Source organism: Xenopus tropicalis, chromosome 9, assembly GCF_000004195.4.
Source record: "Xenopus tropicalis strain Nigerian chromosome 9, UCB_Xtro_10.0, whole genome shotgun sequence".
Lineage (NCBI taxonomy): Eukaryota > Metazoa > Chordata > Amphibia > Anura > Pipidae > Xenopus > Xenopus tropicalis.
In genome coordinates, this window is record NC_030685.2 from 33,850,429 (window position 1) to 33,994,607 (window position 144,179).

Here is a 144,179-nt window from a genome sequence, read left to right on the forward strand (position 1 = left end):
ATTGAGCCCTATGGGAGACTTTCCTTGGGCCAGGTTGGAGCTGCAGAGTGCCATTGAGTCCTATGGGAGACTTTCCTTGGGCCGGGTTGGAGCTGCAGAGTGCCATTGAGCCCTATGGGAGACTTTCCTTGGGCCGGGTTGGAGCTGCAGAGTGCCATTGAGCCCTATGGGAGACTTTCCTTGGGCCAGGTTGGAGCTGCAGAGTGCCATTGAGCCCTATGGGAGACTTTCCTTGGGCCAGGTTGGAGCTGCAGAGTGCCAATGATTCCTATGGGAGGCTTCCAAAATCATGCACTGAAGGATCAAAGTCAGAAAGGTTTTCCTGCATTTTACGATCGTTCGGATACAAAAATTTCGTGACTTTCGGATCGCCAATACGATATTATTGTGACTAATACGATTTTTTTTTTTTAACTTTGTTTTTATTGTTTGTTTTTCAATAGGGTAAATCACATTTAAAGCATGTAAGCAAAGAAAAAGAAAAGAAATTAGTAAAAGTAAAGTTAGGGTCAGGTTACGGGTTTAGGAAGGGAGGGGAGGATTGGACTCTCGCCTGATTATTATTATAGGTATAGTCCATTTATCTTGTTTTGGCTCTGACGTCAGAGGTGTTTCTTAAAGCTGTCTATGTTTGCATCTGATGGGGTTGTTGAGTCTGTTGATTTTCAGTCCATGTAATCCAGGGAGACCATATCTTTTTGTGGTAAATCAATGATGTCAGTTTTTCCATCGTGGGACTAATCCGATTTTTTCATAAGCATATTCGTGATATTTGCGATCATCAGAAATTATCGCATCCAATTCAAATTTTTCCCATTTGGGATTCAAACTTGCGTTTTGATAAATCTGCCCCTATGAGTTACTAAACCCGCTTTTATATTCCTAATATGCACCCCTATTCTAGTTTTTAAACACCTGTTAGTTCTTCCAATGTATTGTAATTTACAGGGGCATTCTAGTAAATAAATCACGTTTTTACTATTACATGTTATTGTTTCCCTGATTTTAAATTCCTCATTGGTTATATTTGACGTATACATTAACACCCTCTTTTTCTGTCCTTTACAGATCTTACAGACTTTACAGTTTAAACACCTATAAAAGCCTTTCAAACTGTCACTTTGGAAAAAATGTTGGGTTTTTAGCCCCCGACTCTCTCCTGGGAGACAGCTGGGTACCAGCATTTGCTTCAGGGTTGGCTGTTTTCTGTATTTAACCTGTGGGTATTCTCCTATACATTCCCTAAAATCCTTATCCTCTTTTATAATATGCCAATGTTTTTTCATGATTTTTTCCATTCGCCCTTTAGAATCATTGAAGGTAGTAATAAAAGGAATGCACTTTGTTTCTTTTTCATGTTTCCTATTTTCCTTTGTTTTAGTTAAAAGTTGACGTCTATCTACAGTAGACTGTCACATTTATTTTTTGCTTTATTTATCTCTCCTTCAGGGTAACCCTTATCTTTAAACTGACCTATTAGAGTTTGGCATTCTTTCTCATAATCATCAGGACAACTGCAATTTCTACTTATTCTACAACATTGTGTTATAAGTACATTTCATTTCTGTGAATTTGCATGTATGCACCAGCAGAAACTCATTCATAAGCTTCCACAGAACATGCATAAAGCTAGTGCCAGAAGAGGCATTTTCTCCATCCTCAGTCGCCTATGTCACCTCCCAGTAAGTAAAAATGGAAGACCCTGTAATTGCTGGTACAAGGTGTAGGGCCTGATATCCAGAATGCTCAAGACCTGGCAGGTCCCTGTTCAACTTCTTTGGTACCGAGGGCTGAAATTTTTCTGGCCTACATGGTGAAGGACTGATAATGGAAGCCAGTTTTGATCACTCCCCTTTTTTTAAAACTGCACCCATTTCAAACCACACCCATGTTATCACAAGAGCTTTTAAGATCTGTTATCTGCTATGTAACCGGTGCCTTTTCTCCTTTTTGCTAGCTTGAATAGCTGTCCCCATGGCTACACAGCAGCTTATTTATATAAACTATATAAACTATAGTACTGTTTCTGTAGCAAACACACCAGTTTAGTGCAGGAAAACACTACATTATATTTTAATTACTTAGGCTAATGCCACACGAGGCGTAGGTGTTACTGTTCCTTTAAAAAACAACTGTTCTGTCTCACATTAGCTTTAAGCTAATATGGGCAATAATGGTCCAGGGTCAGACTGGCAATTGCTGTGGATTCTGGCAAATGCCAGAGGGGCATATCAGAGCAAAAAGAAGAGGGAAGAGGAAAAGGATGAGAGGGAGATGGTAACAGGTCTGATATTACATGCAAAACTTTTTATTTACCCAAAACATTTTTAAAAGTAGAGGAGGAGGAGGAGACCATTACATTCCCTATTGGTCTGTTGATTGGTGAGTACATTCTGCTAAGAAGAAGCTTCCATCTACCATTTGGTGTATCGAGCTAGCAATTTATGTTGGTTTTGGTGTTCCAGTGTGTTTAGATTTGTTTCAGATATAAAACAATGAGCTTTTAGATTCTTTATCTTGAAGTGCCCAGACCCACTGGGCCTATTGGGAACACTGCTGATTGGGTATTTGCATTTGCATATTATGAAATGACAATATTAATTTTTAAAAATATCACTACTTACTGTAGTTGGATAACTGTGGATAGCAAGTGTTAATATTTAAAGAATAATAATAATCTGGTGCTTCCACAATAAGGAGCCACATGCAAACCTATAGACCCCCCACCTATAAGACTCAAAATGAATAGCAAATTGTCTAAATATTACAGTAAAAATCACACAGTCAAAAAGTATTCAGGAAAACATCCATATCCACATGAATAAGCAATGAAGCACAATGAAAAATGGTGGCAAAAAAACAGGCCCTGATTGCTTTTAGAGCAGAATTTAAGTTTTCTTCGCCTGAAATTTGGTTCTTTAAAAATTGCACTGTTGCTACTAAAGATGCAGTTAAGGTAAAAGGGGGGACTTGGGGGAGGCAACATTGGGGCAGCAGGACCAAAACCCTTCAGCAGTGGGTGCAACTTCATATAAGCAGAACCTGAGGAAGAACCCTAACCCTGCACCTTTCCGCCCTGCCTTCACCATCAAAAGAAGGGCTTGAGGCATCATTTTTATGTTCAGCAGTAAGATTGCTGAGGCAAAGTGTACAGAGAAATGCAGACTCTACATGAGTAAATGTGTATGGAACATCCAGATTCAATGTTACTGGCACTTTAAAAGCAACACATGAAAATGTGCTAAAATGATTCCACCCTTAGTCTGCACTGCAATAAACTAACAGGACCAGATCAATAAATTACATGAATAAAACTGAAATATTAGAATGCCCAGTAACATAACATTTGTGACAATGCTGGCCCTGTAATTATTGGTCAATTGTTTGACTTACCATAGGCTGGTAGGCCCAATTTGTGGGAATATCTTTCCCACACAAAGAGCAAATTTAAAAGGAAGGAAAATGTAGTGCATCTGAATTTTATAACCTATTGTTAATGTATTGTTCCTCTGTGATGTAAGCATGATTATACTCAACTAAAATATAGTTTCTTACCTATTATTTGTATGCCAGAAGGAAATGCACTAAACAGAAGTTCTCCAACTCTTCTTTCTTGTGATGTTTAGAAATAACCTATTTCCCCACCACCAGGTTTTACAATGTGCACTAAAAGGGATATTATCCCATCTAATAGTGTACAGTATAAATACATGGAGCCCTTGATAGGAGGTGGGAATATATGGGCTTCTGTGTGTTAACCTTTATATTAACCTTTACTATGTTATAGATGGGCCCATACTAAGCAACTTTTTTATTTTATCTTTAGGATTTTTTGTTCTGTTTTGTAATTATTATACTTTCAGCCTGCAACTGGAAATGCTGTCTGGATGCTGGGGTCCGGTGCTCCATGCAAAGAACAGCACACCCCTGGGCATAAGTGATTCTTAGATGAGCACTAAGGGACACCCTCTTCCATCCCTTAGTGCTCTTGCACTTATGCTCAGGGGTTTCCTAAATGTCCCCTATTTGCAGATTTATTTTAAAATCAACAAATGAAGATGACTGAGGTTCACATTCTATGCCCACCATGTAAATCTACACTGTTACACTGTGGGCAAATAGCATGTTTTTCCCCCTAGCAGGCATTTGTAAACGAGCCCAAAGTTCTCAGTATACTGTGTGCCGATGATATGCAAAATGCCTTAAGGAACTACATGTATGAACATATTTTATCATCACTGCAGTGTTAAATAAATATATGTTATGGTTCACAGGTGATTTTTTTGAAGCTGCAAATGACTCACTAAAGAATGCTCCGCATAGGTCATCCACATTTGTCGATTTTACAATAAGTCAGCAATTTTTTTCTGTTAAACCTCAGTGTATAGTTTTGTACTGGTTTTATCTCCCTTGTATGTATTGTAATGCACTAGTAAAATGGCTGAGAGTGATCTACAGTACCTTGGCTAAACTAGCTATACTGGAATGACATTGTTTTATATCTGATTAGTTGTTAAAAGGATGAGTCAGATTGCCTGTAAATATTCAACCATTTCATAACATACTTCAGATATTAAGACTAGTGCTAGGGACACCCATGGATCATTGGAAACATTTAAGAATCCCTGTCACATCAATGCCTCGTAAGTAGTGATGGGTGAAACTGTCCCGTTTAGCTTCCCTGAAAAAATAGTGAAATGCATTAGAAGTCAATAGAACTTACCATGCAACATTTTTTTTTACAGCCATTGGAGTCTGTGAACATTTTTCTGCAGTGAAACCTGCTGAAAAATTTTGCTCATCACTACTTGTAAGATACATACAGTATTTAAAATAAGGGGAAATTATAGAGAAGGAATTTCCCTGCATGGTAAGGTTGTCTTTAAACTTACAGTCATTATGATTTTTACTAGAACAATGGTTCTCAACCTTTCCTAAATGCCGCAACCCTTTAATACAGTTCCTAATGTTGTGGTGACCCATGTGATAAGGTTGAGAACTGCTGAACTAGAAGAATGTTTACATGGAAACTCCATGCAATAACCTCTTCACTTTGTCAGTCAGTGCGTATAAGTAGTTAGTATAATATTTGGCTGAATGGTGCTTGTTTGTTCCAAGTAGTCAAACTAGAAAACTGTTTCTGTCTTTGTTAACTTTTGACTTGGAAAAGAGAAAATGTTCTTGAGATTCAGGAAAGTTTTAATAATCTTACATAAGATCTAAAGCTGGTTATAGATTAAAAAGATCTGCTCGTTTGGCAAGGTTACCAAACAGTTTGCTATTTTTACCCAAAATGACTTCTGTAAGGTAGGGAGGACATTTTGGTGAAGGACTGCAGCTAAAAGCAATAATGTTATATATTGAACATTAAACTTTATGGATTTAAAGTAGCAGTGTAAAATTGTAAATGTATTTGCTAGCTTATGTACCATATATAGTGACTAAGGCTTCAACACTGAATAGCTGTGCTTTACAGACTTGCATACCAGGTTTCGGTTATAATAGCTGATAGATTGGAATGCTTAGAGTCTAGGTTTTTATGGTTGACTTTATGCATACGTGGTTATACAAGTCTGAAAGTGAAGATATGAAACTGCTTGCATGCATTTGGTACAGTCAGTAGTTTGTGATGGAGGCAGAAATGAAAATTGAGGTTAATATTAGGGAAGTGTTCTGGCACCACCTTCTGGGGATATAAGTACATGTACTGTACTGAAGGAGTTTGGTGGAGAATAAAAAGTATATTTTAAGCCCACTATCATAACAGAAAGTTACTAAGGTATGGGGCTGCACTATGCTTAAGTGTGATGGGGAAAAACATCATCCTTTGTGAGGGGTTGAATTAGCCAAAACAGTAAGCCAATCAGGATTGGACTGGCCTGGCATTCTTGGTGGGCCTAAGAGAATATTTACTGTGGGCCTATATTAAATCCTGTATCATTTGCCACTATCTATATCTAATTGCTTTGAGAGTGGGCCCAGGGTATCAGGTTTTCCTGGCTCTCAGATCTAGTCCATCACTGGTTGAATACATAGTTACATAGTACATTTGTAGTCAAGTGTGGTAATAAAGGTGCCTATGTATTTAACCGATGTTAGATCTTAGTGCTTCTAATGATATCCTGGCTCAAAAAAAACCAAAACAGTTCTTCATTATGGCTCAGTAAAAATTACCAACTGTTAATAAATCATAAAGAAAATACACAAAACTATAACAGTTGAATAATTATGATTTTCAACTTTTATTTTTAAAGTTCTTTACAAATACCATTATTATATTCAATATAGTTACAAAAAAAAAAAAACAAAACAAATTACTAAAGAAAATAGCATTCTGTAAGAGATTAAGGAATAATATAACTTAGCAAAAAATAAATAGTTTCAACCTAAGAATAAATTTTGTCTAACCGAGGTAATATATCACCATATTCTCCCAACCTAGCTAGCAACTCGATGGCATGTTTGATTCATTCATGTGACCTTTTTGAAAAAGACAAAAAAATATGAATCTGTTTAGAAGAGACCTGAAGAAATACGCCTTCTTTTCATATAAATAATTACCTGTTAAAGATGTACAAAAGTTATCTAGCACCTTAAGACCAAACTTATGGTTTAAAGCATGAAAATGTTTTGCAGGTAGCAGGAGACTCGGCAACATTTTATTCCAAATATCAATGTTGCCCTTAACCAATGACAGAATTAGGCCAGATGGGAAATGTAGCTCCTTCTCTCTGTCACTAAAAATGATAACGGCTGTGGTGTTCTGAGGCAAAGGGAAAAGAGCAGAAGCCAAGGCAGAGAGTAGCACCCCTGTGCGCCTGTTTTACTGCAAAATACAGGCAGCCTGACGTTGTCCCGCTAGATTCCTAAAACCTGGAGAACACCTGGTTCCTGAGATTGTTATATATTTATGGAGCGTTAATCGTAAGCAAAATGGAAAGGCTCTAATAGAAAATCTGGGGGTATTGCAGGCTGTAGGTGAAGGCTCATTACTATCCACTGACCTCCTGACAGTTCAACATGTGAAATATTTAAGAATAATCTTATTGATTATAATAGTTTTTGTTTTAAAGGGATAGTTCACCCCTTCGATGAACTTTATATGATAAAGACAGTAGTAGTATACTTGCAATTGGTCATTTTTTTCTTAATTATTTACCTTTTTTTTGTTTAGAAGCTTGAGTTTGAACTTTGACAGGGCCAATTACAGAGTGGGGTTGGGGGGGGGGGGGCATTTACAGGTGCATGCTGAAAGAGGCAGAATAGAAAGGCTAATAATTAAAAAAGAAAAAAAAAAAGATACTGGAGACCAATTAAAAAGTTGCTAATAACCTGTGGCATAACTATAAGGCGTGCAAAGCAAACCCTCCATTACTCCACCCCGCCACCCCCGCAGATGTAGGAGAGCAGCTGTGGAACGGGGGTTTTTCTTAACTTTGGAGGAAGCAGACCCCCCAATCCAGACCCCCCTGTCTCCCACATCCCCCTGCAACTGTGGGGTCTGCTTCCTCCATAGTTACACCAGTGCTTATAGTAAAGATAATATAAAGGTAAACTTTCCCTTTGACAGTGCGTCAGAAAAGATTTAGATTTTAATTTCTTACATTTGAGCAACAAGAACAATTTTTTAACTGCATGCCTTTACCTCTGACTGGCTAAATTATGTTTCTTAACGTGCCTTATTGTCTGATGGGAACGCACACAGATGTTAAGCTCCAAAACAGACGCAAGCTTCCTGCATATATCTAGATAACTTTTGCTGCATAGAGATGATTAAAGCTGCAACGGCATGTTGCAATAGTTTCCCTTTTTTGAAGGCTACAATAAAAAATATTGGCTAATGCTTTGATCCGTGCTCTACAGTAAGAGTATGCTGGTGTTATGAAGGATTTTGGAAAATATAGATCTATATATATTTTGCAGTACAAAAGTGTAATGCTACTTGGTAGCAAAGGGAAGAATCCTAGGAGTTCTTTTACGCTGTTACTATGTGGTGGGGAAACCCCACACTATTGCTGAGAAGATAGTAAATTCAGAATCTAAATATATTCATTCCGCCTACATATACTAGCATAAATATATAACCTAGCATGGCACAGAAGCACTAGAATGAACATATTGCACATGGAAGAAATCAGACCTTTAAGAAATAAATATGTTTCCAGGGAAGACCTGGCCATTTAACAAGCAAGTTGTAAGATTTTGGCATAGGCTTATCTTCTATGTCTGTATTTAAAAAAAAAAATGGCCACCAAAGGAAAATACATAGCAGCTTCTTTGATAAGTAGTGGACCCTGCCCAAAGAGTAAATCAGCTCAGCTTTGAGTAGAGTACAATGGTGCTAGGGAGCAATTAACAGCAGGCATGGGATTTTAAAGGAGTAGTTCCCCATTATTAAACCTGTGGTTTTCATACTTTAACTTTTAACTGATTTCCATTTTTTTTTTTTTACCATTGTTATTAAATACAATTTTTATGCCAATTTATTTTTTCCCAGTGGCAGTTCTATTAGCTTAGATGGCAAAGCTTTAAACTGTAACAGTTCCATATATTAGTGGCAGGTATTTCTTAGCTGCAGCTTTGGCCATTACCGAGAATGCTCATTCAATTCTACAACAGAGCAACTGTTCCAATTTGATACAGTAATGACATTTCCCAGTGGTACTATGAAACACCGAACACATGTTTACAAAGTTTACCAAATTACAGAGTTGGCAAATCCCCTACCATTAGGCATAGTAAATCATAAACACCATACCTTTTTTTTTTTGTATGGAAAAAAAACCATTTCCTTATTATATAATTTTAGCACTGAAACATTTGTTTCTCTACAACTGAATATTTCTATGAAAAAACACAAATTGCTTCTTAAATGGACACTTCGATTTTACAGAAGTTAGGGGAGCCCTCCAATAAAAAAATAATTCTATTTTTCTCTTGACCATTAAATTAAATAACATGGAAAGTAACAAGAGTTATTTTAGTGGCCCTTTACAGTATATGAATAATAGCTGTTTAGTAAAATAGCATTTGTGTGGAAAAATATAGCGTTTTGAACTCCATAGCAAGAATGGTGTTTTTTTCCTGAGGCTTTATGTGAAGAGCTTTACATACATTATTCCACAGCAAAAATAAACAAACCACTCTTTAAGGGCCACAGTTGTCAGACTTGCCGCATATCATATCAGCCATCCATTCTTTGAGCAGGTCAGCCATTATACTACAGAACATCCATGAGAAGAATAATAGTATTCTGACTTAATCAACATGGAAAGTGTAAGAAAAGTGAAGAACTGCAAAATTATCTTCGTGCCTTTGTCTTGGTTCTCTTATCTTAGTGGCTTTTGCAAACTGGACCAAGTATGACAACCTGTTAGGATCCACGTGAGTAAAACAACCTTGACTGGGTATCCAGGCATCTTCAATGTGTGACGTATTGAAATCTGAGGCCAGGCTCTGGGCATCTATTAAGCTGCTATAATGGCCACCTTTTTCCTCAGAGGTCTTTTAAAGGCAAAAAGAACAAAACTTAATGTGGCACGAAGCATTACATTTTGAATTGCTTGGAATTAGGGAAGGGAAAGAATCATAGTCGCATTGCCCATTAGTGAAAAACATTAACCATAATTTAAGTCAACAATAATAAAACATGTCCCTGTATACGTAAGGGCATGGAAACTGTCCAGGCATGCGCTGCTCAACTACTACTCAAGTGATCTTCAAACATCATAACAGCTATAGCTTAGCAATGCAGGTTTAGCACAAAACAGTACAACTATTTTTGTCATTCCAACCCTCGATATCTACAAAGTTACATCAAAGTATGAAACGACAGGAGAAATGAAGAAGTGCAGCATCTGATGGCTCACCGACCCACACCAGAAACTGATGCACAGTTTTACATTCAGTGGGCAGGTGAAACCAACTCAACAGAATCTATACAGAAAACAGAAATTGGAACTTGGCATAACTGCATGATATGCAGGGGACTGTGGTGGCTTAAATAATTTAGGATATCTGAAAAATTCCAGTCAGCATCAAGTTGTTCTGCAAAAAGATCAAACCAAGGTAAAGTAAATGCACGTGAGTGCTTACAATCATTTCTGTACAGATGTGGTGGAAAGTCTTGTTTCAGAACACATTTCAGTAACACTTGGTCAGTGAGTCTTCTTCTTGTCAGAAAGTGCATTTCATCCCAAAAAATGAGAAAACAGTACTACAGAAATTACACTAGGCCAGAATCTTTGGCCATATTAAAGAAAATTCCTTGTTGTTGAAGAAGGTTGCTTGGAGAATCAAACTCCACAACTTGTCCTTTGTCCAAGACTATAACCCTAAGAGACAAAATACATTAAAGAATTTAAAGTGTTGAACTTCATATGAAACAATTCTAAGGGAGGAAATAGGTATTTTATCAAATATTCTATGATTTCTGATTTCTATGATTTTGTCCGAATGCTGCACCCCCCCAAAACATTATAAGAAAAGTTTAAATGCATTGTCTTTAGTTATTGAATGGATACTATCAATTGGTAATTAAACACTGCTGGAAAAAAAGAAGCCAACTATGCAATTTACATCCCCATCTAGACTATAAATAAAAACTCTACTAGACTACACTGTGCTCAGTAGCACTTATATGGAACTAATGCCAGTTGAGTATAATGAACTTCCAGAGAGCAAAAAAGCCATCAGTAACTTTCAAGCCACTGGCAATAATTCAGAGGGCACCCTTATCCCAAATATAACCAATGTTTGCCCTAGTGCAGTACCCTGTCTTTTTAACAAGTGACTAATAACTGCTACCTGTTTATTGGTTGATTATAGGTGATTTGACCTGTAGAAAACGTTGCACCTTTTATTACCTATTCCCATTAGTTTAACTATATAATAGGCAAGTAATGGCTAGTTATAAGGGTGTTGTTTGTATTGCATGCAGCCCAGTCTATCCCACGGTTTACATTTCTAAGACATATACTTAATGCAACTTAAAATGCTTTACTTTGTGTAATCCATGATGGTGTTGAGTCGATGTGCAATGGTTATAACTGTGCAATCTTGAAACTCTTTTCTTATGGTCGACTGAATTAGTCCATCAGTTTCCAAATCCACCGCAGCAGTGGCTTCATCCAACACCAAGATTTTGGTCTTTCGGAGAAGAGCACGTGCCAAGCACACCAGCTGCCGTTGGCCAATGCTGAAAAATAGTCACAACACATTTTTCTAAAAGCTCTAGACTCAATGAATGAAGATTGATTTTTATGAACACACATTCAAGAATATGAGTGTAAAAAAAAAAAAAAAAAAATAGAAATCGTACCTGAGATTTTCCCCTCCTTCTGCACATTCATGATTGAGTCTGTCAGGGAGATTGGCAACAAATCTCTTCAGGTGCGCAAGCTCCAGAGATGTCCAGATATCATCATCTGTGTACTTGTCAAATGGATCCAGGTTCATCCTCAGGGTCCCAGAAAACAAGACTGGATCCTACAGAAACACACATATGCTATACCATGTTCCATTTCCAAGGTAAAATTATTCATATACCCAAATTGTACGGACATCTTTTGCTTATAGATTCACAGTGTACAAAGTTTGCAGTGTGCAGTTTTAGACAATTTTTTTTTTTTTTTTTTAAACCAACAATTTAATGTTAATCCAGTGTCATTGTGGCCTAAAAAGGTCAATGAGCCAGACACAATTGCAGCCAATATGGCAAAGTTGACATTAAGTAAGGATGATATCACTTCTGACGTTCTATTTCAACATATGTGTGCGCCAGACGTTGGCTGCTGTGGGAAGCCTCGAGCTACTGCCATCTTTAAAAATGGGTTTGCCTGCATCAACAGACATGACAAAGGCAGCACTGCTGCAATTCTTTCTGTGTCCACAACTGCACTTGGGGGTTCATAATCATGGAATTATTATCTATATTATTGAACCAAAAGCATTAATGTATTCCTTTAAGTATCAAACAGAATACTTGGACACATTAGGCTAAAATAAAGCTGTGAACACTAACTATATTGAAGAAAATAACTGCCCCACCCAATTTTCCTGAAACTATACAGTTATTATTGTTTGATATTACTTTAAACTGGCCACACAAAAGCTATTATAGCTCAGACTTGTAGTTTCTCAACCCAAGTGGTCTAAAATTGCAAACTGAAGTCCCACTTCAAAAAGCCTGCAGGAATATGTGGTCGTATGTTAATAAGTGAGAGCAGATATGTCTTGTGCAGGGAGTTAAATATACTACATATATTTACATTCTGGTGAATAGATATAGAACACCTGCTAATATCAAGCAATGCAAACCAAGCTGCCATAAACTGAATTACCAACCAAAGTATTAGATAAAAAAAAGAAAGAATACTTTTACCCAGAACATTAAATTAAGCATCAAATCAAAAATTGTTAGAGCTGTCACACATACTCCTTATATAAAAACTAATCAATTCCTACCTGTGGGATAATAGTGACTCGGAAACGGAGGTCATGAAGACCAATTTTGGCTAGGTTGCACCCGTCTATGACTATCTCCCCAGCAGCAGCTTCATTTATGCGAAACAGGCCCAGTGTCAGAGAGGATTTTCCAGCTCCTGTTCTGCCAACTATTCCAACCTGCACAGAATAAACACAAATTATATTTATAGTTTTAGAGCTGCAGAGGCTTCCTTCTAAGTGCAAGGGGATTCCTACACCTCAAGACAAGAGTTGCTATACATAATGCTCTTAGCCTCACACAGATTTTATTGCCTTAATTTATAGTCCCTGCTGTCTGGGTACAGCTTGCTGTGGGTACAGCCACACATCATGTTCTACAGGCTGTTATATTACTTATACAGTAGGAAGGACCTGTATGATGGGACTAATTAGAGCAAATATTGACCAAAGGCTTAGCAGGGCACTCATGCTTAAGGAAGAAATTAAGATTTTGAGCAACTGAACTGCCTTCTAGAAAGGTAAAATAACCAATGGATGAAAATGAAATATGTAAAATCTAATAAATTCCATATTGATGGCTCTTTAAGAAAGCTCGGCAAAAGGCCTATATATAATGGGTAAAAAAATGTTTCTTTAATTTAATTCAATTACAGCTAAAGTATTGAAAAAGAAATCAGAAAAGTTTAAACAATGTTTAAAACAAATGATAGTATGTTGTAAAGTTATTTTGTCAGGGCCTAACTGAAACATACCTTTTCTCCTCCCTGTATAGTAACATTTATGTTTTTAAGAGCCAGGTCCAAATCTTCACGGTATCGCAAGCCATAGCCACGAAACTCAATTTTCCCTTCATGTGGCCATGTGGCTTCTGGTGCAGTCTCTTGAACAGTCCATGCAGCCTGGGCAAGAAACAAATTACAATAACAAAAAAAGCCTTTGATAAGCCTATAATTGCCCAGTTTAACTGCAGCACAACTGATTATTAGACTTGACCTCAGTTTAAAATGACAACATCCTACATTTATAGCCAATAAACCATGAATGCTCTTGATTCCCCCTGAAACCTGCATGTCGGTCCAGTAACAGACAACCAATCGTAACCATTTAACCATAAGCATGTCTAAGGTTGCCTATGATCTCTCTAGTTTCAGCTTGGTAGATCACTGTTTAGTAGTATATAGATAAACAAGTGAGTCTCCCAAGCGTCTATTACTTTTCCATTTGTGAACAAAATAAAGAACCATCACATTACCCCGAGTCATAAGACAACTGCCCCCTTCAAGACATTCAAGTTTGTTAGATAAAGAACTTGTATTGAAGTCAGGCAGATGTGCTGAACTTCCATGACAAATGTGAAGAACCAAGCTACTTACCTCCTGCTTGAGGTCAGCATATTCTTTCACTCTCTCCACTGCAACAATATTTGTTTCCAGTTCAGAAGACATTCGTACCAGCCAGTTCAGATAAGTAGTGACCTGTAAGAGTACCACAGTGGATGAACCTACCTAACCAACATTGATATTTATCCTTTACAACATATACATATGATGGCACTATATAATAATTGCAACAAACAAGGCCTTTGCAGCTCATTTTTTTCAGAAAGAAATGTATTTTAGGTTCTAATACACTTTTGGGTTATGTAATAAAAGACATTAAGTTTGCCCAGGGGCAGCAATCCATAGCAACCAATTAGCAGATAGAATTTACTGGTCACCTATCTAAAAGCAAACATTTCATTGATTGCTATGGGTTACTGCTCTGCAAATTTAGTGCATTTTATTACATATGTGGGTTTGTGTGATATTGCTAGGAAGGAGGGTAAGTTTGAAGAGCAGTTACCTTACAGCAAGTATAGTATGGGCTATGTCCCACAAGAGGGCATGCCCACTTTTGCTTGGTACAACTCATTTGGGGCCCTATCAGAACAGTTCCCTTGTTGCAGAGCGCACAGGTCCACCTCATATACATGAACTGAGCAAAATGAATTAAATACTGCCTATAAGTGCAGCCGGCTCTTGTTAAAGGGGAACTAAATCCTAAACATGGATTTGACTAGACATGCCAAATTTTATGTACTGATCTTACTGCACCAGCCTAAAGTTTCAGCGTCTCATTACAGTAAAGATCCAGGCCTGTCACAGGAGCTCACCATGTTGGGTCTGGGCAGCTGTTGAGAAGCTTAACTTAGGGCTTGTGAAAAATCATCATGCAGAAATTGAGGTTTGTTTATCTTAGAAGTTTATGCTACAGGGCTGATTATTTCTGATGCAAATTGCACTGGTTTCTGAGCTGTATATAATGTGACTCTGACTTAATTACTAATCAGCCTTATATTGTGACATTATATATATACAGCATATTTTGAGTCAGTCCCTAAGCTCAGGTAAGTGGCAGCAGCACAGAGTATGTACAGGGAATCGGCAGAAAACATGATGGGGAGCTACTGGGGGCATCTTCAGCGCCGGATTTGTAATCCAGCGCTGGATTTGTAACCCTCCGTGCATGCGCATTACACTCTACGCACATTCGCAAATCCCCCCACTCCCGCAGGGCACTTGCGAGTCCAGTTGTACTCACATACGGAGCAGTATGGAGGGGTCCCCATTGCTCCGTATGGCAGCAAATTTCAGAATTTCGGTGCGGCATGCCCCCCGTAAATTGTTGCCGCCTTAGGCTAGGCCTTTGTGGCCTCGCCAAAAATCTGGGCCTTGGCATCTTTGGAGGCACAGATCTTCCCTGCTAAAGGCTGTGGTTGACGTGGGCTGGTACAGAACCACAAAGCCTAAACGTGCAACATTTCTTCGCTAGTTCTCGAGTTAGGCTTTAGTTCTTCTTTAACTGCTAAGGGTTTCCAGAGCAATTAATGCATATCATTTAATGATCAAATTTAATTTTAGTATTCCTGTTAAATCACGACAATAAATGAGAAAGTTAAAAAATGTAATTTGTCTCAAAATGCTGTCTTCTTCAAACTGAAGTGTGATTTATTTTAACCATGCAAAGCATTACTTTATAAGGAATTTTGCAAGCAATATCCAAAGAGCTAAATGCATCTCAGACATCTTTCCAGTATGGAAGTGCTGGCTCTTCGGCATGGCGAGATCTGTTTAAACAGAGATAATTATGACTTTATAAAGCAGACACTGCCAAGGCAGCCACTGAGTTAATACTTTGCTGTGGCTAAAAATGACACAGTGTATACACACCGACAGTTTTCCAGTAGGAAACTGTGGATTGTATCAGGGTTCGGAAGAAGGCTGAATTTAGATGATAAACCTGCAGTGTGTCACATGCAGAAGGACTACTGTGTATATTCATAGTAATTACATAGAGAACACAGGAATATTGCTGTGTTGCTGGGTCATTAAACAGGCCAACTTATTTGGGTGATGTATTTCTAGAATTAAACCTAAACAGTAAAACTAGACAGATGTTAGTTTCAGTTACCTGTAAAGCGTAAGAGACAGAAAGTCCAACAAGTCCAGGGCTAAGCGTTGTTCTAGAAATCACAGCAAAGAGAGAGGCAAAAAGAACGATGCAGTTGCCAACAAACTCCAGACGGATTGCCAACCACCTACAGAAAGAAACAGATACAGATCAAAGTCAATGTGCAGCAGCCATATTATCGGCAGAGCTTCAATGCACAGTAACAATTATGTCTTCTATAATTTAGGGAACACTCATGCATTTGTGTTTTCATTAAGGAAGGCGATTTGGCTTTAATTGAACAAGGAATATGGTTATATATATTTTGCACAGTTGAGGTACTGTAATAGAGAAGGGAAAAGACTGTGGTTGACTCAATGTGGCCATACATGGGCAGATTTAAGCTGCCAATTCATCTCCTTCAGATTGAGTTGGCAGTTTATCTTCCCCATGTATGGGACTCTCCGAAAGCAAACTTATTAAATGACCAGATCTTAAAATGTACTAAAACTCCTGGTGTCATTGTGGTACAATTTTAACATAGCAGTTGTAGTACTTAGGAAACATATTAAAGGGTATCTTTATCTTTCTAAAGAATCTTAATTTTCCATGTCGTTGCCATATTATGCTACAATATCACAGACGGCTATATGTTCTTAGCAGCAGTATGGCCAACATTATCAATACCAGTTCCATAGTTTGCATGGTACCATTATTTTATCCTTACAATATACTGCATTCTAGTACAGTGCTTGTTATAATGCCCAGTTTCAGGGGAAACATTCCATGTGTAGCCAAGGAAAGTGCAGAGGGTACCTGTTAGAGACAATGCTAGGGTAGTAAGCCCTCTGGTTTTCATCAACTTTAAAGTCACTGATCTGTATAAAGCGCTTCTGTTCCCCAAAAGCTCGAATGACACTGGATCCTAAGAGAGTCTCATTGAAATGTGAATATACAGGAGATCTGCTGACGGACTCGAGTCTTTTCAGCTGCCGTGACGTGGCGACATAAAACCTCTGAAAAAGTTTTAAAATGGTTAAACGCTAAAGGAAAAAAACACCAAAAACAGCAGTAAATGCATTGGCTTCAAAATAACGGTCACTAGTGGGTTGAACAAAATGTTATCCTGCTGCACCATTTCAACTTGTGCTGTTTTTTTCTACATTGGTGGCCCTTGCAAAGTATTATGCATCCTACTAGCAACAATACCTCCCTTAAAGGGAATAACAGGTTCCAAATATTTCCTGTAACCAACTAAAAGTCTTTTACAAAACACAATGCGTTGAGCTCAGAAGTATGTATACGCATGCACAGCTTTTTTGAGGTCTTCCCATAATACAGGCATGGGATCTATTATCCAGAATGCTCGGGACTTGGATTTTCCAGAAAAGGGGTCTTTCTGCAATTTGGATCTCCATATATAAGTCTGCTGAAAATCATTTAAACATCAAATAAACCCAAAAGGATTGTTTTGCCTACAATAATGATGAATTCTATCTTAGTTCAGAGCAAGTACAAGGTACTGTTTTACTTTTACAGAGAAAAAATTAGAATTACTTGTTTAAAAGGGAGTCTGTGGGAGCTTTCTGAATAATGGGTTTTTCAAACCTGTATGCAGGACTGGGGATCAAAGGTTTCTCCCTAACCTTTATGCTCTATTAGTGGTTGTATACATAGTTCATGTATGTGATAGTATAGATTGGTAGGTGTGGGTTGTGTGTGCTGGGGTTATTTGGATGGGTTGAACTTGATGGACTCTGGTCTTTTTTCAACCCTATGTAACTATGTAACTGGAAATCCAACTCCTTATGCTGATGAAAGGATCCCTATCCTCTAGGCCAGGGGTCCCCAAACTTTTTTTTACCCATAAGCAACATTTAAATGTAAAAATTATGTAAACAAAAAAGTGTACCTTGGGGTACCAAATAAAGGCTGTGATTGGCTATTTGGTAGCCCTATGTGGCTGGCCGGCAGGAGAATGATTTTAAGACATAATAGAACCCCTTCTTAAGTTATCAAGTTGTTCTGTCCTTAAAACACATTCATTTTGTGCCTCGCACTATTGCAGGTTTTCCACTTAGGGCAATCAACTGCAATGCACTTTGCATCAATATCCCCCAAACAAACAAAGGGAAGTCCAACACATAGGCAGACCAGGTTACAAGCTGATGAATGCAGACAAAGAGCAGTTTGCATTTATTTATTTATTTATATATATATATATATATATATATATATATATATATATATATATATATATATATATATATATATATATATATATATATATATATATATGTATATATGATGTGAAACTATCATAAAACTGAAATTTTAGTATTAGCTTTATCATATTAACAAACATTGTTCTAAATAAAATAAATATTCTGTACTGTTTCTGATATAATCAAGTAACTCTTCACTATTTTGTTATTTCAGAAACAACAGAATTTTTAATTGACATATTTAAAAGTTTTTATTTTCATGATAGTTCCCCTTTAACTATATATTTTTCAGGTGTTAAAGTGCTACACCACAGCATTTCTCTAAAGAACTGGAACAATGTAATTTATTACATATTCTACACTTTACGATCCATGGTTTCCATATCACTGTTTGCTATTCACAGTATATTTAATGTGATGTTATAATACATTATGTGGAAAATATGTGAGAAGCATCTTCAATTATACCCTTTAAGTAGTTTATATAATGAATGTAAACTCACCTTTTTATTGCCATGTCAGTTGAAATATACAGAGTTTTAATGCATGCATAAAAATGTCAACACAAGGAACGCAGACAGCCTCACCAGTAAATCATACAGCCCTGATTCATAATATTCACTGCACCAGGAACTTTTGTACTTCTCTCCCAACTGTACTTACTATGTATTCAAAAGAATGGCAAATGCTCTGCTTGCAGAAGGTGCTGGCTATATAATATACTAAGTACAGCATTTCTGACTGGTCCCCATATGATATCCTCAGCATCTGCTATGGGCAGAGTTCACAGATTCATTTGAAGGAGGGAAAGATGGTTTGAAAGTTGCAGTCTTCGGAAAGTACTTTGGGGCTCTTTTACCAACACTGGTCAACTGGACAGTTGCAAATATAAATCATTAATATTTAATATACACTGACAGCAGGGGCATCACCCCCACCTTGCTCAGAAATTCAGCATCAGAGCAGGTCGAGGGGGGGCTGCATCGCTAGAGAAGAGAGTGCTCTGCACTCTGAACATTTGGTTTAATAACTAGAATTTCAGCTCTTAGAGTTACTAGCAGTGGCTTTTTCCCCACCCGTGGCAACTTGTCGGGGCGCTACTGCCTGAGGCACCTCTCCCCATGGTGGCAGCAAAATTGACAGGTGAAGCATCTGCCTGTCATTGCTCACACAGGGTAGGGTTTTGCCCCAAAAATATATGCTTTTACCTTGGGCCACCATTGGAGGGGAAATTGTACCAGGCCCAGTAAAATCTTCTTTGGAATGGGGCCCGGCTACACTGAGAAAGTTATGTCAAAATGTATGCAATCTACATAACTTCCACAAAAAACTGCCGAAAAACTTACGTATTAACCTAAAGACAATGTAGAGATTCTTGACTGGGGATGGCAGGGGCAAACTCCACTGCCCCCCAATGAACTGACTGATTCACTGTTTACATAAACTGCTTATTATAGAGCAAATGTCAGCTGTTTATATTGATATCTATTTACTGAGTGTCTCCTATATGAACTTTTTAGCAGTGAAATGACTAATTAATGGATCCCACAGCGACATCATTGGGCCTCCTAGACATATGCAATTTATGTAAGTTAAAGAAACTTATGTATAAACAACACTGATGCTCAAATAAAAGAATGACTTATTAGTAAAAATAACGAATGTGCTATTTTTATAGACTTCTTACAGACTAATTTTAGGGCCCCACTGCAAGATTTCTTGCTGCGTTGTCTGGCTTTATGCTAAATTTAAAGTGAAACCATCACTATAAAAATCCATACGAAGAGGATTTAAAGCACAGGCATTAACATCAAGGTCATGCACGCACTATTGCTCCTCCAAGCTACATATCCTGATGCAGCCTTTGCTCACCATTCTCGCTAAAGGTGACTGCACTAAGGTCAAAATACAGAGCAACAGGGAACCACTTTGTTGGGTCGGCAAGTCAATAAATCATTCTGCCAGATGATCGTATGGGCAAGTACAAATGCTCATTAGCCCAAAGAACTGAAGGGCTCCTCATCTCATCCAGTCTCTCAGTGACTGCTGGAAAACCAGTAGTGTGCCTGCACTAATCTACCACATCATGCAGCAATGTGATATTGTTAGGACCAGCATGCTCAACACTGCTCTGTGCAAGAATAACAAAATAAATATCTTATGAGAAGGATTCCTCAATTTATATTTACCTGTACAAAGAAGTAAACCAGACCAAGGGGTGGAATGATTACAGCGACTATGGGGGTTGCAGTTAGAATGATAACACATGCACCGATGACATTAAACAGGGACCCCATGAACATCTTAATGATCTGAGGGATGGTATTGTCAATGGTGTCTATTTCCTTTGAAAAACGGTTTACAAGATTCCCACTTGGGGTCCGTTCAAAGAAGCTCATAGGAAACCGCAGGACATTGTGCAGCAAATCTGTGTGAAGGAACCGGGATGCAAGAATCCCTCCTAGGGATACAGCCGTAGAATATCCGTACACTGCAATGCCTACAATGGGAAGAAAGTGACACACGTTACCTTCTGCTTCATTAGCCTCAGAATGATCAGGTTAAGCTATTTTTTACCCTGCAGTATTAGTTTGCAGTAACCCATAGCTACCAGACAAGAACTGTTCATTTTCAGTAAAGGTTGTTTTCATCCACAAGAGCTAGAGAGATGCCCTAAGGTGCCCTAAAACAGCAGCAGTGTCCCACTAAATTTTCCTTCCCCAGAGAACTCTACAGAGTGCATTGCAGTGTGACCAACAGTTGTGCTTCTTATCTCTATGTATGATCCCATTTACTTATAAAATAACACAAGAAATACATGATAAGCCTAATGCTTAGTACTGTCAATCAGAAGAAACCTCAGCATACCTTGTGAGAATCCCAAAGCTCCATAAACACTCAGCCTCATTGTAGTATTTTGTTGTGTCCCATTAACAACCTTGTCATCTGTCCACAGACTAAGCCAATAGTTAGAGGCCAAAGATGCAACATGGTTGCACATAAAAAGAAAAATGCTTAGGAAGCAAAGAAACAGTCCGATGGCTTTCATATACTCCCAGAATACTGCCAGCTTTACCTATCAAACATGAAAGAAAAATTTTAGCCTGGAGACTTACTGAGATTTAATATGATACTACACTTGTGTAAAACATGTGCACCATTAATAAACCCGAAATCTCTCTTAAGGTCCACATCTGTTAAATGAAAGTGAAACTTCATAAAATATACTAAAAAGCTTGATCAGAAGGAATCTCATCTCTAAAGGATTTTCTTCATTATTTGGCCCTTTAAAACCTTAAACAGCTACAGCTGTTTGCAGTCGTCTCAAAAAAGGGTGTGGTCACCTGGAACTCTGGTTGTTTTCTTCCACACTCCACAAATACACAGGCAGGTTAACTGGTTCCTGATAATTTTATCTACAGGTATGGGACCTATTATCCAGAATGCTCAGGACAAAGGGATAAAGGGTCTTTCTGTAATTTGGATCTCCATACCTTAAGTCTACTAAAAAATCCTTTAAACATTAAATAAACCCAATTGGACTGTTTGCCTCCAATAAGGATTCATTATATCTTAGTTGGGATGAAGTACAAGGTATTGTTTTATTTTTACAGAGAAAAAGAAAATAATGTTAAACTTTTTGAATTATTTCATTAAAATATGGGAGATGGCCTTCCTATAACTCATACCTGTATAAAGTTTGTGTGATCTCACACTGCAAGCTTCACTAGAGCAGGGACTGACCTGTAATTCAGTGCGCTGAATATGTCTGCGCTATACACTGTAAGACAGGGATGGGCAGACTTTTTTCGTCCGCGATCGACCAATGAAGCCGGGGATGCGGAAGTGCGGCGTATATACGCCGTATATACGCGACACAGCATACGTATGCATTCACGCGGCACTTCCGCATCCCCGGCTTCATCGCAGTCCACCAGAAATCCACGGGGGATCAACTGGTGGACCGCTATCGACGTATTGGCCACCCCTGCTTTAAGAGGATCATAATAATAATAAAACTAAACAGACAAGGGGGTGTGGCTTACCCTTCCTGTTTTGGCTTTGTCTGCTTCAGTCAGTTTCCAATCATCTTTTTCTGAGCTGTTTAAATCTCCTGTCTTGTTCTGATTCAAAGACTTGGTTTCAGAGGATGCACTTAATTGTCTGAAATTAAAGAGAAAATGTATATGAAAGTGCTAAGGAGCTAACATGCAAAAAGATAAATGTGCTAAAGCTGCAATAAGAAGTGGAATGACTGCAACTGCATGATTTCTGATACACACCTCTGTAAATTCCTTTCATTTCTTAAAATTCCATTCTCCAAACGTTTTTCTTCTGAAGGGACTGGACTTGGTGCTTCTATGGGAGTGGAGGAAAAAGGTGGCATTTTAGAGAAGCTTCTTCATTATACGGGATATTATTCAAAAAACTTACATTTCTTGTTTATATTTGGCACACGTCAACTGCGCAATTCAACGAACCAGAATACAACTGGATGAAATAGTCACTTTAATGAATCATTCTGGGTAACAGCAAAAAGTTTACACTAATCAGAGTGCCTTCTAAAAACCACCAGATGGTGGGAGAGGATTTTCACACATTACTTGAAATTACCTGAATATTAAGCCAGTTACATGAAAAACCGTACTACAAAAGCAAACAATTCCATTCAATGCTCTGGCAGAAAGGGGCTGTCACCCACTGCAGCAATGACAGTTTTTAACCATTGCATTTACTTCCCAAAGCATGCAGAACTACCCTTCTTATTCCTTTTAAAAGAGGTTGGACAGTGCATTTAGGAGTATGTGTTTGGCTAGAAATCTAGTTACTGTATATAGCACAGGCCTAACAAGTAGTAAGTATAACCTATATTCTAGATCAGATGTCCCCAACTTTTTTTTACCCGTGAGCCACATTCAAGTGTAAAAAGAGTTGGGCAGCATGATAAATGTTACTGGGGGTGCCAAATAAGGGCTATGATTGGCTATTTGGTAGGCCCTTATGTAGACTGTCAGCCTACATGAGGCTCTGTTTGGCAGTACCAAAAACTTGCCTCCAAGCCAGGAATTCAAAAATTGAGGCCACTGGAATCAACATCCAAGGGGTTGGGGAGCAACATGTTGCTCACAAGCCACTGGTTGGGGGATCACCATTCTAGATCAATGGTCCCCAACCAGTGCCTTCAGTGGTCTCAAACTAGGTGTTCATTTTTGAATTTAAGACTTAGAGGAAAGTTTTGGTTGCATAAAAACTCAGGTGTACTGCCAAAGAGGAAGACTGTTTGCAATTTGCAAGGTGAAGCTACTCCTTGGTTCTCACCTAGTAATAAATGATTTGCTGGGGTAGCCAGAAGAGGCAACCCCCTTAATATCACTGTTGACATGAGAAGATACAAAGTCATTACCTGCATAAGTGACAGCAGTACAGTAATCAAACCAAATTCTCCTATTTAATGCTAATTCTCACCTGTGGAAAAGCCCAGACTGGCATCAGCCTGTTAACTTTCCTGCCTCTTGTCCCTGTGCCTGGGCCAACACAATGGTTTCGGGCGCAGGGACAAGTGGTGGATAACAGCATTTCAGAGCGAATATCTGCTTTGTGTGCCTGCACCTGGGCCAAAATTATGGAGGGACTGATTCTCGGCCTGAGTTTTTCCACAGGCTGAGAATCAGCCCCATGTGGCATCAGCCTTAATGTTTCTTTTCCAGTCATAAGTAATTTAATCAGCTGGTTCATCTTAGGTTCATCTTTATTTTCCTTATTACAAGTGACATCTCCACGCTACTGTTATCAAAACAATGTCTATTTTCTTTTCATTGTCTTATTTTCTAAGATGCAACCAGAAACCTTCATTCAATCTGTGACCAACAAAAATACTAATTTCTACTAAAAACACAATACAGAAGTAGAACACGTGCATTTAAACATCAAACACAGCATGCTGTAAGACAAACCTTCCTCCTCTTCAACTTCTGTTGTGTTTGCTGGAATCAATGCAGCACAGAAAGGAAGACAATGTAAAGGTTACGTTTGCAGGGCAACAACAATCTATCCATTAAATCAAGAGATGCCCATGCACCACAAGAACCAAACCTACCATGTGCCAGACTCTACTATAAAACTGAAAGGCTAACCTTGCTGGCTTTTCTACCCAATATCAGATTTTGTAGCCATTGCTCATAGAAGTTTTGTATTCCCCTCTGAATGCTAGAATGGAGCTAAGCTCCATACACTGTCTATTTCTAAAATCTATACCATGGACTATTTACTTTATAATTTTCCCTTTATAATATCCACAATGAAAAGTAAACCAAAAAGACTAGATATTAATGCTACAGGGCTTCTGATAGCAGTGTTTGTGAATTATATTGCAGCTACAGCTATGTATTGATCTTTGTTTGGGTCACCAGTCATGGTTAATTACAGTATGCTATTAAATGTGGCCTAGCAATTGAGGAGTATTAAGAGGATGGACAAATGTGTCTAATTTTGTGTTAGGCTTTAGGACAGGGCAAAACTATTTGTCAACTCAAATGAATTTACCTATAAAGTGCAACCCCCCCCCCCCCCAAAAAAAAACCTCTGACCCTGCAATCTACCAACCAAAACATAACACTAGTGAATAGCCTAACTGTTCCTTAAGGACACAACCATTTGCCAGGGTAAAGCTATGGTAACAATACACAGCAATTTATGGCAGAGTGCTGTCCATCAATTAAGTGGAACAGTCCTTGGGTATGGTAAACAAGCACAAGTGTGTGTCTCAGGTCATTAGAAAGGAGACATTTGGGTCAGATGGGTTTAACAAAAATAAAAAAAAGACTCTGTTGCAAATCCTACATGCTATATTCCAATACAATATACTGGGGCATATGTATTAAAAACTGTCCAAATTTCTTGGGGGCCCCACATATGGATTGATAACCATCAAATATGGATGGAATTGGCCAAACTGTTAGACCCAGTTGCTATTTTGCTAAATGTGGTATAGAGAAAACTGATAAGGTGTACTGTACTTCTGTATTTTACATTTAAAGTGTAAATCATAATTATTATAAGGTGATATTGACATTTCAATTTGCAATCAAGTTAATAAACCATTAGTGACCTTAAACACATTATCCCTGTGTATTGCATATTTGATTCTGGAAGCTCCAGCAGCCCTTTGCACTGTTATTCACTGGCCCACTGAATGTTATTTGTACGTACCCCTAGGCTTTTTACCTTGGCCCAGTGTTGTAAGCTTGAGGGAAATAAACATAATATACAGTGACACACAGCAAATACAGAGCATTCAGATATAATCTGCTCTCTTCTTGGTTACTTGGCTTACCTTCTTGATCCTTATTTTGTTCAGCATTGGCGTAGGTACGAAGAAATTCAGCAAATGCTCCATCTTGCATTAAGAGGTCCTGGTATGATCCGACTTCTGTGATTTTCCCATCAACCATTACTATGATGGAGTCCATTTGAGGCAGGTAACTTACACCATGGGTAACAAGAATACGAGTCTATTACACACAGGGGATAGAAAATGGCAGAATTTAAAATGATGAAGCTAGAATTAACAGCAGTTACAGACAAGTGTTTAAGATAATGACAATTTACAGTGGTTACTGATATGTAGATTTGGAAAGGACCAATATCCTCAAAAGGTGTCCATTTTTTTATGTAACATTTATATCTGTTCTTCCAGCACCCTTAAATCATTTATTTCTTAGCAAAATAAGTCCTGTTTTATACTCTCTATAAGGATCTGTCTACAGCCATGGTGCATCTGAAAGCCATCTTCCTGTGTATTAGTTTAAGGGTGTGCACACTTATGCAACCACATTGTTTTAGTTTTTTTGGTTTTCGTCCCTCGACCTAAAAGATTTCAGTTTGTTTTTCAATTGAGTGGTACAGTTTATAGGTCACATTAAAGGTGGAAAAAGTTCTAAAATGATTTATCTTTGTCTCATTTTTGTACAGCACAGGAACCTGATATTTTACCAGGGGTGTGTAGACTTTTTATATCCACTGTACATGGAGTGCACAGAGTGTAACCCAAACAATACATAGCCCCAGTCACCCAGAGGGGCAGCCATAAGGAGCTCCAGCATCACAGAACAATGGACCCTGGGAGTTGGTTACTTCCGAGTCATCAAAGGACTGCAGCTGTGAAAGTAGAGGAGCATCCAACCCTACAGAGATGAGTGGTGATCAGCAGAAACACAGCGCCCAGGAAAGTGGTCTGGTGAAAGGATTCTCTGCATTGGCTATGGTATCCATGTCCCGACCTGTACTTGGGATGCCATCCGCAGTCATTTCAAGTAATGGCATGGTGTCTCATGTACCCAAGCTGTAACACTTCCCCTCTTCCCTAAGCCAGCACTGGTGGCAATTTTAGGGTAGCTTCTAGTATCCAACCTGCACTGCCTGGCACTCTCCTTTCTGAAGCTCAGATTTCAAAGCAAATTCAGTCAACTACCCCTGGTGGGAAACCAATTGCTAATTATAATACATGCTGGCCATTTAATTACTCATCGTGCAGGTGGCAGACCATCTGCAAGTTTAGGCATGATTGCGCGTATTGCGGTGGTAGTCATTCTGTCTTTTGCTGCATCAAAGAGGTTTGTTTTCACATCATTAATGCCAGCACCAAAAGACCCTTGTAGCCAGAGTGACAATGCCAATGAGTTGGGCAAAATGCGTTCAAATGGTGTTGCTGCTAGAGAAATTTTTTAAAGTAGGCTTCTGGATCTCCTTAGTAGACTTTCTTTGTTTAGTGCCAGATGGTGGCAGAAAAGATAGGTAGAGAAGTTAAGCCCCCATTTTAAGAGGCTTTTATGTCAAGAGTGACACTGAATTACTATTGCCCATACACCCTAAAATGCAAATGGGGGAGGATTAAGCCTATGAAACCAATGCTGTGGTCAGGAGACACTTCCCCCAAGAAATGCAACCATTCAGGGAAATTCCAGCCTATGAAAAAACAACTGGTAAATAGTTAGTACCACCATATGGGGTTCACCTAGACGTGATATGGTGGATTTCCAATTTAATGATAATAAAATTGAAACTAAAAACCCTTGTTTTTAAAGAATATGCACTAGCATAGCCGCTACATTACTAGTGAAACAGGGAATGTGCATTGATCACTCTCTCTTGCATGCTAGAAATTATTTGGCTGTCACTTTTATGGTTGATTCTGTTTTGAGGTGTTCACTCGATTTCTACAATGGGAGGTAGAGTGACACTGTTCTTAACTTGTACCATATTTAAATGATATTTTTTTCAGAAAAAAAAAAGATATTTCAAATTTTACTGAATACATTTGGTATTATGCTTTCAGCTAGCAAAACTGTACCACAGAATAGGCTCATACAGTTCTTGGATATCAAAGTGGCCGAAGCTTTGTAGGAGTTTGTAAGATGAAAGGTTAAGGCACCAGGAAAATGAAGTTGAAGCACTTTCAGTCTCTTAGAGGACCCTTGGGGGCCCATTCATTAAAGTACGAATGAGAAAATTTTGTATATTTTCTAATTTTTATAACTGTGCGTTATTTCCACAATGTTTTGGTTAATTTTCGCAACTTTTTCATGCTTTGCGTCAATTTTTGCGTCAAAGTCGTTTTTGAACATTTCTTTATTCATTCAAGCTTTGGTATTGTGACTTTCCTTGGGCCAGGTTGCAGCTGCAGAGTGCCATTGAGCCCTATAGGAGACTTTCCTTGGGCCAGGTTGGAGCTGCAGAGTGCCATTGAGCCCTATGGGAGACTTTCCTTGGGCCGGGTTGGAGCTGCAGAGTGCCATTGAGCCCTATGGGAGACTTTCCTTGGGCCGGGTTGGAGCTGCAGAGTGCCATTGAGCCCTATGGGAGACTTTCCTTGGGCCAGGTTGGAGCTGCAGAGTGCCATTGAGTCCTATGGGAGACTTTCCTTGGGCCAGGTTGGAGCTGCAGAGTGCCATTGAGTCCTATGGGAGACTTTCCTTGGGCCAGGTTGGAGCTGCAGAGTGCCATTGAGTCCTATGGAAGGCTTCCAAAATCATGCAATAAAGTTTCAAAGCCAGAAAGGTTTTGCGCTGTTTATAATCATTCGGATACGAAAATTTCGTAACTTTCAGATTGCAACCACAAAATTTCCGTACGACCAAGAAAAGAATTTTCACGCACTTTTCACACATCAGAAATTATCGTGGTCATTCCACTTTTAACAATCCGAAATTCGTGCTTTGATATATCTGCCCCTTGAAATTAATGATATGTGTTATTTTAAATTGGTAGGATGTAGGAGATTGGTTACTAACTCCAGTTGTCACATCAGAGTGCCAGGTGAGGTTAAGGATGTTCTAAAAGTCTGGGTTCACTTTTTGTGAGAGTTTAACAATCGATCCTATTGGCAGCATGATTTCTGAGATGCTATTGGGTACTCCTAAATAGAAAATTGCCATTTTAAGAATTAAGGACCGCCTCCTGGGGTCCTAGGGTTTACAGTGCACACAAACAAGCCAAGGCACACATACATGCTAGGCCGCAACAGCCAATTAGTGGACAAAGTTCTGCCTTTTGCTTCCACACTAATTCCTGTTAGAGCTGCATTATTTCTGGTCATATGATCTCTGAGGGAGCACACCGCCCATCACTAAATGGTGGATCAAGGGAAAGGATGCAAAAGGACAATATTTATGATATATATATTCCAGTTTGGCTAGATTATTTAATAGGTCACATAACATAATATAAACTATCTGTTGGTTAAGTATTTATTCTGGGGGTATAGTTTTCCTTTAAGAGGAAGTGGGTTGCCCATAATACATGTGGCAGACAAAACTTGGCAGATGTATGGGAGTAGATGAAGGGGGTGGCTGGCCTTCAGAGAAGTTAACTAACAAGAAAAAAATATTACTGGCAGGAAAGGCATTGTTCTGTTTGTACTGGAGCAGGATCAAGCCCAGTACTCAGATGCAGCGATAAAAAAGAAGCTGGCTGGGATTTTGTTCTGCAGAAAGTTATTAAGCCAAGAAGACATTACAAAAAGTTTTTAAGTTAAATGGATTGTTAAAGGTAGAGGAAGGGTTAGAAAATCTTCAAGAACTAGGAACTCACACCTACATTACTATTAAGTATATCAGTTTCAGTATTACCAAATGTTTGCTTTTTAAATTCCAAGATGGGTAGGGTACAATCATATGGCTATTCAGCAGCAGTTTCACCAGGATATGGCGTATAAGGGCCTTTTGTTTTTACACTGCGTTTTGCTCCAACAGTTAATGGGCCATTTTTTGTACACGGGGATGGTATCTACCTCACTAAATTTCGGTTCTTCCAAGTCCTGAGGGCATGTGTCAATTCATTGGCTTATTCCCAGCTGCTTACAAACTACATTGTCCTCGTATGGGTGCGGCTACGCTAAGCAGACTTCATTATTTGGAAATGTACCAAAGCTCACAAAGGAATGGAAGTGTGACAGGCACAGTGTCAGGGGTTATTGCCACAATTGTAAATAATGGTTAGGAGTTGCTTTCTGCTCTTTTGTGGAGGCAGAGTTCAGGATATAAGGCAGGCCGCTGGGTAATCTCGCTATAGAAGCTGGCTGAGTTTATACATTTACTGGAATTGCAGTTATAACATGCATTGCGTTTGGTTTATGCTATTCTGAGCTGCGACCTATTCCCTAACAATTCCAGTGGTGCAATCTTTTTATTGGTTTATACCTTAAAGGTGCAGTCTATGATCCCATGTAATGATTATTAGCAATCAGATGTACTCTTGTGTTCTTGAAGTGGCAATGATTTAATTAGCAAACAATATCACCATAACACCAATGATTCAAACCATGTAATGATATGGTTTAACACTACAAACTAAAGATGCCGTACATGGGCTTTTATAAGATTTACTGGTCCATGTAAAAGAGCCTCCCAACAGTTGTCCTATTTGGCATCTGGCTGGATATCAATTGGGCAGACATGAAAATCCCATCGGGTGAGGACTGAATCAATAGGCCAACAATTGGATTAGCCTGATTTGGCACAGCATGTGGGTGGCCAAAGTGGGCAGAACATCTGATGTGCATTTGCCTATATCCTACATACAGTAGGTTTTATTCCCTCCCCCTCCACCCATGGTTACACAGCAGATTTATTTCTATAAATTGCAGTAGTGTTCCTAAAGTAAACACGCTATTTTACCAGAACGGTGTTATATTTAAATACACATAATCCCTTTAATTTTTGGTGCTTCTGCTATTTTTTTTAGTAATGAGATGTAAAGGATGGGGAGAAGGAAATAACATTAGAAGAAAGACCCACATAACAAAAGAGGAATTTACCATGGTAAATACCAGGCAACAAATAACAACATACTCACTTTATTTTTAAGCATTCCTTTAGGCCCAATTACTTTGTCAAATATGTGCTTCCCCACATGGGCATCCACTGCAGATAAAGGGTCATCAAGTAAATAGATATCCGTGTTACAATAAACTGCACGGGCAAGGCTCACTCTCTGCTTCTGCCCTCCAGATAAATTCACCCCCTTGACATAAAACAAATTAATGGAAAAAAAAGAGTTGATATCAGTATTCATCCTTGGGAACTTGCACCTGCATAAAGGCTCATGGGAGATGTCCAAGGATCCGTGATTATAGCCAAATGGCAATTAAGGCAAACCAGAGGTTAACCACAGAGAAAGTCTAACCTTTTCTCCAATCTCGGTTCGGTCCCCAGTAGGTAGGATCTCCAAGTCAGGTAGCAGGGCACAAGCTTCTATCACTTTTTTGTACATAGATTCATTGCTTTCTCTCCCAAACAGGACATTGTCTTTGAGAGATGCATTCTGTATCCAGGCTTGTTGAGAAACATAACCCACTGACCCCTGAAGAACGAGGGAAAATTATTGACAGCGGCAGAATGAATGATTTTGCCTCTCATATCAGCCTATCACAACATATTTATACCCAGGACCCCAATTATTTTTAAAGAAAACATATACATAATATATGATATATATTATATATGAGCGGGATTTATTTTCCTTTTCTTTTCATGTTTTAAGTATAATATATATAATATATATAATATTATTCTGCACACAGAATTTTATTTATCATAATATTTGTGTATATTTAGGAGTGTACCCTGTGCTTACACAATGCTCTTCTGATTTGATCAGATGAAAGTTTTTTTAAAATTAAAATAGAAAGCTGCCTGACCTACCTTCATAGCCACATATCCATCTTGTTTTTCCATCTCCCCCAACAGTGCTGACAGCAAGGAAGATTTCCCACACCCCACTTGGCCAACAACAGCAACCAAGGACCCCTCCGGTATAGAAATGTTAATGCTGAAAAATAAATGAATATATTGCAAAATACTAGAACTGAGCAAAACATAAAAAAAAAGAAAAGTAGAAACAATGGCAGAACTCTGGGGCTGTGTAACGACATCCGGTCTTCTTCTTAAAACCCTTCTTTCTGGGTAGATTAATGGTTTAGTGTTTCCTCAATCTAACATTTTTTTCCTACTGTAAAGAGTAAGTAATGAGCCAAGCTGGAATCAGCCAGGGGAAACCTGTCAGCAAGTTGCAGTATTTGTATTGTTTGAAGCTTACAATTGATAAGTTGAGGCCCTCAAAAAAACATCAACAAAAAAATAATACAGACCATTTGTTAAGCAAATTTACCACCATTCACTACAATGAAATTTTATTTCAATATATTGTTGCCTGAAAAGTAACTATTTTAGGTTAACACTTTGAAACACATCTACGGTCACATGCAGTCCTAGGGCAATTCATTTTCTGCCTGTCCAGACGGTTATGTGAAGGAACCCTGATCAAAAAGCAATAGTTCTGGTCTCAAAATGATCTGCTGCCAAGTCAGTGTAAGAATGGCAGTTAATATCTGCACGTATTTGGGCATAATATTTTATAATATCTTATTGCAGAAAGGCCAGAATAATGAACTTAGAATTACTAAACATAACTTTGATGGAATCTCCATTATGCATCCCTGATATTAAATCCTCTGGCTGATGGAGCTCTAGCACCCACCTGCAACTGCCCTTGCCTTAGGTTTAACAATCCTTAGCTTTTAATCTATATTTTTAAGTCATTCTTGTTCTTCAGTATATTTGTTAGTTAATATTTAAACAGGCAGAGAAGCCCCTGGATAATGTTCTGCCTGCTTGCAATTCTCCACATTTTGTTTTGTCAGAATCCTTGTCATGCTTGACTATAAATACAAGCAGAATGAATAGTTCCAAGTACCATGATTGAAACCGTTTGTGTAATATAATCTAACGTATTGCTAAGTTCAAACAGTGAATGCAAATCCCTATGCATATATGTATGTCACTCTTTTAAATGAGAGATATGCAGATGAATAAACAGACAATGAAAATTCTTACTCTTTCAGTGAGGGAAGATCATTTCTAGACCAGGAAAACGTAGCATCCTTCATGTTAATACTGCCTTCAGCTAAGGGGGGAAAAAAAAAAAAAAGATGTAAAGGCTATACTTATATTGCCTTTATTAATGTGTATATATTATATATTATATATATATATATATATATATATATATAAATATATTTGACCTTTCAGAAGGACCCAGCACTACACATTAGAACTGCTTTCAGATGACCTATTGTTTCTCCTACTCCCATGTAACTGGAGGAGTCCCAAGCTGGACTTGGATTTGTTACTATTGAGTGCTATTCTGCTATCTACTGGGAGCTGCTATCTTCCTCCCTTCCCATTGTTCTGCTGATTGGCTGCTGGGAGGGGGGGGGGTGATATCACTCCAACTTGCAAAGCAGCAGTAAAGTGTGACTGAAGTTTATGAGAGCACAGGTCACATAGCTGTGGCACCCTGGGAAATGAAGAATATGGCTAGCCCCATGTGAAATGTAAAAATTAAATACAAAAAAATCTGTTTGTGTTTTTGAAAAACAAATTTCATTGCAGGATTCTGCTGGAGAAGCTCTATTAACTGATGTGTTTTGAAAAAAAAAAGCATGTTTTCCCATGACTGTTTACTTTAAAAATGTGGTCTGACGATTGTTTCAGCTGCCCAGAAAAGAATTCAATCATGTTTTAGCCCTGTTATCTAATCTTGTAGTCTTATGGGTGGTAATAATGAGGTTGTAGTCAACCTGCCAGTCAGACAGTGGCTGCTAGCCAAGGCCAAATCTGCAATCTGATACAGTAACGCCTTTAAAAAGGGAAATGAAACAAATAAAAATAATGAAATACTTTCAAATCATAAATATTTCCATAAGAACAACACATGGCAACACAGTCTGCAAAACAGAAAAAAATGGAATTTACAGCTCTTTTGTGGTTCTCTGATGATGCTCTCTGGTTCCAGTTCTTCGTGTGACAGGAACACTCTTAGGCGCTTCAGGGACACACTCGCCTAGATTAAAATACATTAAGGTTTTTAGGCTGGTTTAGTGTATATGTCAGAAGAGTCAAAAGAAAACTCCAAACACTAACTGTTCAGGAACCTTACCTGCACCATGCTACTGATAACCATAGGCAACATGTTCAGCGGGAACCTGAGAATATTAAATAAGGCCAAAGAAACGAAGGCCTTTTCGGCATCCAGGACATTTTGTTTATCAATCAGAACATAAACTGCAAATGTAGATAAAGCAACCTGAAAAGAGAGGTAACAAAGTTTTAACATAGCACCAGGATTGGGAGAGACCCAGACAGACAGCAGTAATTGGATGTAGGCCAAAAGCACACAACATGCACTGGTAACCACTTCCTAGAAAGCACTAGAACACAAACTATCATATTCTCCAGCACTACATATTACAGTGAGCCGCAGTAATCCTCCTTTTAACACAGTGGTTCTCAACCTTCCTAATGCCGCGACCCTTTAATACGGTTCCTCATGTTGTGGTGACCCCCAACCATAAAATTATTCCTAAGACCGTTGGAAATATGTGTTTTCCGATGGTCTTCGGCGACCCCTGTGAAAGGGTTGTTCGACCCCCAAAGGGGTCCCGACCCACAGGTTGAGAACCGCTGTTTTAACAGAACTGGAAGGAACACACTGCTGTAGGGTTCCCTGATTGGACGACAACAACAAGCTAAACACCTTGGGGAATACTAATTAAAGAATGACAAGGCATGTGTCTGAGAATATATTCCAAATTCCCATACAAGTACATAAGCATTTTCAGAGAAAATGACATGGCAAATGGTCTTCCTTATTTAAAAATGACGACAGGCACTCCAAGGTATCACTCCACACCCAACAAAAGTATGTTTTGGAAAAATATCAGCCTAAACTCGCCATTAGGCATTTTATAAAAATAAAAAGAGAGTACTCCAAGTGCAACAAAAAATGTTATACATACACAATTTTTAATCGGTCTCACATGTTTCGTACTATCAAGGGAGATAGTTAACCTTGGGGAGAGGAGAGCTATTATAATTTGGGTCTTTTTTATAATCCACAAAGCACACAAGCCAAAGCCTGCTCCCTTTAGCCCTTACACACATACAATTTACATTTTATGATAATAAAACATTCATTAAAAACCATTTAGCCAGGAACTGTTCTCATTTGAGTTTTAAAATATGATTATCCCCATTTTGTTAAACATACCAACTCCTCAATACCACGAAAAAGATAAATTATCTGGATTACTTGAATTATTTCACAGAAAGTGTTCTAGTAAATGTATTTTTCTTACATTCCATTATCTTGGAACTATTTAAAAAAAGCGATTGATATATTCTAATATGCTGTACTTAAAGAAAAATTGGCTTTTCCAACACACTGGAAGCCACATTTACAGTTGGCCAAATATGCAACTCCCTTAGTTTCGCATGTAATGTGATATCGACAATCATAAACCTTCACCGTTTGTGATGTTTTATGACTTCCTTCATTAAGCCACATGCTTCACACTTACAACAGCACATTGCCCCTAGAGTTAAAGTTGGGTGCTACCATATTGTTAAGGGCATTTTCTGCTGTTGCTGGCACTTATCCATAGGCCACCGACCCCTGGTCTAGCTGGCGTTACACTCACTTTCACCTGATCCATTAAGAATTCTACTATTCCTTTAGGCATTTCTACAGAGACTAAGTTTACACTTCCAAAAAAAAGAAAAAAAGAAAACATGCAAGCAGCCTCCCCTACACCATTCAGGTGCATGTGGCCCAGAGCATTATGTTTTACTTTACTTTATCTTGTCTGTCTTCTCTCATCCTCATAATAAAGTAAACAAGAACCCAGGCAAAGAGTATTTTCCATTTACAGTATTCTCCTTGTAAACACCTATGAGTGGAACAATACATAGTTTATCTTAACATGGGCGTAATATATTTTCCCTGGCACATCATGATTCAAAAAGGAAGAGATAGAATCCAGTGCTATATTGGAATACATACACAGCTAGAGTCAATGTTTCAGTTCTCACAGAGAGAGTCTTTATTTTGATCCTAGACTTCTTTTAGAACTTGGCACAGAAGGGAACAGAAAAAAAAGAACTTGCAACCAAGAAGTGAAGAGTAAAATGCTGAAATTACACAAAACACAGACAAGGTAACAGAAGTAGCTTAGCGAAGTGAAAATCCACCGGCTGCACTCTTAGCAATCCTATGAAAACTCCAAAACTTCTGGACAATGGTATGGCCAGAAGAAAATAGTAAACCTTGGGCCCAACAAAAATGTTGTTCTACCATGAGCCCCCCGCACCCATACCACAATAATGTATTTGTGATACTTTCCAGCATCACACCACGTGTTCTTAGTCCAGGAAACAAGTTCTGCTGAATAACCACAAGAAATACAACCACAGTATGCATACTGGCCAATTTCAGTTCGTCAGAATCTTGAATAGGGAAAAAGAAACTGGAATATAACTTGACTATGCTAGATGCTAGGAAGAACAAGGTCAAGAGGTGTCAAATGCATGTTGGGTCTAGAAGCTGGACTACCTTCATATTAATAGGCAACTTCAAGTCACACCTGTAAATATACAATGGACACTAAAGCCCCAGGCTCTCTCCCAAAGGACTTGACGCACACTGCACAGCCACTCACCGGCCCCAGTACAACTACATTACACTTCATAGCCCCATTGTTTGAAGTACAATAGTACACACCAAACAACCCACTATTACACAGCATAGACATTCTTCTGCCCAACTTAACACTCTTTCTGCCACACTATCCAGACATCTCATGTTTTCCATGTAAAGGAAACACAGACAAGTCCTTTTATCAGTGTTACAATGCGAAGACCAAACCTTTGTTACATTTCACTACAGTATCGGCATCTACAGCCCCAATTCCCTCCTGTACAAATGCAAATACTGCCATAATCCCTACATTGCTAACATTACACAATCCTTATCAGCAGTTTCTTAGCAGCCGGAGTGGTATGATCAATGCACTACAGATCTTGCATCACTGCATGCTTTGTTTATAATATTTTTTACAAACGCTGGATGGCCACAATTGCTTCCATTTTTTGTTTGAAATTAACCAAATGAGCACAATTTGGATGGAAATTATTGCACAAACACAGTTTATTTGGTGGGTGCTCAATACAGTCCTATCAGTGACATGTAGTTTAGTAATTAGTGTCTTTGTAATTCCCAGCCTTGACGAGAATAGCAATAAACGTACAGGCAGTATTCTAAATGTTCTACAGTTGTGAGTATGGCAGCTTCCTTTGTCTACATTCAAAACAAATCTGTGCACTTCTGGATCTAATGCAGAGTTATATGTACCGTAATCTGGGTTTATGTATTTCATCAAATGGGTCTTACCAGGAAAGGTGCACAGACCCAGGTGAAGGTTCCGACGGCAGCCAGGTATGCAGATTTCTTTAGGACTTTCAACTCATCCTTTCTGATTCCAAGGACTTTTTCCTTAAAGGCTAATTCCCAGGCATAGAGCTTAAGCACTTTGATACCATTTAGAATTTCATTCATTAGCTTGATTCTGTTGTCTTTGCACTTCATCTGGACCACCTAAAAAGAGTATTAAAAAATGAAATTAATTTATCATTGAAGTCCTTCATTCTTTCTTAACGAACCACCAATCTTAGAGCAAGTTTAGATTGTTGTTTTTTTCGCGATTGCGCAACTTTTTCGTACGCTTGCGCAAAACATTCAGAAAAGGTTCTGCCTCTGTTTAAAATCGTTCGGTATGAAAATTTCGTGACTTTCGCATCGCCAATACGATATTATTGTGACTAATGCGATTTTTTCGTAAGCATTTTTGTGATATTTGCGATCTTCAGAATTTTTCATATCCAATGCGAATTTTTACCATTCGGGATTCAAACTTGTTTTTTCATGAATGTGCCCCTAAGTTTTGTCCCACAACTGGACTATGGGCTCAGCTATTACAGTGGGTTAGAAGATGGGATGAGTCTTCCACTGACTGGTACCCAACCAAACAACAAAATTGCCTGGAAGCACCTGTGTCGCCATTAGTTGACATTTCTAGGCAACTATTGTGTGACAATCATTGACACAAGTACACACACTAGTCACAGCAGCGGAGAAAATGCATGGTGCCACCAACATAAGCATACATTTTATTATACAGGGTGGGCCATTTATTTGGATACACCTTAATATAATGGGAATCCATTCCCATTATGTTAAGGTGTATCCATATAAATGGCCCACCCTGTACACGCCTCTTCATATGTATTTATTTTTATAGTGTGAACGAGCCCAACGGAGTGACAATTCTAACAAACAATGACAATGCTAAGGTAACTCATTCGTTTTTTCTTATGTGATATAAATGTAGTGCACACTGGAAGTCATATACAAGTATGAAGGTGAATATGCATAAGAAAAAGAAAAAAAAGATTTACCCACCAAAGCCTGACCCCTACATTCTAAGCTGCCATAAGCAGTTGGCCCATTACCTGATACTTTTTAGTCTTCATTGCAATCACTGCATTTACAGGAACCAACAGGACCATGACAGCTATACCTGCTAGCACAGATGGACCCAGGTTCTAAAATGAGAAAAATCAATGTTATTATTATAATAATAAGAATAAGAATAATAAACTAAGGAGCTAATTTATTAAAGCTTGAGCCTCTAGGTTCTTTTTAGCACTGACTCATCTATATCTTTAACATCATTACTTTAAAACAAAGCTGACCAATTACATATTATTGATTTTGATGTACAATGGAAGGGCCACAGTAATACATCTATTTAAGCAAATACTGATTATCACACATTAAAATAAAAGAGTAAAAAGGTGTGGACTCACCTGCCACAACAAGTAAAATGCCAATATAACCTGAAGTGGAGCAGACCATATCATGTTTATGTAAGTGGCCAAATCCATAAACCTCTGTGCGTCCACAGACATTAGATTAACAATCTCTCCAATGGTGGAAGTGCGACGGGCAGAGTTGTTGATGACCAGAGCCTGAGAAATAAGCAGATGCAAGTAACAGCTATGAAGAAGACTGAAGGGGTCCATTAACAGATGGGTAAAAAGAGTGGGTTGCAGAACCAAACTGGCATGTTAGGAGAGTGTCAAGCTTTATCTAATCAGGTGCAAAACAGGGGACAGTTTTAGAAAATACAACTAAAAGGGCTGCACTTATAATGGAAACACTGGTAAGCGAACTGAGTACACCACAGATAGTGGACCCAATATCATGTTCTATGCCAGTGATCCCCAACCAGCGGCTCGTGAGTAACATGTTGCTCCCCAACTCCTTGTATGTTGCTCTCAGTGGCCTCAACGCAGGTGCTTATTGTTGAGTTTCTGCTAAGGAAGCAAGTTTTGGCTGCATAAAAACCATGTATAATGCCAAACACAGCCTTCTGTTGGTTGCCAGTCCACATAGGGGCTATTAAATAGCCAATAATAGCTATTATTGGCACTCCCAGAAATCTTTTTCATGCTTGTGTTGCTCCCAAACACTTTTTCCATTTAAATGTGGCTCACGGGTATAAAAGGTTGGGGATCCCTGTTCTATGCCAAAAAAACAGTAATTATGCACTGGATGGGAGATACCCTTCCCTCCCTAACATTCTGGAGATGGCTGATGAATGGAGCTCTTCTCCTCATTAAATTAACTTATGAAACAAGGGGTGCATATGATAAGTTTGATAAGATCTGGGGAAACTGGTGCAACTAAGATAACTTGGACACATAGCTCACCCCCTTATATTGAGTGTGACCGACCTGACAACTAAACATAGTCACCTATATAGTGACAACTGCAATGCCTACCAATAGTATCCTTGCTTGTATTGACCTAAACTCGACTTGACACCATTCCAATGTCAGTATATCAAACACTGTTTTGTATTTTATTGTTTCATGATGTTGTAAAATTAATAAAAAAAATATAACTTTTTTAAAAAAAAAAAAAAGGGCTGCACTGTTACAGTCTGCAATCTGTGTAGCCCAGCAACCTGCATTTATTATTAAACATATTATAAAAGAAAAGCATGGCCAGATTTAGCTAAGCAGTTTGGCTGAAGATATTGACACGTGTGCCAATTCAGAGGGCCATTATTATAGATATTACTGCAATCCTATCAAATACTGTAGAGAATTAGCCATTGTATGGCCATCTTCTGCTTAAACTGCTCCCCCCCTTAAGTCTGGCATTTCTGTAACAGACATATCTACTATTAAAAATATTTTGCACATTTCTACCTCTAATGCTAGGAACGTAAAAGCAGAATTATTCCATGCCAGCTAAGATCCAACAATTTCAATGTTATAATACACAGAAAATCTTGTCTGTGATGCTAATTTGTACCTTGCGGTAGACAAGTCCGACAACAGCAGTTTTCAGCCTCATGCCAGTGACAAAGCAGATATGAAAGTATTTGTGAAGGATGAGGGTCTGAAGACAGGCGCAGAAGAACAACAGAAATGTGTATAGGTACCCATGCCAATCGGGGGCATCCTTATCACCAACAAACTTTATGAGCAGCCTGAGAAAGCCAAAACAAGGACAGGTGTCTTATTATTAATGCCCTAATAACAGTTATAATATATTTTGCCTCCACTTTATTTTTTAAATAAAAAGAGATTACACACGTCTATGACATTTTTGATGTCTATAAAAAAATAAATGGGTCATTTACCCTTACTGACAACTGCAAAAGAGAGGCTTAAATATCAGTCACTGAAAGACCTGGTTTTCAGCTAAACGCACCATCATGCCTTTTGTGTTGAGAGGTTCAGATACTAGTACTCTATAACTTCTGTTATGTATATTAACTGGGGAAGATTGGGAAATATAAGTGAAACTGTGACTAAAAAGCACGGGACAATGAGTAAAACAGTGACTGAAACTAGTTTTCCCCTTTCTTTTCTGCTGCAGGCTGTCTCTTATATTACACTGTATAAGTAGTATATGCTTCATGGAAGGGAATAAAATGCTAATGGCAAGTGTACTCAGTGCCCATGTGTCCATTTATAATTATTCAGGGATCAAGTTCTACAGCCCCTGTACAGCCCACAGGGATCAAGTTCTACAGCCCACATTTATGGTGGTAGCGCAGCAAAACCCCAAATGGTTGGTGCTCACTGTAGGGATATCATTCAATTTATTATGTCATATTATGCCATACCCTTAAATCTATATGCCGCCTCCTCCTCCCCTGGCAGCATAGAACAGGCATACAGAACAGTACATATAATGACACAATGCTGGCACTGTTCCTACAGTCTATCTGATTTGTGAACAGGCGAACTCAGGTTAACAGTTTGGCCTGAGTTGTGAACAATGCAGGGACTAAAAGGTGTGAATCATACAGGGGGTTTACAGCCTGAATTTGAGGTGTGAACTATGCACGGGCCAGTTAATCTCAGTATGAATACCATTTAAAGCTTGCACTAAGGTAAGCAGTCACAGAAGCCAGGCAGGTGGGGGGGGGGGGGGCCCACATAGGGGGAAACCTCGGGCCACCAGTTGGACAGCACTGGTCTGTGGCATCTTACAGCAGCCTCTCTGGCATTTGCCAGAATCCACAGATTGCCAGTCCAGGCCTGATCAGCTGACACAGAAGTGACAGGAGGTGGTGTGGCTCATGGAATCAGTATAGTTTGGACTTCCACAAATACTATTTGTCTTGGTAGGAAACAGTGCAGACTCCTATTTCCTCTCTTTTTATTAGTCAGTAACTATCAATCTCTAAAGGTTATGCTGGCAGGGGAATTTTGATTAGAGAGTCCAGAGCGTCTTGTCTTCGGCTGGTGTTGGATTTCAATACAATACATTTTTTTTTTACTGTTTTTAACATTTGCAAACTGTGTAGCATTACTGCTACGCACAAAGTACTTACTGTAAGAGCTGAGGTCCAGAAAACATCAAAACATCATGAAAAAATTTAAAGAAACAGCTAATGAAAAAGTAAGGACCAAAGGTTTTGTAAAGTGCTTTAAGCAATGATGGCTCCAATTCCTTAGGGGCTGGTTTAACAATGAGAGCCTCTGCCTCCTCTCTGACGTCCTCCTTTGAGTTTAGTTTCTTGGTTTGCTTTTTGGGTGAGTACACCATTTTCAATGGGACCCTGTAGGAAGAGGTAAAAATAAAAACAATAAAAAAATCACAGAACACACTTTAACAGATTTTCTTCTCCTACTCTGCAGTCACTGAATGTAGGGCATTAAATGAGTTCAGTTTCAACAGGTGACTTGCCCAACAATAAATACTGTACTTAGAAAAGGTGGGAAATCCAAAAATCAAAAGGGGAAGGACCGAGTGTGTCCTAACTTTAAATTTAAATAATGCTGGGAGGTTGATACTACTTACCGTAAAAAAAAAATTGGAAAAGACTAAAAAATTAATGTTGGATATGACACAGAACATCAGAAAGTGGTAGCTCATTGGTAAAACCAAAAATTAAAGTGGCCTGTGCCCTTAGCCTAACAGTGGGAGTTTAGGTTATATAATAACTTTTTGGGGGGCAGAAAAGCCTACACATAAATTTAGGCTGTCTGCTTAGAGATATCTACATGGGGATACACATAGAACTTGCTTTACAAAAAAGGCGTACTTTTTGGCTTTGGCTTTGTTGTATTCCTTTTCCCAATTCTTGGATAGGACAGGTACAACTTCCAATGATTTGTCTTCTTTGTTTAAGGACCATAAATCTTTAGCTTCCAATGGCCGCTTAAATCCCTGAACCATCATCCTATATAAAACAGCAACATAAAGCAGAAACATGATTAAGACCAAACACATTGACAAAATATTCATGCAGATGTTCTCAGAGGGGAGTCTAATGTAGTTTACCAAAGGAGAACCAGCCATGAAAGCTAGGATAATGTTTGGAGTAAATGGTAGTGTCTTGTTCTGGATACTCTTGTAACACTAAAGGAGGGGTTACTATTATTTCTGGACGTCTCTAGCTTTGTTTGAAAATTGCGGGGGCTACAAAAGGGCCTTGAAACCCAAAAGTTACAAGAAAAACAAAAACAATTATCTGGTCTAAAGGGATAAAATGACTCACCATAATAGAGTTGATAGAAACCTACATAGTGAAGAGCTGAGGCAATAAAGCCCTAAGGCTTCTTTGGCATTCTGCACCTGCATTTGTCTGCTATAGAGAAGAGGATGAAACATGACTCATCTGATATGTGACTATTTACTATTCCTCAGAAAGCCACTAGAAAGTGCTTATGTATACTGCACAGTCTGTGAATTGCTTGAGAAGATGTATTCAATGATGGTGCCTGCTTACACCTTACAGTGATACTTGCTGTCATCAGACCATCATCAGAGATCTGCAGCATATTATACTTTACAAGTCCAACCACTGCTTGCAAATTTATTTTATTGGGGCTTTTACAACAGAAAAATATATTGTCTTGGTCAAGACCAATTAGTTGTGTTTATATATATTTTTCCGTTATTGTTTATAAACAAACTTAGAGAGGTATGGGATCAATTATCTAGAAACCCATCATCCAGAAAGCTTTGAAATACAGAAATGGCAATTCAGGGATTCTAAAAGGCTCATAAAAATGTTTTCAATGCTTTTTATGACACTTGTACTTCTTGTATAAGGTTGGAGTGTTGACAGAATGAGTGTTCTCTACCTATATGTTGTGCATGCTCAATGAACATAGCTTACCTACTTATCCACCAAAAAGTGATCTGGGAAAGGAAGGATGCACTTGACTCTGGACAAGGGTTCTAAAGGGAAAAAAATGGGTTTGACAGCAAATAAATATCAAGAACTGAAGCATGGGCAAGGGTTCATCTTTCAGCAGGATTATGACTCCAAGCACAATGTCAAAGTGATATTGAGATTTTTATAACATTAAAAATTAATTTTTACTGCTTTATAAGAACATCAACGAAAAAAGGCGTCATTCATAAAAATGGCTAAAAAATGGGTCAAAGCTCTGAAGGAACTATATAGGGGCTGAAAAGACAGGGTCGGTCAGTTGGAGCCTTTATTTTGTCTTACAATAAAATAAGAAACTGGACTACCATAGAGGTTCGGTAGGAAGGAAAAGTTCTGTTAAACATGCACAAGAATTAAATAATGTAGTTGAACGTGGGAATCACAAGAAAAGCACCTCACTGTGATTATATAAGACAAATACAAAGGACTGCCTAATAATCACATTTTTCTTAGATTTCACTAATCCCTTGAAAAAAGCTTTGAGGACTATCCCCCAAACTCACATTCCACTTCAGTGATTGAAGAAAAATTCTTCAGAAAAGCAATGTTAAAACCTGGCGTACACTAACTAACCTATATAAATTATTATATAAATTTAAATATATTGGGGGAAGTCACCTGTAGCTAAATGTAACCGTGTCAAAGCAAAAAAACAGCCTATGGATTATACTAGTAAAACAAATTCTAAAACGCGTAACAGAATGATATTGGGAACAGTAGCAAGCTTTGCACCTCTTATACATTAATCAGGTTTTGGTGATCATGGGGTAATAACAGACAAAATCTGCTTTAGATCTAGTAACCCAACAGGTAGCCAGACAGGTTAAATACTACCAGTTGATAGATTGGTATGGGTTACATGGCACAGCTCACACTCCTCCTTTTTATTACATTACCCCAATATCTAGTTGGGGATCACCCCACTATACCTGTCTAATATATTTCACAGTGGTTCGCAGACCACTGGCTTACATTAGGGCAAGACTGTCACTTACAGGGTCATTGACTCTTTCAGAAAACAGAGGTGGCCGGTCTGGAAAGGCTGAAAGAATAAGCTCCACCAACACCAGCAAAAAGTATATATAGAATGTGGTGTCCCGAAAGACATCTATCTGAGCATCCTGTGAAAAGAAAACGAGAAAAACATCCAGATATCAATAAGGTTTAACATGCATCTTGCAATTCAAGGGAGCTTTCTGGTTGGCACATGAAGGCTGATAAAATCAGTATTCCATTCCCAGTAGCAGGAAGAGTCTCCTGCTGCGCTTGTCACAAGTGTTTCATCTTCATACTTCTAATATTTGAATACAAAGGCTTATAGGACAGGGTGTATTCTTTATTGGTGTCTAGAAGAGCCCAGATGTGACCATGCAGCCCGCCATTTACTTGAATGGAGTCCACCTGACACTAGCAGTGACAGGCTGCATAACACTAAAGGTGGCCATACATGGCCAGATTTAATCTGCCAATTTGGCCCATTCAGCCTGTTATTTGTATAGCTATGGAGCTGCAAATTTACATTTATAGTTAATAATATAGTAAACAATAAGAGGCAACTGCGCTCTAAATGCAATAACAATAACTAATCAGCAGGCATCACTGTTGTTGGGTCTCATGTTCCCTCTTTTTTCACTTTTATTAACAAGCACAGCTTTGTCTATAACAATTATAACCTGAATACAGCTGAAATCTATACAGTACTCACTTGTAGGCAATAAGATGGCTTACCGGTTTTAAGGCATGTAGAACTTTGGACCTGAAGATTATTATGGCACACAACAACGCAACGATCCAGAAATTCAACATTACACCTGAAGACTGTACTCCTTTAATTCTTTCATACTGGATTAAAAAAGTAGCTAGCAGCTGTAAAAGCAAAATATAGAAAATAAAATTCAGTGTAAAATATGTTTCCAGTGAAATTCTAGACTAAAAGAAAATAAGCAGCACAAAAGGAATGAAAAAACATGAAGCTTTCCTCTGTTCTATGCCATGACAACTAAGCTGAAGGAAGATATAGAGTGTTATGGTTCAGTATATTTCCTGGATATCTAGTATAAATAAATTTAAAGCAACTGGACTTGTTTGGTAAACATTGAAGTAATCATTGAATCATTTCAATGATTACCAAACAAGTCCAGTTGCTTTAAATTTATTTATACTAGATATACAATGACCTAGATGAATGAAAATCTTCATAGACATATATTTCCTGGACATCCCTGCAATATATATTAAGGCTAGCTAGGGAATAAATATATAAAATACACGTGGCGGTCACACGAAACATCGTCAGATCCGCCACACACCATTCAGGGCTGAATCGGCAGGTAAGGAGGTAGAAACAATAGGATTTCTACCTCCTTCTGCCGATTCAGCTCTGAAGGGAGAATTTTGGTCAGGCGCCTTCTATGGCGCCCGATCAAAATTTTCTAACCTGGCCGATCGGCGAGTCGACCGATATCAGCAGCTTCCTGCGATATCGGTCGGCTCGCTGACATGCCATACACGCACCGATTATCGTACGAAACGAGGTTTCGTACGATAATATCGGTGCGTGTATGGCCACCTTAAATCCAGGCAGTGTTGTTGTGTGGCTATTAAAGCAAATAAAGTGCTGTCTTGTATAAAAAAAAAGGCATTGACTCAAGGGATGAAAACACACTTTTGCCTCTTAATAGGTCTCTGGTAAGGCCTCACCTTGAGTTTGCAGTGCAGTTTTGGGCCCCAGTCCTTAAGAAGGATATTAATGAGCTGGAGAGAGTGCAGAGACTGCAATTAAACTGGTAAAGGGGATGGAAGATTTAAGCTATGAGGTTAGACTGTCGAGGTTGGGGTTGTTTTCTCTGGAAAAGAGGCGCTTGCGAGGGGACATGATTACTCTGTACAAGTACATTAGAGGGGATTATAGGCAGATAGGGGGTGTTCTTTTTTTCCCATAAAAACTACCAGCGCACCACGGGCCACCCCTTTAGATTAGAGGAACAAAACTTTCTTTTAAAGTAGCTAAAGTGGTTTTTCACGGTGAGGGCAGTGAGGTTGTGGAATGCCCTTCCTAGTGATGTTGTAATGGCAGATTCTGTTAATGTCTTAAAGTGGGCTTGGATGACTTCTTAAACAAGCATAATATCCAAGGTTATTGTGATACTAAAATCTACAGTTCATATATATGGTTACGTATGTGAGTGTATAGATAGGTCAGTATAGGTTTGTGTGTGCTGGATTTACATCGAAGGGTTGAACTTGATGGAGTCTGGTCTTTTTTCAACCCTATGGAACTATGTTAAAGAAGCACACCATCTTTCCCTTGCATAAAATTAGCTCTTTAGACAGCTCTAAAGGTACTCCAGCAAAGACACAATTGTTGTAACTATATTTTTGCATCTGGGCCTCAGCACATTAGTAGCACTAAATAATTTAATGTGTTACGAAACAGTGAAACAAAAGCAGACCATACTTTAACTTACCATTGTTATACCAAGTACAGTTGGGCTCACAACATATACTGGAGCACGATAAATACTCTGGCTCCTTTCCCAGAATGAATAAAAGAGATCTGCCCAGCAGGCAAGCCATAAGATGAAACCTATAGCCTACAAAAGGGAATACAAGTTTAAGGCAAATAAATAATGCTCAGTGTCAGTGCTAATCTGTTACAATTATAAAAGAAAATGTATAAGGATTTCTTCATTACTGTAATTATTAGCATAAAGCAGTCCCTGAAGGGTTTGTCATGATCATTTAAGCTGATGTCTCATTGAGAGAAAAAAAAGTAACCTACTGTTTTGGCCTTGTTGAGGTGTGACATTTGGATGTAGCCTTGGTCATTTTTCCGGAGGTATACAAAGTAGAACGGTAAGCAGAACCAGAGGTAGATGCATGGAATCCATATCAGGACTGTATTTTGGAAGCACTTGGTGAAATCTGGATTTTCTGTATACCAGGTGAGATTAGAATCCTGAAACACAGGAATACATTTGTACCATTATTGCTAATGCAGCCTAAACATTATTAAAAAAAAAAGTACACTAATATTTATTTTAACATTTTGTCAATAAACACATCAAAATAAATCTAAGTAGCAAATGTAATATAAGTGGACCCATTATCCTAAGAAATAATTATATAATAATATAATAATTCAAAACACTTTTCTATTATGCTAGCCAGGCAAAGGAAACTTTAGTTACACTAAATATATAAATATAAATTATTTTAATCTTGTTTTTTTCACTCTTTGAATTCACAATCACGGCAAGCAAGCAGGCGCCATTTTGCAGGCACGGTTATCAAGACAAGGTTTGCATCATCCCCAAATCTTGTGTATGTACTAAAAGGGGGACCAATGCTTATGCACAAGATTCACAGTTAGAGGGAGGGGGAATTAGGGTTTCATGTTTGTTATACAGCTTTTTATGCCTTGGTGATAGGTCCCATTTAAAAGGCACAATCGAACCAGTTAAGAAAAAAATTTATTCGAGCAATATTTATTTGTTTGTTTAGATTAGAACTGTTTATTGTGCTTTACCCTTTACATGCCTTAGTAAAATAGCTACATGCAGAACAGCACTGATTTAACTGCAACCTGGAATCATAAAACCTAGAGAGTCGGCACCTTGGAACTTTTATATCAGGGCCATAGATTTTACAATTTTTTAAGACTTATTTGAAGATTTTTTCTTTTCCAATAAGACCTTTTATTACTGCATATGGGAGAGGAGAGAATGCATCTTCAGGAGCTTGTTCACAGTGCAGACACAATTTGAAAAAGGAAAAAAGTATCACATTCCCCATCACAATCAATATGATGTTTGTTGGCTTCTTAACCCATGGTGAAGAATTTGCCTCAAGCCATTGTGTTCCTTTATGCTTTTCAGGTCTTAAGGTCCCCATACACCATAAGATCCGCTTGTTTGGCAATATCCCGGATGGGCTATATCGGGAGAATCCAGGCTAATTCGGTTAGCCTATTTCGAATTAGAACGTTGGTAATAGGCGCAGTCGGTTCAGGGACCGCATCAACGAGTCGATGTGGTCCCTGATCCGAATACATTTTTTAACCTGCACGATCGATATCTGGCCGATTTCAAGCCAGATGTCGGTTGGGCAGGCCCTTCGTTTGTGCCCCTACATGGCCCGATAATTGGTCTAAGGGACCAATATCGGCAGCTAGTATCGGCCGGTGTATGGCCACCTTGAGGCGTTCCTTCATCTAACTAACCAGACACTTGGCCCTGGGGCCAAACGATCGAATTATAATGGCGGGTATAGGAAAAGTCGGTCCGGGGACCGCATCAACAAGCCGATGCGGTCCCCGATCCGACCAGATTTTCTAACCTGCCTGATCGAGATCTGGACGATTTCAGGCCAGTTATCGGTCGGGCAGGCCCGTCAGTAGTGTCCATACACGGGCCGATTAGCTGCCGAATCGGTCCAAGGGACCGATATCGGCAGCTACTAACGGCCCGTTTATGGGGACCTTTACATACAATGGCGTTTGGTCTTTTACTGCAGTTGTCAGATACATTCTATGGACTATATGAATCCCAGTATTTTCAGAGCTTTCTAGATCATTGATTTGTTGACAACAGAAGCCACATCTGTATACCCAAGTACATGAAATGCCCAGAGGAATGCATTGGCTTGGTTCTATCTAAATATTTGGCCTGAACTAAAAGTGCATGAGGCTCAAAGTAAGAACACGAATGAAAGAAAATAGAATAGCAAAGAAAATAGCTGTAACTTTGCAGGGTGTGTGCCAGAATCTGGCTGGTATCCAGATTTGTGTGCTGGTTAAAAAGCTGCATTTAAGCTGCCTGAGCAAGTGCATTATGTCTATACCACAACACTATGTAAGGTTAGGCTTACAGAACACGTTCAGACAATCTTTGCTTAGTCATGCTGTGTCAGAGACACGCTCTCCTTTCCAACTGTGCAGGGCTGAAACCAGTTGAAAGTGAGATTTGGCAAGTTTGGGATTACTACAGGTCTGGAATACATCAAAATAAAGCTGGTTACACAATGAAAGTAACTCTGTTCTTATTTCACTACTTTATGGCCTTTGGGACTATGACGCATGACTGCCACTGCCCTGCAGTGAAGTACAATGGACATTCCTGTCCATCTGTCACTGTCCCTGATAGAAATAAACAATCAAGCAAAAATGTTGGTGCCAAGGTCTGTCTTTTTGCCACTTGGCAGCAGCAGCCAAAATGAAGCAGTCAGTCTATAAGCTGAATGAGGCTTTAGAGGGGAAAAGAATTGGGCCACAAGTCAAGGATGAAAGGGTGATTTCTAACACACCTGTCTGCCCTAAAATGTGTATTTTAGGTGCACAATATGGGCTGCAGAAGGGGGTTTAAAGGAAAAGGGGTTAAAGGGATTCTGTCATGATTTTTATGGTATAATTTTTATTTCTAAATTACACATAGCATAGCAATAATTCACTCTACCAGTTAAAATGTTATTCTTGAACCAAGAATAAATAATTTTTTTTTATAGTTATAATAATGGTGTGTAGGCGCCATCCCAGTGCATTGTGCCTGAGTCTGAGCTTTCAGAAGGAGCCAGCGCTACACATTAGAACTGCTTTTAGGTAACCTATTGTTTCTCCTACTCCCATGTAACTGGAGGAGTCCCAAGCCAGACTTGGATTTCTTACTATTGAGTACTATTTTGATATCTACTGGGAGCTGCAATCTTGTTAACTTCCCACTCCAACTTACAGCTCAGCAGTAAAGTGTGAGTGAAATTTATTAGAGCGCAGGTCACATGGCCGTGGCACCCTGGGAAATGAAGAATATGGCTAGCCCCATGTGAAATTTCAAAATTTAATATACATATATTGTACACCTTGTTTGTGAGAAAACTCATACAGACCCTAAAGGTGGCCATACACGTTAACATCTGCTAGCTTGGCGATCTCTGTATATCCCCACCTACGGGTGGGCGATATCGGGTGAATTCAGGCTAATTCGGTTAGCCTAGTTTGAATTAGAACATCGGTAACAGGCGCAGTCAGTTCAGGGACCGCATCAACGAGCCGATGTGGTCCCTGATCCGAATACATTTTTTAACCTGCACAATCGATATCTGGCCGATATCAAGCCAGATGTCGGTCGGGCAGGCCCTTCGTTTGTGCCCCTACATGGCCCGATAATTGGTCTAAGGGACCAATATCGGCAGCTAGTATCGGCCCGTGTATGGCCACCTTGAGGCGTTCCTTCATCTAACTAACCAGACACTTTGGGAGAAGTGACTGTATTGTGTTATGCTTTTGTGTCAATGCCAACCTGCTTATAAAAAAGTTCAGTAAGGAAACTGCTTTAAACTGCAATTTATCCCTCTCCCCCGTCTGCCTTTAGTCTGCCATTACCAGTTTGAGTCTCCCCACACCCTTGAGACTCATAGTTCAGCCACAGCTAAGTTTAAAACCCCCACTGTAAAGAGAATTAAATAAGTCAAATGAAGGTATTACACCATAAGTACAATTTGTAAACCACACTAGTAGACACAAAAATGAGACACTATTGAGAAAGCTACATCCGACCTTATACACTCCTTTTAACTTGTTAAAAAAATGATTGGAGCAGCATCATTAAATGTTATACAACATATGATAAACCGGTACATACAAACAACACAAAGGCCTCATATTCTCTATAGAAATGCTACAATAGAATGTCTTTCATGACAGTCATTAGCAGCTGCTACAGTATGGAGTCCTGTAGCAGACACACACACACACACATAATGATCTATAATTTATGTAGGACTTATGGTACCAATACGAAGCAGGTTAGCGGTTAATTATCTTGAATATTAAACCTCTTCAAATTTGCACAACAACATATTAAAAGAGTCCTTAGAGGGGTAACATAGTATGTTAGTTTGAACGATGACCGAGTTCAACCCAAGAGAGTAACTATAGATGAAGCAAACCATGTGACTGCTGAGGGGCCCAAATAGGGCTCTGAAATAATTATACTGGGAGCCAAGTAAATTCTAGTTACACCTTTTGCCAAGCTGGTTAATATTTCAGTAGGCCCTCTTGCTTTTAATGGTCCCACGGCCTCGCTGCACATACAACAGGATTATGTGGATTGGCAGGCACTGGAGAGCTCCGACAGCCAAACAACTTACAGGATACAATAACTAACAGAACCAACAGGCTGACAGCATGCCTTTCAGCCTTATACAAATCTACACCTCTGGAGCGATTTTCCCTTTTTGTAAACTATAGGGGTATAAACTATAACTATAACTATAAAAGGCACTAAGTTTGCCCAGGAGCAGTAAACTATAGCAACCAATCAGCAGATAGCATTACTAGACAGCGTTTAAAAGCAAACATCTTATTGGTTGCTATGGGTTATTGCTCCTGGGCAAACTTAGTGCCTTTTATTACATAACCCCATAATGAATGGGTTATCTTTTATAGTGCCACAGTATTTTCATTCTATAAGTATTCAATAGATTTTAGTAAATATGACCTATAGTAGTTTATCTCCAAGTGTTTCTCCTCCCATCATAGACAGCTGTAGGACAACGCTGGGAAATGTAGTTTAACAACAGCTGCATGGATAGAGGCTGGAAACCCCACCTACAGAACCCCCTTTCATCCTAACAGATGCTCAATTTTCTGCTTAAAGGATTAAACTGTAAAAATCCAGTCCTGGGGACTTTGATGTTCCAATCAAGGGTAAACAGAGGGCCCCTTTCTGAGGAACACTTTGGAAACACTCCCCAAAAGAGGCCCATTTCCTTGCGCATAGGATCCGCATGTGTTTGTTTCTTCCTGACTGCATTGCAGGAAAAAGCAAGAATAACAGCACAGAATGAATGCAATATTTAATGCCATCATGCCAGATATCTACATACAGGTTAGACATTTATTATACAGAACGTTTGGGAAGCGTGCAAACCCGTGGACAAAGAACCATGGGACTGTAATATGGAGCATGTCTTAAGGCTACTTAAAACATTATCAAAGAAAAGCACCATTTTGATATCATAACTGATGTTTAATATCTTACAGGGGAACTGCAGCCAAATACAAGCTTTTTGAAAAGTAAACATTATTTTAAGTAATAATACGGTTTGGAACAGTTACCTAAGCCTGGCCCCCTGTTCCCCAAACGGACTACTTTTGAAAACATTTAACAGTAATTGACTGTCCTCAGCCTGCATTCTCCAAATACCACAATTCCCTGGACACTGTGACATCAATAAGGCAAGGAACATCACAGTGCAATACATTGTGGGTTATGAAGTTCCTGCATGCGGTCTGTAAGTGTTTTAGTCCCTCCTCCCCTGCCAGGATTTCATTTGATGCAAAAAGAGAAGGACAATTTTGCAGCAGGATTTCAGCATATAAACATGGTATTTATTTATTACTTTTTAAAGCAACAGATTACAGTGATAGGTATATTAGGGGTTTCTTTGTTGTGTGTGGCTCTTTAACAAAACAAAGCTGGAGTTCCCCTTTAGGGCTCTGGCACAAAGAGAGACTAGTCGCCCATGACAAATCTCCCTTGGCGCGGGCGACCAATCTCCCTGAAATGCCATCCCACCGGCAAAAATGTAAACCACCGGTGGGATGGCATATGCGGCGCCACGATTTCCCCAAAATCGCGGAAGTTGCCTTGAGAGGAAACTTCCGCCATTTCGGGGAAATCACAGTGCCGCATATGCCATCCCACCGGCGGTTTACATACTCGCCGGTGGGATGGTATTTCAGGGAGATTAGTCGCCCGCGCCAAGGGAGATTTGTCACGGGCGACTAGGCTCCCCGTGTGCCACAGCCCTTAACATCAAGTACAAGGTATTGTCTTATTATTTCCGGATCTGATTGAATTAACAGATCCTATCAGTTATCCATTTAAAGTGTGCTTAAAGGAACAGTAACACCAAAAAATAAGTGTATAAAAGTAACTAAAATATAATGTGCTGCTGCCCTGCACTGGTAAAAGTTGTGTGTTTACTTCAGAAAGTCTACTATAATTTATATAAATAAGCTGCTGTGAAGCCATGGGGGCAGCCATTCAAATGAGAAAAGGCACAGGCACATAGCAGATAACAGATAAAACACTATTGTATTCTACAGAACTTATCTGCTATGTAACCTGTGCCTTTTCTCCTTTTTTCCAGCTTGAATGGCTGCCCCCATGGCTACACAGCAGCTTATTATATAAATTATAGTAGAGTTACTGTAGCAAACACACCAGTTTTACCAGTGCAGGGCAACAGTGTATTATATTTTTATTACTTTAAAGCTCTTTCATTTTTTTGGTGTTACTGTTCCTTTAAGTAAAAACATTGCTGCCTTCAATGAGGGATTTTCTCTAGACCACGGGTTCCCAACCTATGGGCTGATACACTGTGGTTTGGGTAGATCACTATTATCCCCTTAATATACAGTAACATTTCCTTGTATGACAGAAAAGCAGTAATTGAAAAGTGATTCATAGTTCATTTAAAACCAAATCTTGGATCATGAAGCGGCCTCTTGGGGGCAGTTGCTAAACTCTTAACATTTTTTTTTTTTTTTAAATGTAATTCTAATATTCAAATAAATCAGTTTCCACAAAAGTCTTACATTTACTAAAAAGTCTGAACAGAAAAAGTCTGTGCAGGAAAAAGTTGCAAAACATCTAAATTCCTAAACCTTTAAAGTTTGAAGCAAAAAAAAAAAAAAAATCCTCCAGGAAAGGGAAGGGACATTTGCCATTGACTTCTACATGATCTCGGCAAGTTTTAACTGATGAATTGTCAGATTGGGATTTTTACTAGTTTTCCACAGTAAATCTCGAAAAAAAAAAAAAATTCTGCAACTTTTAGAGCTAAAAAAAATCCAAAACGGGGAAAAAAAAAAAAAAAAAAATCTGCGCATTAGTAAATGACCCCCTAGTCTTGATCTAGATGTGATGCAAAAAAAAAAAAAAAAAAAAAAAAAGGATCTGTAATTAAGACACTGCTAAAGGCTGTAAGGCAGTCATCCCCAACCAGTGGCTCGGAGGCAACATGTTGCTCTCCAGCCCCTTGGATGTTGTTCCGAGTGCCCCCAAACCTTATTTGGCGCCTCCATGAAATTTTATGATGCTTGTGTTGCTCTTTAAGTCTTTATGGCTCACAAATAATAAAGGATGGGGACCCCTGCTGTAAGGTGTGCTCTCCAGTTGCTTGGATGTGATGATAGGAAGGTGGAGAGCAGCTTTAAATGCAGGTCTGAAAATAATTATGCAATGTATCTGTATTAATAAGGGTATTAACTAAGCACATGGAAACAGGCCGTTTATAAAGAGTACATCTTTGGGCTCTAGATATATACCTGTCCTCTCTTTGATAAATTGTGCTGCTTGTTTTAGTCATCAGATATGTATCTTGTACCCCAGGTCCCAAGCATCCTGGATAACAGGTACCATACCTCCATAGGCATCCTTTGGCCCTCCAGTGTTCAGCTGCTGGAGGGGTGCTGGAACTTACAGTACATTTAAAAGAATATATAATGGACCTGCCTGTTGCACAGTGCTGCAGAATGAGTTGACATACATGTAAAAACTACTTGCAATCACCACATAAGCCCATCTCTGCCTGATTTGGCCACCTCTGTGCAAGCTGCTTTGTCTATGTGAACTTGGTGGAATTTTCTACTTGTAAAAAAAAACCCTCAAACTCATTGAGCTTTTGATTCACAAGCTGTCTGCCATTTGCCAGGCTGCCAGGCTTATTTGGAAAAATAATTCTTGGGAATTCTTAGCTATTCACGCTACAAATGTTCTCAGATGATCTCAGCAAAGTTCCAGAACTCTTGTAAACATCATTTTACTCATAACTGTGCAAACTTTCCAAACCCTTTTATTTTTCTGGAAAATCCCCCAGGCAGCTGTGCATTGCCTAAAGTCATTTATATTATAAGTTTGCCGCACCCAGCAGAGAACTCAGTATGGTTCTTATAGACCACGACGGGAGCCTCCTGTAGTCTGGAGACGTTGGATACTTGGAAACAATTAGAAGTGAGCACCATCCTCAAGTCAGTAACAAAAGGCAATGATGAAGATTGTACAGCGCTGCGTACCCTTGTGGCGCTTTATAAATAAACTTATACATACATACATACATACATACATGAAACTGATCAACACTAGGCAATTTTAATTCCTGTATCAGGTTATATCTCTAGAGAACACAGCTTTAATGAGAAATTATTCTTTGTAATAAATTATTATTAAATTATTTTTTTAATGAAAAAAAAGTATTCGATAACATGCACAAATGTATACATGTCTTAAGGGAATGTTACTGACACAACTGAATACATTCATCTAGCTGAAGATAGACACTCAAAACATGAATGCAAGGTATTTGCTGCTTGCCCACTGAGCTAGAAATTACTTGGGTAACAAAAGGCCCTGTATCACCCCATTGGCTTCTGCCTTAAAGGAAAAGGAAAGGTTAAATCAATGGGGGGGGGGTCAAATGTTAGGCACCCCCAACTGATTATAATCACTTACCTTCCCTTCTCCTTTAAGAAACAATTTACTTGGTGCCTGATTCAGGCACAGGCTTCAACAACAGCCTAGTAATAGTTCATATTTATATTACAAGTCAGAATTGAAACCAATGTATTCTGCATCAGATGTAAAGTGGTTGTTCACCTTAAAATTAACCTTTAGTATGATGTAGATATTGATATTCTGAGCCAAATAGCATTTTTTGTGGTCTATTTAGCTATTTAGATTTTTGTTCAGCAGATCTTCAGCTTGGAATTTAAGCAGTTGTCTGGTTACTAGGGTTTTGCTTACCTTAGCAACCAGGTCATGCTTTAAATAAGAGACTGGAATATGAATAGGAGAGGGACTGAATAAAAAGTAACAATTGCAATAAAGGGCAATAGCTTTTTGGTTGTCTGGATCATTTGGTTGTTCCTCATTTGAAAGCTGGAAAGAGTCAGTAAAAGACGACTCAAATTAAAAATAAATGAAAAATAATGAAGACCAATTGAAAAGTTGCTAGAAATAGTACATTTTATAACATACTAAAGGTCAACCTAAAAGTGAACTACTTTAACGAATAATCAGCCCTATTGCTGCCATGACAGATGTAACCTCATTTTCGGATAATATTTTAATGATTCTTGTGCTTCTCATAAGCAACCCAGAGCTCCCTGAGCGTGTGCAGTGTGACGTTACTAAAGACTGCATCTGAATAAAGAAAAAAAAGGCAGAATACTTGGAATCTTGTTCATCCCCTTTTTAAACCATAGTATTTTTAGATGTTTATTTAAGCAGCTAGAATTCATTTAGACAAAAAAGATGAGCTTGATGGGTGTGTCCAAAATCTAAGTAACTATGTTACTATTGCACCCAAACAAAAACCTAATACATCATTTTAGCCTTCACAACATATGATATTACAACTCACCTGCTACAGTATTTCTAAATGTTATGTAATGCACAGCTCCATATGTACAACTGCAAGAAGTGGCTACAATAAGTAACTAATGCAGATTGAGTCATGGATGTTTTGGTATGTAGGTGAGTTCTATCGCACGGCATTCTCAGAAAGCAGGATAAACACAAAACATCAGAACCTGATTGCTGAGAATAGGTGGAACACATTATGCGGTTTATGCCTTTGGCAAAATACACAAGGGGATTAGAAAGAACAATTTTACCCTCAAGTAATCACATGCCATCTTCAGAGCTCATGGACCAAAGCCCAGCCACAACAACATGGGATAAAAATAGCTTATGGAAACTGCAATATAGTTAGCAGCTAAGGGGGCACACAGGTCACCTGCAATGCAATGCTAGGACAGTCTCCACCCAGCTTCCAGCCAACAATCTATTTCTATCCTGTCAATGACATAACAGTTCTGCAGTGAACATGCTGCTCCTGTTCGACTCCTGCTGCTCAACCCATGGTGGGAACCAAACTCAGCACCCCACCACTGCAAGGCAGTATTTCGAATTACTGCTGCACTACTGAAGTGATGTTTTTTGCATGGATTCATTCCTCGTGTCATTTACATAGAAAATTCCTCATCTAACAAAATATGATTGACAAACTAATTACTTGAACCCTTTCCCTTCAAGCACATAGGGTGAAGACACACAGTGCTACTTAGAAGCAAATTCTTGTCACGGCTACTAAACCCCAGAAATAACCCTGCCAAAAACAATACGTAGAATTGCCTTTGCTAAGACACATGTAGAGACAATTATCAGTAAATGATCCGCACTGCTACTAGTAGCTCTGTGTGTCTTCACCCATAGATTCAAACCACCCACAACATACATTCTACACTTCTGTATTCCATTCTACTCTATGGTTGAACAGCAAATGGAGGGGAGATGCAAATAGTGGGAAAAAAAAATCTTTACATAAATAGTTCTTATAAAAACTTGAATGAATCTGCTCTCAGTTGATTGATGAACGAAATTAGATGAATAATGAGAAATGACTGTATCACTGTAGCTTATGGCAAACAAGGTGTTTTCTTTCTTGAGACCTTTGTCGGGCATTTTCTCCAATAAGTGAGTGCAGCTATTTTTTGCATTTTATATATAATCACGAGAAGGCCCACTCCCAAATAATCCATTATTCAGATTTCTAAAATTGATTTACTTTTTTTCTGTAATAATAAAACAGTACCTTGTAGTTGACCTTAGCTAAGATATAATTAATCTTTACTGGAGTCAAAACAATCCTACTGGGTTAATTTAATTCTTAAAATGATTTTTTAGAAGTCATATGGGGTCTTTCTGTAATATATTATATACAGTCGTGGCCAAAAGTTTTGAGAATTACATTAATATTGGAAATTGGAAAAGTTGCTGCTTAAGTTTTTATAATAGCAATTTGCATATACTCCAGAATGTTATGAAGAGTGATCAGATGAATTGCATAGTCCTTCTTTGCCATGAAAATTAACTTAATCCCAAAAAACCTTTCCACTGCATTTCATTGCTGTCATTAAAGGACCTGCTGAGATCATTTCAGTAATCGTCTTGTTAACTCAGGTGAGAATGTTGACGAGCACAAGGCTGGAGATCATTATGTCAGGCTGATTGGGTTAGAATGGCAGACTTGATATGTTAAAAGGAGGGTGATGCTTGAAATCATTGTTCTTCCATTGTTAACTATGGTGACCTGCAAAGAAACACGTGCAGCCATCATTGCGTTGCATAAAAATGGCTTCACAGGCAAGGATATTGTGGCTAAGATTGCACCTAAATCAACAATTTATAGGATCATCAAGAACTTCAAGGAAAGAGGTTCAATTCTTGTTAAGAAGGCTTCAGGGCGTCCAAGAAAGTCCAGCAAGTGCCAGGATCGTCTCCTAAAGAGGATTCAGCTGCGGGATCGGAGTGCCACCAGTGCAGAGCTTGCTCAGGAAAGGCAGCAGGCAGGTGTGAGTGCATCTGCATGCACAGTGAGGCGAAGACTTTTGGAAGATGGCCTGGTGTCAAGAAGGGCAGCAAAGAAGCCACTTCTCTCCAAAAAAAACATCAGGGATAGATTGATCTTCTGCAGAAAGTATGGTGAATGGACTGCTGAGGACTGGGGCAAAGTCATATTCTCAGATGAAGCCGCTTTCCGATTGTTTGGGGCATCTGGAAAAAGGCTTGTCCGGAGAAGAAAAGGTGAGCGCTACCATCAGTCCTGTGTCATGCCAACAGTAAAGCATCCTGAGACCATTCATGTGTGAGGTTGCTTCTCATCCAAGGGAGTGGGCTCACTCACAATTTTGCCCAAAAACACAGCCATGAATAAAGAATGGTACCAAAACACCCTCCAACAGCAACTTCTTCCAACAATCCAACAACAGTTTGGTGAAGAACAATGCATTTTCCAGCATGATGGAGCACCGTGCCATAAGGCAAAAGTGATAACTAAGTGGCTCGGGGACCAAAACGTTGAAATTTTTGGTCCATGGCCTGGAAACTCCCCAGATCTTCATCCCATTGAGAACTTGTGGTCAATCCTCAAGAGGCGGGTGGACAAACAAAAACCCACTAATTCTGACAAACTCCAAGAAGTGATTATGAAAGAATGGGTTGCTATCAGTCAGGATTTGGCCCAGAAGTTGATTGAGAGCATGCCCAGTCGAATTGCAGAGGTCCTGAAAAAGAAGGGCCAACACTGCAAATACTGACTCATTGCATAAATGTCATGTAATTGTCGATAAAAGCCTTTGAAACGTATGAAGTGCTTGTAATTATATTTCAGTACATCACAGAAACAACTGAAACAAAGATCTAAAAACAGTTTAGCAGCAAACTTTGTGAAAGCTAATACTTGTGTCATTCTCAAAACTTTTGCCCACGACTGTGTATTATATACAGTATATATACATACATATATCTATATCTATATATCTATATATATTTAGAGAGGGGGGATTTCCCTGGTGTTACTGTGTTATCTATGCACTGAATTGCCTTGCTGCCTCAGTCATTTGTTTATACAATTACTTTTAAAGCAATGTCGGTCCCCACCAAGAACTGGGATGTACTGTATATGAGGCTTGGGTGTGTGGAAGCACCACTTCATAGCTCTCATATATGCCCTCAAATTACATGAAATAGCTTCTTACAAAATAAAGTATCAGAAAAAAATTTAAACAAATAAGTGATTTTAATGACAGTTTTAGGTCACAAAATCAAATCCACAACTTTGTTTGGGTTCCCTTAAAAAACCCTGTACTAATTCTTAAGAATACCCATACAAACCAATGTGTCCTTTTTCCATAAATGATCATTATACCTCCACTGTAAGCAGGTCTGGACTGGAATTCAAAATAGGCCCTGGAATTTCAAGTACACAGAGGCCCATAAATAGTGACTATCTACGGCATCTTACAGCAGCCCCTCTAGCATTTGCCAGAATACACAGATGACCAGTCTGCTCCTGATTATAAACTGGAATTCACTGCCAGAGTTCAAAGCAGTTACCTGTACAAATGCTGCTTAAGCACACACTGTTATCAGTAAGCAAATTTGTCATAGGTTGCTTTCACCATTTCATCACTTTTTTCAAGGCCAAATACTGATAAAAGGAAAAGAATAATTACTACAGCAAAACCATAAAAGACCCCATACTCTCAACAGAAAAATAAAAACATTATTGGGGGTATATATTTATCCCTACCCCCCTAAATTTTTTCTACACCTTATCGGTCTTTCCGTCTGTGTCTTTAGAACACTTTCACTTTCTCATGTCTTCTAAGTTTCCACTTTTCTTCTCCTATCTCTATTGCATTCTTCCTTTTGTCTGCTCTCTTCCCACCTTTCTCCTTCCTTATGTTGCATTTTAACATTTAGGGAGTGGGGGTTCTGCATAAAAGTAAACTTGCAGAAGGACTTGGATTATCTGTAGCCAAATCAGTTGTTTCACAAAAGTAATTACTTGTGCATCGTTAAGTAATAAACTGACAGATAAGCCTATGGGTTTATTATTAAGCCAAGATAAAATGCCTTTGATAAACTCTTATCTAAAGTAATTTATCTATCTTACTTGCTTCTCTACACCAATAAACAGTATATTTAAAATGATAATATGAACACTTGTGTTAAAATGTGCTCCTTGCACTTCCATATAGTTGCACTCAATGCCACTCAGTCCTTCCTGCCTACTGTTCCAAATCAAGTGCTGCTGAATCTATGAATGTAGGACCAGGTGGTAGCTTCCGATTTCCCTCAGCACCCTGCATCAATCACCACGGTTCAGTTATACAGAAAGAATAGAGTGCACGTACCACTTGCAAAATGAAAACTGGAAATGACACCACCAAATCCAAAATAAAGTGCGGGAAAACTTACACAAACTGTATGTCACTTTAAAAAAAACAATATTGATTTTAAGCACATTGTTAAGTAAACTAGTGTAAATCGACTAGTGTTAATGGTAACTTATCTCATTTTTTATTTTTTGCTAGTATTCAAATGTTTTTTAGCAGCGCTAAGGCAAGGTGCTCCAAACAACAGAAGATTCAATTATCTGGAACACTGCAGACCCCAAACATTCCATATAGCACATCACATACCTGTAAGTGCAAGCTTACACAATGTAGTAACTGCAGAAAAAAGTAATTTCCTGACATCTGAAGGAAAACATGTTTAAGAACAGGAAATGAAGAGTGCATTAGCTTTCTGCAAGAACAGCAAATATTCAGCGCTGAGAAGGAAAAAGTTCCCAGAAGCTAAGCAGATCAGAGACTATGTGGAGCAAAGAGGACCAAATGTATTGCTCACAAAAAAGCCTTTTATCCACTGGGGTCAGTGGGTATCAATAGAGTATTGTAATGCAATGCTGACAGACTAACACTAACTGATTCATGGTACACTTCTATCCTTCAGTTCATGTACCGGTGGTCAGGGCAGTTTTAAATGGGCAGTATATAAATTTTTTCCCCACCATGAGTGGATGTATTCTTTTCTTTTTAACAAATTCTTTTGTTGAGCATAAGTTTTAAGGAGAAGGAAAGGTTGACTCACTTGGGGGTGCCAAAATGTTAGGCACCCCCAAATGACTTTAATCGCTAACTGGTGCCCCTGTTAGGAGAAAACCGCACCAGCCCAGGGTACCTGTCGCGAGCGCTTCCTCCTTCCGTGTTCACTCACTTTTGTGTTAACGTTCAGCTTCTCACTCTACTGCGCATGCGTGCAAAGGAAGAGGAAGCTGCAGGTACCCCGGGCTGGTGCGGTTTTCTCCTAACAGGGGAACCAGCCCGAGGTACAAGGTAAGTGATTAAAGTCACTTGGGGGTGCCTAACATTTTGGCACCCCCAAGTGACTCAGCCTTTCCTTTTCCTTTAATGCCACAAAGAGCGTATTCTCAGCAAGCCGAAAAATACTTCCCGAAAATACGATCCTACGCTTAAAAATCCTCCTACCTGTGCCCGCACCTAAAAGTACAGAATACACTCGGGTGCAGATGCAAGTAGCAGATATCTGTCGAAAATGCAAAATGCAACTTGTGTCTGCACCCGAGCGCATTCAATGCTTTCGGGTGCAGGCACAGGTAGGAGCATTTTTAAGCGTAGGGGCGTATTCTTGGCAAACGGTTTTCAGCTTGCCCAGAATACACTCTGTGTGATATTAGCCTAAGGACCTCTGAATAAGCAACCCCCTCTATTGTGAGACTGTTTTAGTTTATATATAAGCAGAAATACAGTACATCATGCAGCGAAAGCTGGACACATAGAGAAGCTTCAGTTTCTAATAAATAACTAATAAAATGTCTAAGGCTCTGTTTGGGCCCTCAAGAGCAATCTGTTTGCCTCAGCCTTTTTTTGTGGTACCAGTGTGCTAATATTAGAGCTCAGACTAAGCATCTTCACAGAAAATTATGGTCATATGGTCATATATATATATAAATTTGTGCCAGATATATTATTTATAGTGCTTCATATATTTTTGACTGCCAAGTATTGTATGTTATTCTCACAGCCATGCCTTTTGGGCTGTTACTACTGGCTTCCCCTTTATCATGATGACTTTAGCTTCCTTCAACTCCTATTATTTTTAGATCTGTGGTGCACTAACACTGTATACTAGTATACTCATTATCTTGCTTTGCTGTTTTGCACTGACACTTTCAAGCAATCTGCTTAAAAATGTATTTTGTTTTGATTAACCCACTTTTGGCTTTTCATAAATGTTTGCAAACATTTGTTTAATAAAATACAAGCCCCTCTGACATCAATACAGCTTCCCTGGAGCCAAATGAAATTATTAGGTGTTCAGGTGGATGGGAACCTGTGTGTTGATTTCCATCATTAGAAAAGATCCCTGCAGAGATGTAACTCCGCAAGTGTTCCATACATTTTGCAATATAAATGTGTGTATGTATATAGTAGCATTATCAATGTTTGCAGAAAACAACTATGCTAACAGGGATGGCATATACGCATAGCATGTGATACAGAAACATTTGAAGCTCAAGTACATTTGCGAAGTTGAATTTGCCCTTGAAATTTGTTCTGATATTTAAAATGGAAGCCTCAACATTTAGAGGATTACAGGAAACTGAAAAGTCAGCAGAAGAATATACCATATGTAAGAAAGCAACTTTATAACTTCCTCTTTCACATAGCACTCCCAGCTATAGCTAACAAAGGTCTCACACCCACCTAAATTCAATACTTGGACCAAAGATAGTGGCTAAACCAGCAATTCTTGAACAATAGTATCTTGTTCTGTATGTAATGAAAGGGACTGTCATTATTTCCCCGGATAAACTGACATGAGCAGTTATACTTTTCTATAAAGCTACAATGACATTATATATTATATATATGAATTGAATGTATACAGACACAAAATTCCAGCTTTTCTAATTATCACAGCTTGTTTATGATCTCTGGCTTGTACCCCATTTCATTTTAATCTGATTGGCAGCACAATAGCTAGCCTACAGAATCTGCCTCACCTCAAGTCCTAGAAGAGGGCAGATATCTTTAGTAAATGGGTTCTTGCCTTTTTTGCTTGTTCAGTAATCAATTATCTTATATTCTTTGCATCACCATTCTGAGAGCACCACAAAAACTTTACATGCAACAGGCATATATGATGTCTATGGGTGCATTTAAATAAACGCCCTATAAAAAAAAGTGGAGCCTGACTTAAGCAATGTGGAGTCTACCATCTCAAGAAATACGCAGATAAAAAAATACCCAGAACAGCAATCTAATGAAGTGGTTCGTGGTTAATGCCGAAATTTGCTGGACTTTATGGGCACCACTGCTATAAGTCAATGGCACTTCAAGCATTAACAAGGAAAGGCCTCAGAATTTAACAAAAACCACAAAAAAGTCGTACTATTTTAACAATATTATCGTGGTCAATATGAAAATTTCTAACAATTAGAAAAAATTTCTGAAAAAAAATGAATGGGCCCCCTAGAGTGTGAACACCACACTAAATCTCAAAGAATAGCTGGTCTTTAACACATCCATGGAAAGAAGGGTGAACAAGCTGCCGACTTGAACTGAAGGGGACAAATTGACAACTAAAACCTGCCCATGTATGGCCACTTGTAAGACCAGTGTAAGAGGAATTTTGTATTCTTGTTGTACTTTCTGTACTATCACTTAAAATGTCTCAGTTAGTTATATCATATAAACTGGCTGAACATAGAAATAATGCTGCAATAGAAATATCGACTCTTGTAATATGTCTCCACACAAACCATGAGTATTTTGTACAGTATACAAGAAAACAAAATACCCCTTATTGTAAAATATGAGTATATTAGAAGTCACTGAGGCACTGACCACATAAAGCCCAGTGGTTTAACTACAGAGGAAGCAGACCCAGAGCTTTGCATATCCCAAAGTTGCCTTGCAGGGAAACTGGGCTATTTCACAAAGCTAAAGTGACAAGTAGGCGATTTTCATTATTAGTGGTAGGAAAACATTTTGAGGACTGCCTGAGTTGCCTGCAGTATAGGAAATTTATTATGGCCAATTAATCTCCACATCTGCCATAGCCCTTAGTAAGTCAAGTCATACAAGTTACATCACATAACTGATAATATCACTAGGCACTATATTTTTGAATATTGTGTACCCTTAGAAATCTTACAAAGCAAGAAAACAAGGCATCACCCAGTCCAAAATTAATTTCTAATTACAATTACTGTGTTTCTAAGGCGTTTTCCCAACATTACCTCACACTTTAAAAAGGCAGCCACTGCCCACAAGGAATCCCCCTTGGGCCTCAGCAGAAATTCACAGATGTGAATTTGGCTGCACACTGACAAATAGTGACACAGCAAGTACAGAAACATGAAAGTTTCATCAGAACAATTATAGGATAATACAATATAATCAAAGGCTTGGCTATGGGCATGGCCATTTACACAAAGTGTAATTAAATAAGGGTTCAGGGACTGAAAGACCAACAGTTTAATGATTAGAATTATTTATTTTTGTTAATATATGGCTCTATATCTGTGTGGCTTCCTACGTACATACGACTGGTCAAACAAGTTTATCCAACCAAATGTCTTAAAGCTGGGTGTTATAGCAGAAGCATCATATTATATCAACAGTTAATTTACTGTTCCCAAATAATTTTTTTCAATTAATGACATTTGCATCAGTACTAAAAGCCCAGACTAACATGACAATCACATTCTGCCATTGGATAACAAGGTTTTACTTATATAAAATAAAAATTGTATTACTGAGCCTTAAAGATCCCCCTTTCCCTAAACTCCCACAAGCAGCCATTTTGATTTTGAACCATAATATAAATTCTGAACATTATTTCCCAGATAATGCTCCTGCCAGCTATTATGTAACTGGCTGCTTGCAAACTATCCTGTATAGCCCATGGGCCCAAATACTTGACCAATAGGGCTTTGGCTTTTACTTTTTTTGTTCAACTATAGAATACCTTAGTACCTTGCATTCTCATAAGCAACTAGTCATCAAATCATTACCGGCTCCTTACCGAGCCTCTCCCCCTGACACCAAACTTCACAATGCATGTGCCCATTCCTGGCTTTATGTATAGAATTATATGTGGGGCATCTTTACCTAGCAGAAACCAAGCTTCTGTGCGTAAAAAGTCACCTGGTATTTGGCCACTTTTCAGAGTTGCTGATGGGGCACAAATGTACCATATATCATTAGAGAACAGGGAGTGAGGAAATCTGGGTGGCACCATTACCTAAAGACTTACAGGGAGCAAAACAGAACTGGAGGGGGTATGCAGCTCAGCACTTTTAGAATGGGGCAGTATTTCCAGAGGATTAGGGTAACAACGAGCTACTGTAACTCTAAACATCATCTGTTTGAAAAAATAGCAGTCTTATAAATTGTTATTGGGATCCCGTTCTCAGCCTGTTAGTCTAACATCAGTAGTAGGAAAGCTTTTGGAAGGGGTAATAAGGGATAGGATACTTGAATACATTGCAGTTCACAATACTATAAGTTTGTGCCAGCATGGTTTAATGCATAACAGATCTTGCCAGACTAATTTAGGCGCCTTTTATGAGGAGGTGAGCAGGAACCTCGATGCTGGAATGGCAGTTGATGTCTTCTACATGGACTTAGCTAAAGTGTTTGATACAGTACCTAACAGAAGGTTTATGATCAAATTGAGGAATATTGGTCTAGAACATAATATTTGTAATTGGATAGAGAACTGGCAGAACGATAGAGTACAAAGAGTGGTGGTAAATGGAACATTTTCTAATTGGACCAGTGTTGTTAGTGGAGTACCACAGGGGTCAGTCCATGGTCCTTAACTTGTTTATTAAAGGAGAAGGAAAGGCTAAGTCACTTGGGGGTGCCAAAATGTTAGGCACCCCCAAGTGACTTTAATCGCTTACCTTGTACCCCGGAAAAAACAGCACCAGCCCGGGGTACCTGGAGCGCAGCGCTTCCTCCTTCCCTTTCCGAAAATGCCAGCGGTTGGAGCATGCGCAGTAGAGTTAAAAGCTGACTTCTCTGTTAAAGTTTCGGCTTTTCACTCTACTGCACATGTGCGCGCAGGGAACCAGGAAGGAGGAAGCGCTCGCTGCTACCCCGGGCTGGTGCTGTTCTCTCCAAGCAGGGGCACCAGACGGGGTAAAAGGTAGGCGATTTAAGTCACTTGAGGGTGCCTAACATTTTGGCACCCCAAGTGACTTTGCCTTTCTTTCTCCTTTAATGACCTGGAGGTGGGCATAGACAGTACTGTTTGTATTTTTGGTGACGACACTAAATTGTGCAAGTTCCATGCAGGATGCTGCCACGCTGCAGAGTGATTTGACAAAATTGGAAAACTGGGCAGCAAACTGGAAAATGAGGTTCAATGTTGATAAGTGCAAAGTTATGCATTTTGGTAGAAATAATATAAACGCGAACTATCTACTGAATGGTAGTTTGTTGGGGGGATCCTTAATGGAGAAAGATTTAGGAGTTTTTGTAGATAATAAGTTGTCTAATTCCAGGCAGTGTCATTCAGTGGCTACTAAAGCAAATAAAGTGCTGTCTTGTATAAAAAAGGGCATTGACTCAAGGGATGAAAACATAATTGTGCCTCTTTATAGGTGCCTGGTAAGGCCTCACCTTGAGTATGCGGTGCAGTTTTGGGCTCCAGTCCTTAAGAAGGATAATAATGAGCTGGAGAGAGTGCAGAGACTGCAACTAAACTGGTTAAGGGGATGGAAGCTTTAAGCTATGAGGTTAGACTGTCGAGGTTGGGGTTGTTTTCTCTGGAAAAGAGGCGCTTGCGAGGGGACATGATTACTCTGTACATTAGAGGGGATTATAGGCAGATAGGGGGTGTTGTGTTTTCCCATAAAAGTGATCAACGCACCAGAGGTCACCCCTTTAGATAAGAGGAACGGAGCTTCCATTTGAAGCAGCGTAAGTGGTTTTTCACAATGAGGGCAGTGAGGTTGGGGAATGCCCTCTCTAGTGATGGGGGCCTGGATGAGTTGTTGAACAAGCACAGTATCCAAGGCTATTGTGATACTAATATCTACAGTAAGTATTAGAGGTTGTATATATAGTTTATGTATGTGATAGTATAGATTGGTAAGTATAGGTTGTGTGCGCTGGGTTTACTTGGAAGGGTTGAACTTGATGGACTCTTTTTAACCCTATGTAACTCTGTAACTACTGAACTAGTGTTCTCCTTACCAGCCACGGCCTCTCATAGCAATGCATTGGAAACGTTCTTACTTTGGCAAAAGGTCATGGTTTTCGCCATGTGCCCTTCTATACAAACCCAATAATTCTCAAAAATATTCACACCACACACTTTGCAAACACTGCAGTGCATTTTAAAGTAAAAATCTACTTTGTTTCTTTACATATGTACAGAACAATATAACAGAAACATTCATTCAGTGAATGGGGTGTTTTACATGGGAACTTCATAAAAAAACCTACCTGGCAAGTAAAGAAATATTTTTAATTTGTTTTTTTTTTTTAAAAAAAGGGTATTTAAGATTAAAATTATAAAACCATTCCATAGCACAAGAGATGCAATACCCACTTAAAAGGTGCCTACTCACATCTCACCAAAATAGCCATGGAAACCATAGAATGCTTGCTCAGCATGACTATGCATTAAAGCTGGCATAAAATATCCCAGTCATATGACATCGCTAGTGTTACTCAGCAAAAAATAGATAATATACATTATTACATAATGAGTTCAAAATTCAGAACTGATCATTTTTATATGACACAAAATTGTAAGCACCAACTACCGCCAGGGGCGTAACTACATCGGAAGCAGACCCTGTGGCTGCAGGGGGGCCCAGGAGGTATAGGGGGCCCCATGTTGCCCTAATTTATGAATTTATTTAAATATATATTGGTAAAACAGGTTAAGCTGTGGACATTTCAGTAAGTAGTGTAAAATAGGTACTGGCACCAATTGTAACTTGTGTCCTGCCTATTGCTAAGTGTGCAAACCAATGTAAATATGAAGCAATGGGGGAGTTAGCCACTTTAGGATTAGAAAGCACAAATGATACAGACATCTGCTCTACAAGGTACTTTATGGTTGGAGACCCTGAATGTTTTTATGCAGGCATATATCATATAAATATTGTAAACTTTCAGTTACACATGTGTAGACCCTGTGCATATTACTCCATAGAGACAGGTCATAACCCAATACAACCTAACAATGGGATTTACATACTGAGAGTCACTGTGCATGAGTTTGGAGTAATATGCATGGGGTCTATGCATGAATACCTGAAAGTTAACAATATTATTATATATACCTGCATGAATGCACATGGTTCTTAAGATTTGTATGCAAAGCTTGAATATTTACCACTGGCATATACCTGGGACCTGGGAATTATTTGCTTATAACGGAGTCTATAGGAGATGGTGTTTCCATAATTCAGAACTTTCTGGATAATGGGTTTCCAGATAACGCATCCCATACCTGTAAGTAGATTTACACAGTTTCCTTACAGAAATTGATATCCTCTGTTACTGCACAGTATCAGCCCAGCATTGGCCTAAGTCAGTGCTATCCAACATGCAGCCCGCGACTACCCTCTGTGTGGCCCCCCACCTGTCTGGCTGCTTTGATTGCTTCCCTTTGTGTAAAATTTAAATGGTATCAGTACTGAGATTAACTGGCCCCCTGCATGGTTCACACCTCAGGGGGCCAGTTAATCTGTATTGTTTAAACATGTGATCGCCTGTACTACTCACACCTTTTAATCTCTGCATTGTTTAACCCCTGCATTGTTCACAACTCAGGCTCAGACTGTAAGCACCCACATTGTTCACCTCTTCACACCTCAGACAGACTGTAGGAGCAGTGCCAGCATTGTGACACTGTATGTATTGCCTGTGTGTACGGCACACACATGCAGCTAAAGGCACACACACACAGGTGGGTTAGGGCAGGCAGAGTATGGCACATACAGGCAGCATAGGGCAGGCTGAGTTCTGCCTGTGTGTGCCATACTTTGCCTGCCCTATGCTGCCTGTGTGCCATACTCTGCCTGCCCTGTGCTTCCTCGGGGGAGTTTAACCTGGCAGGGGTTTGTTCAGGGAGTTTGATAGCAGTTGGAAATAGCCATTAAATGGTCCCTAACGTGTGTAGTTTTGTGCTGGAGGCTGCTGTGCTATCCACAGGGGAGAAGGCGGCGGCATATGGATTTAAGGGTGTGTCTTAATATGACATAATATAATTCTTTCACATATGAATGAAGGGCGATATCCCCGTAGTGAGCACCAAGCATTTGGTTTTTTGCTTCACTACCACCAAAAATGTGGGCATGGTCTTAAGAGCTCTTGTGATAACATGGGTGTGGTTTGAAGTGGGTGCAGTTTAAAAAAGGGGAGCAGTCAAAAATGGCTTCCATTTAGCGGCCCTCCACTATGTATGCTAGAGAAATTCCGGCCCTCTGATACAGCAATAGCTGAACTAGAACCTAAAACATATAAAACAGAACAAGCATTCCTGCTCTGAGACATTCTAATACAGAACAGCTTGAAGACCCCCAGGTTAAACACGTAATTCTTCCCGGCCAGACATTAGGCTCTCTCTTCTATAAAGGCTCTTATACATGGGCAGTTCACCCTACAATCCATTGATGTGGACTTCCCCTGTGATCCAACGTAGGGGAGCATAGGATGAAACAGGGGCTGCATTCCATCCTGCGGTGGAACGTAAAAAAAAAAAAAAAAGACACTGCAGGAGAACGAGAGCTAAATTAAGAGCCATAACTGAGGACCCAGGTTAGAAAGCCACTTGTTGGACATTCCTGCTCTAATGCAATTCCATGGCATCCAGACATATACATTTCTAATTACAGTACTTCAGCATAGAAACTGTAATTAAAGTATAGAAAATGTAATTTTAACTAACTGGCTGTCAGACTTTGGTTCAAGTCCCCATTCCTTAGGCTGATGCCACACGAGGCGTTTTTATGCTGCGTATTTTCAAATTTTCTCAGCGGCTGAAAAACGCCCGATATCACCATCCATAGAAATAACTTTAAAAGGCTCGAAGCAAACCACACAATGCGGAAATACGCTAGAAAACGCCTCAGCACAGATTTTTCAAGCGTTGGCCGAAATACGCCAGTATTTGCACAGCAAGCTATTCCTATGTATACACAAAGGCAGCTGCCAGACCTAGCGGAAATACGCAGCGTTTTTTACTATTTCGCACCATTAGAACCATGGAAACGGGATTTGCTACGTCACCAGTACTAGGCTAAAAAACGCCATAGTCAGGGGCTGTGTGGCGTTTTGAGGCTGAAAAAAATGCAGCGTAAAAACGCCCCGTGTGGCATCAGTCTACGTTCATAAAAAGGGTGCAAACAAAAGAAAGCATTGGTGAAGTATTCATAGTTCAAACAAAATCTAAGGTATGAAAGAAGTTTGCACAACAAATCTTGCTTTTATTGAGCTCCAAGATGTGCTTCCAGATTAGGATAATAACCATTCTGCCCAAATCTATCCTAAACTGTCCTTCAGCTGACCCACCCCCTAACCAAGGTCCCCTATGGGCGCAAACTCCAGCTTGGGAAGCACTGACCTAACTTGTACAGCCCTACACCAGTAAACCCGGGGGTGGGGGCTACTAATCAGGTGAGATGGCAAGGCAGCTACAGGTCTTATTACACTGTAGCAATACAGTAAAGCTCAGCTCTGTACACACAATAGAGTTTTCCTTTGTATTGTGTAATGATCGCATCAGCAGCTCAGCGTTGCATCAGGTGCCGGGAATGCCTGTCTATGCCCAGGATGCTCCCACATCACTCACTAAACAAACCCTGATATCAGAAGTGCCTGGGAACTCCCCCCACAGCACTACTACCACAGCGGAGTTGGGTTACAGAGCCCAGGCGGTGGGAAGCTGTGCATGCGGCCAACAGGGTGAAGGGATTAGCGACTACCAAGGGCAGGGCCATGTCAGATGATGGTGGAGAGTCAGAGGAAGGTCTGCCTTACCCAAAAGCGCTCGCTGCCGTCATAGCTGCAGAAGGATTCCATGCCGGGCAGCACAAGGGACACTGATGATGGCAGCCGGGGACACCTCCGGGAGACACAAACAGAACCACAAACTACATAACAGCTTAGCAGCCACGTCTGCCTCACAGTGCGCTGATTGGTCTGTCCGCCGCTCTGAGCGTACTATGATTGGGTAATAGGTTGCCGGTTCACAGCGTACTGATTGGCTCATGTCCCGTCGGAGACCTTCTGCTGATTGGCTAAAGATAACTAGGAGGGCTTGTTGACGCGGGAATATCTAAGCGAGTAAAGCCTGTGGCTCTATTACGTATTCCTTGAAATATAATGCTTTACATTACTGGTTTCTGGCGCTTGGCCAACTCCAACTTGCAGAAATCCAGGTAACCCTGTGCAGGTGTCCCATTCTAATATTGTAAGTGAACCTCACGCACCTGTAGGGCTTTAGAAAGGTGAAATATTTATCCGGGCTATGTGCAAACAGTAAGGGCTGAGCTATTGGGGGCAATTAATCTCCCAGACATGCCATCCCACCAGCAAGAATGTAAATTGCAGGTTGGATGGTATATGCGTCGCTTTGGCCGCCCGAAGTTGCCTCGCAAAGAAACTTCAGGCAACCCCGGAAAACCGAAACGATGCGTATACCATCCCACCTGCAATTTACATTCTTGATGGTGGGATGGCATGTCGGGGAAATTAGTCGCCCGCTGCTATTTGTCACGGCTACAGAATGCCAGAAAAAACCCTGCCATAGACTGAGAATTGCCTCTGTTAAAACACACATAGAGACAATTATCATTAAATGGTCAGCATTGTCTATTTTTGTAGCTGTGACAAGTAGCTGATATTAGTAGTTCCATGTGTCTTCACACTTAAGGACAGTGGCACACTTCAAAACTGAGACAACACATATGCCGTTCCACCAGCGATTTACATTCTTACCTGAGGGATGACATTTTGTGGAGATTAGGTGCCTGTGGTAGCGAAGATTTATCGCGGGCAACTAATCTTCCAATGTGCCACCTACCTTAGTCCTGTACAGGCAGTAAGAGAGATCACTCTCCAGTGTGGCTTTTTTCTTCCGTAAATAAAGCAGTTATAAGGAAGCGCAATTTATATGTATATATTCTTACAATACACAAGTGCCCTGAAAATCCTCCTGTATCCTAATAAATGGTGCTATGTTATGTCATAAGTAATAATCGGTACCTAATGGTGTAATTTTTGTAACAATAAAAGTTATGTATTATAATGAAAGACCATACAGAAGCACAAGGCTTAGGTCTTTTGTAAAATATAAGTCACTTTGGAGTTCCATGACCTGGATAAAAGCACTTAGACTTAGGCCTTGTGCTTCTGTATGTTCTTGGAACTCCTCAGTAACTTATAATATTACACAGAGGAGTCACTTGTAATGTACATTTTTTTATAGTTTTATTTACTTGACTTTTTATGTTAAAACAAAGAAACAATAAAGAAAGACTAAAGAAAACAAAAAAAGTCTCAAAAGCCTGATTCAAGAGCCTGTTCACAGATTACAGTTTCAGTGAATACACAAATATAGTTACTACAGGGCTGTTATTGTACAGATACCCATACAACCCAGACTACATCATTTTTTTTGGGACACCCTCTGGCTATATAAGTTTACAATATGGGGTACATTATTTGCTATATATCCTTATAATACAAAACCCCCTAAATATTCTTCTTGTAAAGTCTATCTTTTTTAATTGGTCCTTAGTGATGTCATCAATTTCTGTGACAACACTCACTGAAACTTGTGTATTATAAATAAATAATGCACCCCCTGTTGTAAAATATGAGGATATTAGAAATAACCTCAGAGTTCCATGTCCTGTATAAAAGTATAAAAGCATTTTATAAGTTCATGGAACTCCTCTGTGATTTATGGTATCCTTATATTTTACAATAGTGGGTACATTGTTCACTGTATAATATGCTATGTTTCTGAAAAATGTCTACTACCAAAGTGTAGTATAGGGAACGCTAAAATGATGCCATGCAAGGGTATGGCCAGATTTTTATTGTTCTTTACCCCAAGTTAAATAGGGCTGCAACCTTTGTCGGCAACCAAAGCACTGGTTACCAGCCAAAGGGCTGGTGATGTTTAGAGACAGAGCTGTGATGTTGAGGTTGGGGCTATAACATCACATATCACACAGTTTGTTTCTGTTTGTCAGGTGTAACCAAACTGGGCAGGAGGTTTTGAACTAGACAGCCCCTTCAAAAACCATGCAAAAACCGGACAGGTGCTTAAAGTCAAATAATTCTCCATCCACCAGGATCACAGAATTATCTGTTTAAAGAGCCTGGCAAATTGCCATACATGCCCAGAGGATCAGCCAGTACTACCAACATTGGCTAAATTGACTAACAACAAGTGAGAACTGGGAATATTATGGTTAGCTTTATGGCAATTTGTGCTTGATGTGTGTTTTATGGCACTACCAACACTATTACACTATTGCACTATAGCCTGCATTAATAATGTCATATCTAGTCTAACAGAGTTAAAACCAAGAAACATATTCTCACTTTTTATAAAAAATGTCTACAGTGGGGTATGTGGAAAAAAAATGGTTATCTTTTTGTGGTGTAAACAAACATTTTACTTAAACTGAATGCCAATTTTGTCTTAACACCACATTTGCTGATTCCACCCCCCTATGTATCAGCCACATTAAATCTCTGCCTCTGTGAGTTCATAGTTTAATTTAGGGGAAAAGGCACCTAGGATTAAGATACTGAAAAAACTCGAGAAAACACAATTCTAAGGGGCACATTTATCAAAGTAAGATTGAGTCCGAATACAAAAAATTTGTATTGGTTCGTACTGTGCGTATTTTCTGCGATTTTTTCGTACTTTGCGCAACTTTTCAATACTTTGCGACAAAATTTGTGCCACATAAACGTATTGACGCGCCGAGTACAAACGTTTCAGATTCATTCAAGCTTCGGTATCGTGACTTTTCTTGGGCCAGGTTGGAGCTGCAGAGTGCTATTGAGTCCTATGGGAGGCTTCCAAAATCATGTACAGAAGGATCAAAGTCGGAAAGGTTTTTCCGCTGTTTATGATTGTTCGATCCGAAAATTTTGTGACTTTCGGATCGCCAATACGATATTATCGTGACTATTCCGATTTTTTCGTAAGCATTTTCGTGATATTTGCGATCATCAGAAATTGTCATATCTAACCCAAATTTTTCCCATTTCAGGATTCAAACTCGTACTTTGATGAATGTGCCTCTATTAGTTTCTGTGTGTGGTAGTTCTTTTGCCTGTTTATGCCATCTGCACTTCAGCACAATTTGAAATAACTGTGATATTATCTTAAAGGACAAACAACCCCCGAATGCCAATCAGGTCCTAAAAGACTTAAAATAGGACCTGGCATTTTAGATACACGGAGGTCCAAACAGCCCCCACAGGCCCAATAAATAGCAACTGTCTATGCCTCTTTGGCATCTTACCAGAATATACAAAACAGGAAAGTAGCCAGGAACAGTACAGAACTAGTGCCAATGTGTTATTAGCCCCCCCCCCCTCTAGTTAATCCAGTCACTTCGTTTTTTCCCTGGGCTGCATTTGGGCTCCATTTAGGAAGAAAATCCTATCTTACTAACTTAATCTCTAATGCTGACATAGACGTATGCATTAGAGTAAAATCTACATACACAGTTATATAGTTTTCTTAGAACTATGAGGATCATACACTTTTTTTTTAACAAATTTGTCTTATATATATTCCTGATTTTTGTACCAATAAGATCCAAAAAGTCCTTACAGAACCTAATAAATCCTATGTATAACTACATAAATTACTGGGCCCTACTGGAAAACCTGTATAAAGCTCCCAAACCATAAGTAATGTGCTCTAAATGTATATAACAACGTTGTATACTAGTCAATACCTCCACCTGGCACTTTTACTACTATACATGGTATAGTAATAATTCTTTGGTGCTGGGCGTACACCTAGGGGCAGAATAAAAATGGCAAAATATACTATGCTGATAAAAATACAGCACAGTTTTAAAAACTGCAGAGCAGCCTTGGGCAAAAGATTAGCAATTTTTTTTACTCTGGGGTTCCTAACAAATTGGTATCTCCAGTGTTTTTATCTTTCATTTTTTCAAAAATAATATCTCTACTATCTAATACTATCAAATAGTATGCTGTTTTTGTCACAGATTACTGTTTTAATCTGTCTTTCTTTGTTTTATTGGTCAGTGTCTCCTACATATAAGGATAATTACACACAAAAAGGAAAAGGATAGAGATTAAGCAGGTGCTTAAAATGAAGAGATTGATTAATCTGTGCATTTTAGCTGCCAGATTTCATAAATATTTGTTTTTCAGTCTTGCTTTATTTTTGTTTCTTAATCTAACTTCCTTGTGTCATCAGCTTCTGGGAAATATAGTTCAGGTACATCTGGTTTCTGAGTAACAGGTCTGGCTTGGGAAATTAGATACACAGAAAAGTACATCTCCACCTACCAGTCAGTTCATGTATTCTCTGTGGCAATACTTTCTTGTCATATGGAACCATTCCTTATAATATCAGAAAATGCTCAAAGACCATAGCATTTAGAGCTTTGAAAAGAGAAGGGAGAGGTGATATAGTAGAAATATATAGTACAGGTATAGGTTCTATTATCTATAATGGGGGCTCTACCTGAGGCAAGTTGAGATTTTTGCCTCAGGCAGCAGACCCGATAGTCCAGTTTTAATATCAGAATTTTAGCTCTTCTAGTGAAGGGAGCGCAATCACACTCTCTGCAACAGCGATGCAGCCCCTCCTCTGACACTAAAAATTTAAGTGCAGGGAGGATGAGGGGGGCTGCATTGGAAAGCATGCTTTGGGTGGCAGAGGGGCTAGGATCACCACTAATCCTGAATGCTTGAGAAATGGGGGTTTCCAGATACGGGGTCTATTTGTAAATTGGACCATTTAAACATTAAATAAACTCAGGATTGTTTTGCCATCAATATAGATTCATGCAGCTTAGTTACCATCAAGTACAAGGTAAGGTACTCTTACACAGAAAAAGGAAATAATTAAAAAAAAAGAATTATTTGCTAAAAATTGACTTTAGTGTAGTTAAATTGTAATTTAGAGCTTTCTGGATAACAGGTTTCCGGATAAGGGATCCCATTACTGGGATAAGGAAATTAACAGAGCTCAAGTCTACACCTGAGTTCTGTTAATTTCCTTATCCCAGGTATGGGATCCATTTTACGGAAACCTGTAGTATTTTTGGCAGTGCAACATGGCTAGAACTAGGACACGAGCTGCCAACCAACTCCAAGCCATGAGTGAAATTATGATCCAGTCCTTGTTTTTTTAGACTTGACTTCCTCAACACTAAAAGATATTATGAAATAAGCTCTCAAAAAGGCCTGGAGTGGATCATTATCTTCCTGGCATGGGGTTGGAGCTGGAGTTGGTAGAGAAAACAGATTGTCAACAGATAACAACACTGGTCTGGTTCAGCAATTTCACCCACACCCAGCGTGACAAGTCCATACTTTATTTGTGTATTATCCCTTTAAGGCACATTCCGTTTCCGGGTTACACAGCCAGTACGCTTCAGGCGCTGGACAGCACTAGCGAGTCACAGTGAAGCTCCGTTCCCACAACAAAGCGAGTGTAACCCTGACCGAAGCCTGGGGAGCTGCGCATGCGTGCGAGGGGCAGGAGAGGCGGAGTTTTACACAGCCGTTGAGAACGATGGCTTCTGTAGGAGATCTTAAAGCGGGTGAGTTTGTGGTTCATAGCTCAGTTTGATTCTCTGTGTATTACTGTGCACTAGTCCTGCAGAACGGTGCTTGTATATATCAGTAATGGACTGACTACATTCTGACTATACTGACTATATCTTCTTACTGTAGCCAGGATTCTGGGAGTTGTAGTTCATCAGTATCGTCTAACTCTAAACCATTATGCCCAAGTAAAAGAGCGATAATATATATCATTTGTATGGAAGGCTTGTGATCATGGGAAATCTTGGTAAAGAAGTAGAGGGCTAATTCAGTGGCACTAGGGCAGTGGGATTCTCCCTAATAACCTGATATTGAAGAATATCTATTAACTTTACTCATTAACTTTAGATTCACAGTGCCATTGTTTCTTTCTGCAGTTGTGAAGGATACTCTGGAGAAGAGAGGAGTTATGGGGCAGCTAAAGGCCAGAGTTCGAGCAGAGGTGTTTGAAGCATTGGATGATCGCAGTGAACCCAAACCAGTTCTGTCCCCTGAAAATCTACTCATCAATGAACTGATTAGAGAATATCTGGCATTCAACAAGTATAGATACACAGCATCAGTCCTAACTGCCGGTAATGTGATCCAGGGGTGCCCAGCAATGCTAGCTGGCTGATTGTCACACTGACAGGTGTGCTGTATTTCAGTGCCTTACTGACTGTGCTGTTAGAAACGCTATTACCCACAGGAGCTTATTTATAAGCACTGGACAAGTTTTCCCCTGGGCAGTAATCCATAGCAACCAACTAGTGGTTAGATTTTTCCAGTCAGCTGCAGGTTGAACAATAAAAGCAAGAATCTGTTGCCATGAGTTTCAGCCCAGGTGCAGCTTTATCCAGTGTTTTTAAATGACTCCCACATGTCCTTAGAGAAGATATGTCCAAATTATTGCAGATGAGCTGTAGTTTCTACATCCTTGTCATCTGTTGTGCTGAGCCTTCCTTACAACATAGACCGCTATACCTCTGTATTAATCATTTGGCTGCAGTCAAATACTTGCTCCAGCCAAGCCTTTTATAGGACAAGGTTTGTGATGATTAAGCTGAGCGCTAGACAAAATAGTACCTATCGGAGTATCCCTTCGTAATAAGTGTAAATATATCTGGGCGTTGTTTTTTATCAGCTTATATCTAGAATTTCTTTTTTTTTTTTTTTTTTTTTTTTTAAATCTGTTGAAAAAGTTGTACAGGCATAGGATGCTTTATCCAGAAAGCTCTGAATTACAGGAAGGCCAAACAATTAAATAAGCCCTAGGACCAAACAATTGAATTAGCCTGATATCACCCACCTTAGGTGGGCATATCGGGGGAAGTTCTGCTCGTTTAGCTACCTCACAATGTGTATGGCACCTTACTAGAGATCTGGGCTGACAAATGTTCTTTTTTGATGAGCATGTTAGGTTATTAGCCATTCTTGTAACATATAGGCCACACACTGCACTTTGATTAAGGGATATGGTTAATCATTGCATGGGCCAGTGAGTCACATGCATATCATTTGGCCATCCTCCCTCATGGCTAACTTGCACTAAAATCCATTTGATCATCCCTTTAACCCTTATTCTCTGGCATCCTTGTTTATCTGTTCTGTTCTTTTTTCCTGTCTTGCACTTTTGGTTCCCCATTCTCTTTCTCTTTTGTTGTCACATTCTCTAAAGAGCTTACTGCTAAATTCTTTATTTTCTTTTACAGAAACTGGCCTTTCAGACATTCCACTTGATCGTTCATTCCTCACTAAAGAGCTTAATGTTGTTGACGATATGAACTCCCAGTCAGTGTAAGGCTTTGAAACAAGAATTTTGGTGCTAAATTTATTTAGCAATATTAAGTTGCTGTGCAAATGACATAAGAGCAACCTCATATTATTTCTTACAGTCTTGATAATTTCTGATGTGGAATTTCACCCTTAAATTTGTTACAACAGACCAATTCTCTATGGGATCCTTTCTCACTTTTTAAAAGAACATGAAGAGGGACCGTGCCAGAGAGTAGAGAATGTGTCAGCAGAAAAGCAAACATTTAGAAACATTCTGCGAGGCAGAAATACAAAAGGTAAAATGACTATATTTGGATTTTTGTCTTGAGTTTCTGCCATAAACTTTTGATACTGGTAGACTACTGTTTAGACCAGGGTTGGCCAATACGTCGATCACGGTCCACTAGTCGATCCCCCGTGGATCACTGGTGGACTGCGATGAAGCCGGGGATGCGGAAGTGCTGTGTGAATGCGTACGTATGCTGCGTCAAGTACATACGCATTCACGCCGCACTTCCGCATTCCCTGATCATAAGTCGACCACAGGATGGGAAAGTATAGCAACCCCTGGTTTAGACAGTTACTTAAAAAATAACCATTTTAGTTGGGTAGAGAACCTCAGGAATATGATGATTTCTCTTTAAAACAGCCCTGTTTTGGGGGCATTGAGAGCAACAGCCAAGGGGTTGGTGAGCAACATGTTGCCCGGAGCCACTGGTTGGGGATAACTGCATTACCACATAGCAACTGTGCAATGGGTGCATATAGCCAGTAGAGGGAGCCCTTATTTTGAGAATTCAGTTTGGTACTCCAGTCTAAAAATCCCAGTTTCACTGGCTATTAACATTTATTTGTGCACAGTTTTCAATAGCCCAGATACATGCTACAATGCAGACTGTGCTTCAAAGACCCAGACATCCCAAATAACTATCTATGAGGTTGTATAATGTATAATTTTATCTTGGTATAGCTGCAAGTACTGTTTTATTGTTTATATAAAGTCTACTTTCACACTTATAGCTACTCTATATAGCATGTCAAGCCTTTTCTGTTTTCTTACCTTTGTTTGGAGAACTGACAATTGTCAGGTACAGGTACAGATATCTAGGTATCCCACCACCATGGAAAATATTGTAGGTATAGATACAGCTGCAAGCAGTGGATGTCTGTTTTATAGTACACGTAAATACTTTTGTGGTTATTACTGACCGATTATTTATTTGGTTCCTATGTCAATGGCAGCTTCCTGTTTGCACCAGATTAAAGGACAATGAAAGCTTAATATAAATTAAAAGTAAGTCTAAAGGCATTCTTTTTAAGTACTTACTGCATATCTAAATTCCCAGATCCCTGCTTGCTTCTCTGAGATATGGTGCTGGCAGCCTACAGCAGTGTGAAGACTACAGTGACATCACTGAAATCTCTCTCCCCTTCCTGTAGGCTGCCAGCGGCAGCCTTCCTATTCTCTGAGCATGTGTGTAACTTGATCCTGTCTCCTGTTCTGAGCTACACATGCCCACCAGCCAATCAGAAGCAGATCTGGCAGAGGGGAGGGGGGGGAGGGAATGAAACACATGTGCAGTATGAAGCAAGGAGGGAAAGGAAGGGAGAATACCTTTTTAGAGATGGCTGCCTGTTCTAGAAAATGTGAAGTAAGACTGAGTAAATATCTGATTAGGTGAGCCAAAAGTGTGGCGTTTTTACTAAACAATAGGAGGACTATTCGGCAGTATGCTTTTTAAATGTTGACTTGCATTCTCCTTTAAAGTGTTGTATAAAGCTATAAATACATATTACCTTAATTCTATATATATACTTTTGCATAATGGCTCTCCCTTCTTAGGGCTTTAGCATATGCATTGATTTCAGCAACAAAACATAGCTGTGGTCACTTCCGTAGAAAAGGTATATGAATTGGTTATGGTAGACACATTATGTATTATGTATGAATTTAATATAGGTTTAACCCTGGCAAATGTTTTCTTCAGATGCAAAAACAAGTTGAGCAGATGCTTTCAATATATCAAGTGTAGGGCTGTATAGATTTCGGCACACTCCCACGCAAGGAAAAATGTCACTTGCTGGAATGAGGATAGTTTCTTTTATATTCAAAGGTAATCTTATTAAATAAGCAACTGGGTAAAATTAATTATTTTTAACTATCTCTTTAATAAAATTACTGCTATTATTCCAATTAAAGCTAAATTGTATCATTATTCCATTAAAGGGCATTAGCAAAGGAGATTTATAGCAGTGCACTGTAATGGAAACATTTTGAATAATCATTATCTTCCTACATTAACTACCATATTCCACTTTTCCAGATCATCCAGGCCCGTGCAGTTAACACAAACAAGCACTGAAGATCGGCATCAGCGAAGGCGCAGATAATTGCTTGTGAAGTATTCCAGAGGGATGACAGTTCGTTTACTCTATAAAGTTTTCTGCATTACAGACATCGTGGGCTTATCTCTCCTAAACAAATGTTTTTAGACACTTTAGGGAGAGAGTTTTTTTTAGACAAAGCTGCTATATTTATTATATTGTAACCATATTGGACAAGTTTATTTTGTAACAATGCAAATAAAAATGCACAGTGTACATTATTTATATTCCTGATATATTTATATGTTCATCCACATGTAGTCAACTATTGAAACAGACTGTTGCTAGCTTTTATTATGGTGTCCTCTTTAATATGACAGACTGCTCTACATTTTTCTGGGGCACATACCAAGCTTTCCTATCCTCAGAATATTATAATTTAAGCTAAAGATGACAGGATGACTCTGGGATGTTGTAAGGACAATTAAGAGCCCAAGCAAAGAAAGAGTATCTTTGTAGTGAGGTAACCAAGCAGATTTAGGCTTATGTAACAAAGGGAGGCTTATTACAGGCTAGAAATATGTTCCTTGTTCATTGATATGGGGCTACAGTATCTGCAACTTGTGCTTACTAATCTGTTTTGTTTTAATTCATTTATATACTCCAGCACCTCACATTAACATTTGTGGGACTGTGATGGCAGCACTGGTTATGCTAATGTGGGTCAGATTCAATTACTGCTTAGGGGTTGTTCACCTTTAAATTATCTTTAAGTATGATGTTGGCAATGATATTCTGGGACAATTTGCAACTGGTTTTCAATTTTTACTATTTGTGGTCAGTGATCCCCGTTTGAAGGCTGGAAAGATGTGGAAGAGTAAGGCAAATAATTCCATAACTATAAAAAAGAAATGATAAAAAACAAGTTGCTAAGAATAGAACATTCAATAGAGTCCAAAGAGAATGCAAATGGTGAAAAATGTTCAATTTCCGTGTTAATGTGACGAAAAGCGACGTGATTTTAAGAATTCAGTTCAGCCAGGCACGTGGATTCGGCCAAATCCTAATCCTGCTGAAAAAGGCCAGATCCCAAACCAAATCCTGGATTCGATGCATCCCAGTTTTTCCTTTGCCTTTATTGCTGATGTCAGGATGCAACAACTTAGGGCATTTTGTGGCTAGTGATTATATTACATAACTGCTTACCCCACCATCCATAGTTACTTAGGGATTAAAAAAAGACCAGAGTCCATGAAGTTCAACCCTTCCAAGTGAACCCAGCACACGCAAACCCATACTGACCTATTTATACACTCACATACATAAACTATATATACCAACATTAATACTAACTGTAGATTTTAGTATCACAATAGCCTTGGATACTACGGTATGCTTGTTCAAGAATTCATCCAAGCCCCTCTTAAAGATGTGCTTCAGATCCACACCAGTTAAGCCATATGTATACAAGAAAGTTATATTAGTGTGTAATAACAATACATGTATGGGACCTGTTATCCAGAATGCTGGGATCTAAGGTCTGGATAGGGGGCTTTCCATAATTTAAACCCCAGCAGGACTGTATTGCTTCAAATAAGGATTTATAAGAGCTTAGTTGGGATCAAAGTACAGGTATGGGATCCCTTATCCAGAAACCCGTTATCCAGAAAGTTCCAAATTATGGAAAGACCATCTCCCATAGAATCCATTATAAACAAATAACTGATTTTTTAAAGCGATTTCCTTTTTTCCTGTAATAATAAAACAGTACCATGTACTTGATCCCAACTAAGATATAATTAATCTTTATTGGAGGCAAAACAAGCTTATTGGGTTTATTCAATAGTTACATGATTTTTAGCAAACTTAAGTTATGGAGATCCAAATTATGGAAAGATCCCTTATACAGAAAACCCCAGGTCCCATACCTATACAAGGTACTGTTTCATTATTAGAACAAAAGAAAATAGTTATAAAAATGTGAATTCCTTGTTGTTGGATAGAGGATCCCGTACTTATATAACAGTATACAATTATTTAGATTGATATAGCATTTTACATAAATCCATTTACCTGCTGTATGCTGCTAAGCAGGTTTACCCAAACTGGGGCTCTGTTGCTGATGTGCACATCTTCCAGCATCATCTTAATATTAGCGATGAGTTAATCTGACCCATTCCTCTGAAAAAAACATGAAATAGCAAAAAGTCGATGGGTGGTTATTCACGCAACATTTTTTCACTCGCAGCTATTTTTTTTACCCATTGGAGTCTATGGGTGTTTTTTTGTGGTGAAACATGGTGATAATCTTACTCATAACTACTTAATAGCATTTAATGTAAACCTGTTACCTAAAAAATTACAAAGGATAACAGGATCGCCTTCCCTTCTTCAACACAATTACCACATTATCACATTATCGTGCTGGCTGATACATTATATAGCTTTAAGAAGGGGCTGGATGGCTTCTTAGCAAGTGAGGGAATACAGGGTTATGGCAGATAGCTCTTAGTACACGTTGATCCAGGATCTGGATTAATTATATCTTATTTGCTTATAATGGAGTCTATAAGAGATGGCCTTCTCATAATTTGGAACTTTCTAGATTACAGATTTCTAGATAAGGGATCCCATATCTGTATTTGTGCCCAGAGTTTTTGTAAGGTACTTACAAACTGTGGCCCATCCAACTGGCTCATTAATGATTCTGAAAAGGTACCTTACTGTCAATCAAATTGACCACAACATTCTATAATACAGTCCTGTGCATCATCCATTAAATTTAGGTTCAAGCCAACTCTGCTTTAGAATAGATAAGGGGACTCCTATGTCTATAAAAACACAAGCACAGCACCGATGTACACAATTTCAATGTCTTCCATTAGTGCTTTGGAGTATTGCAAAATATAGCTGCCATGTAATAATGCTGTGTTACACCAAAGAAAGCCCTGGGTGCTTGAGACCTAAATTTGCCATAGAAAAGAATGATCATAGTATCCAAAAGTGGCTATTTACAAAAGAAAAGTTAATGCTGAGCAGCTAGTGGATCCGTGGCCCCAATGTACAGTGTCTGTAGGCCTTTGGCTTGAAAGCAAAGCAGGTGACACACTTGATATACCCGTATATACTCGAGTATAAGCCGTTCCGAATATAAGCCAAGGTACCTAATTTTACCTAAGAAAACTGGAAAAACATATTGACACGAGTATAAGCCTAGGATGGGAAATGCAGCAGCTACTGCTAAGTTTCAATAATCAAAATAAATACCAATAAAATTACATTAAATGAGGCATCTGGGTATATGTTTTTAAATATTTATTTCAAAGGAAAACAGTAAACTAGCTGTGTAAGCGGAGAAGAGGGTCAACAAAAACAATATGGTATTAACAATGATACCTTAAGAGTACTACCCCCTTAGTTTCTATAGAATAAAAAGTGCAATATCTAGTGCAGAATGGGACAGGTGGATGGTAGATGAAGATGAATTCGGGAGCGGCCAGGGCACTGGAGGGTCTGTTTACAGGTGGCCTAATTTGCACACAAAGTACAGAGGGTGCTAGTCTGGAGGGACCCATGGCACCCGACTTGAGTATAAGCCGAGGGTGACTTTTTTCAGCACATTTTGGGTGCTGAAAAACTAGGCTTATACTCGAGTATATACAGTAATTGTAATAGGCTACTTAGAGCAGCAAAGAAAAAAATATTGCAAATTGTCTTTAGTCTAGGTCTTGCCTATACTTGTCAGTAAATATTTCTTTACTGAGAGCATCAGAGTAAAGCAGGTACATTTTGTCTGAGCACTCATTGTAATTGTACATTGAGCTTATGCCAAGTCTGTGTGTATCCTCCAAGCACCTAGGAGTTCATTAGCTTTGCACACCCTGTGGCAATGAAAGTGTTACTGCTGAGATCCAAGTTAGCAACCTGCCCCCTGAGAGGAAGCCAACTCTCTGAGAGTAACCATGTATGGGGAAAATACAACAATCATTTATACCTTGTAGTATATGCTTCTATCCAGCAGTATTTCCCCTCCTATGAAATCTGTGTAGCCACATTCCTTTGCAGTCCTTGAAATGTCTTTTCACTGATTTCAAAGTAGCAACAGATTTGTTACGCACGAAAAGGGATGTTCCCTGGGGATTTCTATTTTAATTGCTGCAGTATTATTAGCATACATATATGTATGAATTTATATACAAGTTTCTTATATTTACTTTGTGTATACATAGAGTATAAAGGGTCCTTAATGCACAGTATGACAATATCTACTTACAGAAAAGTATTAGCTGATAGATGATGATGATAGATAGATAGATAGATAGATTCCTTTATTTGTCACATATAAGTACAACCTGTAGTGAAATGTACCCCAATCATTTAAAGACTAGTATAAGAATAGTAATAGTGCAATACTGCTTAAATACAAAAACAATAATGCATTGCATTGAATAATAGATATTAAACTAGAAAGGGAAGTTGGAGAACAAACTTCATGTTGGTTTGAAAGTCACTGAATGAAATCTGATCTGTTGTTGGCTTGACCCACTTTTTCTAACCTTGGACCACAGTTATATAGTAAACTACTGTGCAAAGTTTGGGGACCCTGGTTTTAATAGTGTCTGAATGGCAGCAATTTAAATTTCCCCACTAAAAGTCAATGAGTGACATCTGATTGGTGGATGGTAGTTCCACCCACTTTTCTAACCTGGAACTGCAGTAACTCTGCAAATTTTAGGAACCCTAGGATTAATAGTTTAAAGAACGGCAGCAGTTTAAATTTAAACCAATAAAAGTCAATAGGTTAATTGTGATTGGTGGTTGGTGGGTGTGCCCACTTTTTCTAACCTTAAGTCGAAGTCACCCAGTGGCAAACAGTGGGCACCCTGGCATAAATAGTGTGAGAATTGCAGCATTTTAAATTTAAACCAATAAAATTCAATGGATGAAATCTGATTGGCTGTTAGTGGCCCAACCAACTTTTCCTGTTTTCGAACTGTAGTCCCCCAGTGACCAACTTTGCAAAGTTTGGGGACCGTAGTGTTATTACTGTAAGAATGTTAGAAGGTTGACTTTCCACCAAGTCAATAATCTGATTGGCCAACTTTTGGGCATCCAACAATCATTATATTTTCATTCAGGCTGACTCCATGACTTGGTGATTCAAGTTTGGGGGGTGTAAGAGCTGTAAGCTGTAAGAGTGGCAGCAGTTTGAAAATCTTCCCTGTCAAAGTCAATCGGAAAATTAGCGTGTTAGTGGAGCCACAAAAAGACGGGGGGCGGGATCGCTTAGAAAAGCACAAGCAACCTGCTATAGGGTGAAGAGGCATGGAGAGTTTGGTGTTGTATCCCTTAAACTGTAGGAGGAGTAGCGTTTAGAAAATGAGGGGCGCTAAGAATAATAATAACAAAAAGCAGAAGAATAAGCTGAAGTCTGCGGGTTTTTCAACCCAACATAAAAACATGCTAAATTAAAGTGCCATATCTTTCAAAAACACAGCTGCCAAGAGAATTTTGTTTGGAGTCGGAATAAGCAGGGCAGTCAGTACAAGGGATATTACTGGCAGCTGCCAGTGTGGGATCCTAGGTAAATAAAGGATATTAAAAGATAAATTGCAAATGGCCAATGGATCTTGTAAGTCATGTTAAAGGGCACCTATCACCCCTATAATGTTTCCCCCACCAGAGGTGCAGGCTAAAGGCTGTGGCAGACGAGGAGACTAGTTGCCTGCGACAAATCTCCCTTTTCACGGGCGACTAATCTCCCCGAAATACCATCCCACAGGCAAGTATGTAAATCGCCGGTGGGATGGCATACGCGGTGCTTCGATTTCCCTGAAATCGCAGAGGTTTCCTCTCAAGGCAACTTCCATGATTTCTGTGAAATCGCGGCGCCGCGTATGCCATCCCACCGGCGATATACATACTCGCCTGTGGGATGGTATTTTGGGGAGATTAGTCGCCTGTGACAAGGGAGATTTGTCTTCCCATCTGCCACAGACCTAATAGAGCCTGCACTCCAGATAGAGGAAACAATAGTTTTGTTTTTTTTTAAAAAAAAACTTCCCCTGGCAGATCTGGGCTACCCACACCGGGAGGGAGCCTGGGAGCTCCCCTCTCAGTGCAGGTAGCGCAGCCCAACTATTGTTTCCCCCAACCAGAGTGCGGGCTCTATTAGCTCACACCTCTGGTGGGGGAAGCAATATAGGGGGTGATAGGTGCCCTTTAAGGCCTGAGAGGTTGTTTGCAAGGATCATACAATATTTTTTTTTTGCATCCGACTGTCATGTCTGAAAAGGGAAATCAAATGTGAACACTTTTTGGATCGGAGTCTGAGCAGAAAGCATTAAATTCAAGCAGCGTGTATGGGAAAAGTAGACCTAAGCTATGCATGGTAAAATCATATTGGCATACAGAGCACTGTTATGTGCCAGATAAGCTAATTATTTTCCCGAAGGGATGAAAGTTATCCACTGGAATTTAAAGGAACCTTCTAATGCCAGTTGTGTAAACATCAGCTTAATGTCTAATAAAAATCAATGTCTAATAGCATAAGTAGATAAATGATTATAGCTATAATTTGTATGAAACCTCATATGCACACTCATTTAAAGTGCACCCATTAACCTCTAATTGTTTCCCCTACAAGAGGTGTGGGCTAATGGGGCCCTCTGCCATTGCTAGGCTGCCCGCGCCAGCACTTGCAGGGGCTATTGTTTTCAAAATAAGCTGTTTCCCCCAAGTGGAGCACAGGCTCTATTAGTCCACATCTCTGGTGGGGGACACAATTTGAGGGTGATAGGTGCCCTATAAGGTTTGCCAATAGCAGAGGTGCAAGTACTTGAATCATTGCAGATGAGTCTGATTTATGACTTCAGGTCCTCACTCTTATGACTTTCCCTTCGACTACTTAGCCCATATTTCCATCTCATATGATCCTGAGAATCTAGAAGATATAACTGTGCACCTAATAAACAGCAAAATAGTAGTGTAAAGAATTAGTAACCTAGTAAATGAAAGTTTTCAATTAAATAAGTGTAAACACTGGATTTTCTTGGTTTTTAGGTTGCTCCTTGTGATTGCATTATTCCCAGACCTGCCATATTCATTGTAGATATGCTACTCGCATAAAGCAATTGTAAGTGAATAGGTATATCGTATTGATATAGGTCCTTGCAATGACTTTTGGACCCTTTATGGAAAGGAAAAGAGTTGTTTATTGAGCTGCATGACTACATGGGTATTGAGAACAGAGCGTCATCTAGCATAACCATTCCTCTAACAGCAAATATTCAGTGCAACCATTTTGGAGACGGCAATGTGAATTTAGAGATTGAGACTCATTTCAGGCAAGTGTCACTTAACAATGCATGATTAAGATAAACCTACTAGTTTAGGTGATTGCCATGCAAGTCACTGGTAAGCAATGCCAAGCATTTTGTTGCCCACCTGCATATCTATTAAATACCCATGTGCCATTGCACTAAAGGTACATTGTTTTCAAATGCATACACATGCCTTTTACTTTTTTATATGCAGACTGTGTAATATCAAATTAATAAGCAGAAAACAGAAGGGGCTTATGTGTTGGGCCTTGTCCTTAAGGGAATACTTGGATATACATGTTCAGCAGTACCCAGCCTTGCTTTTGCTGTGAACATCATAACTCCCAGATACCGGTCAATAGTTTTCTAGAGTAATTTGTGTGTGTTCCTGTTTCCTGCTTTCCTAACCTGCTGCTTGTGCTTGTATGTGCCATATCCGGATTCTGCCCATCACGCTTTTATTCCACTCCTGCCTTCTTCCAGTGGCTTGTTCCTGTCCATTTCTTCTTTTTACATGTGGTAGCAACTGTTTGGCCAAATTTATACTAATTTTGTTGGTCTATTGCCAGTCCCACCTGTACAACTGTGATGCTGCTACTCATTTATTATTTCCACCTCAGTATATATTTAGGGGACACATTTAGTAAAAAAAAACAAGAATGTGCCAGTGCAATATACTGCTCTAAATATATAGAGGAAATGTGCTTAGAAAAGTAGTGTTTCGGGCTGAATCACTAAAAATATCTCCAAAAATCCTACTTGTCCCATCCATCTGTTTCACTTCCTGCTGCCTTCTTTCCCAGGCTGTGCAGGGGGGCACTCATTACACTGCACTGTAGGATAGGAACCAATTAGCAGCTAGGCTGACATGATAGGGAATTAAAGCTTGTCTTTGCATATGTGACTGCAGGGCTGTGATTGGCTATCCTTCATCCCTTATTGAAACGTGAACCATGAATGGGGCCCATATATTAGATTTTTGGGGACCTTCAATAAAAGGGCTATTTTCAAATAATCATAATGATAATTTTTAGCCCTGATTAAATATACATTCTTGCCTACAAGATTGGGATGGTGGGTTATTTGTGCTATGGGTTATTTATGCTATATGGCTCCCTTAACCATCCTTAGAGTGATCTAGCATCACACAGCAGCAAAAAGAAAACCAAAGAAATTACTTGGGGTCACTGTGCCCTGCCCCTTATGACATCACCTGCCCCTACCATTCCCCCACTGACATCATCACCTGCCCCCTTTTATCACCACTCCCCAGCCTGCTTGTAAAAAAAAATGTCAAAAGGTAGATTCAGCTGTAGCATATATACTACAGCTGAATCTCCCACTCACTTATATAATATTCACTCAGTGGGACATATTACATATTACACCCCTGTCTTCAACTATTTAATCTATACCTTATTTTATATATACCCTGGATCATAGTAGAATTACTACCAGTACAGAGAGCCACATTATAGAGAGAGAGACAGAGAGAGAGAGAGAAAGGTAGCCCCAAAGAATTCCCCTGAAGTTTTTATTTTTTTGTAAAAGCCCCCTTGAGAAAAACTATATTGTATGTCTAGGAGAGTCTTACACCAAGTATAATTTATTATCAGAGGCTGGAATTTTTCCAGCCTTTATTCTCTGACAATCACAAGCACTAGACCTGCCTTGAGGGGGTGTAGAGATATTTTACCCCTCATTTCTACCTTGTCTGCCACATGGACTAGGAACTAAAGGTGCCAAACAAATTATTTTGGTGTTTTATTTTCTGCTAAATGTGTTTTGTGGTATGTATTATATATTATGGTTTGATACTACATAACAAGTTGCATTTGCACCTTTATCTCTGTACAGTGCTGCATGTTTTTTAAATATGATATTATTGGCCTATAATACTGCCCTTAAGCTTAGGGTGAAAACATAAGTGTTCAGAACAACCCTATCTGCCCCACTTACCATTCAGATATTTAGAAAGCGCTCTCCCTGTGGCACACCTAGAGGTGACAGATACATCAATATTTAGAAACATACATATGGGAACTGGTGACAAAGAGACATTTTAAGCACCACTTCTACTGTTTTACTATAGCTCCTAGCATTTTACTATATTATCTTTGATTACTGATTCCTGGAATGAGACAGGTTGCACATTCATTTTAACCCAAGACAAAATGCAGTGGAGGCTAAACTATGGCAACACAAATGTGCCAAATGTTAGTGCTTCCAACATGGGCAATTTATTGATGCCTCTTACCAATGAGAGGTCGGAGTGCACTGAAACAGGCCCATCTTTCTTAAAGGATTTATACTTGAGCCCTATTTATTAGCCTATTTTAGTCAACCGTAGCCATCCGTAGGAGTATTCTGCCACAACTCTCCGAGTTTGAACTTGACACCATATTTAGTATGTTACAATGTGGCTGGCCTCTGTACTTCATATCCGGTATGTTGATGGGATTCCTGGAGGATCCTTGCTTCCTTTTTGGGATGTCTGAGAGTCCCGTTGTCAGAGGTTGTTTTACAGAAAAACTCGGGGAAGCTGCAAGACGCAGTCTCTCTCTAAATTCAGTTGGCATTGACAAGGACCAGAGACCCTATGTAGTTTTTTTCATTTCTTAGATTTAAGAGCAGATCTGCTAAAGAAACATAGCTCTGTCAGCCTGTTGAGTCTTGCACTGTATTGAATTAATCCAAAACTTGTAAGTAAAACAGAATTTGTACTTACATGTGTACCCACACTACTATGTTGGTTTAGGCATTTGTTTATGGGCAAAAATCATGAAGCAAGATCCATGGGGTAACTACAGAGAAAGTAGACGCTGCTGTCACAGAGGGGGCAGGAGTGTAGTGGGCCCAGTAAAGCCCTAATTAGTGAGCAATTTCAATATATCTTAATGGATTAGGTCAATTTACCAATGTTTTGGGGCCCTAATTTGAATTTGCTGTGGGGCCCAGTAACATCTACTTACACCACTGTACAGTAAGCATATGTTCCCAAAGAGGGTATTTATTCCTGCTATTAAATCTTTTTTGCTACTGAAATTCCAACTGGTGTTTTTGTACATGGCCTATAGTTGCATCTGTATATGATACCTACATAAATACAATCTATGTTGGTATCTAAATGTTATCACTTTTTTATTAGATTTTTTTTGTAAGAATAAAAGAGAAGCATATGCTACACGTACTTCAACCATTACTCCACTTACAGTGTATACAGTTATGCTCATAATGCATGCAGTAGACTTTGTATGAATTTTACTGACTTCTGTCAACAGCTGAAACAAATCTCTCTTCCTTGAACCCTGAGCCAAAAATGACAGGGGGAGTGTCTAGAACTAAGAAAAGCTCAGAATCACTAGAATCATAAGCCCATGTTCTCAGTAAACGCTATCAAAATACTTGGCGGCTTGTAAATGGTTATAATAAAAGCACTCTGGATTCCTAACCAGTGTCTAATTTACTGGACTGCTTTCACAGTAACAGCAGACTTCTTCACTTTGCAGTGGTCACTTCTGGTCCTTCAAAGGCTGGACACCTTTTTCTGTCTGCTTAAGTGGCTGATGTGCTCTCAGGGGAAGGGGGTCATATGGGTGTTGTGAGCCCCAGCGGGTGGGGGGCATCATTGCATGGTACAGGGGCCCCTGAGAAGACAGAAGCCTCGGTGGGCCCTACACCCCCCAGCCCGACCCTGACCAGAAATGTTAAAAATGCCTAAGAAGAACTACAAGTCTGGCTCCTCTTAATTTAAGAAGTGTCTAACTAAAGCATATATGAACTAGGGAATTACTATACAACTGCCAAACTGGCATGTGACCTTTGCAAAAAAAACCAATATTTTACAATTTTTGTAAACAACTCACCTGTCTGAAAGATATAAACCTTCTCTGTCCTTTCACCTGAATACTGTGTTTGTGAAAAATAATATCTGCATGTTATTTATAGATTTATAGATAGATAAGTATCTCTTTATTTGTGTAAACATTTTTTTACCCATATTTAGTACTAAACCCTCAGGAAAAAGTTAAAAATGTTATCCATAATCCTCGCGACCAGGGGTTTTTCTGATTGTTTGCCTCCAATAAGGATTAATTATTTGATTAAAATGGAGAATATGGGAGATGGCCATTCTGTACAGTAATTCGGAGATTTCTGGATAATGGATTTCAGGATAACATATCCCATACCTGTATATACACACACATATACCCAAAGTTTTGAAATATTTCTGGATCCAGTGCTCCATTTTGCACGATGACTTATTATTATTATATATTATATAGTATTATATATATTATTATTATTATTATTATTATTATTATTATTATTATTATTAATAAAAATAAAACTAGCCTAATTTAGTATAACAGGGAATGCAATACATTATATTTAAAAAGTGTTTTCTCTATAGTAGCAGCTGATAGATACTTCACCTCCAAGTAGCACCTGTCTTTATTCTATTGCCACAGCTCTGCTGCTGCGATTTGGGCTGCAGTTTTCATTTGAAAAGTATATTATTACTGTATGTTATCAAGGGTCACAGCATGTTGTACTTGTACTGTCTTAAAACAATATTGGTTGATAATTTTTTTATTTACCATCAGTGCAGCTGCAGTGCTGCAAGGAGGCATGTCGGTGTGTAAGGAGGAAAGGGCATGCTGCCAAGGGGGCCCAAGTGCAAAGTTTGGAAACACCATTAACATGCAAAAGAATAGTCCAATATGAATGCCATCTGGTCTGTAAATTTGGCACCATGTATGTTGTCCCTGCAACTGGAGCTGGAAATGTTAAACATTTTTTTCTGTCATAGAACAATTAAACAACATAATTTCCTACCTACTGATGTTTAAATACAGGGTATCATCATTAAGCCAAATGTACAGCTGTAGTGAGTCTGATTTATCAAGTGCTCTTTTTTTGAAAGCAACAATTTTAGGAGAATGCTAGCCTCCTTAAAAGTTATCTATCAACCCTTTTAGCCATGCTATGCTAAAGGTGGCCATACATGTTCAGGGCTGAATCGTCAGATATGGAGGTAGAAACAATAGAAATTCTACCTCTTCCTGCCGATTCAGCCCTGAACATAGATTTTGCTCGGGCGCCAAAAATCTTCAAATCTTTTGACCTGGCCAATCGTCGGGCTGCCATACAAGCACAGAATATCGTACGAAACAAGGTTTCGTATGATACCATCAGTGCATGTATGGCCAGCTTAAGTCCAGTAATTAAAAACACAGGCAGTGTTGCTGTACAGTTACATGGGGAACAAGGTCTAAAAAGGAAATATAGTAGTGGGAAAATACCTCCTAATAGAGAAGAAAAAGTAGCAAATTAAAAAAAAGAAAAAGGACTCCTATTGCGGCACAACCACACTACTACCTGATTAGTTGGTATGGGTAACTGCGCTTGGGCAATTAGTCACATATATTAATAAATGAGCCTCTTTGTATCTAACAAGTTCCATGATTAGGATGGTGATAGTAGTTTTTGGATATTTTCTTTTTTATTCCTGTGTATCTTATATATATATATATATCTATATCTGATGGCCTGCTTTTCACCTGGGCATCCACCCGCAGCTCCCCCTGCGTGCAGCTCACACACCGTATTCCCCCCAGCAAGATAGTAGTGCACCGGCTAGCAGGAAGATTTGGTGCCAGAACTTACAGAAAAACTAAGGGAAGACAGGCAGAAGAGGTACATGCCCAGTTCATCCCACCCCTGAACACTTGCCTCTTCTGCCTGCCCCGCAGGGGCCCCTGTGCAGTCAGGGACTGGAAGTAAGAACTGAGGAGGAACCAAGTGGCTGAAGAGTAAAATCAGAGACCAATGCAACTGGAAACCAAATGGACAGGCAGATGTGAAATCCAGAAATAAATATATTGAAGATGATATTGTGACATTTGGGGACACGCCCCTTCATCAGACATTGATGTCCCTGAAACGTCCCATTTTTAAAACAAACACAGGGTTAATCCTGTTGTGCCAGCTCTTTATTTCAATATATTGAATGCTACAGGGAGCCGTTCCCTCAGGCTGTGCACCAGGTTCTATATACAGGAGAGGCCAAGAGTGTTGGTGATCTTTTCAACTAAATCCAGAAAGCAGACAGCTCAGGGAAAGTGGCAGGAGAATGTAGGCATAAGCAGGCAAGAGGTTGCCAATGCAATTAGAATGATTGCTCTTGGACTGCTGGAGCTGGAGTTAATAAAAGAAACAATGGGTGTTTGCCTTGAGCAGACTACTAAAAATCATAATTTATTTAAAAATGTGCTCCAAGGATTCATATATTAACAATGGGAGTGCAAAGCCATTCTTAGGCTTAGATACATGCTCTTTACAATGTGACTGACCTTAGGATATTGACAAGGCCATGTTAAGAAGTAAGACCTTTTACAAGGTGCAAGTAATTGGCACCATCATTCTTTACCCATAATGCAGCATTTTCATTTGTAGCACTGGTTAGTAAAATCCACACAAGACGCAAGAAACAAAAAAAGACAAGATGCAAGAAAAGTTGGGTGTATCTGTTTATAATAGGGCTTTTCTTTCATGCAAATCTTACAGTGCTTTGCATCTAGCATTTGCCCCTAACTTATAAATGAAGCCCAGGGTCGTTTAACAAGACCTTCTAAAAGAGCTTAGATAATGAGCAATAAGCATGATTTTATTGCATAATTTCAACAAAAGTTATGGGATTAAAATGTTCATTGTATTCCATGAAAAGAAAAAGGTAAGAGACAGCCGGGTACCATTACACTGGTCAGGTATTATTTATCTGTGAAGCTTAATCCTTTATCATGTCTATCTGCCTAACCACTTTATTTCTTTCTTTATTTTTTGAGATGTAAAATTAAAATCTGAGGGAAATTTGTAAAAAAAAAACTGCATTACATGCCCGAAACGTCAGCCACAGATGAACATTGCAATAGCCTTACATCCATACGCACCATTACTTACACGCATACAGTTGCAATGTACAGAATTGCTTATAGCTTACTGAAAAAAGCTTATAGTGCCTGATACGGCCCCTGTGCAGGGACAAGGCAGTTTGTAACTTCTTTTTGTACAGAAAGGCTTGCAGTATTACATCCTCAATGATGCTCTGTTAGACAAGGTTGCCATAACTTTATTGAAATATAAAGCTTGACTGCACTGAGCTGAATCTATGAGTCTTCCATTTATAACAAGATAGAAAAAAATTAATTGATAGCTGAACTTAAACATAATGAAGAGAATCCACTTTGGAGGTTTGCCTGTGCTTCACTCATTTTTCTGGTTAATATCTTGTGTGATAAATTAGAAACATGAGGATTGATTTATTAAAATTCAACTGATACATTTATCAGTGCATATCAATATGTTAGTCAGTCAGTAGTCTTTGAGTAGTTAAACAACCATTCTATTCTATGGGGTGTTAGAGCTCAGCAGCACTTGATTTATGCAGCCTGAGATCAAATAGGAATTATAGTAAGGGCAGTGACCCCTGGTAATAACTACTCAGTGTAAAAGATAGCAGTAGGGGAAATAGGCACCTAGATATGTGAGCAACCCTTGGAGCTGAACTATGTTTTCTTGAACGCTAGCTGATCCATGTAAGCTAACTTTAACATAAGGTATGATACCCCATTTTAAATACACTACTTATACACTGACATGCACATCAACTGTCTTAAGCAATAACTATTAAATAAACATAGTGAAATAATAAAAGTTATTCAGAAACATTGTCTGATGACTAACAATGCCTGATACAGGCAAAAATTGAGAGGGCCTGTATGAGTCTGAGTATAAGGAGCCATATATAGGGATGCAAAGAATCCACTATTTTGGGATCCAGCCGAACCCTGAATCCTTTGTGAAAGATTTGGCCAAAAAGTCACAGGTTTGTCCAGGCACTTGGATTTGACCAAATCCTAATCCTACTGAAAAAGGCAGAATCTTACAGCAGCTCCTCTGGTATTTGCCATAATCCCCATACTGCCAGTCCAGGCCTGCAGCCATATATACAAAATACCGCCAAATCAGGAGCCAAGAAGCAGTTACCCAGCATTTTGCATATTCAGAAAGCTCTCTCGGCTGATTTCCATTTCATCCTCATCTTCCACTGAGAAACTGTACAGTTCAGTATGTACTAGTAGTTCTACAGATAACAGGTAGGATGCATGGGCCAGCCAGACATATATTTTTTCACTCACTTACTCCAAAGATATCCACAAGTTGTGAGGTGCACGTTCTTTAGTTCTTATTGCACCATGCAGATTAGGCAGACAGTACTTGTTTACATTTAAATTATGGTATTTAATATACCTAAACATGATATTTTCTGTATCTTGCAAAGGGTAGAAGCTAATCAAGATGTGCAGGGACTCACAATGCAAACCATAGTGGAGAAAGAGATGCCTACATACACCTGCCTAGGGCATAATGGTGGGGTGGCAGCTAAGCAGGTACCTCTTCTGCCTACCCCTAGTCTTGCTTGCCATTGGTGTTGCAGTGACATTGCTCCCCCATCCATCTGTAGTGTCAGGGGCAAGGTGGCCAGCCTTGTGGCATAGGAGGCCCAGCCGGCTTGGCCTGCCCCAGTGTACAAGCACCTGAATTGTTCAGGATATAAAATGTGACCACTCTGGGTCAGGGACATGCTGTAAAATGCCAGTTATATGTATAGCCCCATATACCAGTGCCTGCTCTATACTGAGAACTAGCTTTGCTTTCAAAAATGAAAGATGCCTATAAGGTTTCGTTTACTTACCAAATTAGGAAAATATGGATGTGCATTGCTATGATTTTTTTAACCACAATGCTTAGTTATCTCCTAGAATTGTTCACATAACTGGGGCATCTGATTGTAGCATGCATTGCCACTTGCACATGACAGTAACATTTGCAGTGTAAGAAATAGCCTTAGCATGTGACACATTAGGGGGCCTATTTACCATGCCGTGTTAAAAAATGGAGACAAAATACACTACTCATAACCAGGCCTCACTGTGTATAAAAACGGTCAAGCTATGTAATGATTTTCACTACCTCTGTGTAAAAAGCCAGTGTAAAAAGCAGGTGTCTGAAAATGCTATGGGAAAATATGGCGATCATCCATTGCAGGTTTTTCTGCATTATGTTCTGTTTTTTTTAACTTGCCACTTGAATTATTTCCATTGACTTTAAAAGATTAAGCAAGCTATAAAATGGGGTAAAATAATGGTGTCAAATCAAGTGTCGGAAAATATGCAGCAGCTTTTTACAATTTTTTCTGGCATTAATTGTTTTTACACAGTACAGGTATGGGATTTGTTATCCGGAAACCTGTTATCCAGAAAGCTCTGAATTTTGGGAAGGTTATCTCCCATAGACTCCATTTTGATCAATAATTCAAATTTTAAAAAATTATTCTGTTTTCCTCTGTAATAATAATACAGTACCTTGTACTTGATCCAAACTAAGATATAATTAATCCTTATTGAAGGCAAAATGATCCTATTGGGTTCATTTAATGCTTAAATGATTTTATAGCAGACTTATGGTATGGAGATCCAATTTGTAGAAAGTCCCCTTATCAAGATCCCTGGTCCCGAGCATTCTGGATGAAAGGTCTCATATCTGTATGATAAATAGGCCCCTAGGTGTAAACCAGTTGCATATCTAGGTGAAACACACAAGAGCCCTGAAAATAACACCCCATCATGGCAAAGGTTAATGCCAGGACTCCCATGTTGCTGTGGCCCCTATACTTTGCACCATGCAGCTTATCCAGCAGAGCGGATGGAGCCATAAATTTCATGCATGGTGCAAATACAGAGGAGCGTGTACTCACTAGTACCTTTGTTTTATGATGGATACCCAGCTCAAGGTCCTCTACTTTGCACTAATAAATGAGCCCTAGAGAAATCACATTTGATAACGTTTTACTTGTCCTTAACTCCAGGGTGCAAATGTGCCAAATGTGCTCTTTTTGTTTTATGCAGTGCCTACCGCCCCTGCACAGATATATTGGATAGATCTATTGGTATATCAGGCACATCTATCCCTTTCAGCATGCAAGGACTGGCTAGGGCAGAGGGTGGGTTACAATCCCTACACACAGCGTACCTTAGTTTAATGAAACTGACTACCTCCATTACAATCTAAAGATCTGCATAGTTTCAGCAGTGCCTTCAGTATAAGGTACTATGTTGTGTTGCCTGACAGGGAAGGAGTTAACAAGAGCACACCCAATTGAAAGGCATAGCCCTTTCAGTGTCAGAGGTGTCTTTTTTATAGCCCGCTTCTCTCTTATAAACAAGCCGCAGTATCTCCTTCCTACCTCCAACTCAGCTCTGAGAACAGCCTGCCCCTAACATAGATATACACGGTGCCCGTCTCCTTATTTGGGCAGATGGAGTCATATTTTTTTTTCCATCTCAGGAACAGGCATGGGAAGCCCCAAGCTATACAAGAACAATTTGAAAAGCTGGGAAACATCCATTTCCCACTAGGGAGAAGGATATCACCAAGCATCATTCCAGATGTTAACAAACCGCATTTCTTATACCATTCATCACAGAAAGTACAGATCATGCAAAGGCATGCCAGCTTCCGTCTCTTTATGATAGGATCAATGGAATCATATTAAATATCCATTTGTTTTCTTTAAGATATGCAGCTGGATGTATACTGCTTTATTTGCTTTTTCTGCAAAGTAACTTGTATAAATTGACCTTTATGCTATTTATTTTTAATTTCTGACATTGACATACATACATATTTATGTAGTTCATAAGCTTTATCATGACTTTATATATGAGATATCAAAGTTTAACTCACTGAGGGGGACCAGCTTTTGTTTGCACACTGCTAATTCATTATTTTTTTATTTAAAAGTTTATTTTATTGTTACACAGAAGATATGGACATTGAATTACATTGTGTACACACATTTGAGCGAGCTTTACAAAAGTATATGTTCTGACATTATAATTACTCAGTATGTGTTGTTTTTGAAATTCTGTGTTGAGACATTTTCTATTAATAAACAATAAATTAACATAATTAACTTAACATTTGAGCCTGTGGTGTCCATTTTTTCTTTATGGTAAATGGTAATTTGTTCCCTGGGGTAACACTTCAGCTCTTATTATCTTTTACACACATAAGGACTGATCTACAATAGTTGTAGTTGAAGTGGGTGAGCAGCTCTCCAGGGTTCCCAGATCTTTCTAAGTTTTTGTACTGTATTGTTTACTAATGTGAAAGCTGTTCCGTGATCATTATGTAAGATGCTGTGCATATTTTAAGAGTTAGATGCTCCTGGGATGCGCTGTAGACATAATCTGGATGGAATATATTGAGTAGAGCTATTTTGGTGCATGCTGTGTTTGCAGTGCAACAACAACTTCCAGATAAGTTAGGAAGTGTCTTTCTACATTTTCTCTAGTCATAAGCAAGAATATTTAGGGAGCCTCGTCAAAACATAAACATCACCTTTCTTGCATGCATTTATGGGGGTGGGGGAAGACAGCAAAATCAGTGGCTACATTGCCACATAGTAAAGCCCCCCAATAAGACTTAATTTGGGACTAGCATATGGTCTGTTTGCATTTACACATGCAGACACATGAGAGGCAGCATTTAAGCATTTTCAACAGATAAGGAACAGTCTATTATTATTATTAACATTTATTTATAAAGCGCCAACATATTCTGCAGCGCTGTACAATAAGTGGGTTTCATACATTGGACATACACAGTAACATATAAAGCAATCAATAACTGATACAAGAGGTTAAGGGGGCCCTGCCCAAAAGAGCTTACAATCTACAAGAAGAAAGGGTTAGACACAAGGTGTGGGAATGGGCATGACCAGAGTTGTGAGAGGTCTAAATAAAAGCACACTGGCCAGTGACTAGGGGCAGGCCAAGCTGGTATTGTGGCTAATAGGCCCACTACATGGAAGAATTTCCACTTTTTGCAAAAACGCTAATTCCCTTAGAGGCACTGTTGCTTCTATGCCTCTCTAAAATTATACTCAGATAGTGGTGGGTTTGATTCTTGAGCTAGGTCAGAAACAATAATAGTGATAGTGTAAGGGGGGGCTGAACATAAGCCAGAATGCATGTTACTCTACTGCAGTGATCCCCAACCAGTGGTTCAGGAGCAACATGTTGCTCACCAACCCCTTGGATGTTGCTCCCAGTGCCCCCAAACCAGGTAGTTATTTTTGAATTCCTGACTTGGTGGCAAGTTTTAGATGAATAAAAACAAGATTTACTACCAAATAAAGCCTCCTGTAAGCTGATAGTGTGCATAGAAGCTACCTAATAGCCAATCGTAGCCCTTAATTGGCACCTCCATGAAATGTTATGGTGCTTGTGTTGCTCTCCAAGTCTTTTTACTGTGACTGTGACTCACAAGTAAGAAAGGTTGGGGACCCCTACTCTACAGATTACTTGCATGCCAATCAGTAGCATATAGTTGTGCCAGTGAAAGTGTGACTCTTGGCAGATGTGAGAACTTGCCTGGCCCCTCCTACTTCCATATCTGCTGATACCCCATCCACATGCCAAGAATGGGCATTGGCAGATGAACCTTTCCATACAGACATGCTGATTGTGATCTGATGGCATTGCAGGAGGGTCTGTCGAAACTGACCTACCCCCCAGGTGCAATTCCTGCCCAGAAAGCCAAAATCAGTTAGACTGACTGTGCATATATGATCATCATACTTTCTGTGAGGAAAGGTTTTACTGTGCAAAAATAAAGATAATAATGGTAAATTCATGTCATTAGTCAATATCTTTGGGAAATTGCTTTATGTTAGCATTTATCTATTTTAATGCAATGTATAACCTCTGGTATGAGCCATTTTAGGTTCAGTAATGCTCAGGGCAGGCTGGGTGCCCGGTGCTCAGAATTAAGCCGGCCATACAAGCACTGATAATATTGTCCAAAACCTTGTTTCGTACCATATTTGGTGCGTGTATGGTGGCTGGATGAGGCGACTGATATCGCAAAAGGCTGTGGATATCGGTCGACTCACTGATCGGCCAGGTTAAAAGATTTTGAGCAAAATCTACGTTCTGGGCTGAATCTGCAGAAGGAGGTAGAAATTCTATTGTTTCTACCTCCATATCTGACGATTTAGCCCTGAACGTTAGTGGAGGGTGGGAACGGTCACACGAAAGATCAAAATTACTACGTGTATGGCCACCTTAACTCACCTTATTGGCCATTCAAGCTTTATATTAGAGACATGGTATTGAATGTTGATGGGACATCTTCCTTATAAAGTGATATGTATTTCTAGGGTTCCTTTGACAAATTACCATTTTTATTACTTACACAGAGAATGCAAACAATATGCAATAATATATACTATTATTCAATTGCAGAAAGGTTAACTGCTGAGACTAAAACATACCTGTATAATTACAATGCCCTGTGCATGTCTTCTGAGTTTCTGGCAGTATAAATATAAAGTACAGAATCTAAATATGATAAACTGCATTGGAGAGCAAGCTTTAAAGGCATTTAAAAAAAACAAAATAGGAAAAGTCTATGTTGCAGAAGCTCCGCCCTCCAGTTCTTTCCCATTCCCCATCCCTCCCACTGAAGAGAAAGCTCACTCTATATAGAGGGGCTGCAGACTCAAGGGAAATTTGGACTGTCCCAGCTGTGAGCTGTACAGGTTCCAGACTGTGCCTTCAATTCATTCTCTGCTTTTCCTAATTGGACATCTGTAAGTAGCAACTGCACCTTTTAGTGGGATTTAGATACAGTATGCAGGATCTTTGGCCCACGTGCATATATATTTTGGTGAAAATTAATATTTATCTGAAAGATTAAAGTTTGCTGTACGGGTTTAGGTCTGTAAGGGATGGGCAACCTGTTACCCTCCAGCTGATGGTTATCTGGGGATGCAAAAGAGAATTTAATAGCAATTATAGTTTTAGTTCAGTATAGGATTTTTAGTAGGCTCCTGTGCTAAATCATAGTTATAACATCCTATGATCAAAATAAAGGTGGACTCAGAGCTGGTTTTGGATCTTTTTTTTTTTTCTCCAGCAATATGTCCTGACCCCCACACTGAAGGGAAGTCTGACCCACCTGTAGTTGAGATGCAGACAGTTTTTGATGTTATTGTGGACAGCTGTCCACATAAGGAGGTTTATGGGGCAATCCTGTGTATCTTGGAAATATGTTCTGAATGAAATATGAGTATGTGCATAGCATATATCCCTATAACATGCTGAACATATACAAAATTAGTACACATTATGCTACATAACCTTAATATCAGGTTAATCTACTTTTTTTTTTTTTTTAAAAGGGTGCAAAAACTTTGCCCCAAGTTTTATATTAAATGTTAAAAATAAGTTGAATAGCCTGTGTGATTCGCCACATGAAATATCTTTTATCTATCTATCTATCCATCTATCTATCTATCATCTTCTATCTATCTACATGTAGTAACTTGTATAAAGTTATTATATACAAAATATATATAGAATTCGACATAATGTTTTGAATGCTACAACATAATGTATAAGCACTGAGTATTTTTCCCAATAATAGGTATATAAATGCTGTTTTAAATGGAAGTCCTTGTGTATTTAGAACACAGACCTGTCAGTTGCGACTCATGAGCTGTGCACAGCATGGCACTGGGTGTTTTATTGGAGGTTTGATGCACACATATTATTCCCTAAATGGTATTTGTTATGAATTAGTTATCGTGTATTGTAGATAACATGACCTTATATGGCTGCATGCATAGATTTTAGCAGAGGGCCAGTACATGAAGCTGCCTTCCATCACTAAGTGATAATATATGATTTGCAGCTATCTGCATTGTAACATTTCTTAAGTTCCCTTAACTGCCTTTGGCTCCCAGCATCTGCACAGGTTACAGGCTGAGAATGATGTAGCATTACAGGATTATATTACAAGCCAAAAGTTGCTATTTGCTCTCCAGGGATTTGCAACTCGTGTCACTCCAGCTGTTTCAAAACTACAATTCCCAATGTCCTCTAACAGACTGCTGGGCAACAAAGGAGGATGCAGATGCCTGTATCAAAAAAAGATAATCTTTTAAGGTTGTTTTTTTTTAATTCTGCTAAATCTTGGGCAGGTCAAATGTAAAATTCAGCATTTCAGATCTAGGGGTTGTTCTTGGCATTGTCAGTGATAAATGTAAAAGTTTTCTAATTTCCCTTATTTAACTGCCTTATTTTTCAGTAGTGTATAATCTCTATTTATTGTCATTTAAGTTAAGTAGATATTTAGATTGTAAGCTGTAGGAGGAAGGGGCGTCTTTTGTACTGAGTCTCAATGCTTAACACTGTTACTTATTTTTATAGATATAAATTTGTTGTAAATAGATCCACAGAACATTTGTTTTATGTATTTCTCTATGTATGCATATGGTTTGCTCCACTGATGAAGCAATAGTAGACCAGCATCATTTAGTGGTCCAAACTGATGGTAGGATATTTGTGTATCGGGATGCATTTGATAGGAACCTTAATACCTAGATTTAAGCTAAATATAACTCTACAAGGAAGTAAATAGTTTGTAAAGTGAACATGGCAAGTGCTTGAAATGTAATTTACAACAGCAAAGTGGGTAGCAGCACCTGTTCGTGCTATTGAGACCAATGGCAAGATTTTTACCTCTCCAACAGTTTTCACACTTATAGTGGAACTCTACACTAGTTGGCACCCTTACCAAGGGATATATATATATCAATAGGTGAAATTGAGCCAGAAAGTAACTATGCTACTCTGTATTTATTGATATAAACGTTGTAGGGGCATATTTATCAATGGGTAAGATTAAGAGTTTACTTTTTGAAGTATGCCTCTAAAAATCCCAAAGAAATTGATAGAGAGCTGCAGATTTTCTCTGGGTGAGGCAAATGTTTTGATAAATATGCCCGTATATACTCCTTATATCTGGGTTCCTCCATAGATCTTGGTCTGGCAAGGAACATATATTCACTTTAGAGCACAGGTTCCCAAACTGTGAATGGGGATTTGAGCCTAAAGGCCAGTTGAAGTGGTATTAGGGCTAGATATATAATAACTTTTCATTAATTTAAGAAGTGTAGCAGAATGACCATTAATATAATAATTTCATATATCCACAACATTTTTATAAAGTAAAGGAGGCTATGAGTGATTTGACCACAAGAGGGCTTGGACCCAATAAAAGTCCCCAAACCAATCTATTAGAGTTCATCAGGGGCATCTTTAAAATGTTACTCCATGACTTAAAAGGTGATAATAACCTGGTACTGTGGGTTCACATTAAGCCATTGATTAAGCCATTGTTTGCACTGACACTTTAATTATAATATTATCATCTTTAATTAAACAATGCCATCTTCTTAAATCTTCTTCAGTGTGCTACTGTTACCTTCTTGTACTGGTCAAGAGAATCTATAAGTGTAAAATAACATTTCCTAATATTTATGTATTATGAAATATGTTATTTTTATAATCATACACATGAGGCAATATTCAACATGAGTTCAACCAAAGAGCTTACACTGTACATACTTTCTGGCTAATTTTTTCTTAAAAAAATAGCTATGGTCTAACAGTAAAGTTGTAAACACTTTTATTTTCCTGCTTCACTGGTTTTTCAAAACAACTGTGAGTGAGGAGCAGGTATAAAGAAAAGGTTAATCAAATTACCGGCCCAGTAAGCCTCCTAGCACAGCACTGTCCAACTTATTACATGCAGTTGGGTGTTTATTTCTCACATAGCATGATCAAGGGCAGGATTATAATAATATTATTATATAATGATTATGTCATCCAATGAAGTCTTTGAGCATCCGTTGGAGGGCAATAACAGACCCATGGGCCTCTAGTTAGACAGCCTTAATATAATGCACATGTCTACTAAAGGTAGACACTAACAAAGCCATTTTTAATTAAGCCAATACCTAATTTTTTACAGGTGACCGTTAAGTCAAAATGTCGCAAGCAGCCATAACCGAGGATGAAAAATTTCTATTTGTCGACAAGAATCTTATGAACAATCCATTAGCCCAGGCTGACTGGACAGCCAAAAAGCTGGTCTGGATCCCTTCTGAGAAACATGGATTTGAAGCGGCAAGCATCAAAGAAGAAAAGGGGGATGAGGTTGTGGTGGAAATGCAAGAAAATGGGAAGAAGATAACAATCAGTAAGGATGACATCCAAAAGATGAACCCACCTAAATTTTCTAAAGTGGAAGACATGGCAGAGTTGACTTGTCTTAATGAAGCATCCGTGCTGCACAACCTAAGGGAGAGATATTTCTCTGGCCTTATCTATGTAAGTCACTAAGATTTCTATAATAAATTAGTAGTGAAACATTGCTTAGAAAGCATACTACACAGCATTTATATTCATATAAAAATGAATAGGCAATCTTAGTCCTTCAGCTGATCTAGCTACCAGACAATAGAATAACCCTGTTATTAGTAATTATTTTTTATCTAACATTTATTTAATGAAATACCTTCAATTTGTAAATTGCTCAATGAAATTTATAGTTTTTGGCTTCATTCTTAGATGTTGTGCTCATGGGGAGATAATATAAGATACACATATGGTTACTGGGCATTTATGAAATAATGATATAGTTGCCAATGTTGTATTTTACTAGAATGGAAGTCATATATATTTATTCTGCTCTGTTTTGGCATGTGGTACATTCTGCAGTATTCAGAATATGAGCAAGCCACATCAGCATTGAAACTTCCATTATCTGTCACTTACTATACAGGAAGGAAATATGCCTGCAGCTTGATAAGCAAGAAGGTTCTGTTCAGCCTGTAGTCCAACCTGACTTCTATAGTGTACAACAGGGCTAATCATAGAAGAACTGGGATGTTTAAACTGGGATGAAAGAGTTGTAGTCTAGGGACATCAGAAAGGCTGCAAATCCTCACAGTTCTATAGTTAAGAACAAACTATCTACATCATTTTGCATGGTTATTTCATTTTGATGCTTGTTCAAGAGCAGACACTTTATTCTGCATTACCATAAATCAGTGGGATGGAAGTTGCAACTTACGTCATATTTTGGCCACCAATAGTGGACAGAACTGACCTAGAATTCTAAAATGGCAGCTTACAAGCTGAACAACAAAATAATTCAAAAACCACAGACAATAAAAAATGAAGCACATTGTCTTAAAATACCACTGTCTACATCAGTTGTCAGACAATTTTAGTTCAATGCTACCTTGATGTTTCAACCTTTGGTCAGGGCCCCCTTTATCACATGAAATGGGAACAGATATAGTAAGATATAGATGTATTAGTCTTTTAGCCATAGTTACAAGAATGTACAACAAGTACATATTTAAAACATACTACACTGTAACTAACCTTGGCCTTTAGGTGTTTCTAGGAGAGCAAATTGCGATTCTCCACAGTTCTGGCCCCAACTGGCTTTAATGCTAAGCACCCCCACCACCACTGCACCAAGCACCCCAGGAGGCAGCCTTACAGTTTGTGGTTTATGTGGTTTACTATAAAAATCAGACAAAAATCAGTGATGGTGTATGGTTAAGGGTTTCCATAGACCGAGCTGGTATCATGTTAGGCACAGGGAATTTGGTTACCTTTGTTGAATAAGGTTCCTTCTTTAGACAAGAGTATTCCAAAAGCTTTCAATGGATTTCTCAGTTTGCTATAGGATTGATATTTTTTCAGGTCTTAGCCACTTAATCGTGGCATGTAAGTTTTCCAGAAGCATGATAAAGAGCTGGGGTAGAGGATGAGCTCATTGAGATTTAATTGGCCACAGGTTTACTGTTCTTTGTGGTGAGTGAATCTAGTCCGATTGCTGATATGTATTGCTAAGGGAGTGTTAGCAACTGGTGTCATTACTTATAGGAAATGCAAGAGTAAAGACATCATTGAGTTGCAAAGAAGGTTAAATGATTGGTCACAGAAGGGAGGCTTCCTGGGGAGACAAGCAATACTGGAGATGTAATGCAGCGGGTTTTCTCTGCAGATAAATGGTCAGTGAGGCGTGGGACACAGTTGATGGAATGGGAAGAGATCAGTCAAGTAAAGGAGGATCATTCTGCCCATTAAACAGCATAGCAATAAATGGTATTTAAAAGAATGATGGCAACCCTGGCCCTAAATAATGATTGGACATGTGTCAGCAGGCATCAAATACTTCTTTATTATAAAGTATGCTGTAAGTGAGCAAATAAAATAATATCTTTAGTTAATTTGACTAATGCTTGGTTTTGAGCAAAAAAACATTTCACTAACACTGTAATATGTGATTCAGCTTTTTGCCTTTCAGAGAGCCCTTGATATGAATAAAGTGACCATGGCTAAATGTTAATGATACTGTAATACAGTACCAAGATGTGTTATTAATGGTACTTGTGTTGAAATGCGCTCCTTTGCACTTTCACATAGTTGCTTTTTTTGTATGCCTATTGACACAGGGAAACCCTGGAGGTACCAACACCTCTAAGTTTCCAGAGAGGCTTGTGTTAATACACGCAGTGCACTTGCTCCTAAAGAATCACACACACATAATTTTGACGCAAAGTGTTAAAAGTTCCAAAATCTATTTTCAGCGTCCAACTGCATCCAGTTTACATGGAAATGTAAACTAACTTTGCCTCATTTTAGCCACAATTTTGTCAGGCGCAATGACATCTTGCCACTGCTTTACACTAGAATTATGGAAAAATGCTGCATTGCACTTAGCACAATGTACTCAAAACATTCTTAAATGTGAATAAGGGGTTGCAGTTTAAAAATCATGCATTTTATATTGCTAAAGTGAAATTTATATAGAGTCAAGGAACATTGAGTTCTCTACTAGTTCGGGACCTATCAGTGGATTTCCTAGTACAGTGCTGTCCAACTGGCGGCCCGCGGGCCGCATGCGGCCCGCGACCCCCCTCTGTGTGGCCCTCCACCTGTCTGGCTGCTTTGATGGCTTACTCTTGTGTAAGCTTTAAATGGTATCAGTACTGTGATTAACTGCCCCCCCTGCATGGTTCTCACCTCAGATTCAGGCTGTAATCAGGCTGTATTGTTTAAATATGTAATTCCCTGTGTTGTTCACACCTTTTAATCTCTGCATTGTTCACCCCCTGCAGTGTTCACACCTCATGCTCAGGCTGTAAACACCCACATTGTTCCCCTGTTCACACCTCAGGAGCAGTAGAAACCCACAAATAATCCCTGCATACTACAAAAAGAACATATACTGAGGTGGTACTGCAATTAAAAAGTTTTTTAATATATAGTTATTGTGCAGACTGTAGGAGCAGTGCCAGCATTGTGTCACTGTAGGCTGCCTGTGTGTGCCATACACACAGGCATCATAGGGCAAGCAGAGTATGGCACACACAGGCAGGGTAGGGAAGGCAGAGTATGGCACACACAGGCAGAGTAGGGCAGGCAGAGTATGGCACACACAGGCCAAGCATGGCACAAACCAGCCAAGAATGGCACACACAGTGAAAGTATGGCACGTAGGCAGGGTAGGGCAGGCAGAGTATGGCACACACAGGCAGGGTAGGGAAGGCAGAGTATGGCACACACAAAGGCAGGGTAGGGCAGGCAGAGTATGGCACACACACAGGCAGGGTAGGGCAGGCAGAGTATTGGAGGTTTTTGCTGTACTACAACCATTAAAATGGGTATGGTCATGTGATAACATGGGTGTGGTTTCAAGTGGGTGCAGTTTTAAAAAGGGGAGTGGTCAAAACTGGCTTCCATTATCGGCCCTCCACCACGTAGGTCGGAAAAATTCCGGCCCTCGGTACAACAGAAGTTGGACAGCACTGTCCTAGTACATTGCATGCTCGTAATCATAATGTCTCACTAACACAGGCTGAAAACCTTTTTCTTAAAATCCTTCTGCGTTGGGTTTATTCATCAAATGCATTTCAGAATTTCTAGCCAGATCCCCTTTGTTGCTCATACAGTTACAGTTCTGTTTAATAAAGCTCTTTGTTCCATTACATTTCTGTTATAAAGTATGTTGTAGAAGTCATATATGTTTTATATTTATATGTTAGGCTAGTTGTGTTAATGAACTTGTTATACAAATGTATACATTGCCCCCTTATGCTAACCCAGATGCACATTATGTTTCAGTTCCCCCCAGTTGTTCAATCAATAATGAGCAGCAAGTTTCCATGGTGAAACTTTTAAAATATGGGTCACACCATCTTCTAGGAAATATTAATGAATAAAAAAATAATTACAAAATACATAATTTGTTCAGTAAGGAAAGTTACTTGCTATTCAGTGATCACATAGTCACTCAAGCCTTTCACAGTTGAACATTTTTATGTCACCCACAGTCCTTTAATGAAACTAGTGTTTCAGATTATGAAACCTTGGCCTCCTTTCAATGAAAGCAAAAGTCAACTTTAATATACAAGTTTATGTTTTGTGTGAACTGCGCTGTGTGCTCCCAGCTCAACAAAGCCGATATCTATATCAGCTTCATCCGTCTTGGAAATAAGTACCTGCATAATATACCAATACAGACAAAAATATCTCTTGCTATGTATTCTCTGTTTCCAAATACCAAAGAAATCATACATACCAATGCTTTGAACAGGACTTTCGTCGTTTTCCTTATAAGGCCAAGCAAATAATGTATATAGTACCTCTCTGTAAACCATATCTTTAGGCGATCCGTGATGAATTTCCTTCTAGAACACCATGGAAAAATACAGGTTACCAGTGATAAACATTGTCTATAATTATTCTCAATGGGATTCTATTACAAGTCACACAATAGTAGACTGCCCATGGAACACACTTTTTGCAATGATCACCAAAGCTCAAAATTCATAGCCAAAAAGAAATGCTGTTAAACTTTTGTGATTGGCTAATCCTCGTGTACTTGGAGTGGATTATAGCAAGATGTGCTATGTGCACCCTATTTGAAGGTATTGGACATTAAAATGCATCAGAGCTCCCCCTCACATACACACACACATATATATGGTATATATATATATGCTCATGATAACCAAACTGTACCAAGTAATTTGACTTTAAAATTCTTTTTTTTACAGACATATTCTGGTCTTTTCTGTGTTGTGGTCAACCCATACAAAGCCCTACCAATTTACTCTGAGAAAATCATTGATATGTACAAAGGAAAGAAAAGGCATGAAATGCCACCTCATATCTATGCAATAGCAGACACAGCCTACAGGAGTATGTTACAAGGTAAGAGCTTGGGAAAAAACACTTTTGCCTACTTTCCTATGACTGCTTATGTGCCATGTGAGCAGTGGTAAATTTCTTTCTATAGCTCAGTGTCAAACCCAGGATCCTATATACTATGCCTTGCGCTGTCAGGGGATATTTGAGACTCGCAATTTAATAACTGCTAAAGGATTGCAGGGGTACATCACTAAGGAATCCATTCTGGACCTCTGGTCACTTTCCCAGCATGACGTTGCTTTCCACTAAATGTAAAATCCAAGCTCAAAGAAACAGACTGCATTTTGTTTCCAGATCACTTTTGCCTTATTTGGCAGGGAAAAGAAGTTAAACATCATTAATATAATTCTGGAATCATTTGGCACGGCTTTTTGCAAAATGCTGATCCTTTTTTATTGGGCTATAGCTCATTAAACTGTCTATCGCTTTATTAAAATGTCAAGGGTTTGTCATAGTTTACATACAAGTAATAACGTTTTCTTTGAGGAACGCATTTTCCAAATTCTGTATCAGGACATTGCAACTAGAGGTTTAGCTAAAGATTTTCAAACACACTCCAGTACCTCCTTAAAGGAATACTGTCATAATTTTTATGGTAAACATTTTACTTCTAAATGACACCGTTTACATAGCATAGTATTTCACTCTATCATTTAAAATGTTATTCTTGAACCAACAAATGTATTTTTTTAGCTGTAATATTGGTGTGTAGGCGCCATATCAGTGCATTGTGCCCAAGTCTGAGCTTTCAGAAGGAGCCAGCGCTACACATTAGAACTGCTTTCAGGTAACCTATTGTTATTCATACAGGCGATGTCTTAAAAGGACAAAACTTATTAAATGTTATATTTAATATTACAAAAAGTAAACAGTGCATTTACAGATGTTGACAAATAAGAGAAATACAAAACAGTAAATAAATTAAAAGGGGAATAAAACACAGGGGAACCCTAGGTACATTAACAAGTTGGGAATTTCCTTTGTGTTCTCCTGAGGCAAGAGCTGGAAACCTGGGCACATACCACAACAGAACTGGGTCCTCAGGTATGAGCTATCATGGTTAGGTCTCACCCCCTTTTTATGACCTGCTTGGATATTCTCTCCTCACTACCTTATGCATGAGGTATGAGAATATGTCATGTACGACCCCCTGTAGATGGCTGAAATTTTCAGGCCAGTTTCTGTTATATCATATTGGCACTTAACAGCTTAACAGTTTCCAATATTATGATGAAAATATGGGCTTGCTGTGATCCATTTGTAAGCGATCAGAATGATACCAAACATGAGGGGTGTCTCATGTTCCAGCCCCCCAGAAACAATCCCTCCTTAACTGGCAGGTATAGGCTGTTCCTGTTTGGTATCATTGGGAAGCATGTGATCTCCTCATAAGCAAAATGTGATTAATGAGGATATGAACACTATAGAAGAGGGGATAGGATTCCTTTCTCATAGCTGCTCCCCCCCTGCTGCGCTAGGTCACAGATCAAAGAATCCAGTTGTCCTTGCCCAATTGGTCTGGCTCCGAATAGTCCTATACACCAGCAAGTATGACACCTTTCCACAGCCCCTTGTTGCATATCTAATTAAGGGCCTCTTTGTGGGCCTGAGACCAAATGTTTCCAGTTTTAACCCCTATAATGCCAGTGCAATATTGCTGTAGCATGTCATTCACCTCTAAAATAACATGTACTATGATTTAACTCGCTAGTTTGAATTTTCAGCAGCTATCTGATTCCAATTTAACCTAGCAACTAGGCAGTGATTTGATAGAGGAGAAGAACAATAAAATTGCAGCTTCACAAATCAATAGGGTTGCTGGGGTCAGTAACCCCCATTTGAAAACTGGAAAGAGTCAAAATAGGAAGGCAAATAATTAAACAACTATAAAAATGAAGACCAATTGAAAAGCTGCAAAAGAAAAGAATACCTTTAAGTATATACTTAAAGTATTGGAATGGTCTACACACCGCCTATAAATAGCTGTGGTTGTTCTGATAGTGCCTGTAATATAGTATATCCTAACAGTTGCAGGATATTGGAATTGGAGGGATCCAGACTAAGGGCGAAGACACACGGGACACATCATAGGATATTATAAAAGTCACAGCGACCTTTTTTAAAAAGTCGCGACTACTAATCACTGCAAATGTTTTCCCCTAAGCAATTCCTGGTCTAAGCCAATTTGTTGAACAGTAGCATTACATACATTCTGAAGGACATGCACATAGCTAGTGTTTATTTGCTTATCTCTACATTCTCCCTATATCATGGTTGATAAATAACAAGCAAAGTGTGGACAGTTCACTTGACTTTTCCTGTTACCAAACCACACTTACTACTTGATGTGTGTTAACGCAAGATAAGATATGGCTATATGTCAAAGTGAGAATTTTAACATTCTGCCTCACCATTGTAGACAGAAAATAAACATATGGAAAGCGAACTAAATATATTAACAAAGATTAAGGCTCACTGTAAAAAAATGTGTGGGTGCTGGGAGCTGTCATAGATGACTTCTTGCAAACTATGTTACTAGAATAGCTGGTCCTTTGGCCAGGAGAAAATAAACAACTACGTGGACATCCTTGTTTATCTTTCCATTTGCTTACAAGCCACCCACCAGCAGCACACCCACACACCAAATAACTTTGAAAAATCAGTTTTAGTTGCTACTGACAACAAGACATTTTTCACAACAGTATGTTCTCCCTGTTTTTGGAATAATGCAAATTCAGGTAGCTGCCTTTTTTCTGCAGAAAACATTGTTAGACAGAGGAGTAAGAAACAGGTAATATACAGGAGACCAGACTATGTAGCGTGAGCTTTACACTGTAAAGTGTTACATGAAATGCATTTATATAATAATATGATTAGAGAGATTCATAATCTCATAAACATTCAATAATGTCTTATTCTAGCATTTATTCTTGTACATTATGTAGCAAAGCCAGAGATTTATTGTCTCTCACATTATTTTATAGTCAGGGGATATAAACACATTTTTATTTAGTTAGATGTTCTGTATTATTAACTGTTGTGCACAAAGTTTAGTCAGAAAGTATTATATGACATTATATTATATTAGATATCTTTGTTGCTGCAAGGAACACATCTTGCCAGTATCCAGAAGAAAAGATTATAACAAATACACTTTAATGAATCTGTGGCTTCTTTTTAAATTGCAGAAGCTTCTTCAGGGACGTCTGGGCAATGCAACCTGGAGATTACATTTTTAATGCAGTGTCCCACCAGGATACCAGGAAAACTCCTGGTGGGCCCAGGTGTAAGTGGGCCCTCCTGCTCCTGACCATTTGGTCTGTTTTATGGTCATTCCCCTCCTGGGAACAAAGAGGAGAAATAAATGGAAGAATTAGGGATGCAACAAACCCAGTTTTTCAGGTTTGGCCGAACGTCCCGAATCCATCGTAAGGGATATCCCTTCAGTGGAAGGGATAAAAATCGCCATGCTTGCAGTGTGTGAAAAATTTTTCATGCAGTCACTTAACCCTTCCAAATCCTGATTAACAAATGCTAATTAGTAGTGATGAGCGAATGCGATCCGTTCGCTTGGGTGGGCGATATCGGGGAAAATGTGGTCCCTTTTCCCCTGTAGAACTTACAATCTAAAGGTGCCCATACATGTGAACATCCGCTCGCTTGGGTGGGCGGTATCGGGGAAAATGTAGGCTAATTCGATTGTTTGGCCCTGGGACCAAACGATCGAATTATAATGGCAGCAATTGGGCAATAAGTTCGGGGACTGCATCAATGAGCCGATGTGGTCCCCGATCCGACTAAGTTTTTTAACCTGCCCGATCGATATCTGCCCAATTTTAGGCCAGATATCAGTTGGGCATGCCCCTCGTTCCTGCCCCTACACGTGCCGATAAGCTGCTGAATCGGTCCAAGGGATTTTGTGTTGTTAGGAGTTACTCTTCTAACTTTGTAATATAATGGTTCTTCTCAAATTCTGAAGGTATTTATAGAGAAGAAAATGCTGTGTACTTATATATTCTTATCATTTATGTGTGGCAGTGGGAGTAGTAATGAAAAAAACCCCAAAAGAACAAAAAGAACCAAATTATTATGATACATCCACTTGAAGATGTTCCAAAAATTCTGTGTGATCCTTTGGGCAAGGAAGCATGTGTAGAAGCAGTAGTTCTGTACAGTCTTAAAGAGCCATAGTAGCTGCAATTGGTTGTATAATGCAGTAGAATCAGTTTGCCTAACCTTATTGTTCCTGTCTATAGCCAATGTGTACTATTGCGCCCATCTGCTCCTTTTACAGTGACACCTTAAGAATTCAGCAGTATAAAAAGCTCAATGCATATTGCTAGCTTACTAAGCCAAATTTTTAGCTTCCACATGTCGTTTCAACTAACTTTGCCACTTTATACCACATATCCTGCCATTTTTACAGGTCCTGCCAAGGTTGCTTAATTTTGTAGGACAGAGAATAACTGTAATTTATAGGACCCACTGAATACATATACAGATTGTATACATTGTTAAGAGATACTATTTTGTAACTATTTTAAAACTTTATATGCCCCCAAAATAAGACACAGATATTTTTTATATCAGTAAATATACAATTTAGGATGAAAAAGACTCTTTTATGCCATAACTTTGTGGGTGTTTGGCTTGTTCATAATTTAAATTGTGTCCAAAAGTAAGACATGAACTTTCCTGTGCCCTTGTTCAGCAATGCTGACTGTTTATTCCCTTTTATGGTGAAGCTGCATTGTGATAAACCATCAGATTATGTTGAAGATTAGACAGTAAAATCAGCTCTCAGGCAGCAACAGGAAAGCCAGGGAATCTCATTAAGGAGAAGAGAAAGCAAGTTTACTTTATACACTGTATACAAACTGTATACAAACTGTTTAATCCAAACAGCCCTGAGTTTGTCTTGTTTGTTTATTTCCTATCAAGGACCCCAATGATTTTTGTGTCTGTGCAGCACTAAGTGATTCTTACATCCACACCAGAAAACACATGTTGTTTTTAATATGAAGCTGCCATGACTGCTGCCAGACAAACCTAAATCAAGTGGCAGTCCTTTAATGCATTGTAGGAAGCAACTGATTTCTGTACATTATTTGCCAGAATATTTCAGGACAGTCCCTGCAAGTAGACCAAAAAGAGGGGTTTACCAAAAACAGGGTAGAAATTGGGATGTAATTAGGAATAACTGGGATTGGCCGGAAGTAATCAGAGATGAAGCCTAAACATGCAAACTATTTAGGCCAATCCTTACAATTATATGGTTATATTCCGCTTCAGAGTAATCCAGCTAGAGTCGTGCCTAATTCAACCTTCAGTGATGTTTATGATCCCCAGCCTGCTCAATGACCCCCACTGACTTATTTGTACAACATAATTATATATAATTTGGCATGGAGTTTTTCAAATACCCCTCCCATTAAAATGGAAAAGGTTGCACAGCATTATTTTACAGTACAGCCCAAATTTGGTGAAGAAGGGCATATCCATATGCCCTGCTCAAAGGTTTGCTGGCCATTAGCCATCATCAGTTAGATGATGAAGTGACTAAAGACTGATTTGTATGATTTATCTGATGAACCAGAAGTCAGGTAGCAACGACAATTTTAAAAGTATAAATATGCTTACAAATTTTAAAATTGAAGTGTGCTGTTAGTTTCTATGAACTATTGTGGGTTCTGGTTACCAACCATGAACATGTTCCATGGAACCAGGATGAGATCAGTTTCCAGTGCACATACTCCTGCTTGATTGTGAGTACCAGAGAGACATATAGTGGAAGTGATGTGGCTGCTGCACAGCTGTGGTTACAATAAGAAAGACAGGGCTGTTTTTGGAGTGCCTATGGTGTGGTTCGGGAGGGGCAGGGGGATTATTTAGGGACACCAATAGTTAAAAATGCCATCCAGGGGTTTAGTTCTCATTTACAGTAACAATTCTTTCTGACAAATAATTTTTTGTGCTTGTTTAACCTAACATTTATTTCCTACATCAAACATGCTCAACATGTATGACACTGACTATCATAAATATCAGGAATTTTATTTTTTTTTATTGTAATTCCATTTAATATTTAATTATTGTTTTGTATATGTTAATAGGCTACAGAGTTCTCTCTCAAACCTAAACTCCAAAATGGAATAAATTAAAAAATCTAAGTTCAAGTATGTTGTTAGGTATAAGCCACCTATTGGGATCACTGGTTCCAAACATCTGGGCTTTTATTAAGAACAAGTTCTGCTCTCTTACAGATTGTCATGGCTGAATTAATTACAGAAAAACTCATATAGATAGGAGGCAGAAATACAAATAAAAAATAAAGTGTGAATGTAGGGGTAGTTTTCATGTTATGAGCCCAATGTTGCCGTTCTTTTAACCCTTACAGTGCCATCCATGGCAGCCTCAAGCAAGAGTGCACACTTCTATGCAGACTGCTTTTCCCACTGAACAAGCAAGAGAGCTGACCCTTTCTTCTTCCAAAGTTTAGTTTACTCTCTGTGGTGTATCAGAGGGCAGGGCTTCCCTACTCTTCAGGAAGTATAAAAAAAAAAGTAAATAAGATGAGTGTTAGTGCTGTAGACTGACAGTCTCATGCAAATTCTTTAAAAAGCTTTATATTTACAGTATATCTACATATGTTACAACATGCTAGTTAATGTTTAAGCAACTTCCATGTGTTTTAACTAAAGTTCTTTTATTCACGCAAATCCATAAATTGACCTCACTTTGATTTCCTCTCAAGTGACTTTCATTTTTTTACTTTTTTTCAGATCGTGAAGATCAGTCTATTCTGTGCACGTAAGTAAAATGTACCATTTCTACTTAACTTCTACTGTCTCTCAGCCAAGATAATATTTACCTACGATGATTTATTTTTACAAGATTTTCACTTTTATTCTTTGCCTGGAAAAGGTTATTTTATTGTGTTCATGTGATTTTATTACTTCACAAATCAGTTGCAAAGTCATGCTTCATGAATGATTTTACAGACTGGGGGGCTGCTATGGTAATTTTAAATCCAAAGAGAGAAGTGATGCTTTAATGAAAAAAACAATACATCAAAGCATTTTTCTTCATTGGAAAGCATTTGTGTTGGTGTGAGAGAAAACACTTAGAAACCAATGCCTCAGAGCAGAGTAGAACTATTAGAATAAAATGAAGCCATATATGGTCAAACACCCAGGGAGTTCATGAAATGCCAAGAGATAGGCACTCTTAGCCTGGGAGAAAGGAAATGCACTTGGAGTTATTATGACCACAATATAACCCTTAACTTTAGAAAGAGTTTACTGTATTGCTGACCAAAGAAAGTTTTAACTTTCCAAAACATTTAAAAAAGGAAAGAAAGGGTTTATTAGGAAAATTAGAGTGGGATGTCTGTTGGTTTTGAACAATTTCCCACAGGAATTTATGTTTTTTTATCAGTGGAAACATGTTTAAATACAGATAGAGGCAGCAGGGGAGAACTCTAATAACAACAAAGTAGCAGCTTTTCTGTAATAGCTGACCCTTAGCAGCAGGCACGGCCATTTGCACCTTCTAGCTGGCTGGGAATCATCGACAATTTAAAACAACAAACAGCAAACAGATGATTGATAAATATTATTACCCTTTTTATTATTTTATTATTACCCTTTGGACTGGGCTGGCGGGACACTGGGAAATAATCAAGTGGGCCCAGCCAACCCAGACCCAATCCCTACCTATCCTTACTGCCGCCCCCCTGCTGCCTTCCCTCACCTGATCACGCTGAAATAAGTCTAGGGGCGAAGGGACTGGCAGGGGTTGAATGGGTGGGCGGCAGGGCCCCTGGGGCAGAAGCCACTGAGGGCCTCCAACACTGCATATAAGCATGGGGAAAATATAAACACTCCTTGCAAATATTATCCTGGCTGGACCCCGAGGATCCCAGCTCAGCAAGCAGCAATGGTAACCATGGTGCCACCATACTGCATCCTTGCTTTAATTCTGAAGTGTTTGGACACAGTTCACACCATTATAGCAGGGCCCTCTTCATCATTTGTGTAGGTGTGTAGGCCTGTAGGAGCCAAGAACAAAACCGGGTGCATTCAAATGCTATTCACAAAGGTACTTGCAACTTTATCCTAGTGCCAGAAATAGTGGCATTCAATTTTGCATTGTCTAAGAATAAAATGGTGGTGCAACTGACATGTGGCTTACAGATGCTAATTATCATCCTTGTTGGTAAATTGTATGCCAGTTATATTGTTAACGTGGGGTGATGGTAGATGATTCGGCATGTTCTTAAAATTATAGCAGATAAACATTTTGTATCTGTAAACAACTTATATTAAATGATCAAAACATTTGCTGCAACTTCTTGCTAGTTCTAGGCCTTAAGTATATCAGTAGGCCTAAAGCTTATATGTCTATGCTTAAACCTGTCCTTACAGTACTTGCAAGCAACTCCTGCTATTACACTGTAATTCTAGAGAAAATACTCTTTTGTGGGTAAACAACATGCATTTTGGTACTTTGCACATAGCACTTGTGCTTGTAAAGGTGGGGGGCAGATGTTGCTTACCTGATCCTGATCTTACCTTACCAGGAGCACCAGCCTAGGGTATCAGGTAAGTGAGTTATAATCACTGGGGGAGGCTAGAATTTTTCATCCCCTAGTGATTTCATCTTTCCTTTTCCTTTAAAATACTGCTGTCAACCTCATACTAAAAGTTAATTTTAAGGCAAGGTTCCCCATTAAATAGGCTTTTTAAAGTGATAAGATCATTGCACAGCTGGTTCAACAAAGGCAATTTGAATGATATTGTGTGCCTTCCATATTGCTTTGATGGCAGAAAATATAGGCCAAAGGTTTTTACATTTTTTTCTAGGGACCTTAATTTGTCTGACATCTGAACAATTCAGTGCTTACATGAAAGATGTTTCGGTGTCATTAATGTAAATCATTAAATGGGATACTTCCAACACTAAAAGAATGAATTAAACCCTGGATCATATACCTGATGATCTAAGAGAAAGTAGACAGATTAGAAGCATTGGAGTAAAACAGAATCTGTGTAATTACTGTCAGAATAAATCAACTATAACATTTGGTTCAAAGTTCTTATGCTCAAATACATTTCCATAGCTATGTGACAATAGGCTTTGAAGGTTGAGCAGAAGTTAATTTTACAGGAAAGACACATGGAAGAGGGCAATATTTTTTTTAAAAGTGCATTTTATTAATTTACATATAACTTTATACATAAAACAACACACAACACATCAAATAAAATAATAAAAATGTAAGTAGTTTGATTCCAGGCCAAATTCTGAAACTGTGAAGGACAGTATCTCTGAATTGTATTGCAGGCAATAAAGTGAAAAGTATTAACATCACAAATTTTAGATCTGGCAGCAGTAAGTTAAATTACCAGTTGGGATAGAAACATAACAAATATAGAGTAGGGGGAAGTTCCAACTTAGGGTCTAAATAGTGTATGTGTCTGTGGAAATCTCTAGTTTCCTCCCAAGTCACAGCAGGAACCCCAAACTTCAGTTGTATCAAATGCACCTCTAGTCTAGAAAAGGGCAATATGTTTAATTCCTTTATTTTCCTTTGTCTATTTCTCTATTTCTACTTCCTTTTCCTGTGTTCTACTGGTCATCTCATTTTGTCTATTACACCCAATCCTGCCTCTTCTTCTTTTGTCTGGCCTGTTTGTCCTGCTCTTTCTTCAAACTTACTTTCTGCTTCAGCATTTTTTTTATTAACCTTCCTTCCTTTCTTTATATTTCTTGGTATCCCTTTCCTCATTGTTTTCTGGAAATTTCTGTTCTCTTCCTGTTTTTGACTTTTTATTTTGCATAATGTTGTCATACTTATGGTGTATGGGTCTGGGTAACTTTTGATATGTTATAGAATATCCTATTTCTAGCAACTTTGTAATTGGTCGTCATTATTTATATTGTGTAGTTTTGAATTATTTGTCTTCCTCTTCTGACTCTGTCCAGCTTTCAAATAGGATTCACTGAGCTCAGCAGCTAAAAACTATTGCTCTATGAGGCTACAACTTTATTCTTATTGTTACTTTCCATCCTCATCTTTCTAATCAGGTAACCTATTTATACTCAAGTCTCTCATTTAAACCACTGCCTTGTTGCTAAGGTAAACAAGACCCCAGCAACCAGATTGCTGCTGAAATGTCAAACTGGAGAGCTGCCGAACAAAAAGTTAAAAAACTGGAAAGCCACAAATAATAAAAATATAAATGAGAGCTTCCCACGAATGAATAAAATGTGAAGGTTCTGCAAACTTGTGGTCAATGTGTCTGTCTAGACATAACTATTTGACTTTGTAATTCAGCGATTGTTGCATGGCAAACATTTTAAGTTCAGAACCAACACTTTTTTTTCTTGCAAACATTAATATATTACTATATTGTTGGTATATTGTTATATTTTCCAGGGGTGAATCTGGTGCAGGTAAAACAGAGAATACCAAGAAGGTCATTCAATACCTAGCTGTTGTGGCATCCTCACACAAAGGAAAAAAAGACACTACCATCACTGTAAGTAGACTTCTCCAGCTTCTTCCTGATATGGTCTATAATATATGGAGAGCAATGTAAAGAAACCGCACAGTTTATTTGTTCTTCTGCCAAGAAACTGACGAGCCAAGAATATATGGCCAAGTTATGGTTTACATGTTTATGGAAAATTAAGCTAATGTTTGACATTCACCATATAGCAATGAATCTTTAGGATGGAAGACTGTGTTCTGTCACTTTCTGCCACTTGGATGTATTTATAAAGCCCTCAAAAGATCAACAGTACAAAGTTATAAATATCACAAGAGTCTGTGCTATACTGTATGTTGAGCTAAGCAGCTTTGCATGTAATAACATGTATTGGAAACATAGTCCTTCTCCATTTATCCAGTTATGGAGAAAAGAAATATTTTTGTTGTAACAACTTGTTCTTCAGGTCTTCAGGTTTCAGCACATTTGCCCATTGCTGTGTATACCTTATATCGTTTAATCCATTTCTGCAAATGAACATGTATATTTTTTATGAATATTTTTTTTCTATGTATTAGTACAATTCTTTGTATAACCAGTATAATAAAACTTTCTAATTGTAATTCTGGGGAGCACATCTTTTGTGGTTAGCAAGGGCGTCCATATGTTTTTAAATATTACATATCACCAACATATGCCATGCATTACATTAATATACATCATACAAGTTTCCATTTGTCACTTCAAGCAGATTCATTTATGTTTATATGAATGGGATCAATGATTATTTTTAAGTATAATTCTAATGCTTCTTTTACCACATTGTTCAACTACAGCAAGGCCCATCTTTTGCTTACGTGAGTAATCTAGATTGTGCAGTGTGTATTTAGTGACACAGAGTGGAGATTTGCATGCTATTGTTGCACATAATCAAACTGTGGGTTGTGTTAATGGTGGAATCAGACTTATCACATGGGGAAATGCAACAATAGCACATGTTTTACACATTTTTTTTCCTGATTGGTTTTGAAATCTATGAGTTCTGACACATCTAGAGATTTGGTTCTCGCTGTTTATAAAAAAAAATGTTAGGCTAAGCTATCATTAACAATTTACACACGAGGGTACATGAGTTTACCCCATGGCTACTTTTTACAAATAGACTATGTTAACAAAAATAGCTCTTTAGAGATCAATCTCTATCAATGTCAGGCCATCCTGATTTTTACATCTTTATCTCAATGAATAAACTTAAATGGTGAGAGCCACGGATCTACAGTCAAAACTCATATACTTGTGTGACTGATTTTATATAGCTGAACATTTCCTAAGTTCCTGAAAGAGTCAATCTATCCTTGAAAACTCAATACATTTCTAAATATTGAGGCCTTCTAAGGTTGAACTTTTTAGGACCTGTTGTGAAAAAATAGTTGAGATTTGCACTGGAAAATGCATGAGTTATCAATCTGATTAATGTGTGATTTTTCCTTAACGTTTCCTAATTTATTTGCATGAGAGCATGCTTTCTTGCTTGCTATTGTAATTGTTTTCTTTCTATAATTAGCAGTATAATCTGATACATTTAATTCTTTACATTTATTAGTAAGGCTTGCTTGCTTTGTGTCCTTGAGGGCTGCATTAAAGAGTCAGAAAAATAAGGATGCAATTGATTTTAATACAGCTGTTCCAATAACAGCCTTCATTCTATTATAACACCATAGACAAAATCTGATCACATAATAGGTGTCACAGGGACATCCTAAATCCTAATGAGCCAACAGAGTGAATAAACTTGCTGTAGTTTAGGAGGCAGTTTTGGATTATAATTTACATCTGAAATATGGTATCTGCATTCATACACACAACATCATGCCCCTTTAAAGTGCATGCCATGCTCGCTGTTTAGCTATTACAAATAACAGTGGCCAGTGTGTCTTTGCATGCAAAAACAACCATTTAGCAAAAGTGCTGGTTTATTATTAAAGGAGACATATAGGATAAATGGGAAAAACGCTAATTTTGTAGGCAATTATGAATAATATACGGTGCTGGTTTCACTTTGTGCTAAAAATTAATCCTCTCTGTAAAAATGGCCCCTTTATTGGAGCTCCCTATAGATCGTATCACTTCTCTGTCCAATGTGAAATGAAGAGTGGGTGTGTCCTAACGGTCCCTGCCAGAAGCACAGTAGGAGGGGGATAGCCAATCACAGCCCTGCACTCACACAAGCACAGACAGGCTTCAGTTCCCTATCATGTCAGCCTAGCTGCTGATTGGTTCCTATCCTGCAGTGCAGTGTAATGAGAGCCGGCGGCCCCCCTGCACATCCAGATGATTTAGCGAGCAGGAAGTGGAACAGATGGGCGGGGCTAGTGGGGTTTTTGTGGAATTTCTCAATAAATCAGCCTGAAACACAACTTTTTTAAGCACAATCCTTCTATATCTAGAGGAGTATAATTCATTGGTACATTCATAATTTTTATAGGATATGTCTCCTTTAATGTATTTACATGCTGCTACAAGTAACACAATAATGCACTGAAAGCCCTCCCGGCAACACAAGAGTTAACAGAAAGAGACAGCTGCTATTTAGCTCTCTGCTGCACAGTTCTTATAACATGGCCTAGCGCTACACAGGTCAGCAGTTTCTTTAAGCAGCTAGCCATTTACTTTGTTTTTTCTTCCCTGGCCAATCTGAGGATCTTAGTAATAACACTTAGCAGATAGTGCTCTTGGGCTTTGATCTATGAATCAAAAACCATAATATAGTTGCTTCAGCTTTCATGCTACAGCAGACAGTTTAATTGCTTTGCACTGGCGTATCATCCTGCTCTTTCAAAGGCATAATTGGACTTTGAGGACTTATCATCATGGTGTTCTTATAGTTTTACCATATTGGCACCTCAGCAGTGTTTACTGCTTATTCCTTTTCTTCATTAAAATGTGTGTAATATTTGTCGATATGAATTCCAGGGAGAGCTGGAAAAGCAGCTTCTTCAAGCCAATCCTATTCTAGAAGCTTTTGGTAATGCCAAAACAGTAAAGAATGACAACTCCTCCAGATTTGTAAGTAAATCATATATATATATATATAAATGTGCTTTGTTTTAAATGATTATTTGGAGTGGTTTCATAGTGGTTTTCATAGAGGTTGCAGATATAAAAACTCTATAGAATAGGATAGGTCAGTTATAAGGTATATTGGCATTTCTTAAAGGGGTAGATTACCTTAAAAGTTTTGTGGTTTTTGAAGTATTTACATTTTTTGTTCTGTGTCTTGTTGCTAGGACTTATATATCCTGGCAACCAGACTGCCGTTTTGACAACAGAATGACTAATGTATAGGAGGGTGCCAGAACCCACAGAGTCGATCTAATTTTTTGGTTGCTTGACAGCTAGCTAGTAATTTTAGTGTCTGACTGAATAAGATGCGCAGAACAGGAAGCCTTTTAAAAAAGAGTAGCAGTGGCTTGTACTTGAGCATAAAATAAATAAAATAAAATAAAAAAAATTAGTTGTTGCGGCCTCTGGTAATGTGGGCTGGGAACTCTGTGTATTATACAGTCATATAATTACTGTCTTATATGTTGTCTATGGGTTATAGGGGTGATTGTTTCACTGCTGCATTACAAAAATTGTAATTGTTATTATTAGGAAAATTAGTATTTAGTGCTAGAAAATTACTGATACTGTCATATGTAAACTGTTTTATTTTTCTCTTAGGGTAAATTTATCCGTATCAACTTTGATGTGACAGGCTACATTGTTGGTGCAAACATTGAAACCTGTATCCTTTCCAGTGAATTTGAATTTCCCAAGCAGTCTGCTTTGAGGGCTGAGCTTGTTAAATCAGTCGTCTGCTAAAGAGAAAACCAATATTTTTTATTGTTATGCAAAACATTTTCACTAGAAATGACAAACTGACTGCAGTTACTTACTCCAATGGCTGTGAAATACAAGCCCCAGTTTTGTAGGCCAAAGGATACCCTAATTATAAAAATATTCTTTTATACTTATTACCGCACACAACCATTATGCTTTCACCCATTCTAGTGAGATTCATTTTTGCAACTCAACTCAAATAATGTATAAGATATGATAGTCACCTATGCAGTTGCTATTTTCACTCCAAATAAGCAGTTTTTTAAAATTTATAAACTAGTTTAGGACAAACTCATACAGCAATATGAGGTAACTATTATACTATCAGCATTTTTTTCTCTCAGTGCAGCTGTGGTAAAGCCTAGGCTCTGTTCTTGAGAACTTCTTTCATGTGCCTACTACAAGGCAACAAAGGTTGTGACAATTTAAATTGCATGGCTTAAATAAAAAAAAATACAATGTAGCAGCCAAAGTAATTTGGACATATCAAACTTTAGAGGCACTAATACACTGAAGGAGAAAAATAGACACTGCGTAAAGTTAAAAAAGGTAGGCAATATTAAGGCGACAAGCCCTTTAGTGAATGAGCCCTATCACATCTAACTAGCTATAATGTGTTATTATTACTGGGTTGAATTTGAAGCAAGACTCCGAGGAATATACAATGTTTAGAATATGCTAAATCTCATTTATAATGCACCAATATTAATTAGAGCAGAATAGTTTATGTAAATGTCCAAATATATCACGTACTGTCCATATAAGGGCTGGTTGAATTTGGCACATCATTTTTATATAAACAGAGGTTGAATCACCAGATTCAGATTCAATGAAGTCATATATAGACATGTTTGCCTCTTTAGCAACCAAATAGATTTGCTTGAGAAATCACGTGCCATTCGACAAGCAAGAGACGAGAGGACTTTCCACATATTTTATTATTTGATCCAGGGTGCCAAGCCTGCTTGGAGAGGTATGTGACGTACAACATCTGTCATCCTGTAATAATAGTGAACAAGTTCTTAGTTGCACCTTTGGCTGAAGTTCCTAGTTACACCTGTGCAAGGGCGATTTAGTGTTTCAATGCATTCTATTGTGTCAAAAGATTTTATATAAATCCACTCAATCACTGAAAGCAGCCATATTGTTAGTCTCAGCTAAGGCAATATCCATTGACAACAACATTAACTCATAGTTATGTGTAGGTATATCCTAGGAATGCTTCAGCTAAGGCAAGCAATATGCCACTCTGTATATATATATATATATATAGATGAGGTGTACTTAATATATGCCACCTTATAAGCGGTATATATATTTATATAAATGTATATATATATCTTTGAATTTTCTTTTTTTACAGTCATTGACCAATGCATTTTTTGTCCATGTTTTCAGAGGACTTGTTACTTGAAGGTTTTGGAAATTATACATTTTTATCCTATGGCTATGTACCTGTTCCTGCTGCTGATGATGGTGACATGTTCCAGGAAACCTTGGAAGCCATGGAAATTATGGGATTCTCAGAAGATGAACAGCTTTGTAAGATTTTCCATTGGGAACCCCATTCCTAATTCTTTATGCAAGCAAAATTTTGGCAATGGTAGTACGAACTGATATCTCTTTTTTACTTCTATAGAAGTAAAATCCAGCTTTTCAAATTAGCATTGTTTTCAGTGTAGTAAATAAATATAGCTAAGCCCTGGAGCCTTGGAGCAGTCAAGGTCTATCTAAAGAAACTTTGAGAGCTTCATGTGGCCAGCAGTCCCAAAAACCTGAAAAATAACACCTTCTGAAGATCTCAAAGGAAGAGTTTCAGGTTATACCAATTTGATCATAGACAAGTTGTTCACTTTAATATTATATTTTGAGAAATGCCCTATACCCATATATGCTGAAATCCAAAAGCTTTATTCCTAGTAGAGAACAGGGATTGGTACCTACACCTAATTGTATTGACTTAAATCTTTGTTACCCTTCTGACATGGATTATAGGGATGGAGGAGGTCTGATGGACTATTTTGGGTCTGTAATTTAAGGTTCAATGGGCCCTTGCTTAGTTTTAAAACCAAAATTCAGTCCAAAGGCCAGAGGGATATTTCAAAATCATAGTAAACATAGCTCAAAATTCTGTGTAACAATATATAAAGTGAGATAGCTGTGGTGCTGATCAATATGCCATACTATATCAAGTCAAGTCCTCTCTCACCATAATCTGCACATGTTGTAGACATTTATATGCATAATCTCGTTTGGCCAATGTTTAGGTGGAAAAATAAGACATATGAAAAGAAGTTTAGGAAGTTTATTCTCTTTACAAATCTTTTGGGATTCAATGGTTCAAACAAGCAGTCAGCAGTTCTGAAGTCACAGTGTGTTAAATTGTAGTCAGTTAGTGTTCTTTGATGTATCTCAAAACACCAATTATATTAATTACTTGAATTTAAAGCACTCATCCTTAGTTTAATCATTGGCTATTTTTAATATTGCAAGAATTCACCTTTTGCTGCCAGACTAACCAGCTGTTGTCTCTGATATTGCAGATATGTATTCCCCCAGTGCTAGCAAAACAGTAAAAACAAGAAACACGTGTATTCTAAATTGTTTTATCCGACAATAGGATTTCTACCTCCTTCTGCCGATTCAGCCTTGACGGCAGATTTTGCTCAGACGCCTTCTATGGCGCCCGATCAAAATCTTTTAACCTGGCCGATCAGCGAGTCGACCTGTGGCATTCCTAGTTTAATTTAGCAGTTCAAATGCCTTGTTACCATGTCAGCAGTTATTTATTTTTTTACATAATTTTTAAACTATATAAATCATAGATGGGGAGTTGGCAAAAGAACAATATTTGAAGAGGGAAGTGAAACATTTAATCATAAGATGCTTAATTTGTCTAGAAGATACAAGCAGATGTTTTGCCCAATGTGGATGAAAGACTTAAGGTGGCCACGCATGTGGCGATTTTGAGATCGTACAATCAGCCACAAACCGTTCAGGGCTGAAACGGCAGATAAGGAGGTAGAAACAATAGGATTTCTACCTCCTTCTGCCGATTCAGCCCTGACGGCAGATTTTGCTCAGGCACCCGATCAAAATCTTTTAACCTGGCCGATCAGCGAGTCGACCGATATCAGCAGCCTCCTGCGATATCGGTCGACTCGCCGACTTGCCATACACGCACCGAATATCGTACGATATTATAGGTGCGTGTATGGCCAGCTTTAGACAAGGCTAACTATTCAGGAGCATTTACTGTACATCTCAATGATTAACTCAACTTGACTTGCTGTTAGCTAGAAATATGCTTAACACAAAGGAAATGACAAATCTGATCCATGACAAACAAATAACCCAATTCTATTCTGAAAATGGGTCTTTACCCATTGGTTAAGCAGAAACAAGCATAGAGAGAATAAACATATTCAATACTATCCGAAACAACTTCAACTTACAATTTTCTTCCTATTTCTTCTTTTCTATATAGCAATGATGAGGGTAGTTTCATCTGTTCTCCAACTTGGCAACATCGTCTTTAAAAAAGAAAGGAACACAGATCAAGCATCTATGCCTGATGACACAGGTATATCTATAAAATAAGGCAACATAATGCATGCTAAAAGAAAGCTATTATTGTTTTTATAATGCTTATAACACCCCACAACTTTAGAAGACGTAATTATTAACCAAGCAAGTTATGACCTTGTTCTAGCTGCCCAGAAAGTGTGCCACCTTGCAGGAATCAATGTGACAGATTTTGCACGATGCATCCTCACTCCCCGTATCAAGGTGGGACGTGACTTTGTGCAGAAAGCACAGACAAAAGAACAAGTAAGTCTCTGTTTTTTCAGTTCGTAAAATTAATTCTGGGGGATTTAGTGAAGGGTTGAACTTGCTATCTTATTTTTCAACTGAAATTAACTATGTATGTATCAGAGTGCTTTAATACATGATAATGATGTAAATGAACAAAATATAATGCTAAAGTCAAAAAAAGGAGAACATTCAGACTTTCAGTTCTTCCTCCTTCTGTGCAGGCTGATTTTGCTATTGAAGCCTTAGCTAAAGCAACATATGAACGACTTTTCCTTTGGATTCTCAACCGAGTGAACAAGGCTTTGGACAAAACGAAAAGACAAGGGGCCTCTTTCCTTGGTATCCTTGATATTGCAGGCTTTGAAATATTTGAAGTAAGTAAAATAGTTTACAGTACTGTGTTACTATGTTGCAAAGAAGGGTTACAATCTAACAGAAAAGGGTCGGACTTAGAAAAGATAAGGATAGTGGACAGATTGTGGTGAAATTTACAATTGGGAACGTGGAAAATTTAGTTACATGTGTTAGTAGAGTATTTTGTATAATAATGCATTTTAGAAAAATGTAATTTCCTAATAATAATTCATATACATTGTGTCTTTTAGTGTAAGCCACACATCAAAACCAATGCCAATGTTTTTGCATAATTTTAGGTCAACTCATTTGAGCAGCTCTGTATCAACTACACCAATGAAAAGCTCCAGCAGCTTTTTAACCACACAATGTTTATCCTGGAACAAGAAGAATATCAAAGGGAAGGCATTGAATGGAACTTCATCGACTTTGGTCTTGATCTGCAACCTTGCATAGAGCTTATTGAAAGGCCTGTAAGTCCATGCATAGGACATGACACTCTTTACATTTTATAAGTTTAATATATGATATATTATAAAAATGCTTGCTTAGCCAGTGAATAGAATATGTAGAATGTCAGTTAACCACAGAAGAATCTGCCTCATAAAGTAGACCTTCTAAAGTAAAAAAAAAAAACAAAAAGTTGCATTCTAAGCAATCAGTGATACTAATATATATACCAGTAGTCAAAAAGACACTGGCAATATATGCTAACTACATTAATATTTTTCAGAATAACCCTCCTGGTATCTTGGCTCTTTTGGATGAAGAGTGTTGGTTCCCTAAAGCCACTGATGTCTCATTTGTGGAGAAAGTAATACAAGAGCAAGGAAACCACATTAAATTCCAAAAAACAAAACAACTGAAGGACAAAACCATATTCACCTTAGTACACTATGCAGGGAAGGTATGTTGTAAGTGTTTATAAACTAGGAACAGGCGTATTCACTTGAGATATATGAGGCTCTGCCATCACACATATACTTTTCTGTTCAGGTGGATTATGATGCTACTTCATGGCTTACCAAAAACATGGATCCACTGAATGACAACGTGACAGCTCTCCTTAACCAGTCATCAGATAAATTTGTTGGAGACCTGTGGAAAGATGGTATGGCAGCACCATACACAAAGTATTGTTACAACCGATTTATTTATTGTGAAGCGCTGCGTAATTTGCTGGCACTATATAAATAAATGATTATGATTAGTCTGCATATTTTTATATAACATAAATGCGATAAGTAAACTGCAGATATTTTTATATGTAATTAATTTTAGCATACAGTATTTCAATGGGATGAAACTTCCCCCACCCCCCCCCCACCATCACGGAGTAATGTTTTTTTAATGAGCAAACATTATATTGATTTTTTAAATTTGTGAATCAATTATTTTAACAAACTTATCTGCATTATGAACATGGCTGTGCCTAGGAATCCAAAGTGTGCAAATACATATTTCTAATAACTATGATCCTGTTATATTTCTGAAAATACAAAACTAGTGAATGCCTACTGGCTAACAAGTATGGTTAAAACCAAAATAGCTGAAAATAAAAATTTGTTCAGGAAAAATGTATATTAACTACTTATCTTGCATTTGAGTGATGCTATGTTGCCTTTTTATATAAGTGGATCCTTGTGTTCTTATTACTAAGACAGTTTGATATTTATTTTATTTTTGTTTTAGTTGATAGGATTGTGGGATTGGATCAGATGGCAAAAATGACTGAAAGTTCTCTTCCAAGTGCTTCAAAAACGAAAAAAGGCATGTTCCGTACTGTTGGGCAACTGTATAAAGAGCAACTTACCAAACTGATGACAACTCTGCGAAACACAAGCCCCAATTTTGTCCGCTGTATCATCCCAAATCATGAAAAAAGGGTAATTTTGCTTTTGCAATTACTGTGTTGCCATATAAATTAGAGAATGTGTTGCCTAATCTTCTTGTGGCAGCTACATCCACAAATGATCAAATCTCTACGTCTGCATATTATGTCTTTTATTTTATTTATAGCTGTTAGATACTTATCCAAAACGAGCAATGACTGCTGCACACATGGCTTCCACCAAGTGCTGACCAATTACCAATATCCGTCATGCACTATTTTGCACTCCAGATTCTAATGAATCAATGTACTGTACTTTACATGCACATTTATTATATAAATGTATATTATATATAAGTGTTTCAACTCCTACCTGGAGTCTTTGGCAAAGTAATCGGAGGAGATACAATATATACTGGTAAATATGCATGTTTTCATGAATTGTATTCTGGCACTGTACATTCTGTGGCGATATACACTAAAAAGGTTCAAAGTATTTGTCTCTCACTCTTTCTGGCCAGCCCTTCTGTTTATTAACTCAGACTGCTAGCTTAAGCAATTCTTTTCTAAGGTATTTTTCTGTTATAATTGTTTAGTCAGGAAAGCTTGATGCCCACCTTGTGCTGGAACAACTGAGATGCAATGGTGTCCTGGAAGGCATCAGAATTTGTCGCCAAGGATTCCCTAACAGAATTGTGTTTCAGGAATTCCGCCAGCGGTAAGAGAATAACATTTTCTATGCCTCAGAATTTTAGCATGATGTATGTATACACACAATAAGAAACTTAGGTGAACTGGATTAAACAGGCACAAAACTGAAAAAAAAAACCAGCAAATTTTATTTAAGGTTATTTTGTGCTGTATGAACTACACTCTAGCTTTTTTTGCAGTGACATAATTCAAATAATGAAGTTTTACAAGTGTTAAATTGTTACCACCACCATAATTTTCAAAGGGCCCTGACCCTCAGTTAAAAGGCAACTCTTCCACTGGTATTCAGAAACCCAGGCTTCTTTATAATTGTGTTTCATATCTGAAAGATTGGGATGTATGTAATTTTAAAGGAGAAGTAAAGCCCCATATTTTTGCTTAGTTTTCATGATATTAATCATTTTACACTGCTAATAAAATAATTTTCAACAGCAGCGCTGTACTGCTATACTGCAAGGGCACCAAAAAGTTGAGTGATTCAGGAAGCATCTCTGGTCACTTCTCTACAAATTTCTCTTGCTAATCTGCTGTCAGATTTAAAAATAAAATTGGCAAGTGGCAAACAAATGTGCAAACATAGGGTCCTCAGATCTTTCCTGCATCAGTCTCTTAAACACAGTTCTACTGTTGATAAACTAAGAAAAAAAAAATGTAAATTGCAATAAGGAGTTTTTTGGGAGTAGTATCTGTGAGCAGACTAGGGGCTACAAAGATTTCTTGGTGAAATTGATAAAGAAGGGCCCCTACTTACATATTTGGGACCCCAATAATATCATAAAGAGTATTCCAGCATAAATACTATATTTCTGGCACACTGATCATTTTATAACAATTTGCAAAAGATGGATTTGACCCTACAAAATCCCACCGCCTAATGTCTGGGGAAAAACCAGACTTTCTATTCTGCTTTGCAGTATCATAATACTCATTCTGTTCAAAACCAATATACCTTTTCTTTGCTTTCAGATATGAAATCCTCACAGCTGGTGCTATCCCTAAAGGCTTCATGGATGGCAAGCAATCATGTATGCTTATGGTAAGTGAGAGAAGTCACTACATGACAAGAACAAGGATTGTGGTTTACAGAGCGTGATTATCACATAACATAATATTAGGGCGCAATGCATATGAAGTGTGCTAACAGTCTTTATTTCATGAGAAACATTAAAAATGACATACATGAAAGGTAAATTGGACATTTTTATTTACAAATTCTAAAATTCCAATGACCACAAGCAGCTGACCTAGGATGCCCCCTTGATGCATGTGACAGGTTATGGCACACTCACGGACAGAGAGGGAAACTGGCCAGTATCTGTACACCACATACTACATTATGTATTTTAATATATATTTTGTTTGCTGTATTTTTCTAGATGAAAGCATTGGAACTTGACACAAATTTATACAGAATCGGCCAAAGTAAAGTTTTCTTCAGGACTGGAGTCCTGGCCCATCTAGAAGAAGAGCGTGACTTAAAGATTACAGATATCATTATTACTTTCCAAGCCCTAGCTCGTGGTTTCCTTGCAAGAAAGTACGTAACTGCTTAAGGACCAACAGATAGTAAACACTTTGAAATAGAGAATACTTTCTAGATTGCAGTGTGTAAATACATTTTTCTCATGTATGACTATTGTCATTTGCATATGTCTATATTTCTTTTGCAAATATTTGGAGATAAAGATACACCATTAATTGTTGTTTTAACATACAGGGCCTTTGCAAAGAGGCAACAGCAGTTAACTGCCATGAAAGTTATTCAGAGGAACTGTGCTGCTTACTTGAAGCTCAGAAACTGGCAGTGGTGGAGACTGTTTACTAAAGTAAGTATATTTTTCTCAGAAAATTAAGGCTTGACACATTAATCAAATTAAACTATAAAACAATAAAACTCAATGAAACATTAACATGATCTCAAAGTTGTCCACCTAATGGCCATTTTCCAACAGGTAAAGCCTCTTCTTCAAGTAACCCGACAAGAAGAAGAAATGCAGCTTAAAGATGAGGAGCTACAACGAGTGAATGAAAAATTCTTTAAAACAGAGATTGAATTGAAGGAGATACAGATGAAACATATCCAGGTATAAAAATACAGGCACCTATGCTATTGTTAGGTCTAATCATCTCTCTGATGTGGGAAAACCTTTGCTTTGTCCACAAATATAAAAAATATCCATAAATATTAAAGATGCATATTTATAACCACTGAATGCAGATAATATAAGGACAAAATGCCACAGTTAGTGAGATAAATGGCAGCTTCAACTCTTATGCAAAGCTTCCAGCTTCATATTCATAAATATCATTAAAAATATACTGCATTTCATCATAAAATTTCTCCTCTGACAGACTCATTTCTAAAGCTAGTTTGTGCTATTTTATTTCTTTTAGTTGGTTGAGGAGAAGACTCTTCTCCAAGAGCAGCTCCAGGCTGAAACAGAACTGTATGCTGAGGCAGAAGAGTTGCGCATACGTTTACAAGCCAAAAAGCAAGAACTGGAGGAGGTTCTCCATGAAATGGAAGTCAGATTGGAAGAAGAAGAAGATCGTGGACAACAGCTGCAAGCAGAGAAGAAAAAAACATTGCAGCAGATGCAGGTACCAAGATGATCCTTGTTACATTTCTGTATCTATCTATCTATCTATCTATCTATCTATCTATCTATCTGTCTATCTATCATAATATCTCTCTCTCTCTCTCTCTCTCTATAAATATATATATATATATATATATATGCAACATAGTGGAAACAAATGCCGCACTCACAGGACTTAATGAAAAATAAAGAATAATTTTATTGTGAAAAAACGTCAATCTAACGTTTCGGCCGTATCCACAGCCTTTATCAAAGTTTTTGATAAAGGCTGTGGATACGGCCGAAACGTTAGATTGACGTTTTTTCACAATTAAATTATTCTTTATTTTTCATTAAGTCCTGTGAGTGCGGCATTTGTTTCCACTATGTTGCAATTATTTTGATACTGCACCCAGGCATTCTTTTGATCCAGTTTGACGTGAGTGCCTGCTTTCCACCATTTTATATATATATATATATATATATATATATATATATATATATATATATATATATATATATATATATATAAAATCAATCCAAAGAAGGGGCCGCTTCACACAGGTCTTATCACGAATCACAGTTGTTTATTAGGTGAAAAACAAAGAACTGACGTTTCAGCTACTCCTGCAGCCTTTCTAAAATGTACTTTAAATTGCTTTCATTCCATATAAGGAAGTAATTTTTCATTGTTTAAGTGACTTCTGTCATGCTTCTAGTCATGTCTAATGACAGAGCTTTTATACAATGCACAAAGCATGACATTTGTCATGGCTTTTCATCCACGAGGACAGTCCCAAATGTGAGGCTTGCTACCTTTGCTAGTAAGCCTTAGATTTCCCATGTATGGCTCCCTACATTGTATTACAGTTGCCTTCGATGTACATTCTCTCCAGAGGGAATGTAAAATATCATTATAGTAATATTTTCAGATGTCACAACTCAGTATAAGTATGTGTGACCTGGGTAAAAATCACTGCTCTAGGTAACAAAGAGTGCAACAAAGTATATTGTATATTTTTTAATCTTTAAGGACCTTGAGGAGCAACTTGAGGAGGAAGAGGCTGCAAGACAAAAGCTGCAGTTAGAAAAAGTTACAGCCGAGGCCAAGATAAAGAAATTGGAAGATGATGTGCTTGTAATGGACGATCATCACAACAAATTAACAAAGGTAAAAAAAAACCTTGTGTTGTATGAGATATTTATAACTGTACATGGATTTCTTTAGCTGCTCTCAGAAAGTTGCTAGATGGTATATCTTGAATCTCCAACATTAAATAACACTATACACTCAGATATAGTGCTACAACTCTGTGTGGATTCTTCCAGTTCTGCTACACCCTGCACTGGGTTATCACATTTAACCCATCTAACTGCATTTTTATTTGCATGCCTATAAGCAGAGGAAAACACTTCATATGGAAAAGTCTTCTAAATAGTTGGATGAACTTTAGCTCTAGAAGAGTCTATGTTAAGGGAAAATGCTTAACATCATTGCATATTTGTTCTCAACTGTTGCCTAATTAAGCTGCTGACCTTTCTCACACTTAAGGCTGATGCCACACCAGGCGTAGGGCTGATTTTTTCGGCAAGCGGAAAAACGCTTGCCGAAAATTCAGCCCTACGCCTGCTACTTGTGCCTGCACCCGAATGAATGGGATACGCTCGGGTGCAGGCACATGTAGCCGATATACGCAAGAAAACGCGAGACTTTGCATTCTCACGCGTTTTCGTGCGTATATCGGCTACATGTGCCTGCACCCGAGCGTATTCCATTCATTCGGGTGCAGGCACAAGTAGCAGGCGTAGGGCTGAATTTTCGGCAAGCGTTTTTCCGCTTGCCGAAAAAATCAGCCCTACGCCTGGTGTGGCATCAGCCTTAGTCTATGTATACAATATTCCTTTAATATTATCATATATTCTTGGAGATAAAATATAAATGTTGCTTAGAAACTTGAATGCCACTGATTATAATCAAATGTGGTTTTGGTTTCAAAGGAAAAGAAAATCCTTGAAGAAAGAGTGAATGACCTAACAACAAATTTGGCAGAAGAAGAAGAAAAAGCAAAGAATCTGACCAAGTTAAAAAATAAACATGAATCTATGATTTCAGAACTGGAAGGTAAGTTGCAGAGCATACTAAAATAGGGACAAGTTGTAATGCTACAATGGCTGGAAGAAATTAGGTGATTGGTTTACATATGCATTAAACAAGGCAACCTAGCCAGCATTTTGCCCCCCTTACATGCACAAATGAGCATACACTGACTACAGGGGTAGGAAAATGACAAGCAGGCAGTGGGGTGACAAGAGCTTGTACCCCAGAAGAGGTACTTACCTAGTGCCCAACCACTGTTGCACCCTATGCATGTGCCTTTTTCTGTCTACCCCTGGTTCCAGCCCTGCACTTAAAGCCCTTCTTAAAGCACCTGCATTAAATCACAAGAGATAACAGACATGTAAAAAAGCATACATGTATCAGGCACAATTTAAAGAATATCTAGGGCAGCAAATAACTATTCTTCACAAATTGTGCTCAAATTAAGTTGCCTCAGTTGACAGCACCCCGTTGGTTACCAGGAGCAGCAAAATGCTGCTTTTGGTAAGTTTTAGAGATGGAATTCTGTTTTTTAAATCTGAATTTAGCTCTTATAGCCAGAGAGTGTGATTGCTCCCCTGTATCTAGGAGACTAAAACACATTGTCCCTATGAGTTTTAAGCATACTGCTGCTTTTTCAGTGCGTCTAAAGAAAGAAGAAAAAGGACGGCAAGAGCTGGAGAAGGTAAAGAGGAAGCTTGAAGGTGAAGCAAATGATCTCAATGAACAAATTGCCGACCTACAAGCACAGATTGCAGAACTTAAGATGCAATTAGCTAAAAAGGAAGAGGAACTTCAGGCTGCTCTTGCTAGGTACTCTATTAAAATATATAGACATTTTTGTTGCTTCTCTTCAGATTGCTATATAATGTTCATAGCCTTAGCCAATTCAGTGTAATGGGCACTGACAGTAAGGGTGGGAATCAATTTTTTTTTGTTGTTTTTTCCAACTGTACCTTAGGTTCTTACATTGACTACAGATAGTGGAGCTGCTACAGCTGTTTAACTTTCATAGCTTGGAAGGATAGCATATCTTTAAGGATTACGTTCAGGATATCTTACAATGAGTTTCATAATTACGAAAGCTAATTTCTTTGTATAGCAATATATTCTGTACTGATATGTTTTTAAATGTATTAAAATGCAAAAGATGTGCTTTTCAGGAAAAACAAACTCCAGGGCAAGATATAACAGATTTATGGTTTATGGTATTACCACTGTCCATGCACTCTCTGTGTATTGTTTTGTATATCACCTGATTGGCCAGTTTCTAATTTGCAGACTTGAAGATGAAACTGCTCAAAAAAATAATGCTTTGAAGAAAATTCGGGAGCTGGAGTCTCACATATCTGACCTCCAGGAGGACTTGGAATCTGAAAAATCTGCAAGAAATAAGGCAGAAAAATCAAAGAGGGACTTGGGTGAAGAGCTGGAAGCTCTAAAAACAGAGTTGGAAGATACCCTCGACAGCACAGCCACACAGCAAGAGCTTCGGTATGTACACATTTGCTTGCTAAGAAATAGTGGGCACAAGGCATAGTAGGATGACAAATACGTAAAAGTCTTTTTACAAGGATCTTGGGAGAAACTCTCTTGCCTATTTCCAGTTGTTTGGGCGAGGGTTCAACTATGAACTATAAAACACTATAGGATTTGGCTTTTAAGCAAAACAGCATTAAATTAATTTTTTGGAAGATGATTACTTAAAACTTGTTTCCATGTAAGCTTACCACATAAACTTTTTTCAGCATATGTGGGGTTTAAAAGAAATCCAGTTGCTTACTCTGCAATAATGACATAACCTGTACTTTGTATAATATTTCTAGATTGTACGAGTCATTTAGGAAGAATCCGAACTGCAATGTGCAGAGCACAGTGTCTGCCTTCTTCCTAACTTGCTTGTCTGGCTGACGTGTAAGTTAGGAGATGCCTATGTGCCTCCCCACACCTGCCTCTTATGAATACAGTGCTACTAAATTCACAAGTTGTCTGTAGGTCTATGTGCTCCAAAATGGAGCTTTGTTAAGCTGATGAAATGGAGTTCAAGCCGCAGGAGCAAGCCCACAAACATCTCACACTGACCGGAGGCTTGCCTGAGGATGAGAATAGGAAGCATGGAAAGTGGAGAGAGGCCGGAGAGCCAAAACATAGAACCAAAGGATCAAGCAGGAGAATGGTCAGACAGGTCCACGTCGAGGCAGGCAGGACAGGTTCACAAGCGGTTTTTGGTTCAACAGCAGAGTCAGGATAGGGAAAACGCCAGGCACCAGAGCAAACTTGATAACCAAACAAAGAACGCATGTACATGGCGACTATTTACAGGCTGGCGACAAGACGCAAGCACGTACTGCGTCATGACGCACGCCGGAACGTGCGACTAGATGCACGCAACCTTCCATCGCTCGGCGTGCGACTAAACGCGCACGATCTTGCAGGAAGGTGCTTGGAACGGCGATCATCCTTACAGAGCTTGGGGACATTTGGCAATTCTTCTAGGGTAGAAGGCAAGGTGCATTTGTTTTTGCACCCTGTCTTAATGTTGTACATAATCCCAAGTATATTCTGCATCTTCTTAAAGTTAGATATTCTGAAGGATTGATAGTATTAATCTCATTTTGTTCAAACAGGGCAAAGAGAGAGCAAGAAGTTACAGTTTTAAAGAGGGCATTAGAAGAAGAAACACGATCACATGAATCCCAGGTCCAGGAGATGAGGCAGAAACACACTCAGGCTGTAGAAGAGCTAACAGAGCAACTGGAACAAGTGAAGAGGGTAATGTATGTGCATTGAAAGCACTAATTGTCTCTATCTGAAGGACAGGAACGTGGTGTATGGAAAGAAAATCATTGTTGTATAAGTTATGGTATAAGGTTACACTTTGCCCTTTTTCTGTTTTTGCAAGGAAAACACCTTATTTTCTAAACATTACAGGTTAGGGTCACTTTGGAAAAGAGCAAGCAAGCTTTGGAAAAAGACAATTCAGAACTCACAATAGAAATCAGATCACTTAACCAGGCCAAGCAGGATGTAGAGCACAAGAAGAAAAAGCTTGAATCACAGCTGCAGGAACTTCAATCCAAGTACACAGATGGAGAGCGGGTTCGTAATGAACTCACAGAGAAATCCCACAGAGTACAGGTAAGGAACTAATACTACAGGTGGGCCAGCCTTCCTGTGTTTCCTAACATATTTTTCTAGCAGTTTTCCATAAACTATAGAAATGTTAAAACTTTTTCATTAGTACTTAAACACTGCTGGAGCCCTCTGCCAAAACATCACATTCATTAACTGAAATTTTCCCATGTAGGTGGAATTGGAAAATGTTACTGTTTTACTTAGCGAAGCTGAGACAAAATCGATTAAGTTTTCCAAGGATGTTGCTGGTTTGACAGCACAACTTCAGGACACCCAGGCAAGTTATTTTTAACTTTTGATTTTTGCACTTGAAAATGTTTGAACTGGAAAATGTTTTTAGAACATTACTTATGCCATAGGAACTGCTTCAAGAAGAGACTCGACAGAAGCTTAATGTTTCCACCAAGCTCCGTCAGGTGGAGGATGAAAGAAACAGCCTTCAAGAGCAACTAGATGAAGAAACAGAGGCCAAACAAACCTTGGAGCGTCATATCTCCACACTTAATATTCAGGTAAGGTAGATTATCAGGTAAAAGTAGAAGGGCAGTCTTCTTGTGTCAATTATTTTCATCAGATGGATGAGATGGATTCAGATGGAACAGAATGGTACAAAGTTGTTGGCTTATATCCAGTTAGCCAGATTTATCTAGAAGAACATTTTCAACAGACAGGAAAGTGGTATAAAGTAAAATCTTTATTGATGTACTGAGATGATAAGCACAGCAAGCTTTCTGAACATTTCAGTCCCTCTTTCCCAAAAAGAGACCAACCACTATATATTTATATACAAATATACATTTTGAAATGAAAACCCTTTTATTGGTAGCCTTCCTACATAAATATAAATAGATATTAATGTTATGTCAAATATGTTATGTTTAATAACATAAGCATATGGCTAACATGGTACAACACATATACCTGGAACAGACAGGATGTGACAAAAGTAGCGTTTTTAGAGATCTTAATAATAAAACTGTTTTTTAACAATAAAAAATGTAAAACCTAAAGAGCATTTATAGGGAAAATTATAGTCTGGTGCTATAGGTTGGCTGAGCTGGGATACACTAACAATGAGGAAGTCTAGTGAAGCCTTGTCAAGTCATCAGCTGTGGGCTGCCCCTCACCAGAGCCAGTCACATATCACAGAATATACAGTAAATACAGTTGAATAGAGTTTCACCCCTCGACTGTCATTTATGTTATTACACACCAAAAACTGTTTTGACCATATTAAGGTCATTAAAGGAGAAGGAAAGGTAAAAACTAAGTAAGCTTTATCAGAAAGGTCTATGTAAATAAAGCCATAAGCCCTTACAGTAATGCTGCACTGAGAAACACAGGATTTCTTGTCACCTTTTTTATAAACATGTTCTTCAGTATTTTACTTCCTCTCTCAGAAAAATCCTTTGAAAAATCTAAAATGGCAGCTGCAATCTTAAACAAACTGAGAGAGCTTCTAGGGCTCTTTACTCAGGTATGGTAATGCTTTCTGCAGAATAAATATAGTGTTCTAGGTGGCACTAATGTGGCGAATCTATTGGCAGTAAGATGCCAAAATGTCTTTCCTTCTCCTTTAAACTGTGAAGAAAACTGTGAATGTATTTTACATTGTTGATATATTTTTTTTAATTAATTGACACTGCAAATAAATTAAAGTTATGTTATACCTGTGACACCACAAGTGTAACATTATAATACTGTGGTGGTATGAAGTAGTCATTTTATGTAAAATGAAAGCTCTGAATAATGGGAAGGTCATCTCCCATAGAGCCCATTATCATCAAATAATTCAGATTTTTTAAAACAAATGATTTCCTCTTTTTCTGTACTAATAAAACAGTACCTTGTACTTGATCCCAACTAAGATATAATTAATCTTTACTGGAGGGAAAACAATCCTATTGGGATTTAATGTTTACATTTTTTTTTGTAAAGTTAAGGTATGGAGATCCATGTTACAGAAAGATCCCTTGTCTGGAAAACACCAGGCCCTTAACATTCTGGATAACCAGTCCTATACACAGGCCCGGATTTGTGGCGAGGCCACAAAGGCCCGGGCCTAGGGTGGCACAATCTTAGGGGTGGCAGGCCGCCCCGCCGCAGTTAAACTTTGAAATTTTGCTCCCATACAGAGCAATGGGAACTCCTCCCCACTGCTCCGTATGGAAGTTTAACCCTGCGCGCATGCGCGATCGCGCGGTTGGAGGGTGGCATTTGTGTTTGCGCATGATGGGGGGGCAGGGGTATTAGGGGGCGCATAATCGGGGCGCCCGGTTTATAAATCTGGCGCTGCCTATACATGTAGTAAGAAAATGCATATTAACCAGAAAACCAGAAAATTGTTATATTTAAATGTACTCATAGAAATGAGGCCCTTCTGTTGTTATTGTTTGCCTCAGCAGAAGCATTGTTCATGTATGCATCAGTAGAACAGTACAATGTAGTTATGAAAACTAGTGACGCCTGTACAAAGTGCCTCTGTAGAGTAATACAATATGGAGGTCTCACATGTATAGCAGTAAGCATACAGAAAAGCAGTTTTGTATTTGCTCTTAAATATTACAGTTAATTAATTAACAATATGTAATATTTAATGCAATGTTCTTGCTTTTACGTGATTTAGGTACCATTTATTGTCAACTATGTTGTCACAACATACATAATTGTTGTGTCACACCCCTAAAATAAATATATTCTTGGTGGCAGTTGCCCTTTTAGTTATACTTTTACACTGTCAAATTCTAAACACCATTTATAGCTATAATACATATGAAAAGGCAGCTATATTTTTGTTGTCAATTTACAGCTCACTTAAACTTTTATACTAAATCCAAGAAAGTATAAAACTGTACAGCTTTTTTTTCTATACATTTGGCTCGATTAGCTTTCAGATTCAAAGAAGAAATTACAAGAATTTACCGCCACAATTGAATCAATGGAAGAGGGCAAAAAGAAACTCCAGCGAGATATTGAGAGTGCGACGCAACAGTTCGAGGAAAAAGCTTCTGCTTATGACAAACTGGAAAAGACAAAGAACAGACTACAGCAGGAGCTGGATGACCTAATAGTTGACTTGGACAACCAAAGGCAACTTGTCTCTAACTTAGAGAAGAAGCAGAAGAAGTTCGATCAGGTCATTTTTCATTCTTATGCAACTGAACAACTGTATTAGGTGATTTTCTTATTACAAATAGAATTATATTGATAATAAACAAATATTTTTCAGATGTTGGCAGAAGAGAAAACCATTTCTTCAAAATATGCAGATGAAAGAGACAGAGCTGAGGCAGAGGCAAGAGAAAAGGAGACCAAAGCTTTGTCACTGGCCAGGGCACTTGATGAAGCATTACAATCCAAAGAAGAGCTTGAGAGGACAAACAAATTACTTAAAGCTGAGATGGAAGACTTGGTCAGCTCCAAGGATGATGTAGGCAAAAATGTAAGTACAATCAAGCTTCTCCTTTTCTATAGATTTGTATTTGTATATATGTTTTGCATGCCATAAAACAGTTATTTTGAGTTATGCATTGAAGAAATTGTACATGATAGTATATTATGTAAGTGAACTTATGATTATAAATAGCGTGCCAGTTGGTTAATGTCTAGCTTACCTATTTTACTTTTATATCAGGTACATGACTTGGAGAAGGCTAAGAGAGGCCTGGAGCAGCAAGTGGAAGAGATGAAGACTCAGTTAGAGGAGCTGGAGGATGAACTTCAAGCAACAGAGGATGCCAAACTTAGATTAGAAGTTAACATGCAAGCTCTAAAAGCACAGTTTGAAAGAGATTTGCTAGCCAGAGATGAGCAGAATGAAGAAAAGAGGAGACAGCTTGTTAAACAGGTAAGACTATTCCTTAGGAAATAAACACAATGATCCAAAAGTGCTGTGTCCATTGTGTAATCATTTTGTGTGATTTGTCCGTAAAGGTTCATGAATATGAAACAGAACTGGAAGACGAACGCAAACAGAGGACTGTAGCAGCTGCAGCAAAGAAGAAGCTGGAGGTTGACTTAAAGGACCTTGAGGGCCAGGTTGACTTTGCCAGCAGAGCTCGGGATGAAGCCATTAAGCAACTCAGAAAGTTACAGGTGTGTTCAACAAGGGTGGTTTAAACACGTTATCTTGCTATACAAAACATTGATTTCTTGCAA

General features: G+C 38.6%; 3 protein-coding genes across 10 annotated transcripts in view; 2 read left to right on the top strand and 1 right to left on the bottom strand.

Moving 5' to 3' along the window:
* Positions 1-6,218: 6,218 nt before the first annotated feature.
* On the bottom strand, positions 6,219-71,891 carry abcc1 (ATP binding cassette subfamily C member 1). Of its 3 annotated transcripts, XM_031892517.1 has the most exons (32): positions 71,705-71,891; positions 47,042-47,218; positions 46,728-46,853; positions 44,989-45,126; positions 44,256-44,381; positions 43,204-43,265; positions 42,124-42,261; positions 41,410-41,637; positions 39,876-40,053; positions 38,360-38,521; positions 38,003-38,095; positions 36,885-37,088; positions 33,597-33,743; positions 33,413-33,500; positions 32,492-32,561; positions 31,301-31,427; positions 30,783-30,959; positions 30,453-30,620; positions 25,435-25,612; positions 24,056-24,085; positions 22,385-22,460; positions 22,148-22,265; positions 20,970-21,177; positions 20,291-20,601; positions 16,693-16,892; positions 15,898-16,024; positions 13,821-13,922; positions 13,200-13,346; positions 12,466-12,624; positions 11,321-11,487; positions 11,003-11,197; positions 6,219-10,334 (listed from the first exon to the last, which is right to left on the bottom strand). In XM_031892517.1, the coding sequence occupies exons 1-32, from the start codon at positions 71,744-71,746 to the stop codon at positions 10,226-10,228; spliced, it is 4,578 nt and encodes a 1,525-aa protein (XP_031748377.1). In that variant the 5' UTR covers positions 71,747-71,891; the 3' UTR covers positions 6,219-10,225.
* A 5,410-nt stretch (positions 71,892-77,301) lies between these two features.
* fopnl (FGFR1OP N-terminal like) lies at positions 77,302-81,876 on the top strand. Of its 4 annotated transcripts, none has more exons than XM_004917960.4 (6): positions 77,302-77,505; positions 77,887-78,084; positions 79,201-79,285; positions 79,433-79,560; positions 80,507-80,558; positions 81,589-81,876. In XM_004917960.4, exons 1-5 carry the CDS (start codon positions 77,478-77,480, stop codon positions 80,536-80,538), a joined length of 471 nt encoding a protein of 156 aa, XP_004918017.2. In that variant the 5' UTR covers positions 77,302-77,477; the 3' UTR covers positions 80,539-80,558; positions 81,589-81,876. The 4 variants fall into 4 exon arrangements, with proteins under 4 accessions (XP_004918017.2, XP_002932253.3, XP_004918018.2 ...); XM_004917961.4 differs by lacking the exon at positions 77,302-77,505 and adding an exon at positions 77,552-77,756 and having other exon boundaries at positions 81,589-81,872; XM_002932207.5 differs by lacking the exon at positions 80,507-80,558 and having other exon boundaries at positions 77,303-77,505; positions 81,589-81,872.
* A 20,664-nt stretch (positions 81,877-102,540) lies between these two features.
* myh11 (myosin heavy chain 11) overlaps positions 102,541-144,179 on the top strand; it is a 51,893-nt gene continuing 10,254 nt past the window's right edge. For 2 of the 3 annotated variants that reach the window (XM_031892986.1, XM_031892985.1), the window contains exons 1-35: positions 102,541-102,631; positions 105,859-106,217; positions 110,969-111,125; positions 117,905-117,932; positions 121,564-121,666; positions 122,452-122,472; positions 124,589-124,681; positions 125,339-125,402; positions 126,372-126,470; positions 126,896-127,039; positions 128,985-129,080; positions 129,210-129,328; positions 129,535-129,687; positions 129,967-130,140; positions 130,401-130,574; positions 130,664-130,778; positions 131,360-131,553; positions 132,095-132,216; positions 133,176-133,245; positions 133,586-133,746; positions 133,927-134,035; positions 134,162-134,293; positions 134,604-134,810; positions 135,822-135,959; positions 136,787-136,910; positions 137,528-137,699; positions 138,168-138,380; positions 139,514-139,658; positions 139,818-140,024; positions 140,194-140,298; positions 140,381-140,533; positions 142,909-143,157; positions 143,251-143,463; positions 143,656-143,868; positions 143,955-144,116. In XM_031892986.1, the coding sequence (XP_031748846.1) occupies positions 105,876-106,217; positions 110,969-111,125; positions 117,905-117,932; positions 121,564-121,666; positions 122,452-122,472; positions 124,589-124,681; positions 125,339-125,402; positions 126,372-126,470; positions 126,896-127,039; positions 128,985-129,080; positions 129,210-129,328; positions 129,535-129,687; positions 129,967-130,140; positions 130,401-130,574; positions 130,664-130,778; positions 131,360-131,553; positions 132,095-132,216; positions 133,176-133,245; positions 133,586-133,746; positions 133,927-134,035; positions 134,162-134,293; positions 134,604-134,810; positions 135,822-135,959; positions 136,787-136,910; positions 137,528-137,699; positions 138,168-138,380; positions 139,514-139,658; positions 139,818-140,024; positions 140,194-140,298; positions 140,381-140,533; positions 142,909-143,157; positions 143,251-143,463; positions 143,656-143,868; positions 143,955-144,116 (4,971 nt within the window). In that variant the 5' untranslated portion in view covers positions 102,541-102,631; positions 105,859-105,875. The remainder of the gene's footprint in view (positions 102,632-105,858; positions 106,218-110,968; positions 111,126-117,904; positions 117,933-121,563; positions 121,667-122,451; positions 122,473-124,588; positions 124,682-125,338; positions 125,403-126,371; positions 126,471-126,895; positions 127,040-128,984; positions 129,081-129,209; positions 129,329-129,534; positions 129,688-129,966; positions 130,141-130,400; positions 130,575-130,663; positions 130,779-131,359; positions 131,554-132,094; positions 132,217-133,175; positions 133,246-133,585; positions 133,747-133,926; positions 134,036-134,161; positions 134,294-134,603; positions 134,811-135,821; positions 135,960-136,786; positions 136,911-137,527; positions 137,700-138,167; positions 138,381-139,513; positions 139,659-139,817; positions 140,025-140,193; positions 140,299-140,380; positions 140,534-142,908; positions 143,158-143,250; positions 143,464-143,655; positions 143,869-143,954; positions 144,117-144,179) is intronic. The other variant, XM_004917958.3, reaches the window with a different exon arrangement.

Coding starts and splice junctions, on each gene's coding strand:
- abcc1 (XM_031892517.1), bottom strand. CDS start 71,746: ATGGAATCCTTCTGCAGCTATGACGGCAGCGAGCGCTTTTGG. Junction 21,178..22,147: donor ACAAAGCCAAAACAGGAAGG/GTAAGCCACACC, acceptor CATGTTTGATAG/GTAAAGCTGGCAGTATTCTG. Junction 12,625..13,199: donor CTATACAGGGAGGAGAAAAG/GTATGTTTCAGT, acceptor TATTCTGTGCAG/GTTGGAATAGTTGGCAGAAC.
- fopnl (XM_004917960.4), top strand. CDS start 77,478: ATGGCTTCTGTAGGAGATCTTAAAGCGG. Junction 77,506..77,886: donor TGTAGGAGATCTTAAAGCGG/GTGAGTTTGTGG, acceptor TTCTTTCTGCAG/TTGTGAAGGATACTCTGGAG. Junction 79,286..79,432: donor GATATGAACTCCCAGTCAGT/GTAAGGCTTTGA, acceptor TTGTTACAACAG/ACCAATTCTCTATGGGATCC.